We start from the raw sequence: 114,551 nt of genomic DNA on the forward strand, positions 1-114,551 counted from the left end.
CTTTAGCCGCTTCTGCGTAGCTCTCTGGCTCACGCACTTCCGCTACACGGGTCATGTACGCATAATGATGCGCCATGTACTCGTATCCGAACCGCAAAACAGGATTCTTCTAGCGGGTAGATCGGCGTAATCTCACATTAGCCGATGTCGAGGCCTTCTTGGTCGACGCGGACTTCACTTTTAAAGACCCGTCACCGGTTCCCTCGGAGTCGGACACGCGTCGGTCTGACTCGTTCCTATTCGTGCCAGAATCCGACACCTTCTTCTTCCCTTTCTCTTTGCGTGTAAGCCGTCTCCTCGGTTTCCTGCGCGGGGAATGCACGGCCAAGTCTCCACTACTCGCCGGCTCTTCATCGGACTGGTCGTACCAACTCAGTCGTCCAATCGGTCCACTTAACCGGAGTGAAATCGGACTCTCTTCGTGGGTCTCGATTTCGGGCTCATCTAAAGGCATCTCGGCCTCGCTGACCTCATCGTCGGAGCTCGAATTGGGGGCAGGGTTCGAAGTCAGGGGCAGGTACCAGGACGCGGACTCGTCAAACACAACGTCGCGGCTGACACGCGCTTGTTTGGTGCAAGGGTTATAGCACTTATAACCCTTCTACTCGTCCGAGTAACCGACCAAGATGCATTTCTCGGCCTTTGCGTCCAGCTTCCTCCTTTTCTCCTTCTGTACATGCACATACGCAATGCTACCGAACACCCTCAAGTGTCGCAAGTTCGGCTTCGTTCCGAAATACAACTCGTGCGCCGACACTTTGTCTCCGATCCAGTTCTAGATGTATACCGCGGTCCTTACCGCCTCGGCCCAGTAGAACTTGGGCAAGCTCTTTTCCTCCAACATTGCCCGTGCCGCTTCCACAACTGACCGATTCTTCCTCTCGGCCACGCCGTTCTGCTCTGGCGTGTATCTACAACTGAATTCGCGCCGAATTCCCATTTGTTGTAGATAACCGTTGAATTGACCAGAAAAGTACTCTTTCCCGCCATCCGACTGCAGGCACTTGATCTTCCGTCTCGTTTCCGTTTCCACGAACCCTTTGAGGTCCCAGAAACAGTCGAAGACTTCGCTCTTCCTCTCAATGAGGTAGATCCACGTGTGCCGCGTGTGGTCGTCGATGAAGGAGACGAAATATCGGCTCCCGCCAAGACTAACGTTTTGTGTCGGGCCCCATACATCGGAGTGTATAAGGTCGAGCTTGTTCCGGCTCTGGTTTCGCTCGTTTGGGAAAGGAAGTCGGTGTTGCTTCCCGAGCTGACAGGCTTCACAAATTTGTGCCTTTCGGCCACTAAATTTGGGCAATCCGAACACTACCTGTTTCGATTGCAGATCTTGAAGCCGCTGGTGGTTGACGTGGCCTATCCGCTTGTGCCACAAGTCGATGTCCGACTCAGATTTTTGTCCCTTCGCGAACATTGCGGTGCCGCCGTCAGTGGAGTCGAGGATGAACATCCTCCCGTCTCTGCACCCTTGCGCAATCACACGGCCTTCTTCCTCAATGAAGCACCCGAGGTGTGTAAACCAAACCTCCATCCCTTGGTCGACGATCTATCCGACCGAGACCAAGTTCTTCGTGATTGTCGGAACATGCAGCACGTTCATGAGTTTCCCTTTCTGCCCGACATGGCTAAGGGGAACTTCTCCGACATTCGCAATCGGATGCGGAGTGTCGTCTCCAGTTGCGACTACTCCAGGTTGTATCGGTTTTTCAAGGTACGAGAACCACTCCTTATGGCTCGTCATGTGGTTTGACGCGCCGGAGTCTACGTACCACACCTCGTCCGATCTCGGGGTGCTCTGTTTCATTGAGTTTGTTTCGTGTCTCGTCACGAAGACAGACCCTTCTCCGGCTCTTCCGGAGTCTTTGGCGTAGTGCGATCGTTGCCGATTTCCCTTGTCAGTATGTCCGGAGCCGTTTCCGGAACCGGTTCTCTCCGAATCGACGCGCTTCTTCCAGCACTCACTTTCCCTCTGGCCTTTCTTGCCACAGTACCAGCACTCCGCGATGGCTTTCCCTTGCCGGTTCTCATCGCTTCGACTCCCCCTGTTTCCGGAGAGTCCGGAGTTGCTGTCGGCATCACTTCGGTGCCTTCTTCCTCGATCTCGTCGGCCGCCTCCATTGCGCCCCGACTCGCCTCGTCCTCCACGGCCACGGGGCCTATCTCTCTCCGTGTACAGCATTCTGCTATCGGCGTGCGTGCTTGTAGACGCACCCGCATGGTTCTCCTCTACCAGGAGCATTGACTGTAAGTCTAAAAAGGACGGCGTATTCTCCTGGGTACACACAGCCGTTCGGAACGCTCCGAACTTCGACGCCAAACCTTCGAGACAGATTTGGACCATCTCGCTCTCCTCGATGTTCACCTCTATGGAGGCGAGGGAGTCGCAGATATCCTTGATCTTCGAGGTATAGTCCGCCACCGATAAGTCGCATTGTCGTAGGTTGCTCAACTCCTGTCGGAGCTGTAGCTTCTTGGCTGTGGTGCTCGCGACAAAAATCTTCTTCAGATTTTCCCACGCACCCTTCGGCGTCTTTGCATCCCGAACATAGCTCAATAGTTGTTCGCCCACACACGACGCGAAGCAGTATAATACCCTGCTCGCCGATTGCTCCCACAACGGGAAGTCTCTGTGTGTCGATTCGGGTGCCGCGTCATTAGCTCCTTCGACATAACTCCAGTAGTCGTGCCCGAGCAGGTACTGGTGCATCTTGTAGGACCAAGACGCGTAGTTGGTTCTGTCGAGCTTCTCTGTTGGAAGCAAGCTCGCCATGCCTCTATCCATCGTTCTTCTCGTTCTTCTTCGTCAAGCTGTGTCGGCTGCAGAGAGGTTCTCAACCCTCGCGCTCTGATACCATGTAGAAAGTAACATGCGGAAGCAAGTATGAAGACCGAACAGAAGGAAGGAAACTCAAGTTCAATGGAGAGCTTGAGCTTACACGGTATACGCGGGAGAGACAGAGAGAGTGAGAGAGAAGACACAGAAAATATATAACAAAAGTACACAAACTCTATTCACCACTCCCTATACATGTGTGTTCAATGAACACTTTTATACAAGTCCTAGAAGGACTGACCAAAGTACTGACAGTACTTCAATGCTCACTAAGAGCTCCTACACTAACTCCCAAATATATTCCTCACGGAATATCTTTCCTAACGGCCTCCCGGTTTACGCACCGATCCGGCCCTACCTACGCACCGGTTTACGCTTTCGGCCTAACCGATCGGTCCCAACCGATCCGGTCCTCGGCTTCTTCAGCCAATCCGTCCGATGTTGAGCTTGTCTCTCAACAAGTACAACATTGCAACCAATGGTCTAAAATGAATAAAAATCAATGGACCTTGAGGAAGCAACTTGACCATTAAATCTCACACCATAATAGGGCCTATGGTTTTTACATCATTACATTATAAAGTAGAGGCAATTGCTATGTTCATTGGAGCCCTTCTGCTATCTAAATGATACACAAAATATATATGTTGTGGGAGAGACTTGTATAATTGTGGGGGGAAGATCCTACCCAATATTGCATCAACTTGTCTTGCTCAATCATAAATTTTGTACCAAGTCTTATTCTATTTCTTATGTAAATTCTAGTAATTTGTATAACCTAAATCTTTTCTTGGAACTGCTATATTTCTAATTAGTAATAACATTGATGATGCTATATGTTTGCATCATTGCACTACTACAAGGGATAATCTTCCAAGTTGAAGGATCACATATGTCATCACACAACATCTTTATCCACTGACACATTCCCCATTTATTGCCCTCCCCCTTGAGTTCCCAACCCTTGACTTGGTAGACTATGGTTGAGGGGATGTTAAGTATTCATTAGATGTTATAATCGTGCACCTTCCTAATTGCATTGCTACAAGCTTGAGGTTAGAGAGTAATAACTAGCAATGTTGGAAACCAACCTGTAAAGAAATTGTTCCTAATACAAGTATGAAATGTCCTTAGAGCTAAATTTCTTTTGTAAGAGAAGCATAAGTCAGCTTTTTACTCTTCTCTAGTGACGTCTTAATGCTTTACTCTAGTGTAGATAGAGCTTCTCTCTCAATCATGTTTGAAGTGCTTATGTCTTAAACCTAGATTAATTTTGTATCAATTGACCTAAATTTAATCAATTGAAATTGTTCATCCCTTCCTCTTTAAGGTTTTTATCATGTTTCTTGTTACTGAGTGTAGCACTTTCTTAAACAACTGAACTTGGTGTGATAATGTGAGGGAGAATTTGTCAAAGAACCAAAGAGATCATGAGAAATTTGGCAACATTTGACAACCTTCCCCACCTATTTTTCCAAACAAAAGCGTAGAAGATGATTAGATCTTGAAGACAACCTTGGAAGGAGAAATGACTCCATTCAAGTCGATAAGTATCAAGTCCAATGACAAACAGACACCGTAACAAGGCAGACATAATGCATTTATCTAGAGCCGAATACATCCCCAAACTCTCCTTTTTGGACCACCAATTCTGCGAGCACTACCAATACAATGTCGTGATGGATTCTGACTACGAGGAGAAAAAGGGGTCGGATGCGCGTGAACGGGTGTGTGCACGGATGTGCATAAACTTAAGACTTTATGTACATACATATGTACATAACATAGGACTAGAGAGTACTAGGGGGGGAGTAGGATTAAATGAGGACTTTAAGTTCCACACATATAGAGAGGATACGGGGATCTGATGGAGTAAATCGAGGGAAATCTCTGCTCGAAAATGGATGACTTTATGGTGATGTAACGACCTCCCCTTTGCTCTATAAAAAGGGGAGGTTGGAGATTGTTTGGGGGATCCATGATTTGGGAGGACGAAGTGTTGTCGGTTTGAGTGCTCTCTCTCTCCCTCTCTCTCTCTCTCTCTCTCTCTCTCATGTGTGTTTCGTGCTAATCTGAGGAAGAAGGTGAAGCCTCTGCTCACATAGGAAGCTCGTGAGTTCCCAACCAGAGGTTCATCGTTCTGTGGGTGTTCATGGTGGTCATAGTTCGGAGCACCATTGTCGGTTGAGTCCGATTGTAATTTCTTCTTCTCTGTTAATCGTTAGTAGTTTGCCGAGTCTTTCCTTATGTACGAGCATTACCATGTTGTTGCTTCTTGTTTCTGTTCCATGCGCGTCCATGTCTATGTGCCTGTGGGCTTATCGTTGTTGTCCGGCATACTGCCTAGAGTAGTTTGCTCCTTCCATCCCATGCGCTAACCAGCCGATATCTGGGAATCGTTGTCGTGTGGTTTTCACACACGATATGAAAACTAGTAAAATAATTATTTGAGATTAGCTTAATATATTGATATGGAAAGATAGATGTGTTCAAGAGCTTCATAGCGTATTTTACTACGCATAAAACGGATAAACAAGTATCAAGTTATATGAGTGTGAAGTTTGAAGAAAAGAAAAGAAAAGACAAAACTGTGAGATATCCCACATAGATAGGACAACATTAGAACCCAGTATATATAAGGGAAACCAAAACATATTCATTCTATCAATGTGTGGAGCACAGAATGTTCAAGGTGACTTGGGCTTCACTGTGTGGTGTGCATGGCCGCGGCCGCATGGACGTTTTCGGACGTACGGGCGCATGGACGTCTTCGGATGTACGCGTGTGTGCAAGTTTCGGGTACAAGTGGACGTTTCAGACGGGCGCGCACATGTGTGGATGCGTACACTACGGCGAAGTCGAGACTTTTGCGCACGGATGCGTACACGGTGTGGGTTGGACGCGCGCACACGTGGATGCGTACACTACGCGGTCGGGACTTTTGCGCGCGGACGTGTCTATGGTTTGGTTGCAACGCACGTACAGATTGCGCACGGGCTAAACTTTATGGATGATTGTGTCATTTGGCCGAATTATACAGACAGTCGCATGCAAGCAAAAGCCAAGGCCATGCAACTAAAAGTAAAAGGCATGCATCTAAAAATGGAAGCATGCAACTAAAAGCAGAGGCCATGCAACTAAAAATAGAGGCCATCCAACTAAAAGTGGGCATGCAAAGTAACATTGGGGAGGAGGATCAACAAGGAGCTCGATATATGTCCCATTTTTTCCCTCCTAGTTTTTTTTTCCTTTTTTCTTCTTCCCTCTTGGATTCGAGAAACAAATTATCTCACATATTGATACCAAACTCCTAGCTTTGTTTACTTGATCTTTCTTGTCAAAAATTATCTCTCATATTCATATTAGACCACTCCTTGCATGGTTGTTGGCTCCTTTCTTTAAAAAATTAATCTCTCATTTCCATACCCAACCCATTGTAACACGATTCTGAAATTATAAAGAATCGATTTTCTTTTGCAATAAACTAATGATTTATCTCTCCCACTTGTCTTATGCTTAAAACTTGCTTGTGTTGTACATGTTGCTCTAAATCCTTCTAGTCCAGAACCCCGACGGTTCCGTCTCACGATCCGCACATAGTGACGGATTTTCACGACATCGTTCCAGATCCAGCACGCGTCTAGAAACCGATCTAGCAAAGCCATTCGAACTCTGACCCAGTCCTTCCTACTCCCACCGGCTCCTTGGTTCGAGAGCCCCGTGGTCCTGCCCCATTTTGACACATCCCTAAAGAACCCCGTAAAAAGATATGGGTACAACAAATACATGGTGCACCATTATGCGTGCATGACACGAGTGGCGGAAATGCGTGAGCCAGAGAGCTACGCAGAAGCGACGGAAGACGCAAACTGGCATGTCGCAATGGAGGAAGAGATGTGCACATTATCGAACAGCGAGACTTGGGACCTAGTTGACGCACTTAAAGGTGTTAAGCCAATCGGATGCAAATGGGTGTTTAAGGTGAAATACAACATTGACGGCTCAGTCAACCAATATAAGGCCCGTTTGGTTGTGAAAGGCTACACGCAAAAGCACATCGTAGATTACAACGAGACGTTTGCGTCAGTCGTGAAGATGACCACGGTGCATGTTCTGCTAGCCGTAGCAACAGTGAAGGGGTGGCATCGACATCAAATGGATGTAAAGAATGCGTTCCTGCAAGGTGATCTTGAGGAACAGGTGTACATGGTACAACCCCCCGGATTTCTATCCGATTAGAACACTTTAGTCATTTGCCGATTGAAGAAGGTGTTATACGGACTTAAACAAGCCCCGCGAGCTTGGAACGCGAAGAATACGCAACAGTTGCGTAGAATGGGGTTTACGACGTCTAGATCTGACTCTTCGTTGTTCATTCGGCAAGGTCGACATGGACCGGTTTGTCTTTTACTTTATGTTGATGATTTAGTCATTATCGGTGCCGACCTGGAAGAAATCGGCCACGTCAAGTCTCAGCTCACGGCATCTTTTGAAATGAAGGATCTTGGAAACCTTCATTACTTCCTCGAGATCAAAGTGATCCATTCCCCCGAAGGCATATTGATCAGCCAACGTCATTACATGCTAAACATTCTCTTTAAGTTCGGGATGGCAAATTGTAAGCCCATCTGGACCCCTCTGGATAGAAACGTAAAGCTTCGCCGAGATTCGAGAAAGGCATGCGACCCGACACATTTCCAACAGATTGTCGGAAGCCTAATCTACTTGACGATCACTCGGCCAGATCTCAATTACCCGATCAGCTTGATTAGTCAATTTATGTCGCAACCCACGGCCGAACACTTTCAGTGCGCGCAAAGGATATTGCGATATGTCAGCGGCATTAAGGACATGGCGTTGCTATATCGGGCAGGCATTGCCAAACAGTTAGTTGGCTACACAGATGTCGATTGGGCCGGAAATGCCCACGATCGTAGATACACATTCTCATTGGGAGGTGCGGCGATCGCATGGAGCAATAAGAAGCAGTCAACAGTGGCATTGTCGAGCACGAAGGACGAATATCGAGGGGCGACTGTCGCTACGTGCGAAGTCATTTGACTTAAACGGTTATTACGGGATCTGCATGTGGAGGTGTCCGACCCGACGATGATCTATTGCGACAACCTCAACAGTATCCACCTTGCAAAAAATCATGTATTCCACGCCCGGACCAAGCACATTGAGGTGCACTACCATTTTTTCCACGAGCGTGTCCTCTTTGGTGAAGTCAAACTAGCGTATGTTCCCACGGGTCAGCAGGTTGCCGACATCTTCACCAAGCCCCTTGGTCTCGACAAGTTGCGGCATTTCTTGGGTGAGTTGGGTTTGCGTCACCTTGACACGCCGAACTTGAGGGGGAGACTAGAACAGGAGCATGAAAAGAGCGGTAGTGACCACGATGCCGAATTGGGTGAAGAATTGGATTTCGGGCTAGCTGAAGAAGTTGAAGAAGAAAATAGGGGCCGTAATCCCAAGGAAGAGCCGAAGACAGCTGAACAAAGGGGAAATACAACCAAGAAGGGAGTAAAGGCCAAGACCAAGACGTGGTCTGATGTTGTCAAGGGCCTAAAAACAGAAGATGAATTGGAGACAACCAATTCGGGTGAAAGTGGAATTGAATTGGTAGTGACCGATTCAATCGAAATGTTCGATTCGGACATTACGAATCGACTGAGGGCCAAGCGGAGGAAAGGACGACGAAAGAGGCGCCAACACCGCGACAGCAAGGGAGCTGAGAAGGGCCACATGAGCAGACAAGCCGGTCGGAAGGGTCGAAGCACGCGAAATCGAACGGGTCGAGGAGTGCGAGCGAGGCGTAAAGCCAGGAGAAGTCGGAGCGAAGATCCAGAAGAGAGGATGGAACCCCAAGTTGAGCTTGAGGGGGAGTGTTGAGAGACAAGCTCAACATTGGGTGCATAAATGGGTGCGTAACCCAATGCATAGACTTGGTGCGTAAAACCGTATGCACAATTTAGTCGTGGCGGTGTGTAAACCGAAAGGCCATTAGAATGTTATTCCTCGTAAGGAATAATTTTGGGAGTAAGTGTAGGATGCTCATTTATGAGCGGTCTAAGTACTGTAAGTACTTGTGTCAGCCCAATAGTCAAGGCTTGTATAAAAGGTGCTCACTGAGCACGAAGTATGTACAGAGAACATATAGATAATTATTTTTTAATATAATTTCATTTTCTGCTCTCTCTGTCTCTCCCTCTCCTTCTCTGTGATTTTTGCGTTTTACCGAACTGTCGTACTTCCGAACCGTGTACTCTGTGTCTTTCGCATACGCTTCCACACACATATTCTTTTACATGCTCATATCCACAGTCACATAAATCGGCTTTCCTTCAATATACTCGGCCTTTCTTAGCGTTGGAGCTTTTAGACAGATTGAGAGCGAGATTTTGAACCCTTGACTTCAATTTTTGAGGGACAAGATATATCACCAAAAGGATAACTAGATTTTTTTTTAATTATTTTCTTGATTCAGTACATAGCTTGTTTGATCAATTGATTGATCCCTCTTTTCTTTTTCCCCCAGGTATACTCTTCATTTGCAAGATTTGCATTCGCTTGCTTGTAAATGAAGAAGCTCTTCTTCACTTGTAGCCACGGCTAAGGGCCCTTCTCCTCAAAAATCTTTTTGGGTTCGACATATTTTGAAGCACCTCTGTCTTTCTTAAGAAATTGACTGTCCTTTTGAAAATGTCCAGGCTTTCCGCAATAAAAGCATGTGAGATTTCCTCTGGACTTGGATCTAGCCTGAGACTTGTCTCTCCTCGTGGACTTCTCTACTTGCTTCTTCCTCTGCCCGAATGTTGTGACACATTTGCCTCTAACTGGGATAGGACACCCTTGTCCTTCCTTCTTGTCTCCTCGTTTAGTATACTTGTCTTTACTACTTGCAAAGACAAGTTTTCTTCTTGGCACAAGGTACTAAGAGACACCAGCAGGTTCTCCCAACTGTCCGGCAAGGTACATAGTAGTAACAAAACCTACATAGTATCATCCAATGGGAACTTTGTTGCTACAAGTTGATTCACCAACCCAATGAAGGTGTTTATGTGTACCACAATGCTTTCTCCATCTCTATACTTCAACCTCACAATCTGTCTCATCAGAGAGGCTTTGTTGAGGGCATTCTTCCTTTCATACAACCTTGATAGTTTGTGCCACATTTCGTAGGTGTTTGTGTCTTTAGCCACGTGTTGTAGGACACTCACGTCTACACACTATCTAATGGTGACCACCGCCTTCTTGTTTAGGAGTTTCCAATCAGACTCCAATACCCCTGTGAGTATTTCACTTCTATCTATGGGGTCGTACAGATCTTTGACTATCAAAAGATCCTCCATCTTGATCTTCTAGTCAGAGTAGTTGTGTGAGTTCAGGACTATCATACCTAGGAAGCCGCTCACACCTCCTTCCATTCTTGCACCTCAAGATCTAACACCAGTTTGATGAAATATGGACCATAGATCGACAAGAAAGATAGACAGGAAATATGCAAAACCGAAAAATAGCAAAATACACAGAGAGTACGCAGGTTTTACATGGAAACCCTAAATAGAGGAAAACCACGAGCAATAGATCTTCCACTATGAACAAAAGTACAGGAAGGAAAAACATATTACAAATCTCTGCAAATCAGAGAATGTCCACTTAGGGTTTTGGCAAGTTCCACTAAATTGTGCTACCACACACGCTCTCTCATGTCTCTTCCTACTCTCTGTTACACACACTATGCTATCTACAACAGAAGCTTTGTATCACTTATTGCAAATAAGTTGCCCTAGCTATTCCTATTTATAGGAGGTATATGTTATTATTATTATAATAATTAATCGACCCGACTTGTCGGCCTTGTCTTCGACTTGGAGCATCCATGCAATGTAATCGACTCTCCATCTCCTTCAAACCAATCGACCACCCAATCGACTCGTTGGTCAATCCGATCGACCATCCTATATTTGGTTTGTCGATTCGACTGCTGACTTCTTCCTTGACTTTGACTATCGACTTCTCCCATAGAAGGGACAAATTCCTAACACTTCTTTGGTTGCAAATCTTACAGAATAGAAGTTACATGTGGAGGTGGATTGCATACTGTGGGAGGTCATCCAAATCAGGCTGACTTGCATCATCAATTACAGGCTCGTTTGCAAGGTGATTTGGCACAAATTCTCGACATCCTATTTCTCAGCGGTCATTCAGGTAGTTATATGAGACAACTTCAAAGGGAAGATGGGTCTACTACAAAGGATACTAATGAAATGAGAAACATTACTACGAAAATTTATAAAAAGAAAAGCCTAGCAATTTTCGGTTCAACGGCTCCAAAAAAGAAAAGTAGTTTTGGACTATTTGGAACATAAGGTTCCTAGTAATAATTGGGTAGTTAACTATTGGTTAATTATATAACTAATTATGTAAGTAGTTAACGATGTGTGTGATTAAGCACCGGAAGACTATGTGATTGTATGCGTATGTGACTGAGACAGAGAGAGAGGAAGTTATACTTATGAACAATTACACAGTACGGGATGATTAACACATGTATATCTTATAGACCTTTTTCTATATTAATAAGCATCAAGTTAAAAAAATACCCATAATGAGGTATATATACATCTCATGTGCAAAGGTGCACATGTGTGAGGAGAATATAGGTACAAGAATGTAAGTCCTATATTAAATGAACTTGGAAGTGGGGGACCTAGAATGTATCCCACTTAAGTACGAGTACAAAATCCTATTTAAGACTTTATAGTGAACACCTTAACTAGATCCTATCTATGTAACTACTAAGTTATGTGGTTGATTAAACCTAGATAAGGTTGATGTCTCAACAGTCTCAAATGAGATGGTTGCATCATTGGTGAAGGGAACCTCTTTTGCAGAGGAAAGAGCTGCATTGTTGGATGTTGGGAAGAATGTGTCAGAACCAAGGATAAAAGATAGAGTGATGGAAGAAGGATATTAGAGAACACAAGAAGAAAGGAACCAAATACTAAGAGAAGAATGGATGTATAAGATAGAGAAAGAAAGAGAATGGATACAAGATATGTAATGAGAGCTAAAGACTGGTGTTGATTCGAATTGATTTGAGAATACATGTATCCCCTTATTTATAGGTTCCTATAGAATAGCTTAGAGATTTCTAGAATGTTCTAGAATGTTCTAGACCTAGAATGCTCTAGGACATTCTAGAACATTCTAGAATAATCTAGAGTTTTAACAATAATCAATGTAATACAAGAAGTAGCTTTTATTGTTTCATATAACAATAAGCTATCTTAATGGTTGAGGTTTCCAATTATGGATTACAAGGTTCGAGGTTCAAGTCCGGGTGACGCCATAATGGTCATGTGTTCATGACACTATCCCTCATTCGAGAACGCCGAGTGGAAGTCAGCGTTAACAGTGTTGGGCCGGGCTTGTTTGGATAGTGACGATGGAAGTCGTTGACCAGAGCTTCAGCATTACAAACGTTATCGATGGGTTCCCAAGTGGGATCACTCGGAGGATAGCCAAGCCAATCAACTAGATAATAAAGCTTATTGCGCACAATCTTAGAATCGAGAATAGCAGCTACCTCGTATTCGGGGTTGTCCACAAGTTGTACAGAAGGCGGTGGTGGCATGACACGATTAGGAATTAAAGAGGTGCAGCAAGGTTCCAAAAGAGAGCTATGAAAGACAGGGTGAAGCCGCATATGTGCAGGAAGGTTGAGATGAAATGTTGCATCATTAATCTGCGTCGTGATGACAAAAGGACCTAAGCGTTGATAGTCAAGCTTAGCACACGGTCGGGTAGTCTTGATGTGACGACGAAGCAACCATACACGGTCACCAACCTTAAACGGAGACTTAAGACGATGTCGATCGGCATTGGTCTTATGGTGTGCTTGTGCTTTTTGAAGATGTGACAATAACTCGAACTGGATTTGTTGTAGTCGGTGGAGGTGATGCGCCGCACTAGGGTTTCGTGACACCTCAGGAAGATCCAGTATACACCATCGAGGGTGGTTGCCGGTGTAGGCAAAGAAAGGTGTAACTTTGGTAGAAGAGCGGACCGTGTTGTTGTATGCAAACTCGGCAAAATGTAAAATATTACTCCAATCATCTTGTTGATAACTAATGAAACATCGAAGATATTGCTCGAGCGTTTGATTTGTGCGCTCTGTTTGTCCGTCAGTTTGTGGATGATAAGCCGAAGAGAGTTTGCAAGAGATTTTGAGGCCTGCCCATAGGTGCTTCCAAAAGTGTGAGATAAATTGAGGACCGCGATCGCTAATAATATCATTCGGGAGACCATGATGGCGAACCACTTCACGCATAATGAGATTTGCAGTTTCTTCACTATTGATGGTCTTTACACATGGTACAAAATGTGCCATCTTGGTGAACCGATCCACTACTGTTAAAATAGTATCAAAGCCTTTGGAAGGTGGCAGATCCGTAATGAAATCCATAGAAATAGACTGCCATGGCTTGTTGGGGAGGGGTAATGGTCGTAGTAAGCCACAAGGGTGATGTCGAGGTATTTTGGCACGACATCAGGTGTCACAAGTGCGAACATAATCTTCGACAAATTTTTGCAAGTGAGGCCACCAAAACGAACGTTTCACCAGCTCAATGGTCTTGGAAATACCAAAATGTCCAGCCATGGGGGCATCATGACAATGTTCCAACACTTGAAGTCGGGGTGATCCGTCGGGGACATAAAGGAAATTCTTGTATAAGAGTAAGCCATCTTGCCACTTGAAGTCCTGATAATGTTGAGATGACCCTGGCAATGTGGAGCAAGATGGACGACTTGAACCACAGTGGGCTAAGACATCCTTAGCAAAATCATCTGAATGAAGTTGTTGCCAAATAGTGTCAAGAAGGGTAGAATCAAGTGGCGTGGCATAAATTGTGTTACCTGTAGCTTTGATGGTCTGAGGAGAGTTTGCTTTTGATTGTCAAAGGCCGGATCTCCAGGTTGAAGTGCTAGATACGAACGCCGAGACAGAGCATCTGCTTTCCCTTGTTGTTTCCGGGGCGAAAAATGATCTTGAAATCGAAACGCGTTAGAAATTGGGCCCACCGAGCTTGTCGTCTATTTAATACTCAAGTTGTTTGAAAATGTGTGAGATTTTTGTGATCACTATAAATGATAATCTGATGAGGTGATCCTTCTAGAAAATGACGCCATTGCTTGAATGAGTCGACCACAGCTAGTAACTCCTTGTCATGCACCTCATAGTTTATCTCCGAAACAGTAAATTTTCTTAAGTGAAACACGACTGGATGTGTCTGCCTGTCCTCGCCTAGTTGCGATAGGATACTCCCCAATGCAAAGTTTGATGCATCCGCCTCAATAGTAAATGGCTTTTCAGGATCAATATGTGCTAGGATGGGTGCTGATGTGAATGCCTCTTTCAACTGCGTAAAAGCCTTGTCCGCTTCGATACTCCAAAAAAATGCTTGATTTTTCTTGGTGAGTTGGGTAAGGGGCAACACAATGCTTGAATAATTATGTATGAATTTGCGATAGAAGTTCGTAAATCCGAGGAAACACTGGACATCCCGAACTGAGCATGGGGGTTTCCATTCCAATATTGTTTGGACTTTTGCCGGGTCCATGAAAACACCCTAGGATGAGATAGTATATCCCAAAAATTCGACTTGTTTGCAATCAAAATTGCATTTCTCAAGTTTGGCATAAGACCATACTTCCTTAAGCGTTCAAGTACTTGCCGCACATGTATATCATGCTCCCCCTATGTTTTAGAGTAAATCAATAGATCATCTAGGTAGATGATTAGAAAAATATCCAAGAAATCCCGGAAGATGTCATTTGCCATATGTTGGAATACTGCAGGTGCATTTGTGAGCCCGAAAGGCAATGACTGTATACTCAAAATGACCATACCGAGTACGAAATGTTGTTTTCCACTCATCTCCCGGCCGAATTCGAACAAGATTATATGCACCCCTTAGATCAAATTTGGTAAAATGCTTTGCCCCACCAATGCGTTCTAAGAGATTGGAGATTAAAGGTAAAGCATACCTATTCCTTATGGTGACTTTATTTAAGCCTCAATAGTCCACGACCAAACGAAGGGAGCCATCCTTTTTCTTCACAAAAAAGATAGGAGCACCAGCTGGAGACTTTGAATGTCGAATAAACCCATGTGCAAGATTTTCCTTGATGTATTCTCGAAGAACCTCAAGCTCAGTGGGTGATAAATTGTAAATCGAACCCCATAATGGCTCTTTTCCTGGTTGGAGATCAATAGGACAGTCGTACGGCCGATGCTTTGGAAGAACACTAGCTTTGACTTTGTCGAAAACATCAGCATAGTCTTGATATTTTTTGGGAATTTGGATGTCTAAATTCCCTTGAGTGACACTAGAAGGTGTCACTGATACTACAAATAAGAAAAGGTCCTCCTTGCCTCCCACTTGGCGCAATTGTTGCAATGTGATGGCTGAAATTTGATGAGAAGGATATGGTGCATCGGTAGAACTATATAATTTGGGAGGATAATCCCAAGTTCGATCCTTGACAATGATATTTTCTACTAAAGGGCACCTAATTTCTTGCTTCCTCCAATCAATTCTAGGGTTATGTAGCTCGAACCATGGCAAACCAAGGACAATTGGATGCTCAGGACTACGGATTACGTTAAAGGAAACTACACATCCTAAATCACCCAAGAGTATGTGTATTGGCTCAGACTCTTCAAATATCTTCCCGGAAGCTATGGGGCATCCATCAATCACTACTACGGAAACTGGACAAGGAAGTGTATGCAAGGATATTTGGTGTTTTTGGGCAAAATCTTTATCCATGAAACAAGAATTGGCTCCAGTATCTAAGAGGGCTTGGACTTGAAGTTGACAACTGGGTGTCCTAACTTGTACTAGGGCTAAGAAGACTCTACTAACATGCTTGGAAGAAATGGAACCCACACTAGGTTGTACATATCTAGGGTTGTCCAACCAAATGGCTCCTATTTTGGCCGGACTTATTCGTTTGACTCCTCTTCTAATTGGCTTAGGACTTCAAATTTATTGGACAAGGGTGGATTATTCATAATATTAGATTCACTAACTGCTTCTAAAATATTGGACTCATTTTTATTGTCATAGTGAATTTGATTTACCCGACGTCTCGGCCTACGAGAGCAATGAATGGCTATATGTCCTAGACCTCCGCAATATAAGCATAGATGGTTTGCTCGACGACGTTGCTTCTCTTCGTCTGACAACAGTCCTCGTCGTTGAGTCATATCGATCTCCATGGGTGCAGGACTATCCATTGGGACTGGACTGCGTGTTTGCCTTGGAGTTGGAGTAGGGCTATACATTTTCCTTGGGGATGATTGGGTCGTTACTGATGCATAAGTTGGTGTGAATCTTGATCTTGTTATTTGTTGTTGTCGCTCACATCAACGCTCAAAAAGGCGATTATCACACCGTATTGCTCGACTAATAGCTTCTGTAAGTGACCTTGGATCCTTGGGGAAGGTAAGAAGTAAGTCTTTGATATCACTACAAAGGCCTAAATAGAATTGCTCCATTAGGGCTTGTTCATCCCAAGGAATATCGCTTGCGATGAGACGGAAATTGGCAACATATGTCGAATCTGGTTGATCACCTTGACGAAGTGTACGAATCTTGTTGATAGTTGTTCTCGCCTCATCAGTATCTCCGAAACAAGCCTTAAATTCCTTGATAAATTCCTCAAAATTATTTAGTAGAGGAGAATTGGTCTCTAGTAATGGAGCAAACCACGACAATGCTATGCAAGTCAATAAAGTGCCCACTAGCCCAACTCGTGATGCATCTGTTGGATAACGTGCGGGATGCATTTGAATCACCAACCGTACTTGATTCAAAAAACCTCGGAAATGCGCCCTCGACCCATCAAATTTAGCTGGGAGGCTAATTTTGGGCTCCTTGATAAGTCCCTAACCTTCAACCCTTTGTTGTTGTAACACTATGATTGTCGACTCTAACTGTTGCACTCGTCGCATGAACTCCTCTTGTTGTTGTTGCTTCTCTATAGTAACCTTTTGTAGATCCCCAAGTAGACGTTAATTCTCTACTTCAAGAGATGCGAACTTGGATTTAAGGTTCTCCATTTCTTCAACAAGGGTGAGATATTCTTCTGAGTTAATGGCAACCATGGTTTCAGGATGGTTACAGAGGAGGATGAGAGAGAGAGAGAGAGAGAGAGAGAGAGAGAGAGAATTCGAATCAAACTGTCAGAACCAAGGATAAAAGATAGAGTGATGGAAGAAGGATATTAGAGAACACAAGAAGAAAGGAACCAAATACTAAGAGAAGAATGGATGTATAAGATAGAGAAAGAAAGAGAATGGATACAAGATATGTAATGAGAGCTAAAGACTGGTGTTGATTCGAATTGATTTGAGAATACATGTATCCCCTTATTTATAGGTTCCTATAGAATAGCTTAGAGATTTCTAGAATGTTCTAGAATGTTCTAGACCTAGAATGCTCTAGGACATTCTAGAACATTCTAGAATAATCTAGAGTTTTAACAATAATCAATGTAATACAAGAAGTAGCTTTTATTGTTTCATATAACAATAAGCTATCTTAATGGTTGAGGTTTCCAATTATGGATTACAAGGTTCGAGGTTCAAGTCCGGGTGACGCCATAATGGTCATGTGTTCATGACAGAATGTATGCCCAAGAAGTGTTGGATTATCACCAAAATTCTTTATGGTGTATTGGGATGATATATTTAATGTTTTCACAACCTCCTTACATGAGGGTTTTCATTTGGGAAGGATGTTCATTGAGTGGAATGAAGGAATGGTTTATTTGATTGCAACGTTAGATGGTGTGTGGATGATAGTAAGAAATGGAGGATAAAGTTTATGCTAAATTATTAGTTGCCCATTTGCAACCCTTTCTTCCAAAAATAGTACATAAGACTCATACAAGCTTTATACATGAAAGGAGTATATTTGATAATATCTTCATGTTTTGCGAGATGATAACAATTGCGCAAGAAACAAAACAAGACTTAGCAATATTGTTTTCGGATTTTGAGAAAGCTTATGATATTTAAAGTATTCTACATTTATTCTCAGTATTTAAAAAAAGAAGGCACATAATACATTTAGAATACTTAGCATACATATTCTACACGTATCATATGCTAAGTACATATTCTACAAGAATGATGTAAAACTCCAACATTTTTTATCACCGAATATGAATGACTAAATTTGGGAGTGGTGGCTGAAATATTTTGGGCTCTAATGTTTTGGTTTCTCATGATCTTTAAAGTTTTTGGTTTTGTAGAACATGTGAACTTTGAAGTTTTTCATGACTGAAAATTGTGCTATTTGAAGTTTCTAGTCTCTTAAAAAAAACTTTGGTGGTTAAAATTTTCATGTTGGCTAAAATTTTAATTGTGGATGAAATTTGAGAAGGTTAGGTGTTTGCCATGATCACAAACTTTTTATTTACATTCAACGATAGCCCAAGTTTTTGGTGAGTGGAATTTCTATATCTAAAACTCATAGATTTTGATCTCTTAAAATGTTTTTGATTTTTTTTTGGTGTTTTTGAAATAAATGGTCTCTTTAGAAATTTCAATCGGGTTAGATGCAGGTAGCCAGATTAGAAATGTGGGGCCGGGTTAGACGTGACAAAGACAAGAAGAGAGTCAGGTAGAGGAGACAGATGCAAGGGTAGAGCCAAGTTAGATGCAATAGAGGCTGGTTAGAGCAAGGTTAGACGAGAGAGAGAGAGAGAGAGAGAGAGAGAGAGAGAGAGTGAGAAAGGTTGGCTAGAGCGCGAGCCAGTTAGAATTTACAACCTCTTGGGTTATTTATGGGCGTGCGCTTATTTAGGATAATGATTTTGACGGTGTAGATCACATGCAATTATCGAAAAGTGCCCTACCACGCCACACCTCTTTATGATTTTATACATACATAATATTGTATATATTGGGAAATGCACATAAGATATCAAAACCAACCTACTTAGCTTCTTACTTTTTGCTAAATTTATAGTTGATACAAAGATACCCCTTTGGGTTGGCTTAGCTACATGCATTCTAAAAAGGGTGGCACAAAGGAACACATCCACACCACATATGATTTTATACATACACAATATTGTATATATTGTGAAATGCACATAAGATATCAAAACCAACCTACTTAACTTCTTACTTTTTGCTCAATTTATAGTTGATACAAAGATACCCCTTTGGGTTGGCTTAGCTACATGCATTCTAAAAAGGGTGTGCTAAAAGGGTGGCACAGAGGAACACATCCACACCACATACCCCCCTGAGAGAAACAAGAGACTGAGGAGCTGGAGCATGAACATGAGTAGTGACTTGGCGAAGGAGGGGGGCATATGTTGGAGATAGAGCCACCAAGTGGCACTATCCATGTTGGTAGGTTTGGAATGGACATCAATGGACGATTCTGGTGGGAGGCGAAGGTTACACCCATAGAGTGATCGAAAAGGGCTGATCTGTGTCAACGCCTGTATGAATGTATTGTAGGCATGGGTGATGAAAGAAAAGATTTGATCCTAGGTTTTGTGGCATGGATCGATGCAAGTGACAATTCCTTCTTGAGGGTCTTGTTGAGGCGTCCGATGAGGCCATTTGTCTGAGGATGGTATGGGGACGTAAACACCTGCTGGGCACCTAGTTGAGCTGCAACAACGTTGAGGACATCCATGTGGAACTAGCGACCTTGATCAAATAATAGTTGGGCGGGGTTAGTGACATAAAACGAGTTAGCAATTGGCGGATAGAGATCAATCGCTCCTGTGGACTGAGGGCCACCTGGACTTGGCTGAGGTGGGGGACATGAGGGCTACTATCGTGTAGGAGGGGGATCAGGGGAGCTTGTGGGTAGTGAAATCAATTATAGCGCGATGCTTGAGGAACCAATCACAACCTAAGGCGAGGGGGAGGAGTTAGTGAGGAAAGACATAAAAGTGGTGTGAGAAAGTGAGATTGCCTAAGGTGACGGTGCAACGGGCGTGTGTGTGAGAGTGGTATAGATGTTGGTGATCGCCAAAAAGGACTTGGATGGAGGGCCTAACTGGTGAACGAAGGCGGTGCTAATGGAAGAGATACAACTACCAGTGACTAACAAGATAGTGTGGGTCGAGTGATTGATGGTGGCGAGAGAGATGTATACATATAAAGCGGAAGAGACAGATCCTTGGACGTGGGGGACTGGTACCCCACTTCTCCACCAATATGTGAAATGCACATAAGCTATCAAAACCAACCTACTTAGTTTTTTACTTCTTGCTCAATTTATAATTGATACAAAGGTACCCATTTGGGTTTGCTTAGTTACATGCATTCTAAAAAGGGTGTGCTAAAAGGGTGGGTTGGCTTACATACATGCATGCTAAAAGGGGTGGCAGAAAAGAACACATGCACACCACACCACAATATGTATGCATTTGTGGTTACATACTTTTACTTAGTCGTAAATAGAAACGAAGCATATCCGTAGGATCCGTCAATCCATCATCTACCGATTGTACATACATACATATTTACATACCACTACCGTCGTTCTATTTCTCTCTGTCTCTCTCTGTCTCTCTCTCTCACACACACACACACACACACACACACAGGCCATGGATCTTTCTTCCCTCTCTGTTCCTTCTTCTTCTTCTTCTATCGCTTCTTTCCTTCCCGACATTTCTCGTCAGTTCAATCGTGATTCTCATTGGCACTAACCTTGCACAGCGTCTTCTCTGTCTCTGTCTCTCTAGGCAGAGACTATATAAGAAGAAATGGGTAGAAGTAAGTTCTCTGTTTTCTCCCACATTTTTTCTCCTCTTACGAAGATGTGCTTCTGGTAAAGGTTTAGATGAAAAATTTCTGTGAACAAACAATCAGGTAGGAACCAGAGAAGACAGATGACAAGGATGGATGATTCAGATTACGACACCATGAGCACAAGCTCTACTGCTACCTCATCAGACTTCACTTTCATCATTCAAGATATGGAAGACGAAAGACAGGAGAACACTTCTTCTTCCTTCGATGCTTTCATAGAGTCTCTCTACGAGAAAAGGTCAGTCAAGATAAAACTTATGTTCTTATCATATGAATCTCTCTGTTCTCTAAAGAGTTTTCAGTCTGCTTCTTTGACAGGGCGAAAACTCGTGAAGAAGGGTTAAAGGGACTCATAAATGCTTTGAGGAGTAATGTATTGATCGATTATGTCGAATCAAAGTAAACATTTCTTTGCTTTTGTTTCATTCTGATGATGATGAAGAAAAAAATTGGGTTATGTGCACATATACACGTATTGTATGTTAATTTTTGGGCTTTTGAAATGTGAGGATTTTTTATCCAGCTATGAAACACTTCTCCATTTGTGTATCGGTTCTGTCAAGAAAGGAGCAGGCTCTGAAATTGCCCTAGCATCTCAACTTATTGGTAACAAAACAAAACAAAAACTATATTATGTTTATATTACATTTTACACTGTTAAAATTGATTCAGTTTACAATCATCATAAGGTCTTTTTTTGGGTTAGAATCCACAATGATTTTATTAGCTTACTTTACCTCACAATTCTCATTTGAGTTTTTTGTTTTAAATCAATGGATGATCTTCTAATATGGTTATGAAGCATGGTCTACCTTAATGGAAATCTTACGTGCAATAATCATACCGAAAAGTCTTTTAGGTTGCAAATATCTAATGGCAATCACTAAATTTAAGTAAAAATATATATGAAACATTAATAAGATTCATGAGATTGAGGAAAAAAAATGGAAGAGGAGGAAAATTGGGAACTCTAAATAAGAATGAGTCTTTGGGGAAAAAGAATGAGAAAAAGATAGCTGCAATAGCAAAACTTGGGGAAAAGGAGGAGATTGACGAAAGTTTTGTTTGGGTGAAAAAGTAGAGTTACTTTTACGTATCTTTTCACATTAGATAGTTAGAAATCTGTGTCAAATTGTAGTGTGTGTCTTAATGGGCACATACATGTTATGAGCTTTGTATTGGCTATTTATATGAATAGCAAAAAAGGTTAGGTTTAATGCTAAGTTGTATGTAATACATATGCTTGTAATGTTAAGTTTTTTGACATTATTATTGAATATAGAGAATAATTTTGTATGTGCCTACACTCTCCCTCACTCTCTCACTAGGTTCATGGTTTCTTTTTTCGAGTATAAATTATACATGCATAAAGGCATTTTGATTCCATCTGCCGCTGCAATAGATTCGCCATCGATCTCTAAAGTTGGTATCAGAGCATCTAGGTTTTAGTGTTGAGCAAAGTCCGGCCATCAATCTTTGCTGTATCTCAATACAAGACCTTTGAACTCTTGAATTTAGAAACTATCTGCTCGCCATGAAGTTGTCTCCACAACATTCACTGTTTTCCACTACCTCTTGAAGCCAATGAACATTCGACTCTTGAGATTCACTTTGAGCTTTGGTCTCGAGCATTGAGCTTGACCATTGATATTGCGCATTGAGCTTGGATGTTGGTCTTGAGAATTGAGCTCGATCTTGAGCATTGGACTTGGACTTTGATCTCGAGGATTAAACTTGAACACTTGGCTCAAAAATTTGAGATTGTTCTGCTCTCTGAACAATTTTTAGGCACTCGACACATGCCTGGGATGGCATTGACATCAGAGTCTATGACTATGTGTTTAAGGAAGTTTGACGAATCAAACTTGAATTTTTGGAAGGAGCAAATGCAAGAGTATCTCATTGTTAAAGGACATCTAGATCTGATTGAGAATGAATCGGCATCATTCGAATGAGGATGCAAAATGGTTGAAACTTGGTCAACTAGCTAGAGAGACCATTCAAATGGATCTCTTTGAATCAGTGTATATTTCACAATACACTCGTGAATGATAGCTTACAATTTGTGGCAGATGCTATCGGGTGCCTATGAGAAGAAAGCCATGTCGACAAAGATATAGCTCATTTGGCAGCTTTACAACCTTTAGGTCAAATAATTGGACTCAGTTCTTGCTCGGTGAAGGCGTATGAGGGCATTGCCTCACAGTTGTAGGCTTTGGGGATGAAGATTGCTCTTCTTTTGATGAGAACTTTGCTGACATTGTGGGAAACATTTGTGACAATGGTTCGCGATTCAAGCATGACCGACTTGACTTATGGCATGACCACCATTGGCATCTTATCTGAAGATGCCCAACGTAAGACATTTGCACAAAACTAAATTTGTGATGCATACAACGTGCAAACTTTTATTGAGTGGAAGACACAATAGAACTCAGAGTTCCTACTGAGGCTTGACCAGTTAGAGGAGCTGAATCAAGTTATAGGATGCTCGAACTTGCACTTATTGCAAGAAGCCAGGATACATCAAGTCTGAATGTCGAGTCTTGAAGGCTAAAAACGACAAAGCTCAAAGATCTAGGGAATTTGACAATTGAGGCGATTGGATGGAGGAGGTGAACCATATGACTTTAGCCATTGTTGGCAAAATTAGTTTGTCAGCTAAATTTGTTGAAGTGACCAAGGATGATTCCATAGCTGATTTGAACATTCTTACTCTAGAGACTGTCGTTGAAGCAAAAGTTTTGCTTACCATAGAAGAAGCCACCAATTGGCTTCTTGACTTTGGCTCTTCCTACCATGTTACTCCATTCGATCATAGTTTCAATTGTACACTACTTAGAACTTAATCTTCACGGTGGTTCTATCTCTAGTTCCATAGGATGTCCAACATGTCCTTGATTTCAGCCAATCTTTGATCTCTATTGAACAACTTCACAAAGCCGGTCTTCAAACAGACTTCGTCATGAGGGTGGTTGATCCACAAAGGAGCCTCCTATTTGCTTGAGAACCCAAGGTAGACACACCTTGTATCATTTGTATGTCACTCGATGGGAGTGAACTATTTTTAGCTGATCTTCTGGTGTCCTCGTTATGGCATGGGAGATTCGCACACTTGAGCAAGACCGGCATCACACAACTATCCAAGGCTAGTTACATTCCCCAACTCTTCTATTTTGGCCATCAGTTTTGTGAGCATTGCCAATACGACAAATGTGCAGCCTCACCTCACATGATTAGCACACCAAGAGAATCAGAACCCCTCAATTTGGTCCACTTCGATGTTTGTGGACCTATGCTGCATCTGTCTCTTGGTGGTGCCTTATACTTCATCATGTTCATCAACAATGCTACTAGAAAAGTGTGGGTATATTCAATGAGGACCAAAGAAAATGTCTTTGTTGTCTTTTAAGACTAGCACGTGATGGTTGAGAATCAAATAGGTCAAAAACTGAAATGCATGCGATCCGATGACATGCAAGTACAAGTCTATGGAATTTACCTTGCGCAATCAAAGAGGTATCCAATGTGAATTCATGGTACCCTATAGCTAGGAGCAAAATGACATTGCTGAACGGATGAACCGAACAATTCAGGAGACAATTATTTCCATTTTGAAGCACTCTGATCTAGTCGATGTCTTTTGGGCGGAGGCACTACTCATTAAGTGCACATGAACATGTTGCCGAGTAGAAATCTCCACTTGAAGATCCTGCAATAGCTTTGGACACGACAAATGTTCTAACTACGACAAGCTGAGGATCTTTGAATGTGAGGCATTTGCCCTTGTGCCCAAGGATAAAATAGGAAAGTTGGAGTCTAGATCCCAAAAGTGCATCTTTTTGGGCTACGTTTCCGATTGCAACTATGGCTATCAATTGCAGAACCTCAAGGCCAGACAAATTGTTCAAAGTTGAGATGTTGTGTTCAATGAGTTGACAATGCACAAACCAGCCAAATGCTTGATCGAACTGAGACGAGTTATCTTTATTGATCCACAACTTCTCTTGATGGCCAACTTAACACACTCAATCAACTACTCGGAAAGTAGCTGATCGTGCACATCAGATCCTCCCTACAAGTCAATATCCTCGCCACTTCAGAAGAGATCATCAGCAATGATATGATGCACCACCGGATCTTACCACACCGATCTAACAGATTGTCTCATCCACTAGAATGTTATTCACCCGGCATTCTCTACATAGATGCTAGTGAATCATCAAAATATAAAGAAGTTATGAAAACCATTTATTATGCTAACTAGAAACTAGCTACGGAGTCCGAGATGAACTCCATTTGAGAAAACAACACTTGGGATTTGGTTCCACTGTCAAAGAATAGATGAGCACTTTTGTATAGATTGGTGTTTTCACTTGAGCTGACATTCAATTCGGCCAACCCCAAGTATAAGGCTACGTGAGTTGCGAAGGGTTTTCGACATGAATACAATGACAATTTTGACGAGATTTGGCACCAGTGGTAAAATTGACAACCCTTTGATTCTTACTTGGTCTAGTAGTTGCTGATGAGCTTCTTCATCTTCAACGAGATGTTAAAACAACTTTCCTCAATGATGAACTGGATGAAAAAGAAAATATTGAGCATTTATAAGGTTTCTTGTCGCAACTAGTTTTTTGACTCATGAAGAATCTCTCTGGCCTGAAATAGGCCCCACTAGTGGTATAAAAAATTCAATGATTTCATGCAATTGGCCAGATTTTCTCAGAGCGATGAGGACCATCGCCTATATTTGAAAGCCATATTTGACAGATCATTTGTCTATATCTCATCCTCTATGTGGATGATATGTTGGTCGCTCGTCAAAACATTGGTAAAGGACTTAGGTCTTGTGCAACTTATCCCTAGGATGAAAATCACACGACATAAAAACACTCGAGAGTTGTATCTGTTTTAGGCTCATTTTGAGAGATTGAACACACATTTGGCCAAATCTGTAACGGCACCACTGCTAGCCAATCTTTGGCTTTCTTGGAAATATTGCCGTGCATGTTATTTGGAGGGGGATCATATGAAGTTGGTACCATTCTCACCGGACCACTGGCACTTTTATGTATGCGATTGTTCACAAGCCAACTAGACTTAGCACATGCAGTGAGCATACTAAGTAGGTTTATGCACAACCATGATGGAGCACACTGGAATGAAGTGAAGCATGTCTTCCGATATTTGATTAGCATGCAAGACATGCATTAGATTTGGTTTACATATCCTCAATTAAACCTTGAAAGAAAAGACAATGTTTTAAGACGTAATCTATTTTCTGGTCTTATTGGCCCTTTTGATTGCTTGAAAGACGTTTATATATCTTTATTTCTACCATGAGTTACTCACCATAAAGTATGATTGATGCATATATGCTCATAAGCATAACAATTGGTGTGAGTGATGTAACCCTTTTGTTTTATGATTGGTTAAAAACCCCTTAAAATATGGCATTGTAACCCTATTTGACAGCATTTTATCAATAAAAATTTGTGGTCGGGTTTTTTGCTTTTAAAAATCGATGAATTCCAATGTTGTACCAAGTTTAATGGGAGTGGAAACCCCTGTATACACTCTATATGCGTTTTTTTAACTGAACTTTTTAAATCCAGGATTTTATGATTGGTTTAAAATCCCTTGAAATATACGCTGATAGAAATTTGATGATTGGTTTAAAACCCCTTGAAATATGGCATTGTAACCCTATTTGACAGCATTTTATCAATGAAAATTTGTGGTTGGGTTTTTTGCTTTTAAAAATCTATGAATTCTGATGTTGTACCAAGTTTAATGGGAAAGGAAACCCCTGAATACACTCTATACTCATTTTTTTAACTGGACTTTCTAAATCCAGGATTGATTTCTATAACAAGTGGAGCTGGGGATATAGCTGAGAGAGTTTTGCTTGAAGCTTCTCCTCATTTGCTAAAGGCTGCAAAATTGGGATCCGAATCTAAAGCAAGAACGGCTGTATGTCTTCAAATGTTTTCTATTTTGTTATTGATATATTACAGCAATAGATTTGCCATTATAGGTGCGCATGCATTGTAAATTATATATACATACTAATAACTTAAAGTTTCCAGGCATTAGAGGCACTAGCCTTGACATGTTTCATTGGGGGGACTAACGACGAAACTGTAGAGGATGTGATGGTTATGCTTTTGCATACGAGTAAGCATAAAGGAAATAATCATGCCGAGCAAGTAAATCCTTGTCATGGAAAGCTTTTAGTCACACATATTTCTTGCTTTTTTTGTTTTGTTTGATTTTTTATTTATTGAACACAGACTTTGGGAATTAATAAGCCTTCTTCTGAAGTTAGAGCTGCAGCTTTGTCAGCATGGGCCTTCCTTTTAACCATCATTCCAAGTTCTCGTATTTTGTCTTGTCACATGCCGGAGTAAGGAGTTTGAGCGAGCCTTTTACCTTTTTGTAAAATGTCGTAAGTTTTCATTGAATATAATGATCCAAAAGGCCACTCTAGGTTTTTGCCATACAATTTCCTATAAACAAAGAAAGCCTTTTTCTCATGGATGTGGTCAAATATTTGATGTTTTCCATGCTTTCGTCTTTCAGGTATTCAGATATTATGCTCAGTTGATGTTATTGACTGTCAATTGGAACTCATGCCCCTAATGTGTCTTCAATTAATGTCTTCATTTTCAGATTATCATGGATTAATTCATTAGTTTAAGAGTAATAATTCATCATGAAAGAGTAAAAGGTTATGATAGTAATATCATCTTGGATCTATGGCTATGGAAAATAGTCATCCCTAGTTTTAATCAGCAATTAATCATCTCTCATCAATCCAATTAAAACTCCAGAAGAAGCTCGGAAAAGTGAGCAAGCCATTGTTTTCTGAGCTAAGCGGATAATGCTTGGAAGAGGGCAAATTCTTGCAAAATAGGTTGTTTAAGATGCTTCCTGGGTAGGTTTTACATTCATGGCTTGTTAAATTTCTGTTTGAAGCAATTTAATTAGCAAAAGAAGGGTTATTAGGGTGTGAGTTTTAATTAAGATTAAGGCGAATCTGAAATATGTAGTATGGCATTTTATGGCAAAAAACTAGAGTGGCATTTTTGGTAATTTGCCAAATATTTTTATCCCATTTCAGAGTTTGTCTAATGACAACGCACTTCAATGATCAAGGTCCTTACCAACACTATCAACATTGCTCGAGAGTGAAGATCAAAATGTACGTATACCAGCTGGGGAAGCAATTGGTGTTCTATTTGAGACAAAGGGTGTTTCAGGATCTTGGTGTACCACAAGTCAGAAAGAGGATGATTTGATTGAGCAGATTAGGGATCTGGCAATGGAGGCTGGTGGGAAAGGACAAGCTAACAAGAAAACTCAACGGAGTTCATTTAAGGGAATCCTTTCAATTCTTGAGGTAATATTTGTTCTTCCCATAAGGTGATTGTTGGCCATTCTTCAAGGGACATGAAAAACCAATAATGCAAATATGTGTAGGTATAGGATAGAAAAGCAAAGCCATATAATATGAATAGTAGGCAATAGTCAAGGGACACTTTTGGAATTGTAACAATTTGCTTACTTTTTAAATATCATGTTAGAGCTAGATCCTAATGTAAGCATGAGATAGGGAAATATATTAGATAGAAAAGAAAAGAGAGAGAGAAAGAAGGGTGCCGATCCACCTGACTACCCTCGAGCAAAGTGATTGAGACGAACTTGAGCTTGGATCAGCATTTCATACCACTGTTGTGGCGTTGAGTCGTACCTGGTATTGGTGTGCTCGTTTACAAGAGTTTAATCACCACGAGGATAGAGTCTCGACGTAGTCGAATGATGTGTCAAATGAGGGTAGCTAGGCCTCATATTTATACCCAGGCCTAAGGCCCCCAGGCAAGTTCACACTTGGCCTTAATGGGTTGTCTCAATCCCAAGGATTAAAAGTACTCATTCCCTTCTTTACACTCTCGTTTAACCCTCACACTTTATCCACGTGTATAGAATACTACGATACAATCTTATTACTAGATATTATATGGTCATGCTTGTAACATACTCCCCCTCTTTAAAACATTGCACTCTTGCAATGAAAAGTTAGGGGAGTTAGTTTTAAGAGTATTTTCTCGTTCCCATGTAGCATCTTGTATAGACTTATCCATCCATTTAATTTTAAATTCCTGGATTATTTTAGAATGCAAAATTTTCGTTTTAATATTGAGAGTTCTTTCTGGTACATGTGGTTTAGAAGCTAATTCTTCAAAAGTATCCAGAGTTTTAGTTGTGATTGTATTGTCACTAGAACTAAGAAGTCCTATTAGACGACTTACATGAAAAATTGGATAGATTTCAATGCCATTAGGAAGAGCAAGCCGATAGGCTGATGAATCGATGCGTTTGAGGACTGTAAAAGGTCCATAAAATTGTGGGGCTAACTTAGCGCACTTATCCATAGACAATGTCTTAGAATTGTGAGGTACACGTAAAAATACCTTTTGTCCAGGATTGAATACACGAGGTTGCCTATTATGATCGGCATAAAAACGCGCTCTATCTTGCTATTTTTATATTATCTCGTGAAATATATAAAATATCTTGAATATCCTGAAGAAAGTTTTGCGTACTTCGCAACTCATCATGATGTATATTAATATCAATCGGGGCTTGTGGCTAAAAACCATACATCAACATAAAAGGACTATATCCTGTTGATGTATGTTTGGAGCTGTTATAAGCAAATTCCAAATTTGGGAGATAACGTTCCCATTTTGTTGGTTTTGCACCAATGTATGCACGAAGCATGTCTTCAATAATTTGATTTACTCGTTTTGTCTCTCCATCGGATTGAGGATGATCCGTGGAGCTCATGCTCAATGTAGTTTCTAACTTCTTAAAGACTTGCGTACAAAAGTTGCTAGTAAACTTTAGATCTCGATCACGCACAATATCCATCGGTAACCCATATCAACGAATTGGTAAGACAATTTAGAAGCTATTACCGTGGTTTTAGTAGTAATAAATTTGGCCATTTTAGTTAGTTTATCAATCACAACCATGATGACATCTTGACCTTTTCGAATGTGAGGAAGGCTAAAAATAGATATACTTTCCAACTTGGTGTTGAGAATTTTCAAGGGATGTAAAGTCCAGTGGATTTAAGTCACTCGACTTTGTTAACCTGACATTGATGATATTTAGTCACATAGCTATGTATGTCAAGACGCATCTTAGGCTAGTAGAATTGAGTGGAGATGAGAATGAGTGTTCGATGTATTCCAAGGCGCCCTGCTAAGGGTGCATCCTGGCATTAAAAAAGAATTCTCTTTTTGACCTCAGGCAAATCTGGAACACAAATCTTCCCAATATGGTAGAGCAGACCGTTAGCAATGTGGAAGGATTTCTTCGAGGTTGTGGTGATGTCTGTTCTAGACTCAAGTCTTGCCCAATATTTTCCAAAATAACTGTCATCAGGATACTTTCCTCGGAGGTGATCATAAAGATCTGATGTTATTTCAGTGAAGCTAAGCATGTTAACTTCATGATGCGACTCAGTGCATCAATGATAGTGTTCAAGGAACCTTTATGATATCGTATGGAAAATCAAAGTCTTGGATGAGATTTGCCATCATGCCTTACGACCTTTAAGGTCTTCTTGGTCACAAAAATATTTCAAGGACTCGTGGTCTGTAGTTATAACAAAACGATTTCCATAAAGATAATGATGCCATGCCATGACTTTAGTGCATGTATAATTGCAAATAATTCCTTTTCTTGAATAATATACCTACATTGAGCAGAATCAAGTTTCTTACTCTCAAATGCTATTGGTTTACTATCTTGATATAAGTATAATCACTTGCATCAGTTTCAATTGGAAAAGGTTTTAAAGGATTTGATAAAAGAAGTGAAGGAGCCTTGCACACCTGGTCCTTAAGTTCCTTAAAGGCGAGCTCTGGTGTAACATTCCATATAATAGGTTGTGTAGACTTACGCGTTTAACCTTTTAGGAGATTAGTAAACGACGTCTCAATTGAGAGTAATTGCGAAGAGATTTTTGCAAAAACTTGACAAAACCAAGGAATGATCGAACTTCTCAAATATTCTAAAGAATGGGCCAAAGTTTGACTTTCTCGATGCGAGAAGGTCCAATTTAAACTCCTCGTTCGATTATAAGATGTCCAAGATAAGTAATTGATTTCTTGAGGAAGTCGCATTTTGAGATCTTCGCATAGTATTGCTTGTCACACAATGTTTGTAAAACAAAGCAGATATGTTTAGCATGTTATTCTAATGTACGACTATAGACTAGAATATCATCCAAGAAAATAACGACAAATTCTCCAAGTTTTCGGAAGATGTCATTCATTTCTTATTGAAATGTGGTCGGAGCATTGGTCAAACCAAAAGGCATGACCAAAAACTTGTAATGGCCATAGCGCGTACGAAATGCAGTTTTGAAAACATCTTCCTCACTTATACGAATTTGATGGTAGCTCGTACGAAGATCAAGTTTCGTAAAATATTGAGCTCCTTGGAGACGGTCAATCAGATCGTCAGCCTGGGGCAATGGATATGAATTCTTGATCGTCACTTTATTCAAGCATCGGTAATTAATACACATACGCCATGTGCCCTGTTTCTTTTTTACCAAGAGAATAGGTGCACCCCCATGACGATTTACTATAATGTATATAACCCATTCGTAAATAGTCCTTGAGTTGCTTAGATACCTCATCCTCTTTAAGATCTATATGATGGTCAATATTACGTTTTGGAGGTAACCCATGTGGTAGTTCACTTGGAAAACATCACGAAAATCATTTAAGATTTTATCGAGGAGTTGTTTAAAATATGATAAATGACCCAAGATATTATCGATATTATAAACATGAATGTTCGGATCAAGTACACAATAAAATAAAGTAGAACAAGACAACTCGGATATTGATAGAGAGGAAACAATTGAAAGAGATTGTTTTTTAACACATTGAATAAAGTCAGTACAATTGTTCAATACAAAAGTAATTGAATGGTAAACCCAATCAATAGATAAATTATAGTTTTTATTAAAAAACCAGGATAACCCAATATTACATCAATGGTACAAAGATACATTACATGGAAATCTATTTCTTCTACATAAGTATCAATAGAAATTCCTAATGAATGAATCGCCCCGTTGATGTATTGTACTCTTCCATCAGCCAAGTGCACCTTATAGGTGTGATCACTTACAATGGGTTGGATTCCCTATACGTAAACCAAACGATCATTCGCAAAGTTATGTGAGCTTCCTGAATCAAATAAGAATTGTATTAGGGATCCGTTGATATACTTGTTTGCACGTAATAAATCATTGGGTCCCAATACATAGTGAGGGAAAGAACATTTACAACTACTTAAATGATGTGTATAGACCTCGAGGACATTAGGAATTTGACCTTTATGGTCTGCAACTTTGGTTTTGTTGTCGTGCTCTTTCCGTTGGAGCTTTTGACATTGCTCTTTCGTATGACCCTTCTTTTTGCAGAACACGCAAAAAGGATTTTGTCGCTTACAATTGCGATCCATGAATTCGTTGGATGTCTTGCGTTTTCTAGTGAATTAGGACTACTTAGTCCCGGGCGCTTTGGGTTTGTTATGGTCTTTCGAAGTGTTTTGATAACAAAGAACTATTTCAACGGCCTCTTCGAAGGCTTTTGGATCCTTATCGTGCATTGTCCAATGATAGTCCAAATTGGGGATGCCATTGACAAAACAAGCTATGAACCAATTGTCCCCTTCTAGACCCAATTTTTGAATTTGGGTTCTAATATGGTGAACATAATCTTCTAGTGAGGAAAACTTCCAGCTAGAGAGATTCATCAAAGCTTGTGTTGCCTCAGTTCGAGATGGACGTTGCAAAAATTGACCCTTGAAAATTGTGACAAAGTTTGTCCAGGTATCGGGCAATTTCCCTGTAGTGCGGAGCCCACGCCACCTGGTGGCGGCCTTACCCCCTAGTTCTCGACTGACATATGCAATCTTTGTATTGTTTGGCTTGGGATAGAGCTCAAAATGAGACTCCCATCGGCCTAGCCACGTGCAGATTACATCTTCGGTTCTTTCCTTTTTGTCTCCCTTAACTGGCTTATGACAAATGATGGTTCACCTTGATGCTCATGGAGGATTTCCTTGAATTCCTTCTGCTTGGGCAGATGCCATCGGGTCGTTATTATGAGCCATTGAATGATAATTTCTAACAAAGAAATAGGATAAGGTCAGACAAATAGTCATAACATAATGTTGTGATGTAAACATGTCATGGGCAAACATGAATCAATATCATGATCTCACATCGATACCTCTCTAGACATATGAGACGAGGTTCAAGATGAGGTTTCTATGGTAACACAATGGTGTTTTAAAAACCATGGGGGTGACAAATGAATGTCTTTTCTTGATCTCTATATCGATTTTTTCATGGGCTCTCCTTGAGGCTCAACCATGTATGCTCGCGTCATGAATAGTGTATACACAAAAAAATGTTAACAATAAACTATGTCTCTGTGCCCACCCATGTGGTTTCGGCTCTTTAAGTCCTATTATGAGGACCCCGAAGTGCACTAAGACCTATAGTCTTAACATGTTTTATAGTCATATATATCAATAATGTTGTATGGTCTTGGTCATATTTGAACTCGAGACCTCGAGAACAAATACATTAAACACTTGAGCTAACCAAATGGTTTGCTCCTTTTGAATGTTGAATGTTTATGCGTATGAGAGATATGTGAAGGCATTTGTTCATATATGTTTTTTAAAAGAAAACACATGTCTAGAAACCTTATTTCCCCCTCGTTAACTAGACAGCTATGTTGGTACGTTACCCAACATCAAGTCTGATAATTATGATGGCATGTGCCAATGTGCAACCTAATGGTCAAATGTGCACAAGACCCTCCACCATGTTCATTTCCCCGAAAAGGACAACCTTCGATATACCAATATCATGTAATAAATACTAATATACACATGCATATGTTTATCACATGTATATGATCAAGTATGTATACAAGTGATTACATATGCATATATTAAAGAATCGTTAACATTTCATAGCCTACGAATGATGTAATTGAGATACGTAATCAAGGCATATAGCCTCTACACACATGAAACATCCAAAATAAGGGTGAACGTAATACGCAATCGAGATATTTACCTCTTACGCATACGACACAGATCACATATCAAATACATAGAAATTGAGGTATTGACCTCTACGCATACATAACATATGTATGTGAATGTAATACGCAATCGAGGTATTGACCTCTACGCATACATAACATATTTATGTGAATGTAATACGCAATCGAGGTATTGACCTCATACGTATACGGCACAAATCACATATCAATTATATGTCAATTGAGGTATTGACCTCATACACATGTAAATGTTTTATACAACCAATTATTACCACTACAACATGTTTTCATGATTGAAATTAATACAAAATGACATGAACATGATTAGAATGGGAGAAGAAAGAATAGAATAATAATAATAATAATAATAATAATAATAATAAAGGAATACTAAAGTTCTTTTGTTGATGTCTTTTTGGATCAAGCTCGACTGCATCACCATCCAACAAAAACAAACCAATCAATCAAAAGAAACATTAGAAACCTAAGCTTTGATATCAACTGTTAGAGCTAGATCCTAATGTAAGCATGAGATAAGGAAATATATTAGATAGAAAAGATAGGAGAGAGAAAGAAGGGTGCCGATCCACCTGACCACCCCCGAGCGAAGGGATCGAGATAGACTTGAGCCTCAATTGACGTCCCATACCATCGCCGTGACGTCAAGTCGTACCTGGTATTTGGTGCTCTCGCTTACAAGAGTTTAATCACCACAAGGACAGAGTCTCGACGTAGTCGAATGATGTGTCAAATGAGGGTAGCTAGGCCTCATATTTATAGCCAGACCTAAGGCCCCTAAGCAAGTTCACACTTGGCCTTAATGGGTTGTCTCAATCCCAAGGATTAAAACTAATCCTTCCCTTCTTTACACTCTCGTTTAACCCTCACACTTTATCCACGTGTATAGAATACTACGGTACAATCTTACCACGGAATATTATATGGTTATGCCTGTAACATATCAAGTAATCACTTTTAGAGTTGAAGTCATCATTGCTTAGAATTAACTAGAAACTAAAGAATCTCATTATCTATGCATGTAAGATTTTCAAGTGAATTAGATTGTAATTTTTGTCTTCAAAAGGTCTATACAGAGGTTGATCCTCAAGCAAGTGACAATCGTAAGAAATATTGAGATCAACACCACAATGAGCCTAGCTGCATAGCATAGTAGTAATTTGACTATCCAATATGGTAATATCAGTTCAGATATCCTTTTCCACTTTGGTCATGTTTAGATTGAGACAATTCAACCTAGATTGGAAGAGGGGTAGTGCATTTATGCTTACGTCATGTGACACAGATAATTGTTGTGTTACAGCATACCAACAATGATTTAATTGGTTTTGATTCTGTGGCAGGGTGGTGCAGTATCAGCTACTTCTATTAAGCTTAAACAAGGAGATATACTTTCTCTTGATTCATGGATTCATATAGTTCAGGTCTGAATCTTGATGTCATCAATTATCTGCATGTTCATTTATATTAACCTACCATCACAGATTACCAGAATACCCACTTGGTAGTTTGTCACAAATTACTGTAATACCCTTGCATTTAGGGATATGACCTACTAAAAAATAGAGAGGTTGGGGTATTCTGGTTGTTTGTTAGGGTTTTCTTGGTGTTCTCTTCCCTTGATGATAGACAGTATGACCATTGATTTTTAATGGCATTAGTGGTGGGGTTTTTTGCAGTATAAGTTCTTTTCGCACATGCTAGGAGAAGGTCTTCAGAGGCATTTGCAGGTTATTATATTGACTCGATGTTTCTGTTTCGAAAAATTCTAAAACATTTCCATTCTTTCTTGGGGTTGATGATCAAACCTAATTGACATCCTCCATTCCTTTCAACCCAAGTTAAAATTTTGATATTTTTAAAACTTTCACCCAAAATGGGCCTTGTTTTACTGTGATACAAATATTTGTTTCCTCCCTTGTTTTCATTATTTTTCTTCCTTGCTCAACTATTTTTTAGTAATTTCTAAATTATAAGCAGGAGAATACATTGCTTCATGAGATTTTCAGCTTTGTTCCTCAACAAGAAAAGAAGTTGATGTCTACCAAAGAGAAGGTATTATATGTAGTAAAAAAAAACAAATTGCATCCTTTATCTCAGTGCATGATACTCCTCTTTCTGTGTATGTTTGTATTTTCAAATAATTATAATGTTTTTTTCCCTCTAAAGAGAATGTATATGTCGCCCAACTCCATTTTGAGCAAAGCACGAACACAAAACATGAACCGAAGGAGGTCTCAAGCTCATGTAAGTTTTTTGACGTTTCACAAAATGAACTAAATATGTCTAGAAAAGATTTATGTCATCTCTTTACCCAGATTTCTCTTTATTTTTTGAATAGGCTGGGCAACTGGGTCACTATGGAATGAAAGAAGATGACAGTTATTAATTGATTATTTCATTTATATTTTCACTTTTCCATTGATTCTATAACCACGCTGAAAGACTATTCTTCATTGTGGTAAATTTTTTTGGTCTGGTGTATTAGAAAACGAATAAAATGTCTTAAAGTGGCACAGATTTATATATAGCACACTGGTTAGCACTGTAACAAACCAGAGTTATTTTGAGGCTTTTGGTTAACTGTTGCTTCAACAAATTTTTTATCTTTTTGTACTAAAATGTATGTCATAGTTTTAGAATTATGTGGTATGTAATTTTTTGAAGTAACATCCAAGCAGTGCTAATTTTGTTTTTACATAAATCATAGAGATCTGGGTATAAATTGAATGGACTTAAAATATGCACACGAAACATGATGTTTCTAATTCGTTGATGCTCCATCAACTTTATGTTATATTAAAATGACACTTGATATGCTTCATTGTTTCATTTGAATGGAGAATATCAATTAGGTTGATAATCTCCCTAGCTGTATTCTTTTGCCTTTATGCATGGTGTAAATAAGGTTGAAGTTTCAATTTTTGTTCAAAGTACTTCATTCTTGGGTGAGAATGACTTGATTTGCTTATGTTATTGACATCCATCTACTTTGAGGGGTTAAGAAAACATCATCGATATGTTCTCATTGTGTTTTGATATGCCCATTGGTTTTTTCACTTTTGTCTAGAATAGAAAAAGTTTCTTGTCCATTAATTTTTCCTAATGTTGAGGCTCTTTAAGTTACATGTCGATCCCCAAAATTGCTTTTTGGATAGTATCATCAAGTGGCCAAGGGAACTTAATTGCTCTTCTTGCATATGACAATTGAAAGCTATCTTCTTGAAACAATACATCTAATATATGATGCTCACTTGTCATTGAGGAGCCTATTTTGGTGGAATTGCCTTTACGATCATTTAGTAACTTATTGGACTGGTGAATCCCTGTAAAATGAAGAGTTCCTTGGAGACTATTAGTTGAGTTCCAAGAAATTTTGAGGCAAGAGTGCTCAATTTGGTTTGTGGAATGCAGGCTCAGTTTTTGTGGTCTCTAATTCAAAATGTAATGGAGAAATTAGGAGTATGCCATGGTTGCCCAAGGCATATAATCAATTTAGATTAGTTGTGTTTTGGGATATTGGTTGGAAGACATGAGGTCTTTCTATTGTCAATGGCATTGAGGATGATTTGCAAGACATTACGATGAGGATATAGTAAAAAATGACGTAGTGGTTTTAAAAGACAAAGAAACATCCATTGAAACCAAGGGTAAATATGTAAGGAATAATGATGATCCTTGGATTGAAACCCATGCCCATGGCAAACTTCCTAAGTACATAAAGGAGAAACATAAAGAACCTTAAGGTATCAATAATTATGACTAAAATTTGATAAGAATCCAATGGTGTAAAACTTAGTCACTACACCATTGGATAAGTAACCTTGGAAGTTGGAAGTTGGAAACTAAATCATGCACTAAGCGCAAGGAAGTCTATGACTAACCAATAGCCATCCATTAGAAATGCTTTTGCCGTGTTAAGTGATCATGTTGGGGATGTACATGACATACTTGTGCAACGGGAACATGCTCTAGAAGCCAAAAGACCCCACCGTGAATGATGACGACATGGTATATAAAGCGAGCTTATTCTCTGTAACAGATGTATGATATGTGGAGAGTAGTCAAGAGGATGTATGATGCTCAATGGAGCGAGCGTAAGGATAATGCAAAGTCTAGGTCTTCTTTTCAGAATAAAAAGGATATCATGTTTGTTGGAGTTAATGATGGATATTATTTCGGCATAGTCCTGACTCCTTATTATGAAGGGAAACGCTACACCTTCTGGTGATCCGAAGTGATGATCATGGATGATTCGTAGTGGTAGAGATCATCTGCATCTATAAAGGGGAAATGATATGGGTAGTGATCATTTATGCACCAAATCATGTCATCCAACATATTACGCTTTGGAGATGCCTAAGCCAAGTTATTGGTCTTGGGAAGCCATGTTTTTTGCAAGGCGATTTTAATATGTGTTCTAACGTGATCTATTATACTTCAATGCATAGTTTAATGGATCCTCCAAAAGAAAGGTTTTACATTCCTTCCCAATTGATTCGTTCACAATTGAAGTTTAAAAAAATGATGCATGGACTTGTTCGAAAGTTTGGGATTTGTTTTGCAATCTTGGTTAAACCTTTCAATTTGCAGAATAGAAATCAACATGGAGTCAATTGGTTTGTATATATGTGATGGATGATAATGCACACATCAAACACTGAATGCTTTTCGATCTTTATTGGGAAAGCAACCACTTAGATTCATCTCTTCATTTTTGGGACATAAATTTTTTTGCCAAGTGATGTGACGAGAAAAGTAAGGGTTCATGGTGTTCCTATAGATTGTTGTTATGGGTTTCCAAAGCATCTTGATGTAACAAAAGGTGAGCATTATAAAAATATAAGGATGATATAAGCTTTGTTGGTATGCCTCCCCTTAGATGATGTGTTGTTGGATGTATAAAAGTTACATTCTCCCAAGCCTTGCAAGATGGTGAGGTTTCCTCGCAATAAAAAATCTCATCGGATGGACATGGAATGAGAACTACAAGATCATAATTATCAATCATGTAAATTCTTCGAAGGATTATATGATCTGTTGAGAATCGAACTCAACTTCCCATAGATAGGTTTCACACTAGCTCATGGACATTCTAGGCTAGTTTTGTAAATAGTAGAAAGGGTGCTTGCCCTAGCTTAGTTGGTATATAAACCAACTCATTGTAACTTAGTCACTGTTGGATGTATCTCGTTTTGTTAATATTATATACACTCTTTGTCTATCTCTGTCTCTCTCTCTCTCTCTGTGTTGTTATACACACACACACACACACACACACACACACACACACACACATACGCTCACCTTCCGCTGCAATACAACCACTCTTGCCGTCCCATTTCTTAACATGGTATCAGAGCTTGTGGTTGCCTAATCAAGCATCTTTCGAGTGTGTTATGTTGCACACCGACGATCAACAGAACCGGCCCATCGACAAAGAAGAAATCACCATGAATACTCAAATGGAAAGCGCTCTTCCTACCGAGAAGCATGACAGAATGAACTTTGCATCTTGGGAATACAATATGCATCAATATCTTGTTGGACAAGGCTACTAGAGCTACATCGAAGGAGCTCATGAATCACACCCCAACCCAACACACACTGACTATCCCGCTTGGGAGCAGGCCGCAAGTTGTGTGTTGTATTGCCTTGCATCATGCGTTCATGATCATATATGCTTGGCTACATTCGACAGGCTAAAACGTCGAAGCAGGCGTGGGAAAACCTCAAGAAGATCTTTGCAGCCAATACGGCCGCACGAAAGCTCCAACTTCGACAGGAGTTCAAGAATCTTCAACAAAGGGACATGTCAATCGACAACTATACCTTGAAGATCAAGGAGCTATGTGACGCCCTCGGATCGATCAACGTCGTCATTGACGATGATGAACTGGTGCAGATATGCCTCAGAGGCTTAGCACCGCATTTCGGTGCGATTAGATCGGCTATTCTCACAAGGGAGAACCCTCCCTCCTTCGACCTTCAATCGATATTGCTGGTCGAAGAGAATCACACCCGACAGAGGAACAACGCATCAAATGGTCATTTGGTCTATACTCCCAATCGGATAATAGAAGAGATTTCGGTCGTGGAAATAGAGATCGTTTCGGACAAGGCCATAATGATCGGCAGAATCAAGGGCGTAACTCCCACCAGTGGCAAGCGGACAGGAACGGGCCCAGAGAGCTTGGCGGAAGGGGGATTCATAACACCAGACCGAGCAATCACTGAAACCCAGTCGAGTGCGGGTACTGCGGAAAACCTAGCCACTACGAAGAAGAGTGCCGGAAGAAGAAACGTGAGGCAAGCCAACAACTGACAAATTACACCATGAACTCCGACTACGGCGACCGTGGTGAAATGTTCATAATGAAGCACAAAGCACACTCGATGTCTGCATTTGCGACAACCAGCGCCTCCACCCCTAACAATGTATGGTTTGTCGATTCGGGAGCTTCCAATCACATGACTTCCCATGAAGATTGGTTTTGGGAATTACGGAAGCCGGAACGTCCCGGATATGTCGAAACATGCGATGATACGACTCATCCAATACAGCATATCGGGAATGTCCCATTTGGAAACGATGGCGAACAGACCTACCTCAAGAACGTACTGCATGTTCCCACCATCACGAAAAATCTGGTCTCAGTAGGCCAGATTGTAGAACAAGGAATGCATGTACGCTTCAACAACGATGGGTGCTTCATTGAAAAAGGCAGTCAAATCCTAGCTCACGGCAGACGAGAAGGCCGTAGGTTCATCCTCGAGTCGAGCGAAGTAAAGTCGGCCATGTACACAAAAGGCCAGAAAGTCGAAACCGACTTAAAGTTGTGGCATAAGAGAATCAGCCACATCAATCTCCAGAAGCTTCAGAACATGTAGACAAAAGGAGTTGTAATCGGACTCCCGAACTTTACGGCAAAGGAGATCACGGGAGTGTGCGAAGCATGCCAATTCGGAAAGCAACGCCGTCATCCATTTCCAAAAGAGCGGAATGTAAGCAAAGGGATCCTGGATGTCATACATTCAGATGTGTGGGGACCATCCCAAACAACTACTTTCGGCGGATGTCATTACTATGTCACTTTCATCGACGACTTCTCCAGAAATACCTCGATTTATCTGATGAAGCAAAAGAGTGAAGTGTTCAACCACTTCCAGAAGTTCAAGGACGAAGTGGAAAAAGCCACGGGCCGGCATGTACGCTGCCTTCGATCAGATGGAGGCAAAGAATATTTTTCGGATGAGTTCTCGACGTATCTCCGCAAGGAAGGAGTCCAATGAGAGTTCTCGTGTCAACATACACCTCAGCAAAACGGTGTAGCTGAGCGTAAAAACCGCCACATAGTAGAAGTCGCACGAGCCATGATGAATGAGAAGAACCTGCCGAAATCGTACTGGGTAGAAGCGGCGAACACGACCGTATACCTCATGAATAGGTGCACAACCTCAGGAGTACATGACATAACTCCTCATGAGATGTTCTTTGGAAAGAAGCCAGACTTATCGCATGTCCGCATTTTCGGCTCTATCGCCTACGTACATATTCCCGACGATACGCGACAAAAGCTCGATCCGAAGTCGGAGAAATGTATCCTCGTAGGATACTCACTCGAACAGAAGGGGTACAAGTGCTACAACCCATCTACTCGTAAGGTTCGAACAAGTCAAGACGTAGTCTTCGACGAATACGCATCCTGGTACACACCAGAGAACACTTCGACTCCAACCCCGCTCAACGCGGATGACACTGAAATAGAAATAGAAGCTGAGGATCGTCTCACGCAGATGTTCGAAGACAACCCAACTACGACACGACTGAGTGGACCGCAAGAGCCCCCAAGTGATAAAAGCACATTTCGGCCAAGTCCACTGCTAGACAAAGGCAAGGCGAAAATGCAGGAGTATGAAAATCATTTCGATCTCAACAGTGAGTTCGAAGGCCTTGACATCCACATAGACGACGTGAAGAAACCCCTAGAATCCGCAAATGACAAGCCACGCCGATCCACACGCAAGAAGAACCCTGTAAACCGCTACGGCTACAACGAGTACATGGCGTATCATTACGCATTCATGATGAAGGTCATGTCAGTACGGGAACCAGAAACACTTTCCGAAGCCGCAAAGGATCCGCGATGAATGTGGAGATGGAAGCATTATGCAAAAATGAGACATGGGATCTCGTTCCTCACCCCACGAATAAGAAACCAATTGGTTGCAGGTGGATTTACAAGGTGAAGCACAATGTCGATGGTTCCATAAATCGCTTCAAAGCACGACTCGTTGCAAAAGGCTACGCACATACACACGACGTAGACGACGAAGAAACCTTTGCCCCAGTGGCAAAGATGACGACAGTACAGACCGTAATCGCGCTAGCAGCAGCAAAAGGGTGGCACCTCCATCAGATGGACGTGAAAAACACTTTCCTCCAAGGAGAGCTAGAAGAAGAGGTGTATATGACACAACCACCCGGATTCGAATCGCGTAATCATCCGCACGCCGTATGCCGACTCAAGAAGCCACTCTACAGCCTCAAACAAGCACCACGTGCTTGGCACTCGAAGATCACGCAATATCTTCACCAAGTCGGCTTTTGGATGTCAAAATCCGATACATCTCTGTGCATCCGAAATGAGTCGGATAGCCCGATAGTCATCATTCTATACGTGGATGACTTAGTTATCGGAGGAAAGGATCTCGCCGAGATTAACAAAGTTAAATCAGCATATTCGAAATGAAGGACCTGCACGAACCTCATTACTTTCTAGGTATTGAAGTAATTCAGCCACCAGTCGAGATAATGATCTCACAACGGCACTACATCCTCAACCTACTGTACAAATTCTGAATGATAGAGTGCAAATCTGTGTCTACCCCTCTTGAACGTAATCTCAAGATCGATGCTAGTTTTGGCATGGCTGCGAGCGAGTCGACTCAGTATCGTCAACTGATCGGCAGTCTAATCTACCTAACCATTACGCGACCCGACCTCAGTTATTCAGTCGGCCTACTTAGCGAATTCATGCAGAACCCAAGAAACCTTCACCTCGATTGCGCTAAGAGGATACTACGGTATGTCAGCACAACAATGGATTATGGCATCTTGTATAAGTCGAATACGACCATTCAACTTGAAGGGTACACAAACGCGGATTGGGCAGGATACAAAGCGGATAGACGATCCACATCCGGATTCGTCTTCTCCCTCGGCAGTAGAGCGATCTCCTGGAGCAACAAGAAACAATTGATACTCACATTGTCGAGCACAGAAGCCGAATACAGGGGCGCGGCAGTCGCCGCATGCAAAGTTGTATGGCTTAAGCGTATACTAAAAGATCTGGGCGTACCTATCAAAGATCTAATATGTCTGTACTGCGACAACATGAGCAGTATCTACCTCGCACGTAACCCCATATTTCTCGCACGGACTAAACACATCGAAGTGCACTACCACTTTATCCGTGAGCACGTCTAGGCTGGAGAAATTGACCTCCAACACATCAACACGCACCTACAACTCGTTGATATCTTTACGAAGGCCTTAGGCATCGACAAGCTCGGGCAATTTGCATTGGATCTTGGTCTCACGTCGTCCACATTGCCGAGCTTGAGGGGGAGTACGCAGACGCAGCATGGATAGGCTACGCAATACACAACACAGCCGACTAGACAAGTCAAAGTACGAACTGAACGACTTTCCGACAGATGGAAGTTGTGTTCGAAGGGGCGTGTTGAGAATCGAACTCAACTTCCTATAGATAGGTTTCACACTAGCTCATGGACATTCCAAGCTAGTTTTGTAAATAGTAGAAAGGGCGCTTGCCCTAGCTTAGTTGGTATATAAACCAACTCATTGTAACTTAGTCACTGTTGGATGTATCTCCTATTGTTAATATTATATACACTTTTGTCTATCTCTCTCTCTCTCTCTCTCTCTCTCTCTCTCTCTCTCTCTCTCTGTTGTTATACACACACACATACACTCACCTTCCACTGCGATACAACCACTCTTGTCGTCCCATTTCTTAACATGATCATTGATGACCATGCTAGATGTGCCTCTAAATATTTTTGATAATTGTACTTTCAACATTTCACAAGTCTTTTTACTCTAGAATGTTCTTTTAAATAAATAAACTAGACAAGCTAGGTCAATGTTATTCGAATCCATCAAGGAGAAGGTTCGGCAAGAAGTCGTAATGACTGTGGAGGAAGATATATATGAAGATGAGAAGGAATGTGCAAATAATTGTGGATTATGCTAAGAAATTGAAACAAGAAATTGTAATGGTTCAATTCCATATTGAGCATGTTTATGATTATGATTATGTAAGGTTGGTCTTGGTGCAAGGATGGCTTGTCTCGATTTCATGTTGGTGGTATGTGTAATGTCACATGCTATGTTGAATGATCAAGTGACAAAAGTGATACCTTTGCCATACTCTATACAACAAAAATGTCCATTGAGCCCATTATTGTTTGTCATTACTCGGTAGGGAAATTGCAGGACTTGTACTATCATCAAGGAAACAATTGATAGCTTGGGCATTAGCAAATGGTTTGTTCTTGTTCCTTCACTATGTTAATATGGTTAAAGTTATTGAAGGCTCCAGGATCACTATTGCTGATTTTCGTCCCTCAAATATGTCCCTTTCTATGCAGTAAGAAATTGGGTCAAACTTGGATGACAAGGGAAAATTGTGGACGAATGTGAGGTTTGTCACCATTTAGGTTACTCTCTTGGCGTTTATCTCACCCTCTCAAAGTTTGACTTGTTCCTTAATATTTAATGCTACCGAAGTTTAAAATTCATAACCAAGTTAGAAAATATACTAATTGGTTACCAATAGAGATACACACATTCTTGGTTATTACATCGAGATGGAAAGGAAAATATCAAGTCTAAGTTCAATCAATCTCAAGGATGATCTTGGTAACTATTATAACCTCTTTATATATAGTGGAGCCCCCGGGCGTGGCACATACACCTCTACATATTAGTCGCAGTCATACCCATAGTTGACGTCATACCGGTCCTCAGCCTGTTGGGAGCGGCCCTCATAACAGGGTCTTTCGGCTTCCCAAAAGTGAGTCGGTTGGCGGAGTTGATCTTCGTGCCGCACTCGATCATTACGTGGCTCGATATGTCACACTAGGGTCGTTGATCTATTCAACAAGTTGTATTCACATTGATCAAGGGTGTGGGCGTTGGAGTGACAGATCGAGCAATGCGATCGTAGTGTGCATTCGACCCTCGAATGGTCGGGATTTAAGCATGTTGTGCATTGTACGGCATGCCAAAATTGGAGCTCTTCTATTTTCGGCAAGGCGTGTTGTAAGGAGGCCATCAAGAGAGTTTTGTTGGTTTGAACGCTATCCATGGTGAGGACGCAATCAATGACCTACTCGATTGAGTGTTGCGAAAAGTCGAGTAGGGCCAAAGTTGTTCAGAAGGTTCCCAAAGAGCCGCGAGAAAGGTCTCTTTTAGTTCATCGGCCGGAATTTGCCGAGCCAGCTGTCTTCGTAAGTTTTGAAATCGAATGATGAACTGTGGAACCGGTTCCTGAGATATGGCGTAAAACTAGCTCATGAGTTCTCGATTGGGGATCTGCCAATGGAAGAGCCAAGTGAATCTATCCCGCAACTCTTGAAAGGACGGAAACTCTCCCAAGTCATGTTGGGAGTACTAGTTTTGCGGCTTGTGCGTCGAGTGACAAGGCAAACTCCGCAATTTTTGATGCGCCCGCATCAGCTGGGATCAATTGTTAGGACACGTGGTTAGCCTGCAACGTGGTAAGGAAAGCTCAGACATGCGCCTCTACGTCGGCGTCGTCGTTGTATCTCGCGTATGGGTATGGTGGCATGGTGTCAAATTCCAAAATTCGCCGATATCTCGGGTATGGGTATGGCATGGTGGCCATCGTCGGGGTGTTCGAGACCTCAAAGCTATTGTCGCTAGTCGAAACTGGATCGGGAAGCATTGCTGACTGGGCTTCCGGAAGGGGTTGCTCCGTGAGTGCGGAGTCGTGACGCTCTCTTCGGCACATTCGGCACGTTGGGACGTTGTCCAAGTGCGTATTCCCCTGGGATGCGTCGTTACGGTGACCGGTGACTGGGTCTTTCTCCTCCTTTGCATGATCTGTATGTACTCACAGCTCAAGCTGAGCTTGCCAAATTGTGTTAGCTACCTCCTGGAGGAACACATGGTCAGATTACTCCTCCTAAGTAATCGGGTCAAGGAGTTGTGGTGCGAAGGAGAATGAGGTTACGAATACTCTGCCGAACCCGCGCTTAGACCGATTCGGAAATGATGACCTTACTCCAAGAGTGACCGGAGGTATCTAGTACAAGCCGTTATTTCGATGTAGACTCAAAGTCGCAGATCGATTTACTATTGACAAAACAGAACAATGGAAAAGGTTTACTACAGAATCGGCAACAATCGATTTCAGACTCACAAATTACATAGACTTGCGATTACACAGACAACCCACTTGGATCACAAGTCAGATATACCAGATTACCCCACAAGAACAATAAATATATTAAGAACACTCTCTGTTACAAGTACCGATCAACTGTTGGTATGGCACTCACTTACTTCTCGATAGGATCTAGCTTCCAAAATAATATATCTCGGTTATTTATATATATAGGCCTCCATGCTTGGCGTGTTACCCTCGCCCTTCCTTAATATTCGGTTTCCTTCATTCGGCTCCCTTTGTCTTCTTTCACACCTTGTTTCACTTGTCCCACCAGTCAACACATTGCATGCATTCTCAAATTCAAAACATACTCTTTTTCTTACCTCATTAACATATTCATTCCATCTATAATTTGAGGATAATTCAATTCCAAGAAGTTTTTCACAGTAATGGCTCGTTATTATACATAATGCGTGATTTGTCTTGATTTTGGCTTGTCACAAGCATAATCTTTGTTTTAGATCTATTAACACAACTTAATATGCATGCAAAACACTTCAAATTCCCGTATATGCTTTTGTGCATCTTCTAAATTATTTACAAAAAGCTCCACATCATCTACGTATAACAAACGCGTGATCACTCCATTCGCGAGGTAAGAGTTTTTTATATGAAATCTCGTGAGTATATTTGGAAGTGTATGGAAGAACTTAGGATACCAAGTGAATATTCGAATCTATGATAGGGTTATATGTTCAGAGAACTACAATATATAAACAATATAAAACTCTTACCCCTCAAGCAACTTTCTTCCATTAATACTCAACAAGTGACAATGTGATGGATGGTGTTCTAAAATTTTTGGAATCCAACTTAATTGTAAGAGCTCTTATTGTTCTTATCAACGCATGCACTTATCGTTGACTCCATTATGCATCCAAATATTGAGTCTTAAGTGAGTTGACTATGATTGTCCAACACTTATTTATATTGTTTGCATCTCCAACTTTATCGAAAGGTTTGATTTCATTTGAACTCCCATAGTATGTTGCAACACATGATTAAACATATGATTTATCATGCATGAGGTTAATTTTCCATCCATTTGAGCATTTCAATTGTTGTGCATTGAAGATATTAAATCTTTCGTGAGGCCAATTTCTTAAGTCTCACATGCATCTTCAATCATGAACATGAGAGGCATATGTGAAAGAGAACCATAACAAATAATATTTCCAATATTTTAGTGCTCCTATTAGTTCTTACAATGCATAAACAAGTCCACAAAAGTTAAGTTAGTATACTCTCAATACATTTCCACTTCAGGTTTCTCAAAAAATTAGCAAATGAATGTGCTTCCTTTTTGTGTTTAGTAACTTTACATATTCTTCTCTTTCTTTGAATAAGTATTTTGTATACATGCAAATGATTTTGATCATTTTCCTTATACTTGACTACATCTAAACTCATAAGGCACTTCTAAGCTTTATATGTTTAGTATTTTACAATTTTTCCTTCGAGCTATATTTCTTGTGAGAGTGAGACAAAGAATTACATTCTATAATGTTCAGGAGGCCATTTTTTATCCTAGAACTAAATAAGCATAATATCTTGGATCCAAATCCTTCCTAAAATGGGGGTTACCAACTATTTAATAGAAACTCCCTATGTGAGAATGATGAACGTGCATGTGTGCTCAACCTTCTTGTTGGGGATTTGGGTATGATACTTAAATTATCATGCGTGTGCATCAAATAAGCACACTACTTGTGAATTACGTTATACATTGAGCATGCAAGACGTAAATGATATTTATCGACTAGAATTTCATAGCATACCTTGCACATTGTCATCCTAAAGTGATAATGCAATGAAGTTACATCAACACCTAAATTTTGTGAGTAAGTTTAAAGAAGAGTTAAGGCTCTCCAAGGGCCAAGACTGTTAAGAGAAGGAAGACGCAAAATGGATGAAAATAGTAATAGCATAAGGAAAGACAAACATTATAATGGTATTATATTGGCTCTAAAAGGATGGGTGTTTTGTATCAAAAAAAGCCTCCAAGAGGGCCTTTGGCCAAACCTTTATGCCTCCCTCCCAATTCTCAAAACCTTTGGCCTTCCTATCTTGCCCGCACACTTTTGGTTCCACTAAGTACACTTACTTAATATTCCCCACTAATAACATGCAGATGCCTTGGTTTGTAGTTATCATTCTTCGAAGAGTATTAATATCGATGTACCTTGGGAAAACACATGTTTTGCACTTGGTTATTTTTTTAGCTTTACAGTTGAGATGTATGACCTTAAACTGGTGTTTTCTTATGGTGTTTGAAGTTTCAATCATGTCAAAAATCTTCCTCCTATTTGAGTCAATCTGAAGTTTCAATCCTCTCTTTCTCTTCAGAACATAAGTAGACAACTTGATGTAAATGAAAGAAAAATAACTTTTAGAGGATCAAAAGGTGAATACCCTGAATTATAGGAACCCTCGTATGCTTGGATTGATGCATCTCGAAGTTGCCAATTGTCAATTGCATTGCCTCCAATTAATATGGAGGCTATTAAATTTTTGAATATTTATGATGGTTGCACAAATGAATATTTTTGGAAAGTTGGCACATTTCTTAGATGCTGCCAATATTTTTGTTTTGTCCATGTTAATAATTAGCCCACTGATTTAACAAAACGTTTCCAGCACAACCAATGTTCCATATCATCCAAGGCATATGACAAATAGAGAGAATTTAAGCCACCAAATTGAATTCTCCTCATTACAAAAGAAAATGTGTTCATAACTTGCATTGAAATTTTACAACCCAGTTTCTAACATTTATTCAATATAACTGCAGTAAAAATTATCATTGTTAATTTGGGTTTTGTAGCAAATCTTAATCGTATGTCATTTGACTTCATACAAAAAGATGAGAAAAAATTATTGGTAGAAGCTCACAATTTCCAATCAAGCTTGTGGCTTTAGGGAAAGGATATCACCTCATTTGCATATAGCAAAAAATCTCTCATTCATATCCACACTTTCTCCTCAAACTGATTAAGGTCTTTTATTACCATCCCCAATGTGGTATACCCCTTAAAAATGTAGTATATATTCTCTTCCACATGATACGTGTAGATTCTCCCATTCCAAATGATAATATTTAGGGGAAAGGTAGGTGGTTGGGTGGCCCTAGAGATTTTAAAGAATGGAAAAACAAAAGCCGTGATATACATACACATTAATGTAACTCTGCTCAATTTTCTTCACATGAGCACACTATCACTTTTTCAAAATTTAATTGAAAAAATAGGGTGCTCGAAGCACTTCTTTGAGCTCGAAATTGCCACGATCCGGCACAGGAGGGAAATTGACATCAGGGAAACACTCTTCAAAGGTCTTTAACAGCTGTACACAAAAACATATATGGCCAGCAAAAAATTCAAAATGCCGCTTATTAAAATGTTGCCACCTACTACTAGTTCCCAACATCAAAACTCATGCGTATTAAAAAGTTGCCACTCCATGGGATTAATGTAATGTTCTAGGGTTTAGGCAGAACCCAGTCAAATTGACGAATTAATAATAAAAACCATTCGACAACGCAGATGTCATTTTATTGGTTTATTCTATGTAATTTTCTAGGGTTTAAGTTTTAGTTAGGATTTTATATACCTTGCAATTTTCTAGGGTTTAAGGTTTGGTTAGGATTTTATACAGCTTGCAAATACATTCATTTTATGGAAAAAAATACATTTCAAGCACTTACATTCTCTAGGATGGGCTGATCATATAGCTCCACAAACTTCTCCCGCAGAATCGCATTCATCTTATCAATATCTCCGGCATGTGTCCAGTATGAATCATGAACACCTGCAAGAGAGAGAGAGAGAGAGAGAGAAATTTTATGTTCAGAGAGAGAGATTTACTCCCCAATATGTTAATAGAGAACTTTAGGCAACCCTATCACAGAAGACTCACCTGCAAATGTTAAACCTGCTTTTCTGCAAGCAATGGCTGTCATCATCATATGTGTGCTATCAAGCGAGTGAACAAAATTTGGCGGGAATGCAGTCCTTTGCCGTTTCACCATAACCTGATATTTCAGCACAAAATCAGACAAGTAAGATGCAGTCAGAACTCCTTAAGAAAAAAAAGACCACAAGTGTCAATCACCCATAAAATTCTAGAAGACACAGGACATGTTACAGCAGCTCTTGTTTACAAACATACACAGGCTTTACACTCTGAACATATTATACCCAAATCATAGTTTTGCAGATTTGTTTTCACATTCTACTTCTAACCTAGCCATTCAGAAATAGTATTCTCAAAGAATAACATGCTTTATCAAGGATGAAGTATTAGTGTTAAGCATGAGCACACATGCTTAGGTGATACATACACTTTTCTACCACATTGTGGTGATAATCGGCTAGCCTTGCTAGCCACATTTTGTTAGTGATAGTAAGTAGGAAACAACATGTTGATACAACATTTGGTGGCGAGAAGCCATCATACCCATGCTTCAAGTTGCTGTTCCTTGTATCTGGAAGGATCCACATACAATTACAGTTTTCTGATTCAATATAAGTTCCCTAAATGTTGATACAACATTAGGTGATGAGAGACAATCATGCTATACTTCAACTTGCTATATGCATTGTAGCTGGAAAATGCAAAGTCATTACATTTCTCCAATTTCGGGTAAGTCCTCAAGGGCTGTTTTCTAGAGTAAGAAGCTACTGAATTATTATCATTGTCCCAGACACTGGTAAGTCTGAATATGCAAGATTATTACTTACATAAACGGGCAGATATTTTGAAATCACACCAAAGAATAGAGTACAATGCATGAAACTAAGAATAGAAACACCATCATACCCTTGTATCATTGGAATGAACTAGACAAAGTGTTTGTAACGATGTTCTAACCTGCAAAAGTATTTCCAGTCAGTTGATAGTATGTTATATGCCAAATCATATTAAAAAACATCGAAAGGGAATTACCATGATTTTGTGGGGTTTCCTGTATGGCTGTACAACTGGAAGCCCTAAGGGTGTTTTCCATTTCACTGGCTGGTTATGCGATGCAATCACCTGTGCAAGAATAAAAAGAGTTCCAACAAATGATTCAAATTCTCATGTTATCCACATTCATTTTCTTAAAAGAGGAATAAGTAAGGACCTTTGCACAATCCCCTAGCCAGCCCATAATGACTCTAGCTGCTTTAAACATCTCTCCAAGAGCTGCCAATGTTGTCTGCACATTTTCATTTTCATTTTCATTTACATAAGATACTTATAAAGCATTTCCAGTTCCGTGAAGTGAAACACAGAACTATTTAAGACCTTTGCTGCATAGCAGGAAATACTGAAAGCTTGCTTATCATCTGTTAATGTGTGCCTTTCTTGCAGTCGGTTTAATATTTGATCTCGTGCTCCAACATACGTTACTCCATAAACTGAAGTCATAACTGTTTGCTTCACTAGCTTCCTATCAACCTAAAGAACAAGTAACTCATAAAATTTTAGACATTAAATTCTTCTGATATACCCTGAACACTTAATAATAGAACAGCACCTGTGAATGCAAAAGCTTGGCCAAATCCTTTGAGCTTTCATTTGAAAATTCTTTTTCAAGTAATCCCTTGACACTACATTTGTAACACATTGCTCCCCATTTTATAAGTAATCAAGCCACGTGCAACCCAATTTTTGACACAAATCTCAAATATTTAATATCCTACATATCTAGAAAGAATAATGATTCATTGTATCAGGATTATTTTTCATTAGATTTACTGATGTGTGACAATGACCTATAGGTGCTAAGAAGATACCTATTCAAAAATAGATTTGAAAAAAGTAACACTTTTGACTGTTTGACTTCTGATTATGAGAGGGAAAAGTACATCCATTGGATTTTTAACTATAGTCACTTTGGAACAAATGTTCCTTGGGCATGGAATGGGAAGCTAGTTGAGACAGTGTAAAGAAAATTAAAAAATAGTTATTCATTATGACCTTCAACATTATTAAAAGTTATCGTCAAGAAAGAAAGAAAGATATATTAACGTCTTCCAAGAGGCCAAAATGGCCTATAACACCAAACAAGAGATTACATCTTAAGTGTTGTCTCGTCTTTGAGAACAACAAATCAAAATAAAATAAATATTACTCAGTAAATATAAAAGTAAATAAGATAAAAAGAGACGAGGGAATCTGGTTTTTGGCACATGTGCGCTTTTCAAGTTAGATATATTATAACTTGACTTCGAAAGATCTGTAGCATAAGTTAATCCAGAATGGAGAGGTCTATGAAGCGAGGGAAGCACCTCCAATGGAGGGAGATAATAATCTTTACCTATCAATGACAAGGGTATTGAGGTTGTGGTCCATGGGGTTGGGGCCTACCTGCATGACAAATTGCTATTGCTTGATCTATTGTAACCCCTTTGCTATGTCTTGGTCGAGCGCCCATTTGTGTATCCCTTGATTGACTTGTAGCATCAGTAGGAATGACGGGGCTAAAGAAAGTTGTGATTGTTCTTTGTAGATGAGCTTGTGTGGCTATATTATTGTCCTTCAACAACTTTTCCATATGTAACTTGTGTCCTTGCAACAAAAGTTCTAGGCACTGTTGGTCCTCATATTCCATTACCTTGTGTAGTGGGCCAAAGCCTTGTTTAAAGAGCCAGTGGTATCTCCCTCTGATTTCCTAAAAGATACTACAATGACAAACATAGTGTTCTTCGGATTCCACTCCTTGATGACACAATTGGCAAATTCTTTCTTCTAGAGGTATTTGTGTATATCAGCCAACCTCAATCTCTAAACTGATGTGATGAAGTTCACAGCTGCCCTATCACAGTGCGCAGCGCAAAGGATAGATGTATATCCATATAAAGTGGCTTGACGATGAATCCACCCTCCGACGTGTGTAGAAGGTGTGTCTTGTAGTGGGCCATCTTCGTACCAAATGATATTTTGGGGCTGATCCATGTTATCTTGTTTTCCAAGTTAGGTCATGGCTATTGGAATTGCAAATGTGCACATTGTCTCTCGAGGCACCAAGGGTTGCATATCCACGAGAAACTCAGGCACAAGCAACCTCTCATAAGCAGAACCTAGGCCCTGTAAATGTTACTTCTAGGTATGTGTAGGAGCGTGTGTATTCCACCTTTTCCTCGTTCAAGAAGAATTCCGGTTCTAATCTTGTAACTCATGCTTGAGTTGTGTTAAACACCATCACTTTAGTTTTAGCCATGTTTATTGACAAACCTTTGTCACTACAAAATAGTTTTTAAGGCATTTAGATGTCTTTGCAATCCCTCCGGAGAGTCAGACATCAGCACGATATCATCAGCATATAGTAATATTTGTATAGCTATACCTGCTAGGCATGCTCCCGAACCACCGAATCTCTCTATGTAATGTGATACCTCATCTATATAGAGACCGAAGAAAGTGGGTGATAGTGGGCTCCTTGTTGCACTCCAATTATACTAGCCACCGCCTCTGACAAACCCTTGGAACACCACACTTTTCTTAACACGGTGTCGTGATGTGGCATATCAAGTGTGAGAAAAAGTGAAAAAGTGAGGATACACGCACATTTCACAAATACTTGTAAAAATGAAATAAATCAATAATAAATAAGCCTAGGGCCTAGTGACATTGAGTGCGTACAGAGGGGTGCAAGCAAGTTTTGAACCTTGCACCTCCAAGATACAAGACAATTGCCTTACCAATAAGGCTACTATTTGGGTGTTTAGATTTCATATTTTCCCTTTTCATATTCAAAATTGCATAGGAAACAACTAGTGTATAGATCCCCCATCGCATATCTGTTTGAACACTAACGGGTTCTAGCCGTTGTATAAGCCGAGCACGCGTCAATATCGAAGGCTTTTCGGAAATCCACAAAGCAGCAATAAATCCTCTTATTATGCGTTCTGCCCCCTTCAATAAGGGCTCGGAGGGTCAGTATGTGATCCAAAGTTGTGAACCCCTTACGAAAGCCTGACTGTCCAGCTGAACGGCAGCCGTTCCACTCTGCCCATATACTCAATTCTGATTCTAAAATCGAGCCATATAGTTTGGCCAAGTACCGAATGCATCGCATTCAGATTGTCTGTTCTAGTATTCACTTAGATTTTCACATTCTTTAGGATTAATAAAACACTAATATATGGAGAATTTAATCTCTTCCAATCTGCTCGTAAGAAAATATAATTTTGAGGCATCTTACCGAACTGCAATATCTGTATAGACATCAGCAGGTTTCTCTTGTACGGTCAAATTTACTGATTCAGCTCCTAACTGAAAATAGTAAAAAATGTGCTTAGTTAACATGCACATGGTTTTGATATCCTTACATACCTATATAATACAATGAAAATCCATTTGCTTACAAGATCCCTTCCGAGTGCAGCATAATGTTGAAGTCCATTGCAAGAACCATCCTATGACAGCAACATAATCTTGGTCACCAAATTAGAGCAAAAAGCATGTTCTTCCAGACAACATGACTATCTCAAATATCTCAACCAACCACTTATATTTGCTCATCTAAGAGACTTTTCTAAACACAGAAAGAATATACCAAAATTCTAACCTGATGAACTGGCAAGTGTGACAAAAACTCTTCTGGATTCCCTGATGAATATACATTAGATATTTCAACGCAAGTGGCAAGACATTGAAAAGGATCTTCTGCTGCAAGCCACCATCGTCGGCCCTTGAGGGGCTCTCGAGCTGAATCAAGAATATTCTCCATGTTCTCCTCTACAAAGGCAAGTCGACCATCAAAAGAGAACTTGTCAACACCATTCCCATAGACATTAGCCATGTGAATCTTCAGCCAGCGCAGTCCTGTCTTTCCTAACGCGCGACCTTCTGCAAACTCCAGTAACCCTCGACACATATCTGAGCCAAGGTGATTCAAATGGGGATGCATGGGATATGCACGGCCTCGGAAATCTATGTTATGTGGATAATAGAAACATTCTTCATTCCTCATTTGCCGAGCTACCTAGTTAAATGATCATTCTTAACTCTCTCTCTCTCTCTCTCTCTCTCTCTCTCTCTCTCTCTCTCTCTAATATAGCTTGGATTGTCCCCATCTAAACATGACCAAAGTGGAAAAGAATACAGTGATCAAAACTGATATTATTAACTTGGAAAACAAGATAGCACGGATCAGCCCCAAAATATCACTTGGTAAGAAGATGCCTTACTATAAGACACTTTTTACACACATCAGAGGATGGATTCATCTATCCTATGCGCTGAGCAGTGTGCTAGGGCAGCTGCGAACTTCATCACACCAGTTAAGAGATTGAGGTAGACAGACATGCAAGAATACCTCTAGAAGAAAGAATCTGCCAACTGTGTCATCAGGGAGTGGAATCTGAAGATAACTATGTTTGTCACTGTAGTGTTTTTTATGAAATAAGAGGAAGATACCATTGCTTCTTTAAACAAGTCTTTGGCCCACAACGCAAAGTAATGGAATACGAGGACAATCGGTGCTTGGGACTTTTCTCGCTAGAACTCAAGAGACACAGGGAAAAGTTGTTGAAGGACAACAATACAACCACACAAGCTCATCAACAAAGAACAAGCACAACTTTCTTTAGCGCCATCACTCCTAAGTGAATCAAGTCATGCTACAAGTCAATCAAGGGCTACACAAATGGGCTCCCAACCAGGACATAACAAAGGGGTTACAATAGATTGGGCAATAGCAATTTGTTGTGCACATAGGTCCAAACTTTGTGGACCACAATCTCACCACCCTTGTCATCGACAGATAAAAGCCAACATCCCCCACCATCGCACACGCTTCCCTCTCTCCATTTTAGATTGACATGTACTAGAGAATGTGAGAAAAGTTGTTAATAGCAGCAGCAGAACAGTTGTTAGAACAAAATAGATACAGCCAAGCTGTGAGAAGGCTGTTAGACAGTAGCAGCAAAAGTAGCAGCAAAAGTAAAAGTCTTTATAGAAGAGGCTGGTATAGCCTATTTATACAAATTTGGGGAAAGTGGGTGAAATGGTTGTTTGGTAGGTAAATGACTCTTGTACTATCAAACAGGTACAATAAACTAGGAATAAGAGGGAATATCTTGGAAAAAGTGGAAGAGAGAAAAGGCATCATAAGCGGTGCAGATTCTAGAGAGAAAAGAATCTAGGAAGAGAGGGAATGTACAATGGGGATAATAAAGATGAAAGAGAGTGCAGGTCTGGAGCTGCCACCCTCCAACAGAGAACTTACAAAGACAAAAATTACAATCTAACTTGAGAACTCCTACATGTATTGATAACGAGATTCTTTAGTCACATTTTATTTTACTTGCTTGTTTACTTAGCTACACTTCTTTGGTTTGTTCTCAAAGACGAGACAACATTTTAAAACATAATCTCTGGTTTGGTTTTATAGGCAATTTTTGCCAGACATTCATATATCTATCTCTCTAAACCCTAAACCCTCTCTCTCTCTCTCTCTCTCTCTCTCTCTTTCTTTTTCTCTCTGTGTGTGCTTAAACTGATTGAGGGGACAAGAGAAGGGACTCACAGAAAGCTTCAATTCGATGTCACAACGTTGTGAATGCAGCTCACGATTGAGTCTTCTTACTTTAGTTCTTTCCCATCTCCACTTTTTTAGCGTATCAGGGTCTTCAGTTTCAGGCTTCTCAGGCTCTGGTACCTACTTTTTCCAAAGAAAATATAATCAGCTGATTTCACATTAAATATTGTGTCATCTATCTGCATAACAATCCCGAGTTAACAGGAGAATTTTACATCTTCACGGTCAACCATATCTGCAATCCTACCACCTTCCTCCCAAATCCTTTCTACAACATCAAGAAGCTTGCTATTGATTCTCCATTTTGTTGAACCAAGTATGTCCAAGGCCTGCATTATTTCAGAAACAATAATCATCAGAAGAAAGAAAGAGAAATTCCTATTGCGTCACATGAAACCAGAGATAATCAGGCCTGCATTACTTCAGAAACAAAAAATATCAGAAGAAAGAAAGAGAAATTCCTATACATCACATGAAACCAGACACAATCCGTGTTTCCCTTTAGTGCTAACATTCAACCAATGGCTATTGTGGAGTATATAGGCTCTTGTTGGAAATTTTTAATGTACATTTTCTAAAAACAACGTAACAAAGCAGCAAACACCCTGTAATATTGGTTTCATTCTAAACCATTACTCATAATTTGGAACATTTGCTAAACAGATTCAACTAATGCAAAGTTCATGAAGCTAAAGACAAAACAGAGAAGGGGGGCCAACTTCGCAAAACATCTTTCAAGAGAAATTTTCCTAGGAGCAACTTATGAATGAGTGAGGTAGGAACTAGGTTCCTGCCTCTGAAGTTACGAGTAATCTACAAGTAAACCACCAGGCATACAAGAACAAGTATGGAAGACAAAGAGAGAGACAGATAGCCAGATAGAAGCACACTTCCGTAGGAAGAACTAAGATCCTGTGAATATTACACTCCTAGGTATGTGTAGATAGCATGTATGCTTTCATTTCCAATAACAACTCTCATTCTGATCTTATTGTCCATGCTTGAGAGATGTAAGCAACATCACTTCACTTCTATCAAGGTTTATCAAACAAATCGTTTTCTGTACAAAACGACTTTATGGAATCTAGATATCTTTGCGGTCTTTCTAGAGACTCAAAATTCAATACAATGCCATCAGCATGCAACTCCAATATGGCTATCTCCACCGAGCATGCTTCTGAAACACCCAACCTCCCTATATAGCTTGATACCTCATCTACATTAAGCACAGAGAGAGTGGGTGAAAACAGGAATTCTTGTTTCACTCTAATCATGTTAGTCACGACCTTTAACAACCCATTTGAAGCACACTCTTTTCCTAATAATCATTCATAGTGCATAGATTCCCCATGCATGGCTTCTAGGGTTCTCGAAATAGATTCTACATGGAACAATGTCAATGGGCCTAGAGAACAACAATTGATGTCCTTTTCATGGGCCTTTCTCAATAAGGACTCCAAGGCTCAAACATGTGATCCTAAGTAGTGAGCCCTTCCTGAAGCCTGCCTATCCGACTAAGCAGCAGCATTTTCGTTCTACCCAGACACTCAAACTCTGACTCTAGAATCGGAACTTCACTCTTGAAGATCTGTACAATGATATGTTTGTCCAGCTAGTAGAGAAACATTCATGCAAAGCTTTATTAATGATGTGTGCAAGATGCAGGATTAAGGTATCACAGGCAAAGATAAAGTGCTCATCTACTAGCCTATTGCAATCTTCCAAATTGTAATTGATTGATTGCATTTCTCACTATTTCTGAAGTAAAAACTTTGGACTTAAGTGGGTATAAGCCGCAGGTGAGACTTTTCAGGAATTTCATAGAGAGGATTTACATTTCATCCAAGCCTAAGATGAACTTTGGTGTGTGCTAGGTCTCATTAAACATTCTCCATGCTCTTTTAGTTTCTTGTCCAAGGAACAATCTTTACACTTTTGCTTCAAATTTAATCAAACAGGATCTTGTCTTCTTCCTCGTGAGGCATTCAAAGGCTACTCTTTCCTGTCTGCTTATAAAACCCCCAAGTCATTGCAAGGATCCTTGTATAACCACATTCCTATCATACCCACAACTGAGTGGGTCACTACCACGTGTGAGTAGAGCCCCAACCATGAAATGAAAGGTTATATTAACATCTTCAAAAGGCCAAAGTGGCATACGAGACTGAAAGTTACATCAATGTGGATCTTATGGAAGTGTGATGGAAGAATGAATAAGTGAATTGCACCTACACTATTTGACTAGGTTGTCATCCAAGTGCAATGGCACAGGAATCATGTGTATACATATTGTGAAGGATACATTACATGAAACAAATAAATACATAAGTAGGAGAGACGGTATATGAGTGGATCAGCCCATGAAAGTTCACATAGGATGATGATGTAAAACATGGAGGATCATTCCCAACCTTTGGCAATGATACCATGTATCCTCCCATGCAAGTTACATCCTCTGTAATAGTCCACATATTGAGGATGCCTAGAGTGCCAAATAAACTGATTGGCCTAGAAACGTTCCTCTACCAGATAATGGTTGTGCTTGCTCTGAGGTCTCTTGGCATGGCCTTCTAAAGAAAATTATCATCTGTCATTGTACAGGTCCTACTGGTTGGCTATTACTAGGAAAAATACTATTCTTGCTAATTACTTGCATGCTTAATTAGCTATCAAATTCTCCTCTGTTGGGGTAAAGGCCCTAAATGACCCCCTTAATAGTGTGTACATGTGTATAGGCCTAGTGTGTACATGTCTACAAATGGCACTAATGAGCTGGTTTTGCATAATGTGCATTATGTAACCACCCAAATAGGCAGAAAACGGAAATGTTTGCGTACAGATAATGGTAGTGAGTATACAAGTGCTGAATTCAAGAAATTTTGTGAAATTTGGGTATTAAGAGGGAGCTTACAGTTCCATACACTTTGTAAGAGGGTGAGATGCATGCTGTCCACAGCTAATCTCCCTCATGGATTTTGGGGAGAGGCACTCAAAACTGCAGTACATGTATGCAATAGATCCCCTCACATGTCTTTAAAAGGTGACATCCCTGAAGAGGTTTGGTTTGGCAAACCTGCTTCATATGATCACTTATGTGTCTTTGGCTGTGAGGCTTTTGTACATATAAGGCCTGAGCTGAGAAACAAACTTGACGCCAAGTTCATTAACGGCCTCTTCATGGGATATGGTGAACATGGCGAAATGGACTACAGGATTTGGATATCCCTGCTCAAGAAGGTTATACGCAGCCGGGACATTGTTTTCAATGAGGCAAGGCTGCTTCAAAGCAATTGTGCCTCAAAAGATGACCATAAAAGGGTTAGATTTCAGCATGACCAGCCACCTGTTAGACCCAGTTTTGACCATCAGGATGCACCACAAAGGACTGAAAATATTGATGATCCAGTGGTTTTGGAGCCAGAAGATGATGGACAGCAAGATGAGGATCCTGAGGGGAATATGCAGCCAAGTAATAATGCTGAAAATGGTGCTGAAAATAATGGACAGCAGCCTAATAATGATGATTTAGACATACCACCTGATTCTGACCCATTGCCTGGCAATGTGGATCATTGGGTGAGACGTTCTACTCGTATTAGACGAAATGTGAGTAGATTTGATCCCTCGTTGCACTACATAATGTTGACTGATGAGGGAGAACCTCTTACATATAAAGAGGCAAAGGCATGTGAGCACAACAATAAGTGGGAGCTTGCTATGCAGGAAGAGATTAAGGCTTTGCATTCAAATAATACTTGGGACTTGGTTAAACTGCCCAAAGGAAGGAAAGCCATTCCTAACAAATGGGTATATAAAATCAAGACGGTTGATAACAAACCCAAGTATAAAGCAAGGCTGGTTGCAAAAGGATATGCTCAAACTAAGGGCATAGATTTCCAGGAAGTGTTTTTCGCCTATGGTGAAAATGACCCCTTCGCGAGTGCTATTTGCTATAGTGGCTGCACTTGATTTGGAATTAGACCAAATGGATGTACATACAGCTTTTTTGCATGGTGACATTGATGAAGAGCTTTAATTGAAACAGCCCGAGGGCTTTGTTATTCCTCAAAAGGAACATTTGGTATGTAAGCTCAATAGAAGCTTGTATGGGCTGAAACAAGCTTCTAGACAACGGTACAAAAAGTTTGATGCTTTTATGCTCAAACATGGGTATACAAAGGAAGCCATGCTGATCACTTTTGTACACTAAAAGAGATGAAAATGGCAGCCCAATCGTTCTTGTACTATATGTAGATGATATGCTCATTGCTGCCAAGAAAAGGAGCACTGTTGATGTCCTTAAAAAGCAGCTGAAATCTGCATTTTCAATGAAAGACCTTGGGGGAGCTGAACATGTACTTGGAGTAAGAATTAGGAGACAAATCGAACACCATACATTGTATTTATCTCAGGAAAAATACATTGATAAGGTGCTGGACAGATTTTGTATGGCTGATGCAAAGCATCTTGGAGTGCCATTATAGCCATATGATAAAATCTCAAAGGAAGATTGTCCTAAGACACAAGAAGCAATCAATGACATGCAAGGTGTACCTTATGCTTCAGCTTGTGGTTCACTTATGTATGCTATGGTGGCTATTAGACCTGATATTGCCTATACAGTGGGAGTTGTAAGCCAGTTCATTGCTAATCCATGAAAGGCACATTGAAATGTAGTAAAGTCCATTATGATGTACTTAAAAGGGACTAAAAATAAATGCCTCTGTTGTAGAAAAGACCCATTAGAGCTGAAGGGTTTTTGTAACTCTGACATGGCAGGTGATGTGGATACACAGAAATCCACAAGTGGCTATGTATTCACACTTGCAGGTGGTGCTATATCATGGTGCAAAAGGTTGTTGCTTTGTCCACTACTGAGGCTGAATATATTTCAGACACTGAGGCTTCCAAGGAAGCGATATTGTCTTTGCAGTGAGTTTGGTTTGCTGAAAAGGCACCTATGCTTGGTTGTGATAGCCAGAGTGCCATCTGTTTGGCAAAGAATGCCATGTTTCATGCACGCACAAAACATATTGATGTGCGATATCACTTCATTAGAGAAGTGCTTGAGAATGGCCTTATCACATTGATAAAGGTTCACACATCACCGAACCCCGCAGATGTACTCACCAAGAACCCTGCAGATGTACTTACCCAAAGCACAACATCAGATATGTATACAGATGGTGGGAGTTACGTAGCTTAAAGGCGTCATTTATGCCTTTAAATGGGAGGTTGTTGGGGTAAAGGCCCTAAATGACCCCCTTATAGTATGTACATGTGTATCGGCCTATTTATAAAGGCCAAAAACCACTTATCACTTTTTTCGTTATTTTTGGGCCAACTTCAGTGTGAACTTAGCCAACCCGAAATGGATCATATAACACATAAGTTAAAAACTTTTGGATCTCACTTCAAAAGGTGAGCTCCTCCAACTGCCTCTCTCTCTCTATCTTTTCAGCCATCGATCTACTACTACACCTAAAGCCCTAAGTGTTCCTCAGCAATATTGACAATTTCTGACCCTTTCATCCTCGCTAGGATATTCTCAAATTTTGGATGTCACATGGATCTTTATGACACTTACGATCCTCCAAAACCGCAATTAGTTCTATGCATATGACCAGATACATGAAGAAGAGTTGATGATGGCAGGATGATTATGCATGGTATCAGTCACCCATGATCATTCCGTCACTGCATGGGTGATCATTCCGTCACTGCAGGGAGTTACGAAATTCGAGTATTTCAACCAATTGATAGTGTTGCATGATACCATTATAGGAATTAGTCACTAACTGCCCAATAACCAATCTGATCCCAGGATGAAAAATACCCAGTCACACCAAAAGTTACACGTAGTACAACCACAATTACACTGGTCAGCCTTATAGCTTGAATCTGGGTGTATGAATTATTTTTTAAAAGCTTGACTTGCCATACAGCCCTAATTCAAAAGAGAGAAGACTGCGTTTCTCCACTTGATGACTTTGCGTATTTTATGAAATCAGTGGCAAAGATTAAGGATAGAGTGAGACATACTTCAAAAATAGGCTGTAACTGTCGTATTGGAGTTTTTTTTAATGTTTCTCCAAGTTCTTTGGATCCATGTGTCCGCATGATACATGAAGGCAAAACCAGATGTCCACCTTTTCTATACCTACAAACAGAAAAGAAAACATTGAACTACCCAAAGCAGAAAAGGGAACAAAAATCAAATGCAAACAAGCAATAAATAAAAGTTGCGATCTTAAGATCTCAGACTATCAATGATATTAAAGGAAGAGTGAAAGTATATGGAATAGCAACGTCTTCCCGGCCTAAAAAAGGAGGCATGTTTCGTACCCTTTCCAAGGTAGAGGCTTCACAAGCATTGGCATATATGGTGTCACTACCCCACGAGCCTGAAAAAAAAATGAGCATTCTAGGGTTCAGAATACAGGAATGATGCGAAACAAAAACACGCAATACAACAGCAAGTCAGAAGATATCGAAATACATCGAAATACCATTTTGTGGATGCCTTTTGAAATAAATGGATCACACTCTATTACACCATACTTCTTACTGCATGCTGGCTTGTTTCCACTACATCACAAGAAACAATGCCTTTTAAATCACAACTATTAAAAAACAAAAAACTGAATTATTTAACCACATCATCCCAGGAGAATCACCTCTCTTTTCCAGTAACGGTTTTAACTGCATGCCGAAACGCTGGTCTAACTTCCAATGACCCATCTGATGTATTTTCCCCTGGATCTTGTATATAAGCTGTTTCAATAAGAAGCTCTAGCAATCGACATCCTACCTAAATCCAAGAAATTTAACAAGGTAAACATTTGTTGTATGATTCTTATTATGGAGTATGGTGAAGCCATAAAGAGAAACTTTAGTACACCAACCAAAATTTATTAATACTCACATGAGCCTGGACAATACGGCTCCAAGGCTCAGAGCTATCCGCCTCCCTAACTTTCTTCATTAATACCCTCAATTTCTTTTGTTTAATAAACTTCTGAACTTGCTTCTGCAGGGCTTTATGTTTCGCTAGTTGCTCTTTCGATGCTTCATCCTCAACATCTGACTCCTGTTTGCCTTTCTTGCGGGACTTCTGCTTGAGAACTTGTTGCAACCTAACCTGACAGCCACATTAGAAATTAAAATGATTGCCATCCCTTAAAACAATTGTTACCAACATACAAAACATAGCATTAGCTCCTATAAGATTACCTCCATTGATTAAGGAAAACTTAATCCAAGGGAAGTGTTCATGACTGAATGATGGAGAAACTAGAAGCAATCTGTACTGACTTTTCAGCACATTAGCAACAACCATGTCCAAGATGCAGGTGTTTTTCTCTTAAAATACTCCTTTCATTGGCTGATTAGATTCTTTATAAAGAAGCATTGGACATTGCATTCAAAACATGAATCCATATGTCCAACCTGACTGACCCATAGTGATTTACTATGGCTTAGTTGTCTGATGGAAACAACATGCGAAGAGCTCATAAGACGAGTAATTCACTAATCCTTTCGTGAAAGCGAGACAATCAAATGCCAAGTAAAGGATCAAAAGTTTTAAAGCATAGACATTCAATCCAAATTGCAAAATCGCGTGATGTCATAATATTCACAGGTGTTGTGCTGTTTTTACTTTAAACTCATCATCAAACAACATTTCTATTGGACAGGGAAATACAGAGGAGCATTGTTGTTAAGTATCAATTCGGCACATACAAGCTTCGTGACTACTTTTTAGGGCGACATTTTTCTTAATTAATATTTAAATCATAAAGATTCTGCAAGTAGCGTAAAACTTTCTACATCATTAAGGTAGTATTCCTGTTTAGCCATCATTGAACTTTTGAGGTGCTTAAGGAATCAGATTCAAGAAAGTAAATGATAAGCGATCGAAAGACGAGTATGTTAAATCCTCACCTCTTGCTCCACAGCTTCACCTATGCTCAAAACGGGCACAACTACCCTTAATCCAACATTCGCATCCTCTGTGAGCAATTTGGCTACCGTCTTATGCATGGTAATAACAGCTAACTTATCAGCTGGAAGCAAAGCAAGGTAGGGACCGTAAGAGCTCCGATTCAACCTATAGTCTCCTCTCTGGTATGCCTCTTGCTCAGCAGTAATCGCATTCACTAGGGGCTCAAACCAGCTGAGAAACATTGATTTCATAAAAGGTAGATTTGGCGCAAGTTGGTTTTTGCACATCTCTTCTAGTGTGGCTTTGTACTCTTGTATGGCCTGTTGCCATGCCTCTGATTCAATTTTCATTTGCCTTTTCATTAATCTCAGATGTTTCCCTCTGGATGTTTCTTTGGGCTGTGTGCTTGACGAAGCACCTTCCCGATCACAATCTCTACATTGTTTCTCTTCAGCCTTACTATCTAAGTTTGCTAACCTCTCGGAAACCTGAGTCGATTCTGGCACTTGCTTTGCTGGAGAGGATTCCACAAATGGAGTTCTTGAGGAAGAAGAAGAGGTGATGAAATCAAAGTCACTTCCCCAAAACTCTGTGAGCTCAAATAGTAACAAAGGCTCCGATTGGGTCTTATGTGCTTTGAATGCTTGAAGAAGTTTGTTGGTAGCATTCGGATCTTCGCGAGCTTTAAAAGACATCTGATTTGCAATTGTTGGTATATCCCACAAGACAGAGTTCAACGTCCCACGAACATCAGTCATGGGGGTCGGTGAAGAGCTTTCTTTATCTGACCTTATTTTCAAAAGGGAGGGTTCCTGTGGCCTCATTGGTTCTTCAAATGAGATAGCTAGAGCTGCAGAATGAAGCTGTTTCCTTGAATTCTTCATTACTTCTGGGGTAGTTGCCAATTCTTCAAAGCCGTTTATATAGTGATGAGCTGGCGAAAAAAACAATCTGGAAAATGGTAAATTCAGTACTACATGAGATAACCCTAATTGCCCTACTAGTACTAAACCCTAGAATAATAAAAAAACCCTATATCCTAGAAATCCGAAACCTTTGCGATTAATAACAATAGAAATGAAAGAAAACCCTACAAATTAGGGGAAGAAACTAACAGGAAACCCTAGAGGAAGAAGCGGCACAGAGAAAGAGATAGAAAATGGACGCACCTGGGGAGCAATGAAGAAGAATAAGGCGGAGGAGGATGGGGATGGGGATGGGGATGGGGATGGGGACCGGGCGTAAGCAGGGAGCGTGTGGGAGGAGTATGCTTCTTGGAGAAGGCGTCGGAGAAGAGCAGAATTCGAGTGCTAATCCTCCTCCACATACTCCTCAGCAGAAGAAGAAGGAGCTACGACTCCCTCCACATGCACACAACATTGAAAACAGATCTCCTCCTGCGACGGCGGCGGAGGAGGAAGAGGAAGAAGAGACGACGCCGCCGCCTTCTCTCTCTCTCTGGCTCTCTCTGGCTCTCTCTGGCTCTTGGCTCTGTCTCTCTCCGTGCGGCGACAAACCCAAAACCCTCTCCTCCTTCTCTCTTCTCTATGCTGTGTTCTCATCTGGTCTCTCTCTGGTCTGGTCTGGTCTGGTCTGGTCTGGTCTAGTCTCTTTGGTCTAGTCTCTGTGATCTGGTCTCTCTGTGTGATCTGGTGGTCTTCAGGTGCGTTAACAAGCATAGCCATAGCATACCATGTGGGTTGAGTTTGATATGTAGTCGACGTTTCTATTTGCTACCAATTAATAATTAGGCTTGGTGAGGAAATCTCGGACACAAACGGTGCAGAACACATTTCGAATGGCGCGTACGATCTGCCCCGTTCGATCTCTATCTATAAAAGGCGCGCGCTTAAAACCCAACCCGGGTCTGACGAGCCCCTGTCACATCAAACCCGCGCAATGATGATGTCATTTGATTACCTACCCCAGTCACTCATCGCCTAACTCACGAAATGTACTTATCTAAGCCTAACCCGAAGTCCTTTCACCTAACCCGGGCCTTGTAATCCTATAATCCTAACCCGGGTTGAGCTCCTAACTTGGACCTTCTGACCTAACCCGGGCACAACTTCAACATTATTAAAACCCTGCATAAATTCTTTTTCCCCAATTTTTGAAATTTTGAAACCTGTTACACCTGCATCTGCACATGCATTTGAACCAAAACCTACACCTACATCAGAATAGCTACTGGGTACCTGAGCATGGTAAGTACTTTCTTCCACCACGTCGTCTATATTGATCTTTGTTTTGGACTTTAAGAAACATATGTTGAGTCTCATCATGTGATTTGAGTTTTATCAATATGTTGTGTATGGCTTCTCATAACCTATTCTCGGATATGAGCTTTCTAAGTTGCATGATTCTATATCTTTTGCTTCATTATGAGCTTTGTCGTTTGTGGCTTCTCGCACCGATTGGTTAAATATAAGACATTTCATGTCGCGATTCTTTAATTACTTTCAGAATGAGCTTTGTATGTTTGAAGGTTCTTCCATCGGTATCATCAATATGGTATTCATTAATTGAAAAGCTCCTCATCATGTGATTTACAACTTGTGATATTTTTGGTATATTCTTTCACACCTACTATACGTGTGCTTAGGCCATAGATATTGGACTTAACAGTAATGACCATCCCTCTTCAATGGTAAATCTAGTGTCGATACAATGTACTAAGTCCACTACCCATTCCTCCTCGGTACTTTGTAAACAATGGATGTTTTTTATAACTATTGTTTTAATGAGTTGATTAGATTTGGCACAATGAACTCGTTGGGAACTTTCCATTGAAGATGAAGATTCAAATAATGATGTTATGATGCATGTAAGTCAAAAGTGATATAACGTTACAAATATTAAATGTATAAAAAACGTTGAAATGCTTAAATTTTAGAAAGCAATTGAGGAAGCCCAACATTTGATGAATCAATGTACTCTTTGTGCAAGAATCCAAGTGCAAAATGCAAGACTTTGCACAAAAAGGTATAAAAGGCCTTCTATGCATATATGATAGAAAAATAGGGAAGACTACTAATTTTTCTTTAAGTTGTGAATTTAGCAAGTGAGTTATACATAATGGATACACTAAATCTACATTGACAGCTTGGAAAGATCTATGTATAGCACATATATTCATGAAAGGGATATGCAATAGTTGTTATTGCTCATGACCGTTCAAGACATTTTTAGTTTAAGGGGTATATTATAGGGAAAAGTACCAGGATACCCCTGGAAGTTCGTCTATTTACTAGAATGCCCCTAGAAGTTCCAAATTTACCAAACTACCCCTATGTCCAAAAAATTACACTTTATAAAGTAATTATACACTCAAATATTTGGTAAATAAGGCTAGTTCGGGTCCATTTCTTCCATCTTTGGTAAATAGGGCTTGTAAATTTGAGTGTATAATTACTTTATAAAGTGTAATTTTTTGGACATAGGGGTAGTTTGGTAAATTTGGAACTTCCAGGGGCATTCTGGTAAATAGACAAACTTCCAGGGGTATCCTGGTACTTTTCCCTATATTATATAAATAAATAGATCTATATAGAAAGGATAGATCTTTTCATGAAATTTGGCATATTAGTGACTTAATATGTGGCCATATATATGGCGTCATTCGTTTGGGATCTTGCTTGCGAAGACAACTTTTGTCGCCTCAAAACAATGGTCCAGGAATCAAGGTTGCTCGCCCATCCTAACTTTGACCAGTCGTTTACGTTGTAGATAGATGCCTCTAACCATGGGTTAGGAGCCATCCTCCTGCAAACCGATTGCCACAGGCAAGGGAAGGCGGTCGCCTTCATTAGCTGAACTCTCATGCCGGCTGAATGGAACTACTCAACCACTGAGAAGGAACTACTTGCGATCGTCTGGTCTTTCCAATGTCTTCACCCATACCTTCATGGCGGGTAGGTTACGGTTGAGACTGACCACGAGCCCTTACTTTCTCTTATTCATTGACCTCACCCCCCGGGCCGCTTGTTGCGATGGACGTTGGCACTTCAAGATTATAAGTTTACCCTCTCCTATCGAAAAGGTGTAACCAATTTGGTCGCTGATAGTCTCTCTCGCGCAGATTTCCAAGCTGTCCAATTTCTACCTGCGACGTCTTACCTTCCATTGCCACTACCACAACTCGCTACACTTCAGCAACACGACCCCGCTATCCGAGAGATAACCCATCGGTTGCGCTCCCTCTAACCATTTCCCTCACAATGACGGTTCATGTTTCGCGATAACTTGGTGTTCTTCATTCAGGCGCATCACGAGCTGCGTCTCTACATCCCTCATGCCCTACAATAGATGTATCTCCAATTCTATCACGACCACCCATTGTCGGGTCATTTGGGTTTCCACAAGGTTCTCTACATGCGATACTCTGTCTCTACCTACATCAACCAATGTGCTTTGTGTCAACACATCAAACCCGCGAGCAAGCCCGTCGGAACGCTCCAACCTATCACCGTCACATCGCCTTTTGAGCTCATCGAATGGGATTTCATGGGACCTTTTCCTGAAACCCCCAGTGGCAACAAGTATATCCTAGTCATCACAGAATACCTCACCAGATGGGCTGAAACTGTTGCCATCCCTGACGTCACTGTGCCAACAATTGCATCCCAACTTTTGCACAAGGTAATTTTTCAGCATGGTTGACCTGTCCAACTCTTAATTTGATTAGGGCCGCCAGTTCCATGGGGATGTCCTCAACGCGGTTGCAACTCAACTAGGTGTCCAACAGGTGTTTACATCCCCGTACCATCCGCAAACAAACGGCCTCACTGAACGCCTCAACAAGACCCTCAAGCAGGAGATTGCCGCTTACATTGATCCCTGCCACAAAACCTGGGATCAAATCTTGCCTTTCGTCACCCACGCCTACAATACATCCGTTCAGGCGTCAACACAGATAAGCCCTTTTCGAGCACTCTATGGGCGTGACCCTCAGCTCCAACCAGAATCGTCCATTGACGTCCATTCCAAACCTACCAACATGGATGGTGCCACTTGGGGTCTCTATCTCCAACAACTGCTACCTCTCATTCGATAAGCAAGCTCTCGAAACCTACAAGTCACACAACAACGCCAAAAGCGACACTACGACGTGGGTCGAATTACCCTGACTTATGATGATGGAACCAAAGTCCTTGTTTACTTCCCGGTCCGACGAAGCGGTCTCAGCGAATCACTCATGCACTGATGGATCGGCCCATTCACCGTGGTTCGTGCAATCAAATCCATGACTTACTTGCTCCGACGTGATTCCAATGGTCGATTCACCTCTGCCCATGTTGCCCGCATCAAGCCCTATGCTACCCCAAGCCCATCTTCTAGCGCACGTCCTTTCCCCATGTTGTAAAACTCCTTGTTTCTCTCAGGGGGGAAATGTGGTGTCCCTTGGATGCAAGTGCATGCCTTCATGTTGGGTGTGCATGTGTTCCTTTGTGCCCCTTTTAGCACACCCTTGTTTAGCATGCATGCCTTCATGCTATGGTGTACATGTGTTCCATTGAGCCACCCTTTTAGCATACCCTTGTTAGGATGCATGTAGCTAAGTAAAGCCAACCCAAATGGGTACCTTTGTACGACTATAAATTGAATAGGAAGTAAGAAGCTAAGCAAGCTGGTTTGGATTCCATTTATGTGCATTTCACAATATGTATACACATACACCCACAATCATTTTTTAACCCTAAACAACTTTACCGTAGTGGACAAGCCGATTGGTGTGTGATCCAATCGTGCGATATTCTAACCAAACAAGAATGTTCATATCAAGCCAACTCCGATCGAAGTTATCGATTGTAGAGCAGTGATCCAAGTTGAGGCATTTCTGACCGTGAGAGAAGAGAAGACCGATGTGTTGGGAGACAGGTCCCTCCGGATGGGAAGGGAGAAGAACAATGCGGATGAACAAACTCGGCCGAGGCCGAAACCGGATGATACGTACCCGGCTACGGAGAGCCGGATGATACGTACCCAGTATGAACTGGATGAGGAGTACCCGGCTACGGAGAGCCGGATGGTGCAGACCCGGTATGAACCAGATGAGGAGTACCCGGCTACGGAGAGCCGGATGATACATACCCGATGAAGATCGGATGAGGAGTACCCGGCTACGGAGAACCGGATGGTACAGACCCGGTGAGAACCGGATGAAGAGACATATTCGTAAATATGTTTCTGAGAGTCCATCGAGGCTATATTTGTAAATAGCCGAAAAGTCATATTAGTATAAATATGACTTAGGGCAATTTTTATATGACTGTTGTTGTTGTCATTTCTTGTTGGTGCAAGAAGAAGATAGAGTGCGTAACTATGTATAGAGAGAGAGAGAGAGAAAGAGGTCGTTGCCTCTGTTGTAACCGCCGCTTGTGGCGAGGATCGTGAGCACGAGGTCGTTGCCTCCGTGAACTCACTGTTGTACATTCTAGCATAGTGATAGTTTGCAGCTTGTGGGCTGCCGTGGTTTTTCCCTCTTTGGGCTTTCCACGTCAACATTCTGTGCACTCGTTTCTTCTTCGTGTCGTGTTTTATCTCCCGTTTGTCTGTGTATGATCCTAAGCTCGGTTGTGGCCGAGCGTTGCGTAAAGGGAGCGTTGAGTTCCCGTCACGATGGAGTTTCCGGTCAACGGGTTTTTGGCATGGGCTTTGTGGGATTGACGTGCAATGCACTGTCCCACGAGCGTGCCAGGTGTTACCCCTATAGGTGTACGGGAGGGTTAGGTGTAATGTGGAAGGTGGAAGGTGTAATGTGTAATATGGAATGTTAATGTGTGAGTGTTAGGTGGGGTAAGTAGGTGTAACTACCTCCATTCGGCTTTTTTGTACTAAATCTTGTACTATTTAAACCCCACCCATGGGGCATGAAAAAAAAGGAGAAATAATATTGAAGTTACCCTCAACTATGTTTGTCTTGATTCCCTCTCTCTCATTCTTTGTGCATCTCTCTCTCTCTCTCCCCTCACATTCGAAACCCCTTGGGAGGGGGGTGGAGCCGAGATCCATCAACACTTGGAGACCTACAAGGCCGAAATGATAATGAGGGACATCTCGGAGGCCAAACAGTTTTCCGAATTCCCACGGGTGGTAACGCCGAGTATCCACGCAGAAGTGCTCAAAGTCCAAACCGTTGGTTAGAATTAGTAGGAGTTCGAGGGACGGCTCCTCGAAAGGTACGACTTTGACGACTCGCTCTAGTTGTCGAAGAGGGAGTTCATGGCATGGATCAAGAGAAAAAGGGACGAATACGTCGTTGATGCACTTGACTAGGTGAAGGTGGGTCTCCTATTGGACACGACTGAAGGGCTCAAGACCAATTGGGTTGTGGTCAAGAGAGTGTGCAACCGTTTTGACAAACGACAAGAATGGAACAACGCGGGGTCGTCAAAGATCCCGACTCGGTCGGAAGAGACGAGACAGTGGCTCAAGTTGGGCGCAATTCCGTCCAATGTGGTTCAGGGACCGTCTGGGGCGCTGCTCTGGAAGATAGTGCGCGATCTTTAGATCGCTCAGGCTCGGAGGAAAGGCGGTGGTCAAGCGCGCGATCGGCGCCCATCGATCGAGCAAAGGTGCATGTGGTGCACCGACATCGCCCATATTCGGAGAGATTGTGTCGACTTTGGCAATGAACTTAAGAACAATGTGGTGTACATTTGGAACAGTCGGGTACATGTGAGTGACATGCAAAGGCCCCTGGAAATAAACACTAGAAAAGGCTGATGGAGAGGGTTGCAGCGCGGCACACCGTGACGGTTCATTACTTGACATCGTCGGTATTTGGGTCCAAGGGGAGAACAACAAGACGGGGAAGGACGTTGGATTTTGGCCGGTGGTGCTAGAAGGGTTCTCCGGAAAGAATCTTGTGAAGGAGGAAGCGGACCGAGCGGAGATGCTGGTCCTGGAGATCACCGGTGGAAGAGTAGACTAGATGCATAGAGGTTGCATGCCAAAACTATGAAGTTCTAGTCGAAGACAAGCGGGTTGGAAAGGCCGGAGGGGCATGCCCTTCCGGGAGATATGACAGCAAGAGAAAGCGAAAGAGAAATTTCCAAGCTTCCGACTGAGCTCGGAAATTGAGAAGACAACCGACCTATGGAAGGTCTTGGCAGAGTGGATCCTCTACAGTCGGGTCGAACTCTCACTAAGTTAAGTGCTAGGGATAGGAAAGAAAGAGTTCCACGACTCCATCATTGACCTCGTGAAGAGAAAGTGACTCTCGACGGAGCCTGAAAATGAGAAGTCGGTTGAGGTCAAGACGATGCTCATTTATGAGGTGGTGGCGGAAGAAGAATATGCCGAAAGCCACTACACACAGCCGCATTGTGCAAGAGCGACAATGGAGACCCCGGTTCGGATTGGGGATGTGAAGGTCCATGATAGTTCGATTCATCCTCTCTGCAAGTCCGTTCAACTCAGGGGTCTTAGGCAGTGTATATTTGAGTCGAATACCTTTTGACTTGCAAATTCTTCGAACTGTCCTCTATACTCGCCACCATTGTCAGTTCAGACAACCTTCCGTGTTCGACCTGACTCTCTTTCAGCTCTGGCTTGGAACTCTTTGAAGAACGACAATACTTTATCCTTTCACTTTAGTACGAAAGCCCACAACTTTCGACTGTAGTCTTCAATGAACATTAGGAAGTATTGTCCGCCACCATGCAATGGAGCATCCACGTAACACACGTCAGTGTGTACCAGTTCTAGTGCAACTTCTCTTCTCTTTGGTGGTCTCGAGTTGAACACAACTCTATTCTGTTTTCCGACTAGGTAGTCGACACATCTCTCCAAGTGCACTCATTTTACTTCTGGAAGAAGTTTCTGGTTGGCCAAGATATACATGCCTCTCTCACTCATGTGGCCAAGTCTCTTGTGCCACATCTCTACACTCAAGTCAGCTTCCATGTTTGGTTCGTCCTTGCAAAACTTGGCATGCATGTACAAAGTGTCCTGTTTCTATGCTTGGGCCACTATGAGATTTCCCTAGTAGAACTGTTGGAAATGCGGCTGTATAACTGCGGAACAAACTCAACAGTCTTTTGTAAGGAGATCGTTAATAGATGCAATGAAGAAGATTGATGGCAACTTGAGATAGAATCAAGCAACAAGATCAATCAATAACGCAAGAGAGAGAGACGATTGGGCACAACGTAAATTATATTTCAACCACTGTCAACCCCCTAAACTGAAACTAGGTTACAAGGTCAGTTTATATACTAACTAACTTAGGGCAACTGCCCTTCTCACTATTTACATAAATAGCCTAAACCTAGTGTGTACAAAGGGAGACAGTGTGAATACGTCCATTAGAGACCCACATTCAACACTCCCCCGTAATGGGCGTATACATCGAAAATTTGTAAATTGAAATGAATGTACAATACAGATTGATACAAGGTTTTCAAGCAAATCGAAATTTCGTTCGAGTTGGTGAACTTCGAAAAACTAAAGGCCAAACTAGCCAAGATTGGGGAAGTTAAAGCCGAACTACGAACTGTTGAAGTTGATTGTTCGAAAAACATCCTAAGTGTCCAACTTAATCGGACTGATTTTTCGTTACGCCCATTTGGTAACGAAGGGATCGGAATTGATCCGCCGAAAGACACTTGGTCATTCCATCTTCGACATTATCGGCTGCAGATATCTTCTCGAGGCCGATTTTCCTTAAAATGATGCAGTCCCGAACAAAGTGATATCGGTTGTTCTTGGCCGGGTGCGACGAAGCCTTTCAACTGTTCCATATAAATTTCCTTCTCTAGATCACCATGGAGAAATGTCGTTTTGACATCTAGCTGAATCAGCTCCAAATTCTCGGATGCCACGACGCCGAGGATAAAGCGAAGGGTTGTCATTTTCACCACTGGTGAAAACATTTCATCACAATCAACACCATATTCTTGTTGAAACCCTTTCCCAACTAATTTGTCCTTGAATTTTGGGGTGGCCAAATCAGATGTGTCTTTAATTCTATAGACCCATTTGCACGGAAGCGCACGTCTATTTTTAGGTAGTTTGACCAAGTCCCAAGTTTGGTTTGCTCGAATGGAGTTCATCTTGGAATCCATTGCCAGATGCTAGGTGGCCGAATCGACAGATGCCGATGCTTCTTCGTATGGCGTCGTTTGTTCGACGTCTGTAAAGAAGATGCCAGGAGAATATCTCTCCAGGGACAGTGATCGTCTCACGGATCTTCGAGGTATGACCGGACTAGTCGCATCGGGTGTCGAAGTCGGATGGTCAGAAGCCAAAACATTCGGATGTGTTGAGTCAGATTATGCTGATTCGGTACTAAAGATGTCGGCTACCCGTGAAGCCGATCTTGTGTTGTGTGTTGGGCCTTTGTGAAGGGTTGTCACATCTGAAAAAACTACCCTTCGGACTTCGATCGACTTTTCAGCCGATTGATGCATGGCTGACTCATTGAACACTACATCCGAACTTTGGACGATTTGTCTGTGCTCGGGGTCCTAGAGTCGGTAGCCGATTTCGCCATCTGGTCCATAATTGGGGAAAATGCATTTCATAGACCTTGGTGCAAGTTTGCGACGATCGTCTTTTGGTATGAGGGCGTATGCCTCGCACCCGAAAATCCTCAACTTGTCGTAATTCGGCTTGCTGTTGTTCCATAGTTCCTAAGGTATCCAAAGTCCTAGAGGTCTACTAGGCGACATATTGATTATGTGTACTGTCGTAAGTAGTACCTCTGTGCAGAAGCATGGAAACTATCATTTCTTGAATTGTCTGATTCATCCGCTCGGCAATTCCGTTCTGCTCTGGATTGTGGGGGGTGTTGTATATTCACGTTGTATGCCGAGAGATTGATGTGGCATGGGGCCACAAACGTTTGAGTGGACTCGATTCTCTCGGTGCTGATGTCGAGTGTGAGGTTGCGATTTGTTTGCCGTACTGGCAGTGCTCGCAGAATTGATGATACGAGAAGGAGAGTTTAGGGATGTATCCGGCTCTAGATAAATGTGTGATGCCGGCCTTGCTGAGGTGTTGGAGTCGTCCATGCCAAAGTGATGACATGGGAATGTCGACCAAGAACAAGTCACCCTCTCTGAGTGTGACATATAATGGGTACAATGAGTGTACTTTCGGTCCTCGAGCAAGTAGGAGGTTCCCCCTGTGGAGTGTCACCCTCCTGATGAGAATCTGGCACAGATCTCGTCTTCTTCCAGTTGTCTGACTGAGATCAAGGGACTTGAGAGCTCAGGTACATGTCGGACATTGTGTAGTACCAAGGTAGAGCCACCTGGACGGTTGAGCTCTACTATGTTGATTCCAATAATTGCGGAGTGTTGCAAATTTCTGACTCGAACTGAGTTGTAGTGTCGGGCTAAGTATTGCCGAAATTGGGATCGATGAGGGGTCACATGAAAGGACGCACCCGAATCCAAGAGCCATGTGCTCGATTCCTCAGTTGTAAGCAGAATTTCTGATTCGATTGGGTTTTCAATGGATAGAATGTTCAGGTCATTCGACAATACTTCGGTTGAAGAGCCGATGTAGTTGACCTCCTCATGCCAGTCACTCTTTTGATCTGCTCACTGAGCCTTATCATTTTTGGTCTTGAGTGCATGACAATCGGCTTTGATGTGTCTGGGTTTCTTGCAATAGTTGCAGACTCAATTATCCAGGGACTTGCTCTGACTTCGTTGGTTGTTCGGCTATCGTGAAGAACCTCTTCCTCGGTTGTTTGATCGATCGGTCAAACCTTGTACTACATACGCGTTATTGGCCGACTCATTTGCAAACAATTTCCTCTGAGCTGCTTCTGTCAGAATTGCGCTCGTGACTAAGGAGTATTTAACGGTCATAGTAGATCCATTGCACACGATTTTGATGAAAGTTTCCCATGAAGGGGGGAGACTACTCATAAGCAACATTGCTCTTAGTTCGTCCTCGATAGGCGTCCCCTAAGCCAAAATTTGGGAGCTCAGACTTTCGTACTCGTTGAGGTGTGCATGGACCGAATCAAATTCTTTCATCTGAAGGTGATAGAGGCACTGTACCAAATATATATTCGTGGCGGCGACCTTCTTTTTGTAAGTGTCTTCCATAGCTGGAAGGCAGTCAGACACGATTGCACTGTAAAGTACATGGACTCCGATAGATGCATCCGAATAGTGGCTCAGACAATTCTGTCGAGCTTCTCCCATTCAAGGGGCTTGTATCCTTCTAGATAGAGCATTTTCGTTTTCGATGGGATCAATTTGCCCCTTGAGTATTAAATAGTCTTACATCTGCTCCTTCCAAAAGTTGAAGTTCGATCCATCAAACTTCCTTAGACTCATCTCTGATGAGCTGGATGTTGATGCCATCTATGTCGAATTTGGGAGGCTTTGTTCAGGGTTGGCTACGAACAATGGTTGGGTGCAGTAGACTAGCTCACCCGAATTCATTCTAGCCGAGTTTGAACACACGCTGAATCTGATTCGAAATTCAGGAGACTCGATCTGAAGTGACTATGGCTGACTAACCTAGTCGAGTTGGACCCGAGTATGTCGATTCGATTTCAAATGTCGATTTTCGAGATTTTCGAACACAGAGTATGTGTTTATTATTCAGGTCAATCATGCTTCAGTGATTACGACAATGAGAAGAATAGATTCAGCTAATCTTTCCGAATGTTGTCTAGCCAAATGATGCACGGAAGGGGGTTGTTCTTGGAGCCCAGGCTACTACGAGTGATTACAATGAGTGATTGACTAACGTTAGGTGAATTACTCGATTGTTGTCTAATCCAATGTAGTATGGCTAAGGCAGAGCTTATGAAGAGAAATCTCACTCCGAGCGGCTACAATCATAGGAGTGAAGTGCAGCCGATTGGCTCACTTCAATGGTGATTTAGAATAGTGGAGTGTAGATTTTCCCGGTGTTTCTGTTCGCGAAAAACGATATTGTAGAGAGTTGCCAACCGAGATCTTCACGGTGTACAGAAGAAGAGTTGTTGATGGAAGTAAAGTAGACGATGACAACATAATCGAGAGAACCAAGCTTTGATACCAGATGTTGGGAACGCGGTCGTATAAGTGTGGAACAAACTCAACACTCTTCTGTAAGGAGATTGTTAACAGATGCAATGGAGAAGATTGATGGCAACTAGAGATAGAATCAAGCAGCAAGATCAATCAATAACGCAAGAAAGAGAGATGATTGGGCACAAGGTAATTTATATTTCAACCACTTTCAACCACCCAAACTGAAACTAGGTTACAAAGTTAGTTTATATACTTACTAACTTAGGGCAACTGCCCTTCTCACTATTTACATAAATAGCCTAAACCTAGTGTGCACAAAGGGAGACAATATGAATACATCCATTAGAGACCCACATTCAACAAGAACTTCCATTTGCCATTTCGAAAACTATCATTGTACCCTTCATTGTCCATTCTTCCAGTCGATATCAGATTCAACCCGATATCTAGCACATGTCGAACATCCCTCAGGGTCAAACAACAACCCATTAACGTTGTCAGGCATACACTTACAATACCAACTATCTTGCATTCTCCATTGTCTCCCATCTTTACATGGTCGTAGTCACTAGCTGTGTAAGACGAGAAACACTCTCTCGACGGAGTTATATGGAACGATACACTAGAGTCTATCACCTAGATACACTCTTCATTTGCAAGATTTGCACTTGCTTGCTTGCAAATGAACAAAAACTCTTCTTCACTTGTAGTCATGGCTGATGTGCCCTTCTCTTTAGAAATCTTTTTGGGTTCAACATCAGTCAAAGCACCTTTTTCCCTTTTAAGGTGTCAACGGTCCTTTTGGAAGTGTTTAGGTTTTCCACAGTAAAAGCATGTAAGCTTTCCTATAGCCTTGGACCTGGCATGAGACTTTTCTCTCCTTTGTGGACTTCTCTACTTGCTTCTTCCTCTGTCGGGATGTTGTGCCACATTTGCCTCCTACTAGGATAGGATACCCTTGTCCTTCTTGTCTCCTCGTTCAGGATACTTTGTTTTTACCACTTGCAAGGACAAGTTTTCTTCTTGGCATGAGGTATTGAGAGACACCACTAGGTTCTCCCACTATCGGGCATGGTATATAGTAGTAACAAGGCCTGCATAACATCATCTAATGCAAACTTTGTTGTCGCAAGCTGATTCAGCAACCCCATGAAGGTGTTAATGTGTATCATGATGCTTTCTCCATCTCTATACTTTAGTCTGATGATCTTTCTCATCAAAGAGGTTTTGTTGAGGGCATTTTTCCTCTCATACAACCCTAACAGTTCATGCCACATTTCGTAGGCATTTGTGTCATTAGCCACATGTTGTAGGACACTCACGTCTATACATTGTTTGAGGGTGGCCTTCTTCTTCATGTTTAGGAGTTTATATTCAGACTACAATGCCCCCTAGGTATTTCACTTCTATCTATGGGTTCGTACAAGTCTTTGACTATCAGGATATCTTCCATCTTGATCTTCTTATCAGAATAGTTGTATGAGTTAAGGGCTATCATACCTGGGAAGCCGCTCACACCTCCTTCCATTCTTGCACCTCATGCTCTGAGACCAGTTTGTTGTGTTTGGACTATGGATCTATGAGAAGGATAGACTGAAATAGTACATAACTCAGATTTGGAAAACAGAAAATGAAAAGAAAGAATGCACAATACACAATATTTACGTGGAAACCCTAAAATGGGAAAAACCACGTGACAACAGGTTTTCACCATGAACTGAGGTACAAAAGAAAACTTTCAAGTCTCTATAAAACAAAGAATATCCACTTACAATTTAGGCAAGTTTCAGGTCGTCGATTCGACTGCCAACTTCTTCCTAGACTTCGATTGTCGACTTCTCCCATAGGAGGGACAAGTTCAGGACTAACGTTATGAGATAACTCTCTCTCTCTCTCTCTCTCTCTCTCTCTCTCTCTCTCTCAGTGTGTACTTCGTCTCCATCTCTTAACTTAGAACTCTATGTATACCTAGTTGTCTGATATTCTGTTGTCGGTTAAGCCATCTTGTCTGCTAACAACATCATACTTTTTACATGGTATTAGAGAGTTGTCGGGGTAATTGTGGTTCATGCGGCAAGGTCACAAAGACTAAAGTTAAAGGGAGTTGGCTAAATTTTAATAAGGTTTGTGTGACAATGTCACCGGGATTAGGGATATGAGGAATAAGAGTTAAAAGTAATGTGCGAGAGAGAGAGAGACGAGTAAGGAGAAGAGATAGAGACAATGTATGATTAAAGAAGCAAGAGTATACGATAAGAATATGTATTATATTGAAAAGACAAGAATTTACCAAATTTACAATGCTTGATCGTAAAGATAAAACCTTTCTCTATCAATCTCTAGATTTGAACCCTCGACTTCAACTTCGATAGACAAGACACTTCCCCAAATGAGATTGAAAAATGATTTGATTTCTTACTTTCTCTTCCCTTTTTTCCTTAATTAATCCCTTGATTCCTTGCCTCTCTTTATCGGTTCTCTCATGCATATGATGATATGAGGGTGCATGTAACGCACGATCGCCATTTGGCGCACATGTGTTACATGTGATGCATGATAGCCATCATGCTCATCTAAGCTCTCTTGTATGAAGATACACATGTCATAACTTTGATGATAAAAATATAATTATAGAAAATAACTTATCCTAATAGTATATACTTCGTCCTTCGTATGTGAGGTTATGGGTTTAAGTCTCTCAAATGTTACTCAATACAATATTGAAGTTTATTTTATATCGTAAAACAAATCCTTCACAACACCCACCCCTCTGAACTTGCACATTGGATGTGCAGAGTTCACTCAAAATCTTGAAAAAACCTCTTCATTCACCTCCTGAATTGGATGTTCCCTCAATCATTCTTTGTTTCTTTCATGGTTGGGCCTCACGGTTAAGAATTGGCTAGTCTTTCTTCCATCTTGACTCTTGATCCTCATGAAAGCTGAACCATCATCAATCACTGTTGTTTCCATCCTTATTGCGGTGATGTATGGTTGGCCAAGGATGACGGGGTAGGTTGATCGATCCTGTACAAAGAAATTTTGATCCACCAACACATCTCCAGTTGTTACCTTGACATTGGGACATGCTGCGAACAGATCCTCCGTAGTCTTTGTGATAGCTCTTATTTTTCACCCATGATTCTTGTTGATCGGCCACCATCTATCGATTCTTCATGTTAATCTCAGATCCATGATTGATCAAAGCAATACAAGGAATATGTTGCTCCCCAACTTTTGTGGGTTGCCTTCGTCGTTGCTCGAGCCAAATGGTAATGACTCCTATTCCCTTCATGATTTCCAAATTTTTTTATCTTCTTTACACCTACAACATTAATGCTGCCACGATCCAAATCTTGGAGTGTTGTTGTACACCCTCCACTAACTTCCTCTGTCACATGTTTTATATCTGCAAGCTTGAAAGTTGGGTCTATCTTCCCTTTTACTTTATTAGCTTCTTTCGACTCAACAACATCCCTTTCCATCTGTCTTCGCTCTTGTTCTTGTGTCTCATGCCTCTTTGTTGGATCAACCTCCTCAACACTCTTTTGCTTCTCTTCCACTGTTAGCCAGCCGGCAAGGAGTGAAGGACAGCCCAGAATATGGAAGGGCAGAAATAATCGGAGCCTGTTATTAGGATATTAAGTAATTAAGTAGATTTTAGAGAAGTGAATGGACGGACCGGTTCATATTAGGGTGCCGGTTGGCACTGTTTTGTAGGCAGAGCCAATGATCTATAAAAAGGCCTAGTTACATTGTAAATGACGACAGATAATTAATAAAGCTCTATTTCCTTATCTCTGTGTATTGATTTCCGTTCTGTGCTAATTACTTTCTATCTTACACGTGTATTAAGATTAAGGATCTGTTGATTAAGTAACAGATTAAGGTCTGATTAATTGTCGGTCTAACTCTATTTCATCGTAACATCCTTTGGTGAAGTGTCTTCTGTAGACACCCTGTGTTAGGCTATTGTCCGACCCTAAGGAGTAACACAGTTTTTGGCGAGCACGATTCCTGCATAAGCACAACGAACAACGGCGGGAATGGATGACTAGACCAGCGAGGGGACCAGTTACGGATTGAAATTCATTCGGATCAATCATTTTCCAAAGTGATCCGGCGAGTGGCTGAGGAGTCCCTCCGTTTGCAACAAAATTTCCACCCCGACGAAGGAAGCAACTTGAGTAGTCTTCGGGAAACGGAATCCCTGCTGTAGGCATTAGCTGGAGGAGACGGTGATTCCGAACCATTTTCGGCCTTTGAATTAGACTCAAACGGCGAATATAGCGCTCATTCTAATTACCGCAGCAGTCACGACACTTGTCATGAACACATGACAATTATGGCATCACCCGGACTTGAACCTCGAACCTTGTAATTCATACTTGAAAACCTCAACCATTAAGATAGCTTATTGTTATATGAAACAATAAAAGCTAATTCTTGTATTACATTGATTATTGTAAAACCTCTAGATTATTCTAGAATGTTCTAGAATTTCCTAGAGCATTCTTGGTCTAGAACATTCTAGAACATTCTAGAAATCTCTAAGCTATTCTATAGGAACCTATAAATAAGGGCATACATGTATTCTCAAATCAATTCGAATCAAACTGTCAGAACCAAGGATAAAAGATAGAGTGATGGAATAAGGATATTAGAGAACACGAGAAGAAAGGAATGAAATACTAAGAGAAGAATGGATGTATAAGATAGAGAAAGAAAGAGAATGGATACAAGATATGTAATGAGAGCTAAATGGTTGGTTTCAGGATGGTCACAAAGGAGGATAAGAGAGAGAGAGAGAGAGAGAGAGAAATTAGGTGCCCTTTAGTAGAAAATATCATTGTCAAGGATCGAACTCGGGATTATTCTCCTAAAGTATATAGTTCTACCGATGCACCATATCCTTCTCATCAAATTTCAGCCATCACATTGCAACAATTGCGCCAAGTGGGAGGCAAGGAGGACCTTTTCTTATTTGCAGTATCAGTGGCACCTTCTAGTGTCACTCAAGGGAATTCAGAATCCAAATTCCCAAAAAATATCAAGACTATGCTAATGTTTTCGACAAAGTCAAAGCTAGTGTTCTTCCAAAGCATCGGCCGTACGACTGTCCTATTGATCTCCAACCAGGAAAAGAGCCACCGTGGGGTCCGATTTACAATTTATCACCCATTGAGCTTGAGGTTCTTCAAGAATACATCGTGGAAAATCTTGCACATGGGTTTATTCGACATCCAAAGTCTCGAGCTGGTGCTCCTATCTTTTTTGTGAAGAAAAAGGACGGCTCCCTTCATTTGGTCGTGGACTATTGAGGCTTAAATAAAGTCACCATAAGGAATATGTATGCTTTACCTTTAATCTTCAATCTCTTAGAACGCATTGGTGGGGCATAGCATTTTACCAAAATTGATCTAAGGGGTGCATATAATCTTGTTCGAATTCGGCCGAGAGATGAGTGGAAAACAACATTTCGTACTCGGTATGGTCATTTCGAGTATACAGTCATGCCTTTCAGGCTCACAAATGCACCTGCAGTATTCCAACATATGGCAAATGACATCTTCCCGGATTTCTTGGATATTTTTCTAATCATCTACCTAGATGATCTATTGATTTACTCTAAAACATAGGGGGAGCATGATATACATGTGTGGCAAGTACTTGAACGCCTAAGGAAGTATGGTCTTTATGCCAAACTTGAGAAATGCAGTTTTGATTGCAAACAAGTCGAATTTTTGGGATACACTATTTCATCCCAGGGTGTTTTCATGGACCCGACAAAAGGCCAAACAATATTGGAATGGAAACCCCCATGCTCAGTTCGGGATGCCCAGTGTTTCCTTGGATTTGCGAACTTCTATCACAAATTCATACATAATTATTCAAGCATTGTGTTGCCCCTTACTCAACTCACCAAGAAAAATCAAGCATTTTTTTGGAGTATCGAAGCGGGCAAGGCTTTTACGCAGCTGAAAGAGGCATTCACATCAGCACCCATCCTAGCACATATTTATCATGAAAAGCCATTTACTATTGAGGCGGATGCATCAAACTTTGCATTGGGGAGTATCCTATCGCAACCAGGCGAGGATGGGCAGACACATCCAGTCGCGTTTCACTCGAGAAAATTTATTGTTTCGGAGATAAACTATGAGGTGCATGACAAGGAGTTACTAGCTGTGGTCGACTCATTCGAGCAATGGCGTCATTTTCTAGAAGGATCACCTCATCAGATTATCATTTATAGCGATCACAAAAATCTCACATATTTTCAAATAGCTCGAGTATTAAATAGATGACAAGCTCGGTGGGCCCAATTTCTAACGCGTTTCGATTTCAAGATCATTTTTCGCCCCGGAAAACAACAAGGGAAAGCAGATGCTTTGTCTCGGCGTTCGTATCTAGCACTTTGACCTGGAGATCCGGCCTTTGACAATCAAAAGCAAATTCTCCTCAGGCCATCAAAGCTACAGGTAACAACAATTTATGCCACCCCACTTGATTCTACCCTTCTTGACACTATTCGGCAACAACTTCATTCGGATGATTTCGCTAAGGATGTCTTAGCCCACTGTGGTTCAAGTTGTCCATCTTGCTCCACATTGCCAAGGTCATCTCAACATTATCAGGACTTCAAGTGGCAAGATGGCTTACTCTTCTACAAGAATCTCCTTTACGTCCCCGACGGATCACCCTGACTTCAAGTGTTGGAATATTGTCATGATGCCCCCATGGCTAGACATTTTGGTATTTCCAAGACCATTGAGCTGGTGAAACGTTCGTTCTGGTGGCCTCACTTGCAAAAATTTGTCGAAGATTATGTTCGCATTTGTGACACCTGCTGTCGCGCCAAAATACCCTGGCATCACCCTTATGGCTTACTACAACCATTACCCCCTCCCAACAAGCCATGGCAGTCTATTTCTATGAATTTCATTACGGATTTGCCACCTTCCAAAGGCTTTGATACTATTTTAACAGTAGTGGATCAGTTCACCAAGATGGCACATTTTGTACCATGTGTAAAGACCATCAATAGTGAAGAAACTGTAGATCTCATTATGCATGAAGTGTTTCGCCATCATGGTCTCCCGAATGATATTATTAGCGATCGAGGTCCTCAATTTATCTCACACTTTTGGAAGCACCTATGGGCAAGCCTCAAAATCTCTTGCAAACTCTCTACGGCTTATCATCCACAAATTGACGGACAAACAGAGCGCACAAATCAAACACTCGAGCAATATCTTCAATGTTTCATTAGTTATCAACAAGATGATTGGAGTAATATTTTACATCTTGCCGAGTTTGCATACAACAACACGGTCCACTCTTCTACCAAAGTTACACCTTTCTTTGCCTACACCGGCAACCACCACTGGATCTTCCTGAGGTGTTATGAAACCCTAGTGCGGCGCATCACCTCCACTGACTACAACAAATCCAGTTCGAGTTATCATCACATCTTCAGAAAGCGCAAGCACACCATAAGACCAATGCCAATCGACATCGTCTTAAGTCTCCGTTTAAGGTTGGTGTCTGTGTATGGTTGCTTCGTCATCACATCAAGACTACCCGAGTGTGTGGTAAGCTTGACTATCAACGCTTAGGTCCTTTTGTCATCACGACACAGATTAATGATGCAACATTTCATCTTAACCTTCCTACACATATGCGGCTTCACCCTGTCTTTCATAGCTCTCTTTTGGAACCTTGCGGCACCTCTTTAATTCCTAATCGTGTTGTGCCACCACCGCCTTCTGTACAACTTGTGGACGGCCCCGAATACGAGGTAGCTGCTATTCTCAATTCTAAGATTGTGAGCAATAAGCTTTATTATCTAGTTGATTGGCTTGGCTATCCTCCGAGTGATCGCACTTGGGAACCCATCGATAACGTTTGTAATGCTGAAGCTCTAGTCAACGATTTCCATCGTCACTATCCAAACAAGCCCGCAACAATCACGACAGTCACGACACTTGTCATGAACACATGACAATTATTGCATCACCCGGACTTGAACCTTGAACCTTGTAATCCATACTTGAAAACCTCAACCATTAAGATAGCTTATTGTTATATGAAACAATAAAAGCTAATTCTTGTATTACATTGATTATTGTAAAACCTCTAGATTATTCTAGAATGTTATAGAATGTCCTTGAGCATTCTTGGTCTAGAACATTCTAGAACATTCTAGAAATCTCTAAGCTATTCTATAGGAACCTATAAATAAGGGCATACATGTATTCTCAAATCAATTCGAATCAACACCAGTCTTTAGCTCTCATTACATATCTTGTATCCATTCTCTTTCTTTCTCTATCTTATACATCCATTCTTCTCTTAGTATTTCGTTACTTTCTTCTCGTGTTCTCTAATATCCTTCTTCCATCACTCTATCTTTTATCCTTGGTTCTGACAACACCCCAGACGGACCGGCGGGCGAGGAATCAGATACCTCACCGACACCGGAACTAGAATTGACAGAGCTGGAAGCCACAAATCGGCCAAGGACTGAGCAAACCCCAACAATCGAAGCAGAGGCGGAAAGACCTCCCACAGAGGAAGAAAGACCTCCGACAGAGGAGGCGGAGAGACCTCCAACGAAAGAGGAAGAGAGACCTCCAACGAAGGAGGAAGAGAGACCTCTGACACCACCACCCCGCGTTCCAACACCGGACGACGACATGCCGTTTCAATATTCCAAGTACCGGGATGATCTGGACTCAGAGGCCCACGTCTATGCATTTCAGCAGACCTGAGAAGCGAATCATGTGTTACAACGCTTAACCGTGGCCGAAGCAGAACACTCAAAGATGGCAGAGTTCGGCATGAACCTGGCGGGGCCCGCCACTAGATGGCGCCTGACGCAAGATCCCAGTACCATCACGACGTTTGAGGCTTGAAATCTAAATTCTTACATTTTTTTCACAAAGAAGTGGATCAGCGGGAAATGGTCGGCCTATTCTATACCATCAGGCAGGAACCCATGGAGAACATTCAACAATTTGTAATCCGATTCCAGAGAATGCACAACCAGCTCAGTCGGGCACCACCGGAGGAAGAGACTAAGGCGATATTCCTAGCAGCACTCTAGGAACCCCTACGAACGGTGTGCACAGTCATTGATTTCCGCACGAGTTTCGTCGACCAGGTCATAGACCGAGTCAGGGAAATGGAAAACTCCAGCTCGTGGCTGACGATGGGGGCACTCTAATGAACATTACAAACTTATGAAGACCTCCGCTTTCGACAAGCAGTTCAATGTACGACTTGCCTGAATGCCGGACATTCGGCGTTAGAGTGCACCATGTGTTCTCAATGCCTGCTTTGCCATTCCAGAAACCACACAATGGATCGGTGCGAGTATAACTTGTTGAATCGGCAAGCACCACCGGTCCGGCAAATCGAACCACGGAGCAACCAAGAGGAGGAAGAAGAGCAGTTAAATGTACGACTTGCCTGAATGCCGGACATTCAGCGCTGGAGTGCACCATGTGTTCTCAATGCCTGCTTGCCATTCCAGAAACCACACAATGGATCGGTGCGAGTATAACTTGTTGAATCGGCAAGCACCACCGGTCCGGCAAATCGAACCACGGAGCAACCAAGAGGAGGAAGAAGAGCATTGGCGGCGAGAGAAGCGTTACCGGCTAGCACAAGATGTCCGGTATGTTGATCGAAGAAACGCTTATGACCGCGACCGGTATGATAGATATCGGGACTATAATGGGGAACGGAATGAGCGTTACAACCGGGATGACTCCCCTGGTTACAACCCCCAAACGGAGGACTATGGCAAGTACGACGACTGACTCCGACAGGATTTCCGGAACAAAAAGCATTTCAACAAAAAACAACATTTCAATAAAAGAGGGGGTCACCAACGGGAGTCGGAACAGGGTACATCAAGCAACCAACCGGACCAAGGCCAAGCACTTCCCACAGGACCTCAACTGGGTGCCGGGGCGAAAGTAGAATCCAACAACACCCGGAAGGCATACTGCTACTATTGCCGACAAGAGGGACACTACAGTAACCAATGTCCGACGAAAAGTTATGATAAGCGACCAACGGTAAACATGGTGGTAGCGGAGGTCGTGGACATACAACAAGTAACCATGAGGGCAGAAGGAAAAGCGACGGAGTGGGAAACCCAAGAAGCCATCTGGAAGCAGGCCACCGAATGGGTAAAGAAGGCAAATGAGCAGAATGTGCCAGAACTGCAGCAACAAAAGGAGAATCTAGAGGAGCCCACTGGCAATAGCCAGGCGGAAAACCCAACATGGCAGGTGTTGCAAGAATGCCAAATCACGCTACCATTAGGTCGGCTATTGCAGTTAGTACCTCGGTTTAAGGAAGGACTGAAGACGGGCATGACTGTGGTCGGCACGCCACCGGCTCCGGCATTCTTTTCTAACCCGGAGGAAGGACTGACGACACGAGCAATCCGGCTATCACAACCATCGTCAAGGGACAAGAACTACCCGGAACGATTATAGACGGAGGATCCGGCGTGAATGTGATTAGCCTCCGAACTTGTACTACCATGGGAATCTAGGACTGGGAGCCGTGCTCGTTTTGGCTCCGGATGACGGACACAAGTTCAGTACGACCTACCGGATTGATACGAGAGTTGGAAGTGACGATCGGAGGTCACGCATTCCGCATTTCGGTAGTAGTCCTCCAACTCAATGCATAAGGAGCATACCCACTGTTGCTGGGCCTACCATGGTTAAAAACAACGCACATCAAGCAAAACTGGCGAAAAAACATAATCACGTTTAGGCGCGACAAAGCGAAAGTATGGGTACCTACAAAACCACGTTCAAGTACCGGCAAGGAGCTGACACCGCTGTATGCGGAATGTGTTAACATGCTTGAGGGATTGGCTGATGAGGAGGTTGATCAGTACTTACAGGAGAATCCAAAAATTGTACCCTTATTTGGAGTGGATGTCGCCGAAGCAGTGGCACCATACATAATACCGGAGGAGGCCGATGAAGAACCGGATAAGGAAGCCATCAGAGAATTGCGGCAAGCGCAAGAAGCTTTGGAGAAGGAATTGGCAGTATCTCAACGCGTAAAAGCCTCTCAGCTGGAAGAGGTAAACCTAGGCACAACAGAAGACGCAAGACCGGTTCACATCGCCAAAGAAATGACTCCCGAAAGGAAGACGACAACAATCACCTTATTAAAGGAGTTCCGGGACGTGTTCACGTGGTCGTACGAGGACATGCGGGGGCTAGATCCTTAGTTGTATCAACACTAGATACATCTGAGTAAGGATGCCAAGCCGGTGGCGCAACGACGCTACCGGATGAACCCTAACTATGCAGCAAAAGTAAAGGACGAGATCCATAAATTGTTACGAGTAGGGTTCATCCGACCGGTTAAAAAGGCGACATGGTTGAGCCCGATAGTTGTCGTACCGAAAAAGAACGGAAAAATCCGGGTATGTGTCGACTACCGGAAATTGAATGCGGCAACGGTAACCGATGCCTTCCCACTCCCTTTTATGGATGGAGTCCTGGATGCAGTAGCCGATCACGAAGTTTATAGTTTCCTGGACGGGTTCAGTGGCTACAATTAGATTCGGATGCACCCCGATGACCAGGAGAAAACCGCTTTTGTTACCGAATGGGGAGTATTTGTCGCCGTAGTCATGATGTTCGGACTTAAAACTGCACCGACAACCTTTCAGTGAATAATCATGGAGATTTTCGGAGAATTTATTCCAACATTCATGCAGGTGTTCTTAGACGATTTCGCCGTGTACAACTAGGAAGGGGAACACCTCCAATACCTCCGACTATGTCTTGAGAAATGTAGGGCTTACCGGTTAAGCCTTAACCCGGAAAAATGCGTGTTCGGGGTGTCAAGCGGTGCCCTACTAGGCCACATTGTTAGCAAGGACGGTATTGTAGTGGACCCAGACAAGGTCAAAGCAATTTTGGAGGCACCGGCACCCACCACAGCAAAAGCATTGAGTCGGTTCCTAGGACAAATCCGGTGGCATAGCTGGATGCTCCGGTATCTAGCAGACCTGGCCACGCCATTGCATGCCACGGTGCACCGGACACCGTTTCAATGGACGGACACAAAAGAGAAGGCTTACCAGGCATTAAAAGTACTACTATCACAAGCATCAGTGGTGCAAACTCTGGATTGGTCTAACGAATTCCACATATTTGTAGATGCGTCCGACATAGCAATAGGGAGTGCATTAATGCAGCTTACCGAACCCAAGTGGTACTGGCCCGTGTATTATGCCAGCCGTAAGCTGTCCTAGGTGGAACGGAATTACTCTACGACGGAAAGAGAAGCCTTGGGCATGATCTATAGCGTCACCAAGTTCCGACACTATCTATTGGGGAGGAAATTTTCCTTTCATGTAGATCATTCGGCACCACTTTACTTGGTCTCGAAAGCATCACTCACGGGTAAGCTGGCCCGGTGGACGCTATTATTACAGGAATTTGAGTTCGAGATATTCCACCGACCAGGCATACAACATGCGGTTGTGGATTATTTGAGCCGGTTAGACTCTGGAGAAACTGGGGACGGGGTCGTAGACGAATTTCCGGATGCAGCCTTGTTTAGGGTCATAATCGAAACGACAACAGATGGTACGATCGCCGAGGAGGACAAGTGGCTCACTAACATGCACCAATTCCTGAGCACTAGATTACCTCCAGAGGAGATGAACAGAGATGAGCGGAAAAGATTAGCAGTATAAAGCCAACACTTCTGTCTACTATAGGACACACTGTACCATAAATGTGCGGACGGCATATGGCGGTGCGCAGCGACGAAAAAGACCAAATACTGCGCGAAGCACACCGCGGTGTTGCCGGAGGGCATTATGTTGGGGAAGTTACGACAGGGAAAATATGGCAGAGTGGCCTATGGTGGCCAACAACATTAAAAGACGCCGTCCGGTATGCTAAAGAATGTGATTTGTGTCAACGGATGGGCCAACCAACGGAACAGGCACGAATGCCTCACCAGCCAGTGCTGCCATTGGAACCATTTCAAAAATGGGGGCTGGACTTTGTTGGCCCATTTAAACCACCAACAATGAGAACCGGCAACCGATACGTGATTGTCGCTACGGACCACTGCACCAAGTGGGTGGAGGCCAAAGCACTACGTGACAACACTGCGGCATCCACGACAAAGTTTTTATATGAATATATTTGGTGCCGGTATGGATGTCCGATTGAGCTAATCAGTGACTAAGGAGGGCATTTCCTAGGACAAGTTGGGTCTGTCTTCCCTTTTACTTTATTAGCTTCTTTCGACTCAGCAACATCCCTTTCCATCTGTCTTTGCTCTTGTTCTTGTGTCTCATGCCTCTTTGTTGGATCAACCTCCTCAACACTCTTTTGCTTCTCTTCCACTAGCACATCTTGTGCATTCACATGGGCGAATGTTGATAGCGCGTCTACTGGATCATTCCATCCAGTGAAGTTTCGTATTTCATTTCCCACTCTTTTTAATTCATCCACTCAAACCTTCCCTTTTCTTGCATACTCCATGACATCTTGCCAAAAGCCAGATCCACCATATGAGTCTTCTATGTGCAACCCTAAGGTTGCCACGGATTGTATCATTTGAGTTATTTCTCTCTCGACATCTTCCATTAGCTTTTTCATTCCACCTCGCCTGAAGTTGAGTTGAAGTGGTTGTCAAGTCTTTGTCAAGTGAACCTTACCATCGTGATAATAGATCTTATCATGATTAAGAGTATCCCTATGTTCCTGATAGTCTTTCTTCTAATGGTCGATATTGTCACACCACATACACCTTTGGACCATTCCACCTCCTTGCCCTTGCGAGGTCGAGCTTTGTTCTGATTCCAACTTTGTCACTTTGATTGACAAGTCTTTCATGCCTTTCACCAATTCATGCAAGAGTGACTCTTCTACTTTCTTCTCTCCCAAGTTGTTCCCCATTTCATCTCCCTTCCTCTCCGGCAGCTCCATAAACCATAACTTTCTTTTACAAAAATGGGTGCACACCCTTTTCACCTCCTCCCAGTCTTCGGTAAGTCCACTCGGACTATTCTAATCTTCCACAAGCATTCCCAAGTCTTTCCTGTCTTTAATATTAGTGGCTTGTAGAAACAATATTACTATCCCTAATATTTAATTGTGCAAATCTTTCATAAAACTCTTTTAATACTTCTAATATACTTAAATGCTTGTCAAACACTACCTAGTCCATGAAAATGCACCTTGTCATTCGTGATATATTGTTGAGGTTGTATTCATTTAATAATGCTCTTTCGAAACTTGCCCATGTCTTATGCTCCCTCTGTAGCTCATGGATCCATTCTTGTAGCCCAATTCTAGCAACTCGACTAAAGCTATTAATTTTTGCCGCTTCGCTGACAGCTCGTTTAAGCATTTCTTCATTGTAAATCTTCAGAAATCTTGTTAAATTCATTTCTTCGAAGAGTCCTACTCGTGCAAGAATATTGTCGATGGCTTTGTTGATGATTTCCATCATCCCTTGCTCCCGCATCATTCGTTCCATCATCGTACACATAAGCCTCATTTGGACCTCCATTTTTGCTTGTTTATGCCTTCATGTCGATTTCACCAAATATGTCGGGGTAGTTGTGGTTCATGCGGCAAAGTTGCAAGGACTAAGGTTAAAGGGAGTTGGTTAAATTTTAATAAAGATTATGCGGTGATGTTAGAAAGATTAAGGATAGCAAGAAGAAGAGTTAAAAGTAATGTGTGAGAGAGAGACAAGCATAGATAAGAATAGAGACAATGTATGATTTAAGAAGCGAAAATGTATTATAAGAACATGTTTTATATTAACAATACAAAATTTTACCAAAGTTACAATGTTCGATCACAAGATACGACTTCTCTTTTGCCGAACTCTAGATTTGAACCCTTGACTCCAACTTCGAAACACAAGACTCTTCACAAATAAGCTAACTTGTTTAATTGATTATTTGATTTTGTAACTTTTTCATGATCCCTTTCTTCTTTCCCCTTCACTCTTTCTATAGGTGCCCCCATGCATATGATGCATGTGAGGGTACAAGACATGCATGTAGTGCATGAAATGCATGATCGCCATTTGGCGTACATGCATTACATGTGATGCATGATAGACATCTTGCTTATTTGAGCTCTCATGTATGAAAATAGAAACGGGATCAGTACAATGATGGAAATATAATTTAATAACAAATAACATAGCCTAGTGGTATATACTTTGTACTTGGTATATGTTGAGAGACAAGCTCAACATTTGTGCGTAATACGATGCGTAACCAGTGCGTAGACTGGGTGCATAAAACCGGTACGCAGACCGGTGCGTAGAAAGGCTGTATTGGTGCGTAGACCGAAAGGACGTTAGAAAGATATTCCTCGTAAGGAATAGTTTTGGGAGTAAGTGTCGAGGCTCATTTATGAGCAGTCAAGTACTGTTAGTACTTGTTTCAGCCCACTGTCAGGGCTTGTATAAAAGTGGTCACTGAGCACATCCTATGTACAGATTGAGTAATATTTTTCGAATTTAAGTTCTTGTGTTACTCTCTCTCTGTCTCTCCCGTGCGTACTGTGAAGACCTAAGCTTTCCATTAAACCTGCGTTTTCTGTTGTTCGGTTTTCATATATTGCTTCCGCACGCCATTCTTTTCATGGTATCAGAGCGCTAGGGTTGAGAACCTCTGCAGTTGACTTTGCTTGAAGGAAAAACCAACGAAGAAGAACAAGGAAAACGATGGACAAAGGAATGGCTAGCTCGCTTCCAACGGAGAAGCTCGACAGAACCAACTACGCATCTTGGTCCTACAAGATGCACCAGTACCTGCTCGGACATGGTTACTGGAGCTATGTCGATGGAGCAAATGACACAACACCTGATTCGACACACAAAGACTTCCCGACGTGGGAACAATCGGCGAGCAAAGTGCTATACTACTTCGCGTCTTGTGTGGGTGAACAGCTGCTAAGCTACGTTCGGGATGCAAAAATGCCGAAGGGTGCATGGGAAAATCTAAAGAAGATTTTTGCCGCGAGCACCACAGCTAGGAAGCTTCAGCTTCGACAGGAGTTGAGCAACCTATGACAACGCGATTTGTCGGTGGCTAACTATACCTCGAGGATTAAGGACATATGCGACTCCTTAGCTTCCATCGATGTGAACATCGAGGAAAGCGAGATGGTCCAGGTCTGTCTCGGGGGTTTGGCGTCAAAGTTCGGGGTGTTTCGAACTGCAGTGTGTACCCGGGAGAATATGCCGTCCTTTTTCGACTTACAGTCGATGCTCCTAGTAGAGGAGAACCATGTGGGTGCGTCGACGAGCATGCACACCAACAACAAGATGTTGTACACGGAGGGAGAAAGGCCCCGTGGTCGTGGCGAACGAGGCGAGTCGGTATGCAATGGAGGCGGCCGACGGGATGAAGGAAGAACACATCAAAGTGATGCCAACAACAATTTTGGACCCTCCGAAAACAGGGGGAGTCGAGGCGATGAGAACCAGAAAGGGAAATCCGCCACGGAATGCTGGTACTGTGGCAAGAAAGGCCACAGGGAGAGCGAGTGCTGGAAGAAGCGCGCCGAGTCGGAGAGGTTTGGTTCCGGACATACCGACAAAGGAAACCGACAGCGATCGCACTACGCCGGAAAAGGGTCAGTCTTCGTGACGAGACACGAAGCAAACTCAATGAAACAGTCCGCCCCAAAATCAGACGAGGTGTGGTATGTCGACTCCGGCGCGTCAAACCACATGACGTGCCACAAGGAGTGGTTCTCATACCTTGAGAAACCGACGCAACCAGGAGTAGTCGCAACTAGAGATGACACTCCGCATCCGATCGCAAATGTCGGTGAAGTTCCCTTGAGCCATGTTGGGCAGAAAGGGAAACTTATGAACGTGCTACACGTCCTGACCATCACGAAGAATCTGGTGTCATTCGGGCAGATCGTCGACCAGGGGATGCAGGTTCGGTTTACGCATCTTGGGTGCTTCATTGAGGAAGAAGGCCGTATTATTGCGCAAGGGCGCAGAGATGGGAGGATGTTTATCCTCCACTCTACTGACGGTGGCACCGCTATGTTCGTGAAGGGACAAAAAGTCAAGTCGGACATCGACTTATGGCACAAACGGATAGGCCACGTCAACTACCAGCGGCTTCAAGACCTGCAATCGAAACAAGTGGTGTTTGGATTGCCCAAATTTAGTGGCCGGAAGGCACAAATTTGTGAAGCCTGCCAGCTTGGGAAGCAACACCGACTTCCTTTCCCAAATGAGCGTAATCGGAGCCGGAATAAGCTAGACTTGATACATTCTGATGTGTGGGGGCCGACACAAAACATTAGTCTTGGCGGGAGCCGATATTTTGTCTCCTTCATCGACGACTACACGCGCCACACGTGGATCTACCTCATTGAGAGGAAAAGCGAAGTCTTCGACTGTTTTCGGGACCTCAAAGGGTTCGTGGAAACGGAAACAGGAAGAAAGATCAAGTGCCTGCGGTCGGATGGCGGAAAAGAATACTTTTCCGGTCAATTCAACGGTTATCTACAACAGATTGGAATTCGACGCGAATTCAGTTGTAGATACACGCCAGAGCAAAATGACGTGGCCGAGAGAAAAAATCGGTCAGTTGTGGAAGCTGCACGCGCAATGCTGGAGGAGAAGAGCTTGCCCAAGTTCTATTGGGCCGAAGCGGTAAGAACCGCTGTATACATCCAGAACCGGATCGGAGAAAAAGTGTCGGCGCACGAGCTATACTTTGGAACAAAGCCGAACTTGTGACACTTACGAGTTTTCGGTAGCATTGCGTATGTACATGTGCCGAAGGAGAAAAGGAGGAAGTTGGACGCAAAAGCCAAGAAGTGTATCTTGGTCGACTATTCGGACGAGCAGAAGGGTTATAAGTGCTATAACCCGCGTACCAAACAACCGCGCGTGAGCCGCGACGTTGTGTTTGATGAGTCCGCGTCCTGGTACTTGCCTCCGACTCCGGACCTCACCTCCAATCCGAGTTTTGACGATGAGGACAACGAGGCCGAGGTGCCTCCGGCTGAGTTGGAAATCGGGACCCCCGAAGAGAGTCCGATTTCGGTTCGGTTAAGTGGACCGAATGGACGATTGAGTCGGTATGACCAGTCCGATGAAGAGCCGGCGAGTAGTGGAGACTCGGCTGTGCATTCCCCGCGTAGGAAGCCACGAAGACAAAGGGAAGAAGAAGGTGTCGGATTCCGGCACGGATAGGAACGGGTCGGACCGACGCGAGTCCGACTTCGAGGGAAGCGGCGACGGGCCTTCAGGAACAAAGTCTGCGTCGGCCGAGAAGACCTCGACATCGGCAAATGACCGATTACGCCGATCTACCTGCCAAAAGAACCCAGTTGTGTGGTTTGGATACAACGAGTACATGGCACATCACTATGCGTACATGACCCGTGTAGCAGAAGTGCGTGAGCCGGGGAGCTATGCAGAAGCGGCGAAGGACGCGAATTGGCGCGCCGCGATGGAGGAAGAGATGCACGCATTGGCGGAAAACGAGACCTGGAATCTGGTTGACGCACCGAAGGGTGTGAAGCCGATCGGATGTAGGTGGGTGTACAAGGTCAAGTACAACACCGATGGCTCGGTCAACCGATACAAGGCCCGGTTAGTGGCAAAAGGCTACGCGCAGAAACACGGCATCGACTACGATGAGACGTTCGCGCCGGTCGCAAAGCTGACGACCGTCCGTGTTTTGCTCGCAGTAGCCACGACCAAGGGGTGGCACCTACATCAGATGGATGTAAAGAATGCATTCCTGCAAGGTGAGCTTGAGGACCAAATGTACATAGTACAGCCCCCCGGATTTCACTCCGGACCGAACACGTCGGTAGTATGCCGATTGAAGAAGTCTCTTTACGGACTGAAGCAAGCCCCGCGTGCCTGGAATGCAAAAATCACGCATCGGCTGCGTCGGATGGGCTTTGCGACGTCAAAATCGGACTCCTCGTTGTTCATTCGGAAAGGACAACTCGGGCCGGTCAGTATTTTACTCTATGTTGATGACTTGGTCATCGCCGGCGCTGACCTAGGTGAGATCAACCGCGTGAAGCTCCAACTTGCGGCATCATTCGACATGAAGGATCTGGGGGACCTTCATTACTTCCTCGGGATCGAAGTAATCCGCACCCCCGAAGGCATACTAATCAGCCAACGTCATTACGCGCTGAATATGCTCTTCAAATTCGGGATGGCAGATTGTAAGTCCGTCTCGACTCCTCTGGACAGAACTGTCAAGCTTCGCCGATCCTCGTCCGCACATGCGTTCTCTCTTGGGGGTGCCGCGATAGCGTGGAGTAGCAAGAAGCAGCCGACAGTTGCACTGTCGAGCACCGAAGCCGAGTATAGAGGAGCGGCTGTCGCAACATGCGAAGCCATTTGGTTGAAGCGGCTACTTAAGGATTTGCAAGAGGAGGTGTCCGATCCAATGACGATCTACTGCGACAACCTCAGCAACATCCAACTCGCGAAGAACCCCGTCTTCCACGCACGGACCAAGCACATTGAGGTGCACTACCATTTTGTCCATGAGCGTGTCCTTTCTGGTGAAGTCGAACTTCAATATATTCCGACAGATCGGCAGACCGCCGACATCTTTACCAAGCCTCTTGGTCTGGACAAGTTGCGGCAATTTTTGAGTGCGCTTGGGTTGCGTCACTTCGACGTGCTGAACTTGAGGGGGAGAAACGTCCCAGATGACCACGAAAGGGAGCAGGAAAGGAGTGGAAAAGACCTCGAATCGGCTGAAGAAGCCGAGAGCAGATCCGCGGAAGAGTCCGAAAGCGGACACAAGGGGAGTAACCGAAAGAAAGAGCCAAAGCCAACCAAGCATGGGGGAGATGACGCCGTCAAGGGTGAGAAGACCAGAGACGAGTTGGAGACAACCAACTCGGATGAGAGCTCGGACGAGAGCGAAAACCGATCGGAGGTAGCCGAGTCGGTTCGGATGTTTGATTCAGATACACTGAATCAATTGAGGGCCAAGCAGGATAAGCGCCAACACCGCGACAACAAGGGACCTGTGAAGGGCCGTGGGAGTAGACAAGCCGACCAGAAGGGTCGAAGCGCGCGGAGTCGAACAGGCTGAGGAGCGCGAGCGAGGCGTGGAGCTAGGAGAAGCCGGAGCGTAGGTCCGGTAGAGCAGGCGGAACCTCAAGTTGAGCTTGAGGGGGAGTGTTGAGAGACAAGCTCAACATTTGTGCGTAATACGATGCGTAACCAATGCATAGACTGGGTGCATAAAACCGGTACGCAGACCGGTGCGTAGAAAGGCCGTATCGGTACGTAGACCGAAAGGACGTTAGAAAGATATTCCTCGTAAGGAATAGTTTTGGGAGTAAGTGTCGAGGCTCATTTATGAGCAGTGAAGTATTGTTAGTACTTGTGTCAGCCCACTGTCAGGGCTTGTATAAAAGTGGTCACTGAGCACATCCTATGTACAGATTGAGTATTATTTTTCGAATTTAAGTTCTTGTGTTACTCTCTCTCTGTCTCTCCCGTGCGTACTGTGAAGACCTAAGCTTTCCATTAAACCTGCGTTTTCTGTTGTTCGGTTTTCATATATTGCTTCTGCACGCCATTCTTTTCAGTATATAAGGTTATGGGTTCAAGTCTATCAAATTGTACTCAACACAATATTTAAGTTTATTTTTATATCATGAAGCACATCCTTCATGACAACTTGAGAGTTAGAAGAATCCTCTGCACCCGACAAAGCATTCTGACAAAGACAAAGACTTCCAGACATTAAAAAAATAAAAGATTGGACCATGGACAGAGGTATGGGTAGTTCTTTACCGACCGAAAAGCTCGAGGGGAACAACTATGCATCTTGGGAATACAAGAAGCACCAGCACCTTCTCGGACACGGGTACTAGAGTTATATGGATAGATAGAGCAAATGATGAAGCACGGAACTTGACACACAAGGATTTCTCATCCTGGGAGCAAGTAGCAAGTAGAGCCTTATACTGCTTAAGATTTTGTGTGAATCACCAGATGCTAGGCTATATCCGAGACACCAAGATGCCAAAGGAGGCTTGGCAAAATCTGAAAATGATTTTTGCAACAAGCATGAGGGCCAAAAAGTTGCAACTTAGGCATGAGCTGAACAACATCTGGCAGAAAGACATGTCGGTGGCCAATTACAACTCCAGAATAAAGTAGATCAACGACGCTCTAGGATCCATCAATGTGATGGTGGACAAGGATGAAATAGTGCAGGTCTGCCTTGGGGGACTGGCACAAAAGCACAAAGGTTTAGATCATTCCGAATGATGGTCTGTACAAGGGGTAAATGTTGTCCTTCGAGTTGCAATCGATGCTTCTCACCAAGGAGAACCATGGGGGTGTGTTGAAGAGCATGCACGCTGATAGCCAAATGTTGTACATGGAGGCGGATTGGCCCCGTGGTCAGGGTGGAAAAGGTGGACGAGCATGTGGCAGTGGCGACCGATATGAGAAGAATCAGAGGCACAACAGAAGTGCCGACAAAAATGGACCCTCCATGAGCAGGGGGAGTCTGGTTGGTGTCGGATGCTGGCGAGAAAAAGCCATGGATTGCTTGTATTGTGGCAAGAAAGGAAACAAAGAGAGTGATTACTAGAGAAAGAAGGCTGATTCGGACTAAGCTAAATCAGGCAGAGCTGATCCAGAGAAACGGTAGAGATCGCACTATGTTGAGAACTCAATGCATGCTGGAAACGACCCTGCATTTATGATGAAGCACAAGGCTAATCAGATGGGAGTGGGCACTTCGAAGTCGAAAGAGGTATGGTACATTGACTCCAATGCATCTAATCACATGACGAACCATGAAGAATGGTTCTCAACTCTTGAGAAGTCGGAGCAACCAAGGTTCATCGAGAGTGGCGAGGACACCTCTTGCCCCATCGCTCATTGGTGATGTCCCTTTGAGCTATGTCTTCCAAGGATAATTGGCAATATCCTGCATGTGCCGACAATCACCAAGAGTTTGGTGTCAGTTGGATAGGTATCCGTTTATGCCTCTGAATTTAGACAATTAGCATGTGATGTTTTGTGGGATGGCCAAGCTCTTTGCGACCATTTTTGTCGGGGCCTTCGAAGTGAGATTAAAAATTTACTACTCAACTTTCCGGAGCCTACGTCATTGTCGCAAGCCATCACGCACACAGTTAGTTGTGACAATCGGTTGTTTGAGCTTCGTCAAGAGGAACAAGCAATTTCAAGGTGGAAAACCTCTTCGAGATCTTTTCCATCGTCATCGTACGATGACCCTGTGCCGATGGAAATTGATCGAGCTCGCGCCCTGCCACTCACAGAGGGTGAACAAAGGTATCATCGAACCAACAGACTATCTTTATATTGTGGTGCATCCACCCATCTCATTCGTTTTTGCCCAATCAAGAATAATCAATGCCAAATATCTACAAACAATACGACAAGACGGCCCCAACAACGGGAAAACGACGGTGTCCAACTACAGTAGGAGCCATGTGGTTGGACAATCCTCATTCGTGTCGCTCCCATAGTTCTGCTACATCGACAGAAGATTTCTCCTTTTCGGTAAGCATCCATTTCAAGTCGATTTCAATTAGATAGATCCTTAACACTTCTAGATTCTGGGGCAACAACGTCTTTTATGGACGAAAGGTTCGTTCGTAAACACAAATTCCCGGTTGTCCGGTTATCCAAGCCAATCCCAATGGAAGTTATTGATGGACGCATGCTTTCTTCGGGAGCAGTCACCGAAGCCACTGTCCCACTTATCTTACAGCTCGGGGACCACTAGGAGGCGTTAACGTTTTATGCTATCACTTCATCGCGACATCCGGTCATCCTCGGTTTGTCTTGGCTAAATGCACAGAATCCACTTGTTGATTGGCTCAATCACTTGATTGCTTTCTCCCAAACCAGCTCGGAGGTGCAAGCAATATCTCATTTGTTGCAGGCACTCACCCTCCCATTAATGTAGAAATAAGCTCCAAGGTGGATGCTCACATCCTAGTTACAACAAGGAAAATAGTGCATAGTGCCTTGTCGAGCAATCCAATGAGGACAACTATTGACTCACTACCGTCCAAGTATGAAGACTTCAAGGACGTATTTGAGAAAAAGAATGTTGATCACTTGCCTTAGCATCGACGCTATGATTGTCCGATCGATCTGCAAGAAGGTGCCAGTCCTCCCTTTGGCCCAATTTATGGGTTGTCGGAAACAGAACTCCAGGCACTCCGAACGTATCTCGACGAGAACCTTGAAAAGGGTTTTATTCAACCCTCAAAATCACCAGCAGGAGCTCCTATTTTGTTCATGAAAAAGAAAGATGGATCCTAATGCCTCTGCGTCGACACTGCCTCTTATCCCAGAGTTGTTGCCTCTCATCCCAGAGTTGTTGGATCGACTCTGGACTGGGAAGATCTTCTCCAAGGTTGACCTACGAGGAGCATATAATTTGGTACGGATCAAACCTGGCAATAAATGGAAAACTGCCTTTAGAACGTGCTTCAGACATTTCGAGTATAAGGTAATGCCTTTCGGCCTCACTAATGCTCCTATAGTATTTCAACATATGATGAATGAAATATTCTGAGAATATGTAGATCACTTTGTTGTGATCTATCTAGATGATATCTTGGTCTTCTCTTCGAACATCAAGGAGCATACTTGACATGTCAGGTTAGTCCTTGCCAAACTTCGCGAGCACGGACTCTATGCTAAAAGTGAAAAATGTGAATTTGATTGTACTTCTGTAGAGTTTTTGTTGGCATAAAAGGCCGACTCCTTCCAATTTGTATCCGTCCGAGTGTGAACTCGTTAAGAAGTTAGGGCTTAGTATATAAACGAATACCTAACATTGTAATGAGTGATGACGAGAATAGTATTGTATCTCTGAGAGAGAACGAAGTAATAAGAAGCTTTCCATTAAAGCTCGATCTACTATCTAAGTCTCGATTCACTGTATTTTCTATGTGTGTTGTTTTCTGTGCATAAGCGAACAGGTCCGCAAACGTTTTGCGCATACATATACATACATACATACATACATACATATATATATATATATATACAAATGGTATCAGAGCAACCTTGCTGCACGACAGCAATAGAAAACAGAAGAAGCTGAGAGGAAACGGCCAGGTTAGAAATCTTACTTTCATAAAAGGAATATGGCTTCAACATCCGGAACAGGAGTTGAAATCAGAAAGTTCGACGACAAAAATTTTGCCCTATGGAAGGAGATGATGCAGGATGTGTTGATCATCCGAAGACAGGTTGAAGCCATTCGGCACAACGAAAAGCTTGCTTTGATGACAGTAGAAGAGTGGAGATCAGTGGACGAAATAGCACGATCCACCATCCGAATGCACCTAGCCGAAAACGTCTACTTCAGCATGGGAAAAGAGACGACGACATTCTCATTGTGGGAGAAACTACATGTCGCCTATGAGAAGAAGTCCTCATCTTCAAAATTAATTTTGATCAAACAACTATTCAACATGAATATGACAGAGACTGATCCGGCAACCTCCCACATCAACACCTTCAGCCGGGTGTTGTCTGAGCTCTCATAACAAGGGATCAACTTCGAAGAAGAAGTGAAAGCCCTTGCCCTCCTATCGAGCTTGCCGACGAGTTGCGAGGTATTCTGCACGACATACGCCAATAGCCGACCGAGCCTAAACATAGATGAAACAATCGGCCAAGTCCTCACAGAGGACATCAAGCGAAAATCGATGGGACTAACCATTGATGAGTTGGTAGAAGCCCATCACTCGATTGAGTCGTTCAACCGACAGAGTCGAACGAAAGAACAAGCTGACAGAACCGGTCGACGCTACAGCCGATCGCAAACAAGGGGAGACCAACATCGGTCGAAGTCGAAAACGGGCCGATCAAGCGAGTACTGCACACACTGCAGGAAAGCTGGCCACAATGTTTCTAAATGTTGGTCATTAAAAAGAAAAGAGAGTGGTCGGCGATCCGAGCAAAATCGGGGACGTTCCGACTCGGACCATTCTCCAATCGGCAACTAGATCAACGTTGCTGACACCCCATCCGGAGAAATCATCTCCTTAGAAGACTAAATGATCGGAGAAGTCCTCTACAGTGCACAAGTTGCACACACATGACTACTAGACTCTGGCGCCACATTTCACGTGACCCCTAACATTGAATGGTTCTTGAACTATTCAGTCGACACCAGCGGCACATTCCGATTGGGAAACGGGTTGGAGTGCAAGATAGCCGGAACTAGGGAGGTTCCCATCAGATTGCCAAATGGCAACACAATAACCCTGCACTGAGTTCGGCACGTACTTGATCTAAAGAGAAGTCTGGTCTCCATCGACATGTTAGCCGAAGACGGGTATCGAACGACTCTACATGAGTCGACATGGGTGATTAGTTGAGGAAACCTCAAAATCGGTGGTGGGCACAAGTATAATAACCTATACCGATTGATGGTGATCAACCCTAGAGGGGCCCTGAACATAGCCGAGAAAACCGACCTGAACTTATGGCATGGCCGACTTGGCCTCATGTCTCAAGCTGAATTTGATCAACTGATGTCAGTCGGCTACATTCCAAAACTCCAGGCAAAGACGGACTTTTGCGAGCATTATCGATATGGGAAACAAACCCAAAGTCCACACTCACTCCATTACGAGATGGTACGACAACCCCTAGAGCTCGTGCACATAGACATATCTGGGCCCATGCCAAAGTGATCACTAGGAGGCTCCCGGTACTTCATCACATTCGTAGATGATTGTACACGAAAAGTTTGGGCATACTCCATCAAGTCCAAAGTCGAAGCGCTCGAGGTCTTCACTCGATGGATATCTGAAGTGGAGAACTGGTTGGGATACAGAGTGAAGACACTCCGATTTGACAACAGAGGTGAATACGCCTCCAAAGCCTTAAAGTAGTACCTGTCCGGAAAAGGGATCCGACACCAAAAGATTGTTCCCTACACACCCATTCAAAATGGAGTGGCAGAACGGATCAAAAGGACGATCCAAGAGAGGGTGATGGCAATGCTCCATCAAGCCGGACTAAAGCTGGAATTCTGGGCCGAGGCATTGAAGACGGTAGTGTACATGATAAATCGTGCACCGTCAAGAGCAATCAAGCTCGAAATGCCATGGCACTATGGTCAGGCAAACAACCGACCTACGATAAGCTCCATATATTCGGATGTGAAGCCTACACCTTCATTCCCAGGGACAAAAGGACGAAGTTGGCACCCCATGCAACAAAGTGCATATTTCTCGGTTATGGAATTGATGGGGACTTCGGCTACCGGTTATGGGACCCTCAGAACCGGAAATTGATCTGGAGCAGCGACGTAGTCGTCAATGAAGACTCTTTCTTCTCTCAGCGGAACCAACAGAAAACGGTTAGTAAGAAGGTATCCTTCAAAGATGATAGCACTATTGTAGAAGGACCTACCCACCGGGTCGATTCGGAGACTCGACAAATAGTCGAACTCTAACAAGCTACCAACTTCCCTGCCGACACCGAATCAGCGACAAGTCCTATCGTCGAACTCAAAGACAAAGTCATCAAAGACACAGCCGAATCGACGAGGATCGATAAAGGCAAAGTCACCAAGAGACAAGTCAGAAAAGAGTCGACGACAACCACAGGGGTGGACAACCAGACACCGTCGAAATCCCAATCTGGGGGCGGGACACCTAACAAGATTCCCGATACAAATGGTTCAACTAATACAGATCGACCAACAGAGTTGATCGAAGGATCCGAACCAAACATGTCGGCACACAGGAGATCTATACGAGCTCGAAGGCAAACAAAGTTCTACCAACCGAGCCTCGACTATGTCAATTACAAGGATGCAGGCGAACCAAGCACCTATGAAGAAGCTATGGCCGCACCGAATGCCGAAACATGGCTACAAGACATGAACTCCGAAATGGACTCGATTCATCATAATCAAACATGGGAGCTGGTCGAACTACTAGTTGGAAGGAAGCCGCTACCTTGCAAATGGGTTTTCCGACTCTGAGAAACCCAAGTACAAAGCTCGGCTTGTCGCGAAAGGATTCAAACAGGAATACGGGATCGACTACGACGAGATATTCTCACCAGTAGTTAAGATGCCCACCCTCCGACTCCTACTAGGAGTCGTGGCGACTCCTACTCCCGCAAATTCACGGCCCTAGAAATCAACTACCCCATATATGACAAGGAGCTTCTCACTATTATTGTTGCTTTTGAAGAATGGAGACCCTATTTAGTCGGGGCGCAACACCATATCCAACTGATTACCGATCACAAAAATCTAATATACTTTCTACCACACGAACCTTAATCGTAGACAAGCACGATTGTCGAACTTCTTGGCAAACTATGATTTTGAGATAATCTTTCGGCCCAACGCTCAACACACGATGGTCGATGTCTTATCCCATCAGTTTGAGTTCGAGCTCAGTCTGGAGGGTGAAGCCTATGTTCAGCAGTCCCAGAGTTTGTTAAAGCCTAACCAATTCTACAACTTTGCGACGTGCTTGCTCTAGGATGACTCTTTGCTCAAGCAAATAGCAGAAGCCACTACGACTGACAAATTCGCCACAGAGGTCAAGGCAAGTATCACAAACCCCTCCCATGAACCCAAAATACGCGATTTAGCTCGTTTTACAATTTAGGATAATCTTTTGTTTTGAGATAATCTTTTGTATGTCCCAAAAGGTCCTTGTTGAACAAGGGTGCTTCACGAGTGTCACGATGATCCACTTGTTGGTCATTTTGGCATTGCGAAAACCTTGGAGTTGATATCTTGGGGATATTGGTGGCCACAACCATGGAAATTGGTCAAAAATTTTGTGCTTGCTCTAAAGCATCTCATCATCGAACATATGGTCTCCTTCTCCCTCTCCCAATCCCCAAATAGCCTTGGGCCTCTTTCCATGGATTTTATCACTAACCTTCTCTTTGTTGGTGGTTATGACTCGGTATTCGTCATGGTCGATCGCTTCACCAAGATGGCTCATTTTGCTCCATGTGCCAAAACCATTACCGGAGAGGGGAGAGCTGATTTGGTTTTCACAAACGTGGTTCGACTACATGGACTCCAGAACGATATTACTTCTGATTGAGGACCACAATTTGTTTCCAATTTTTGGCGGCGCCTTCTGCAAACCTTCGGTTGTATTGTGAATCTATCTTCTGCTTATCATCCGCAAAATGATGGACAAACGGAGTGGGTAAACCAAATCGTGGAACAATACTTGCGGTGCTCTCATAGTTACCAACAAGACAACTAGGTTGACCTTCTCCCACTTGCCGAGTTCGCCTACAACAACTCTCTGCATGCATCTATGGGAGTTACTCCATTTTTCGCCAACTACGGTCTCCAACCCCGCTTCAACATTTCGCTTCCCTCTGACTGTCTCTAATTCGTCTCGTGTCTTCAGGCCCTTAACCACATCAGACCATGTCTTGGTCTTGGCCTTCTCGCCCTTTTTGGCTTCATCTCCCCTTTCTTCGGCTAACTCTGGCTCTTCCCTTCAGTTGCTGCCCTTGTTTCCGGCTTCGGCTTCTTCAGCCGACATGAAATCTAATTCTTCATCCGACTCGACTTCGCGGTCACTTCCTCTCCTTTCCTACTCCCTTTTCTGGTCTTTTCTCCCCCTCAAGTTTTGCACGTCGAGGTGCCGCAAACCAAGCGCATCCGAGAATTGTCGCAACTTATCGAGACCAAGGGGTTTGGTGAAAATGTGGCAGTCTGCCGATCCGTCAGAACATATGCTAGTTCGACTTCACTGGAGAGGACATGCTCGTGAACAAAATGGTAGTGCACCTCAATGTGCTTGGTCGTAGTTGGATGTTGCTAAGGTTGTCGTAGTAGATCGTCATCGGAGTGGACACCTCCACCTGCAGATCTTTGAGTAGCCTCTTGAGCCAAATGGCTTCACATGTCAAAAGCCACTCCTTGATACTTAATGTCCATGCTCGACAATGCAATTGTCGGCTGCTTCTTGCTGCTCTAGGCGATCGCGACACTCCCAAGCGAGAAAACGAACCCAGATGTGGATCTACGAACGTCAGCGTTTCTGGCCCAATCGGAATACGAGTAGTCAACTAGTTGTTCGGCAATACCAGTTCGATATAGCAGCGCCCTATCCTTAGTGCTGCAGACATAGCACAATATCCTTTGCACGCACTGAAGCTGTTCGGCCGTGGGCTGCAACATAAATTGACTGATCAGGCCGACCGGGTAGCTGAGATCCGGTAGAGTGATCGTCAAATAAATTAGGCTTCCAACAATTTGAGATCGCACGCCTTTCCCGAATCTCGACGAAGCTTGACGTTCCTGCCTAGAGGAGTTCAGATGGACTTATAGTCGGCCATCCCGAACTTGAAGAGCATACTCAACACGTAATGTCGTTGGCTGATCAGTATGCCTTCGGGGTTGCGAATCACTTCAATCCCAAGGAAGTAATGAAGGTCCCCTAGGTCCTTCATGTTGAATGATGCCGCGAGCTGGGACTTTACATGGCCGATGTCATCTGGGTTAGCGCTGACGATGACTAAATCATCAATATAAAGTAAAATACTAACCGGTCCATGTCAACCTTTCCGGACGAACAATGAAGAGTTTGATTTGGATGTCGCAAACCCCATCCAACGCGGGCGCTGCATGATCTTCATGTTCCATGTGTGTGGGGCTTGTTTTAGTCTATAGAGGGACTTCTTCAGTCGGCATACCGCAGAGGTGTTCTTTTTTAACAGAAATCCCGGGGGTTGTACCATGTACACCTGTTCCTCAAGTTCCCCTTGCAAGAATGCATTCTTTACATCCATCTAATGTAAATGCCACCCCTTTACTGCGGCTACCACAAGCAAGACACGGCCGGTTATTATCTTCGCGACCGGCGCAAAGGTCTCATCGTAGTCGAGGCTGTGTTGTTGTGCATATCCCTTCGCCACTAACCGGGCCTTGTAGCGGTTGACAGAGTTGTCGGTGTTGTAGTTGACCTTGTACACCCACCTGCATCCAATCGGCTTTATACCCTTCGGGGCATCAACCAGGTCGCAAGTTCCATTTTTCGCTAATGTGTGCATCTCTTCCTCCATTGCGGCATGCCAATTTGCATCCTTCATCGCTTTTGCGTAGCTCTCCGGCTCACACACTTCAGTCACTCGTGTCATGTACGCATAATGATGCACCATATACTCGTTGTATCCAAACCGCACCACAAGGTTCTTCTGGCGGGTAGATCAGCGTAATTGCTCATTAGCCGATTTTGAGGCCTTCTTGGCCGACGCGGACTTTGTTTCCAAAGTTCCGTCTCCGTTCTTCTTGGAGTTGGATTCGCTTCGATCCGACTCTTCTTTATCAATGCCATACTCTGACATCTTCTTCTTTCCCTTCTCTTTGTGCGTAAACTATCTCCTCGACTTCCAACACTCGCTCTCCCTATGGCTTTTCTTGCCACAGTACCATCATTCCATGGCACGCCGCCTCGACTCCCCCTCCTTGTACATGGAGGCAGACCTGCACCATTTCTTCCTCCTCGACGTTTACATCGATGAAGGTGAGAGAGTCAGAGATGTCCTTGATCTTGGAGGTGTAATCAGCCATTGACATATCTCGTTGTCGAACATTGCTTAACTCTTGCCTGAGTTAGAGCTTTCTGGTTGTGGTGCTTGCAGCGATCTTTTTCAAATTTCCCCAAGCATCCTTCGGCGTCCTTGCATCCCAAATGTATCTTAGAAGCTGATCGCTCACACTGGATGCGAAGCAATAGAGAACTCTGCTTGCCACTTGTTCCCAAGCTGGGAAATCTCTGTGTCGATTCGGGTGTTGCGTCATTAACTCCAGTAGCCATGCCCAAGCAGATACTAGTGCATCTTGTACGACCAAGATGCGTAGTTGCTTCTTTCGAGCTTCTCCGTTGGAAGCGAGCTAGCCATTCCTCTGTCCATTCTTTCCTTCTTCTGTTCTTCATGGTGATTAGGGTTTGTCTGTTTGTCAGCAACAGAGGATCTCAACCCTCGCGCTCTGATACCATGTAAAAGAATATGTGCGGAAACTTAAGAAATAGACCGGGTAACACAGACAAAAGACAATGAAGGTTTAATGGAAAGATTAATCAACACAACGTACGTGGGAGAGACAGAGAGAGCAGAACACAGAAAACTTAATTTCAAACCAATACTCTAAAACTCTGTACATAGGATTTGCTCAGAGAGCACTTTTATACAAGTCCATACAGTGTCGCGGTTATCCGCGTGGATGCATAGAAATAGGACGGAACCATCGGGATCTTGGACCAAGGAGTCAGAAGAGGGGGGAAGGGAGGACCGTCACACCATCCAGAGAGCTATGCCGGTCCAGTTCCCGTTCGCGTATCGGATACGGAACGGTACCCGGATCACAACGGAGCAGTTCGCCGGCCTGAGGGAGTGTATCTTTCCCCAGTCAGGATGTCGGGGAGTGGCGGCAAGCGCATAGGCTCGCGGACTCATACGTGCACACAATAGATTCACAACGGGAATAAGACATTAGCTCAGACCACGACCAATACACGACAAGTAGGAGCCACACAAAAACCCCAACAAACGGGACTCAACAAACTAATGATTAACAAAGAATCCAAAGAGTACAATCGGGCGCACCGGCAACAACGCTTAGCGCTCTCAGGAGAGACGCACACAAACACACACACAGGGAGACAAGACAAAGAATCTCCAGTCGGGAGCACACGGGTTGCCAGCATGAGCAAAGACTTCCTCTCCTTGTTCGAAATGGTGTAGAGCACAAGACGGGAAGAGAGAGAAAGAGGTAGGGAACTCGATGCTCAATCTTACAACACTTCCTCCTAATTCCTAGATGCTTTTTCGGTCTTCTCTCCCTCCTTTTATAGCTCAAGGAGAGAGAGAGAGTTGTTACATCAGGTCGTTAAGTCAACTGCTTTCGACACAAATTTTCTTCGATTCCCTAATGTCAAACTCCCACGTTCCTCTCTATCCATGCGGGTCTTTAAATTGCCCATTAACTCTAGTACCTAGTAATTACTAGTCCAATGTTATTACATGTTTCACACATAAAGGCTAGTAAACTTTGTTCATCCGTGTAAACACCCATTCCTGTGCGTCTCGTTCCGTTTCACTCTGTGGCGGGAATCCTTCACAACAGATTGACAGAAGTACTGACTCGTACTTCAATGCTCACCAATGAACCCCTATACTAACTCCCAAAATATATTCCTCCGCGGAATATCTATCCTACGGCCTCCCGGTTTACGCACCGTTATGGCCTCTTGTTGTGCACCCGGGTTACGCACCGTTATGGCCTCTTGTTGCGCACTCGGTTTACGCACCCAATCTGCGCACTGGTTTACGCACCCAATGTTGAGCTAGTATCTCAACAATACACAAATTTCTATTACAAAAAGGAGTACTGACATAAGTACTCTAAGCTTATTCATGAGCTCTGACATTGATTGAGCTATAATATTCCTATAGGCTTGATTCCCAAAACCTTGTGTCCTAATGGCTTATCTAACTGATCCGGCTTTCGGCTCTTTCAACCGATCTTGCTACTCGTTGAGCTTGTCATCTCAACACTAAACAACGATGCAAAAAATTGGATGATAAAGCAATGAAATGTATTCTGATTGGATACAGTTCTGAAAGTAAAGGCTATCATCAGTATTATCCACAGACTAAACACATTTTGGTTAGCCTTGATGTTGTTTTTGTGCGGGATGTGATTCAACCATTGCTTTAATGTAGTAAGGAGAAATTAGTTAGCTCTAGAGATGTGTATGACACTTTGTTGTATCTTTTTACAAGTGGAAAGTTAAGTTATAGCCCATGTGAGACACCTTTTCATCCTTGGCAAGCTACTGATAATGATGTAGATCATTCCATTTCTGGTGCAGACTTACATCATGCACTTACTAATGAGAGGGTTGATATAGAGGCTCGGCAAATATTGTGCCTAAATTGTTGTATAGAATTTTTGCAAGATAGCAAATTAGATGTTCCTTTGTCATATTGTACTCCTTTAGGTTCTCATAGTGCTTTTTTTGCATAAGATTGTTCTGATACCTCTATTCTTTGTGATGAGAATGAGCCTATTTATTTTGATGAAGCACAGAATTTAGAAAATTGAATGGTTGTTATGCTATTAGAATATGATGCTATTATAAAGATGTACCTTGGGCCATCTTTATGTGCCTTGCTTCCTGCCAAGAAAGCTGTTAGAAATATGTCCCTCCTATGGGAGGAGACGACTGATCGGGCTGAGAGTTGATAGTCGAAGACAAAGAGGGGGTCGACATGGAGAGTCGACAGAATGCAAAGTGATCCAAGTCGAAGACACGACCGACTAGTCAGACCGATCGGACGATCGAATATAAGGCCGCCCAGTCGGGCCGATTGGACAGTCGACACAGGAGTTGGCTAATCAACCAGTAGGCTGATTAACTATTATTGTTATAATAGGAATGACAGTAGCAGTGGAAACATTTGTGAATAGCCCATACAGTGTATGAATATAAATACACTTAGAGCAAACATAGTAACTGTGGTGTAGAACAAAATAGTTGTGGGCCTCTGTTGTATAGTGTGATAGAGAAGAGAGACAGTAGCAGTGGAAACATTTGTGAATAGCCCATACAGTGTATGAATATAAATACACTTAGAGCAAACATAGTAACTGTGGTGCAGAACAAAATAGTTGTGGGCCTTTGTTGTATAGTTGTGATCCAAGTCGAAGACACGACCGACTAGTCAGACCGATCGGACGATCGAATATAAGGCCGCCCAGTCGGGCCGACTGGACAGTCGACACAGGAGTTGGCTAATCAACCAGTAGGCTGATTAACTATTATTGTTATAATAGGAATGACAGTAGCAGTGGAAACATTTGTGAATAGCCCATACAGTGTATGAATATAAATACACTTAGAGCAAACATAGTAACTGTGGTGTAGAACAAAATAGTTGTGGGCCTCTGTTGTATAGTGTGATAGAGAAGAGAGACTGTGTGAGTGAGAGAGAGCGGCAACAAAGTTCAGCGAACTTGTTAAGAACCCTAAGCGGTTTATCCTCTGTGTGTATCAGAGAAGATTGTAACTGCTTTCTGTATTCTCATATATAGTGGATCTTTGTTTCTCCCGTGGTTTTCCCCGCTTAGGGTTTCCACGTTAAACAATGTGTATCAGGTATTTGATGTGTTTCTGTCTTTCCGTGATATTGTCTATTCCATAGTCGGTCCTTTCTCACGAATAACATGGAATGAAACGTGACAAAAGCTATTTGCATTAAGTGGGTATATAAGTTGAAGCGTAAACTTGATGGAACAATTGATAGGCATAAAGCTAGCCTTGTTACGAAAAGTAATGCCTAGGAAAAAGGCATTGATTTTGATGAGACCTTTTCTCCCACCTGTCGTATGACTATTGTTCATAGCATCTATGCAATTATAGGTCATCATGGTCGGAATGTATATCAGTCGGACATTAAAACAACATTTCCAAATGGTGATCTTCATGAGGAAGTGTATATATTTCAGCCCCGTGGCTTTGTGCAGAAAGGGCATGAACACAAAATGTGCAAGTTGAGAAAGGCATTATATGGCTTGAAGCAAGCACCATGTTCTTGGTATGAAAAGATACATGCCTATTTGATTGCATTGGTTTTTGAGAATAATCTAAATGAAAGCAGTTTATATGTTAAGCGTGTTGATGATGTATTTCTGATCATGGTTGTTTATGTCAATGACATCTTGCTCACTGCTCCCAATGAGAAGCGCATTGCTAACTTTAAGGTTGATTTGCATGCCTCTTTTGAGATGTCCGATTTGGGGCATTTGCCTCATTCATTGGGCATTCAATTTATGCAAGTTGATGGTGGAATAGCTTTGTGTCAATTGACATACATTGACACATTATTGCATCGTTTTGTCCTTGAAGACTGTAAAACTATTGCCACTCCCATGGAGACAGGTTTACGTTTGAGCCTTTATGATGGTGGAGATTGATTTGATGTTATTCTCTATCAGCATGCATTTGGATGCTTGATTTACTTATGCATAATTCGACTTGATATTCATATTGTTGTCTCTTAGATGATAAGGTTTATGCATTGTTGTCTCTCAGTTGGCAAGTGGTTAAGCGCATCTTTTGCTACTTAAGTGGTACCTGTTCACTTGGATTGTTTTATCTCAAGGGGAGATCACTACCGCCAGGCTTGCATGCTTTTTCTTACTCTTATTGGGTTGGTTGCTATGACACTTGTGTGTCCACAAGTGGTTTTTGCTTCATGCTTGGTAGCTCATGAATATCTTGGTTGAGCAAGAAGCAGCTTATTGTGGCCACTTCCAGTTGTGAGGCTGAGTATAGGGCAATTTTCACTGCTATAGTTGAGTGTGTGTGTGCCTCAGACGCCTTTTAGCTTATTTGGGTGTTCCATGCTCGCACTAAGCACATTGAGTTGCATTATCACTATATCAAGGAAAGGTTCTCCATTGGGGAGATCAATTTGGCTTCTGTGCCACACAGGAGAACATTGCAAGACTTTTCACAAAGGCTCTCCCTACATAAAAGTTTGAAGCTTTCCACTGTTGCGGGTTATTTGTAGGAGTGCTTTATTGATCACATAGGGTCTTAGGACTTTTATTCGATCTAGATCTGACGTTGAACTTCAAAAGATGAGCACACAGGATCTGATTCGCAATGGAAGGGGGGAACAACACCTCCTCCGGACACTAAAACAGAGAGTCGAATGTTGAAGCTACACAAAGAGATGGAGATAGAGAACACAAAGAGAAAATACCTGGATGCAGCAATGCCAAAATATTCAACTAATGTATCGAAGACAGACAAGAATACAAGAATACAAGCCGAAAACAGAGCTTCGAGCTCCGCACTCACACACACCAGTGAGCCTCTAGTCAGGAGCACATGAGCTTCCTACGCGAGCAAAGGCCTCACTGAATGCAGAGAGTAGAAAACTAAAGCACTCGAGAGCACAAAATGGTAGCAACACCTTCCCCTCCAAAACGATGGATTCCCAAAATAGTTTCCCTTCCCTCCTTTTATAGCTCAAGGACATCAAGCCATTAATGACAGTCGATTCTATCAGAGATTCCTCTTGATTTTCTACCATCATATCCTATTATTCCTTCACTTTTTGAGGGATAATAAAGTACCTATTAAACATATTCTTGTCTTGTACTTATTAACACTCTCTTTATTTACATTCGATTGTACATTGGGCCTAGTTCACACGCATATATGCTACCCACCGTTCACACACATCCACCCCCACCAAACCGCACATCCTCCAGCATGTGCCAAGTAGTGTAGCGGTGGAGATTGCGGTCCAACCCTCAATCATCCTCCCCCGATCCGTCGCCCATCCGGTCCTCATCCAGCTCCTCGTTCCCCACCTCCGGATCCGTTTTCGCCTCTTGTCTCTTCTTGAAGTCCTTGATCCAATTCCCTATAATTGGTACCGCTATCCTCATCCCATCAAGCTCTGAGGGGTGATACGTGGCATTGTCTCGTGAACTTCCGTGTTGGTTCTCGAGGCTACTATGTAGACTAGCACCCCGTAGCCTTCTTCTATCTTCCTCGGCCTCAGTTGGTGCATCTGGTCAAATCACTCCTTG

The 114,551-nt window shown here is 42.5% G+C and overlaps 2 protein-coding genes across 3 annotated transcripts; one reads left to right on the top strand and one right to left on the bottom strand.

Moving 5' to 3' along the window:
- Nucleotides 1-20,466: 20,466 nt before the first annotated feature.
- On the top strand, nt 20,467-36,426 carry LOC147860162 (uncharacterized). Of its 2 annotated transcripts, XM_087324889.1 has the most exons (14): nt 20,467-20,666; nt 20,763-20,940; nt 21,021-21,101; nt 21,226-21,308; nt 26,563-26,678; nt 26,795-26,914; nt 26,999-27,111; nt 27,864-27,909; nt 28,015-28,107; nt 35,242-35,322; nt 35,578-35,628; nt 35,879-35,953; nt 36,068-36,145; nt 36,240-36,426. In XM_087324889.1, exons 1-14 carry the CDS (start codon nt 20,657-20,659, stop codon nt 36,285-36,287), a joined length of 1,173 nt encoding a protein of 390 aa, XP_087181015.1. In that variant the 5' UTR covers nt 20,467-20,656; the 3' UTR covers nt 36,288-36,426. The 2 variants fall into 2 exon arrangements, with proteins under 2 accessions (XP_087181015.1, XP_087181014.1); XM_087324888.1 differs by having other exon boundaries at nt 20,468-20,666; nt 27,864-28,107.
- A 12,690-nt stretch (nt 36,427-49,116) lies between these two features.
- On the bottom strand, nt 49,117-66,213 carry LOC147860163 (DNA-directed RNA polymerase 1B, mitochondrial-like). Its single transcript, XM_087324372.1, has 20 exons — nt 66,041-66,213; nt 64,871-65,822; nt 63,852-64,067; nt 63,604-63,737; nt 63,436-63,514; nt 63,272-63,330; nt 62,969-63,086; nt 57,142-57,255; nt 56,915-57,046; nt 54,953-55,369; nt 54,750-54,800; nt 54,587-54,657; nt 51,917-51,989; nt 51,685-51,837; nt 51,521-51,595; nt 51,343-51,432; nt 51,217-51,267; nt 50,314-50,428; nt 50,102-50,205; nt 49,117-49,740 (listed from the first exon to the last, which is right to left on the bottom strand). Exons 1-20 carry the CDS (start codon nt 66,196-66,198, stop codon nt 49,630-49,632), a joined length of 3,273 nt encoding a protein of 1,090 aa, XP_087180498.1. The 5' UTR covers nt 66,199-66,213; the 3' UTR covers nt 49,117-49,629.
- Between the last annotated feature and the right edge of the window lie 48,338 nt (nt 66,214-114,551).

This window comes from Azolla caroliniana, unplaced genomic scaffold (assembly GCF_043228905.1).
Source record: "Azolla caroliniana isolate FFs.n. ecotype wild unplaced genomic scaffold, voAzoCaro1.0.p SCAF_9, whole genome shotgun sequence".
Classification (NCBI taxonomy): Eukaryota; Viridiplantae; Streptophyta; class Polypodiopsida; order Salviniales; family Salviniaceae; genus Azolla; species Azolla caroliniana.

Excerpts from the sequence above, each read along its gene's own strand:
- LOC147860162 (XM_087324888.1), top strand. Across the intron at positions 21,102-21,225 it reads ATCGATTATGTCGAATCAAA|CTATGAAACACTTCTCCATT; the intron begins GTAAACATTTCT and ends TTTTTTATCCAG. Across the intron at positions 28,108-35,241 it reads GAATCCTTTCAATTCTTGAG|GGTGGTGCAGTATCAGCTAC; the intron begins GTAATATTTGTT and ends ATTCTGTGGCAG.
- LOC147860163 (XM_087324372.1), bottom strand. The coding sequence starts at position 66,198 with ATGTGGAGGAGGATTAGCACTCGAATTCTGCTCTTCTCCGACGCCTTC. Across the intron at positions 57,256-62,968 it reads AGTTACAGCCTATTTTTGAA|GCCTTGGACATACTTGGTTC; the intron begins GTATGTCTCACT and ends GAAATAATGCAG. Across the intron at positions 54,801-54,952 it reads CACACTTGCCAGTTCATCAG|GATGGTTCTTGCAATGGACT; the intron begins GTTAGAATTTTG and ends TTGCTGTCATAG.